Source organism: Amia ocellicauda, unplaced genomic scaffold (assembly GCF_036373705.1).
Source record: "Amia ocellicauda isolate fAmiCal2 unplaced genomic scaffold, fAmiCal2.hap1 HAP1_SCAFFOLD_36, whole genome shotgun sequence".
Lineage (NCBI taxonomy): Eukaryota > Metazoa > Chordata > Actinopteri > Amiiformes > Amiidae > Amia > Amia ocellicauda.
In genome coordinates this window covers 471,264-610,847 of record NW_027102931.1, presented here as the reverse complement: position 1 = coordinate 610,847, position 139,584 = coordinate 471,264, and the positions used below count along the sequence as shown (strand labels likewise).

The window sequence follows — 139,584 nt, the reverse complement described above, 5'->3', positions numbered from 1 at the left end:
AAATGAAAGGCTGACATCCACAGGAGCAGCACTCTGGTGCAGCCCTGACAGCCTGATGTAAAATCCAGGCAGGAGAATGTAAACAGAATAGTGATATATTATAGTCTTATTTTCAGAAAATGTTTGGGGCCAGCATAAAATACCTGAAATAAATTAGACCTTGGATTTAAGATGAGTGAAGTAGTCAAAGGGTACGAATTTGAAGGATACTATAGAAATATAAAATGACAAGCATTGAAGAAGTGAGCTAAATTAACATTGAACCATTTAAAGGAGAAAATAAAAATAAAATACTATTTTACAACCCAGAAATACAAAATAAAATGTTGAAAATTGAATTTGAGCTAATTTCTGAAATGGGAATCTGAGGAAACAGTAAAATATGGTGAAGATATGAATACATAGATGTAGAACCGTCTCGGAAATCAGTGGAGAAATCGTGGAGATAAAGCAAATAGAACTTTAATCAAGCCGCTCGGAAGCCCCACGTCAGGAATAATTCCTTCAGTGAGACTTAATGTTTACCAACATGAGTGCAGCTTTATAGGAAAATGACGTAACATCTTATGGCCGTTCATCCAATCAGAAGATACAGGTCCGGGTCCGTTTTATGATCTGTCCTCCCGTGAAGAGGTGATGGATCCAAAGCAGATGTCCGTCTTTGATGTGCACTAGGAAGATGCGATCCAACGGTCGTCATTTACCTAGTGTCAATCGCTCGTTAACAGAAACAATTCCTGCCTATCTGGAGAAACGATTAAGTCATAAACAAATTCTCAGCAGACATCTGTAGGCTATTTCGGCACTGGGTGATCTTTCATTTCTGACAGGAGTTTCTAACAAATCAACCTTGTTGACCCTTTACTTGTGCTGCTAAATCTAATCTGCTCAGTCTGTACACAAACTACTTCTAATGCTAGTATTAATATAAAACATTATATAATTATCACAAAACACTTTCTTCAACTTCCTATACAGAGTCTTCAATAGATAACCAGATACTCCAGGAAATTAAAGGGTCGTTTGGTAGCTGTGAGTTCCACAATGAAGAGTTTTTGAAATTCCCAGATATAAGATCCCTAAATACAATGTGTAGGTAAGAAATTAACTATTGATCAGTTCAACCTAGTTTCGGGAACAGTTCTTCTGAACATGTACCGGTGTAGATTGGACTTCAATAGGAGGAAGTTGACACAATAAGGACATATGAGCCGCGCAGGTGGACAGTCTTAGTGCCCACGCAAACTCTTCATTGGGGAAATCATTGACTGGACACATTTTTTGAAACTTTGTTTTCCTGAGGTACCTGGGAATCATTATTGAAATCAATTAAAAGGCTTATTTTCTAAAAGATATTTTGTTAAGTAAATATTTTAGTTAAAATAATGGAGTGAAATGTGTGTATAAATAGTAATAATACATGTCAATAAATATAACTTGAATTTTCTTGTAAGAAATTAGGAAAAGGAGAAAGAACAGCTTTTAGGATACAGAGCAATTTAGTGGGTCTGAGCGATGTTGAGGAAGGTTTGAGGAAGTTGACGAGGGGTTTAAGAGTTGATGAGGCTTGGGAAGCTGGAAAAAGGGAGTTTGATATGTGTGAAAGACATGTGCTGCCACTTTCAGCATGAGAGTTGTGAAGGTGGTTGAATGGAATATGAGGGAAAATAAGGAAGTTACTGAAGGTATAACTTAATGTAAAATAAATAAATCATTGAATGAGATATAGTTTAAAGTCTAAAGGCATGATATTGTATGGAAATAGTCCTTTCACTAACAGAAATACCCTATCAATTAGGAAGGGATTCACCCCCCAGGAAGGAGGGGGGGGTCAGTGAAAGTGTCTGTGAGCTCAGCTGGGAAATTGAGAATAGTTACATTACTAATGCTAATAATATTGATGTTGATAGTCTTTGGCAAGATGGGCAAGATGGGCACTGCCTGTGGTATCTGTTCCAACAGAGCTCTCGATTGCTTAATTGAACCTTAATCAGAGCATTTTCATTATTTTTAACTGTAGAGGGTTTAAGTTAAGCATAGAATTGTATGAATAACATATTAAAGAACCAACTATTTTTTACACAATTTGAAAAGTACAATCTAAGCCGGTTGTTCATTCAATGGAGTCATTGAGTGTCCGGTTGAACAGAAAGCAGCAGGTCGGGGCCTAACCGATGAGCCGCTGCCCTCTGCTCAAACCTGCAGCTCGCCAGGCAGGCGAGTAGATCCAACACAATTCATATTAAAGATGCGACTCGGGTCCGAGACCGGCAGCAGCCAATGAGAGTCGAGCACATCCACGAAAACAAGTTACATTATTTTGAGTTTTTGATTTTGACTTTCATAAATATTGATTCAAATACCTCAAATAACAATAGTTGTTTTGGGGCATCATGATGCAAAAGACCTAAATTCCGTGAAATCCTGCCTGTCGTTAAATGTGAGCAGCCCACCATTTTAAATATCGTCTGGGATTTAAAGAATCGCGTTAGCGTGGGTCTAGCTTTAATTTCAACACTTGTCAAGACACTTTTGGACTTTTGCACTTTTTTTACACAACATGAAATGAAAGCTTTTACTTTGCAGAACAATCTGAAGCAGAGTGACCATGATTTCACTTTGCTGTAAAATCATGGTTGCTCTGCGTCAGATTGTTGTGCAGAGTAAAAGTGTGGAAGTGGAAACAGTGTAGCTCATTGCCAGAGCCAGGGATCGGACCTGGGGCTTCATACCTTCAGTCTGACGCGCTCCCGACTGAGCTACTCGGGCAACTCCGGAAAGACCCGGAAGAGCGCTATTAACTGTGCGCTGTTTCTGCTGTCACTCATCTCCTGCAACAGGCCCGTAGCCAGCCTAGTGGAAGGGGGGTTCTTTTTTTCAAAAAGTGGACCTTTTTGCAGTTTTTCCCCTCATTTTGTATTCAATTATGAGGTTTAAATACTTCATTTTGGTTACTTTTTATGCACTAATTTGTGCTGGATTAGCTTGTCTGCTGGTATCTTAACGAGGACGCTTTTTGATGCACCGAAAATATTTACTACAATGTTGTCAAATTGCTTACCAAGATCATGTACCACCTTTTTCAGTCCAAACACACGCATGCACGCACGCAGACACACAGACACATGCGCACACACACACACACACGTGAATGGAGCGCCGACACATCACACATATTCAGGGTAAAAATCTTCTGAATCGGTCACTGTAGCTAGCTAGTCCCACTGGATGGATAATGGTCAGAATTTACTGTGTTCTTCCTTGACCCATGCTACACCCCTCCACTGAGTTTCGTGAAAATCGGTCTTGTAGTTTTTGTGTAATCTGACAGACACAGACACACACGAGTAAAAACATTAGCTACCTTCTGCGTGGAGTTGACGACTGTTTGCTAGCACGTAGTTAGCGTTATCTATCTCAACTGTTAGATTAGGTAGTAAATATAACAACCTTACCCTGTTTGGCAGTGTTTTTGAACATATGTTCAATATTCTGCGACAATGACGCTGCTGCCTGCTTTCTCTCCCGTCTCTCCTGCTCTTTTCACCCCATACTCACTATCCAGCTTGATGTCGTTTGCATAACGTCAGTTGCTGCGCACAGGGCCAATTTGGTGCCCTAGGCAAGATTTTAAGTGGTGCCCCCTGCATCGCAGGGTCATTGTGTTCATACACTCACAGACTGCATAGCTTTATGTCTTTGAGATCTTCTTTATTTTAGAAACAAAACCCCCACACAAACAGTATAAAAACAGTATTAAAGAAACAAGTGACATAAAATGAATTATAAATACAGTATTAAAAAAGTATTGCACGAAAAAACGATATTACAGACACCTTAGTGCAATATGCATAATGTAGCAATGTCCTACAGCAGGGGTAGTCAATTATGTTGTGTCAGGGTCCACATTTCTTGGTCAAGGTATAATCAAGGTCCAGACATGGACTAAATCTGTGAATTAGTCATTTACCCCGTTGCTTATATTTAGTACATTCATTTCACAAAGTACAAAAATCAACTGGTTAAATAAATGTATATATTTGTATTAAAACCACTTACATTTTAATTTGTTAAAGATTATTGTAGTCATATAGATAAACATAATAGAAACTTTCAAGCATTTTGTGTCTTATTAGATTAAAGTCTGTACCATTTCCCTTTGTCCCACTGTGCACTGCACAAAATTAGTGTTGAAAAATGAGGGCGAAGACGATTGAGTAATTCAGGGTGCGGGTTCTGGGGAAGATGTTAACAACTGGAGACAAGTCAAAAAACAGCTCAAAATCTCCATGAAATCAGGCAGATTTGGACTCAAACATATCTTTGCTTCACAACCACACATCAGCAGCGGAAAATCCCATATCAAGCAACATTATATATGCAAACTGGACGCGGTGCCGGTGGGTGTGATGGAAACGTGTCGCTGCTGAAACGCGTCTGCACTGAAATCCGCTGCGTCCGCCGCTGCCGGACGAGTTTCTAGGTGAACACAAGCTATGGCACCGTGACCCCCGGTCGTGTGCGCACTTTTATATTTTAGAGGCGAGGTTGACAATGTCCAATTTTAGCTGCTTATGTATAGAAATCAGCAAAACCCAATAGCTGTGTTTGTGTTGTTTTTGACAGTACAAAGTGCCGCTGTTGCCCAGTGCAGAGAGAGCAGGGAATCTGCGCGCAGTCAACTCACTGACTGACTCCCTAACAGCAGCTCTATACAGGACATCCCATATTAACACTCACATCCTATTGGCTAATAACCAGGAATTGCTGTGACTTGGTTCCACACAATAACAAGCACTGAGTGCAACAAACCTCCGTACAAATGTTCACTCTTTCGGGCGCCCCTAGCATTTGCCTGTTCCGATAGGGCCGGCCTTGGCTTCGCATGTAATACTCCTGTAAAGGATCATTTTAATGAAGACAAAAAAACGGACTTTGGCTACAGGCATGTGCAATGCCGTGTTTATGTGAGAGCTGTGACGCGCTGTAGCAGCAACTACATGTTTTCTACATCTCATCTCTAATGTGAGACAATAAATACATGCATGTGCAAATAGTGCTACATGTTCAATGAATCGCCAACATTGGAATCGGCAGGGACATGTATCTATGTATTTAATATTGGTTTAGTTATTTATTCCTGTAGTGTAAAATAAAAACCGCAAGAGTAGAAAAAGCATTTTTGCACGACCACGGTGTATTTCTGCGCTCGATCATTGTAGCAGTGAATGACGTCATACAAGCCCGCTGTGTCAATCACAGCCAGTGGGCGGTGTCCAGTGCGCTTATTGGCCGACATTATACTTCAGCGTTTAGTGTCACCGTCTCACAAACACTGAAACCCCAGAGGAGATGAGATGTAGTAAACATGTAGTTGCTGCTACAGCGCGTCACAGCTCTCACATAAACACGGCATTGCAGGAGATGAGTGACGGCAGAAACAGCGCACAGTTAATAGCGCCCTTCCGCGCCGATGTTCCGTTGCCGGAGTAGCTCAGCTGGAGAGCAGCAGGGTGACGATCCGGAGGATCCGGGTTCGAGGTCTGGCCCGGCAATGTGTGACTTGACATCCAGCCAATGTTTTTTTATTTGCAGGACGATGTCAAGCAGCGACCATGATTGCACTGCGCTGTATAAGTCATGCTCGCACTGTCCCGGGCCTTTGCTTTTGTATGCAGGATAATCCATGCCAGAATTAAAAATGAATACACAGAGAAAATCATCAATGAATCAATACATGTTGAAAGAAATAAATGAATACATCAATAAATAAATAGACATTTAGACAATAGACATAGGTCAATATGCAGCGGCTCGTTTGGAAAACCGAGCTCAACATCCTTCCCCAACAAATAGGCCACGACTTGCCGCAGCCCTGTAGACGGGGCGTCCATTTTCCACATGAATTTACTAGCTAAGAGTTGTATTGTTGTGCAGAAGCTATTTTTGACTTTGTTCTGAATCGCACTGTCTGTTACACGTGGCTCGAAGCCCAATGTTTGCGCTACAATGTTAACGTTCATATTTCACACTTTCTATGTTTGTCTTTTTTTTAGCCCAAGTGTCCAGGCTTTTCGCGCATGTAGACGATGTGCAAAAAGAAGCGCACTTTCCCGCTCCAGCGCCGCGCTGTTATGTCATGCTGTAAATATAGTAGTACTGTGATGAGCCAGTCGGCTCTGTCACTGATTGAATTGGCTCTTATTAACCCTAATTGGACTGAGCATTGCGACCAATCACGGGATGTCATACCGGGAGCAGATGGGGATATAAGCAGTGCTCAGAAGACACGAGAGAGACTCTTTCTACGGCTAGCATTGCTTGTGTTGGTTTGTGTGCAGATAATAGGGGGCTGCTTGTTTTTACATGTGCAGTGTGCAGTGTGCAGTGTGCAGTGTGCAGTGTGCAGTGTGCAGTGTGCGCCAAATGCTGGGGAGCTGTTCAGTTGACGGGAGCTCTCTGACTCTATTTTAAATCTATATGTGTTTGTTTGTGGGATTATGTGTATTTGATTACATGTTTTCATTGGGCAAGGACTTGTATAAAACCAAGTTTAAACATAGTAACAGTTTCTTTGCTCTAATTTATGAATTTATGGTTAGACTTAAACATACTGCTATTAATCAGTCTGTGTAACAGGGCCAAGTGAGTGATTGATTGATTGGATTGTGCTGATCCTATTAGCTATATTCCAATCAATTGATCTAAAACAACAATTAACCCGTTTTTTGTGTTTTTTTGGCTTTACATTGAAGAGTTTGTATTTTGATTTTATAGTTGAAATTGCTGTTGTAATTGTGGTAACTTATATTGGTGTGTTTATTGTATGGTTTATCTGATGTTTATATTGTGGTTTCTTTTCACTTACATTGGTGTTTATTGTATGGTTTATTTTAGTATTTCTTTAATGAAGGTCAATTGCGGTTTTATTATATTAATTGGTCGTATGTATTTGAGGGAGAAATTAACTTAACTGTTTAATGGATATTTACTTTTTATGGATTGTTTAGTGATACTGTGATTGTTATTCTATTTGCCTAAATTGCACATTGTGTACCCAGCGTATTAAATTGGTTATTAAAAAGACTTGGTTATATACTTCCTCTTGGCTTTTCACTCTCCCTTTAACATCACTAATTTTAGCTTCCAGGGTTATTCGACCAGACCGTCCGGTAAACCAAAGGTGGTGGCAGCTACACGCTCCTCTGTCAAATCCAGTTAGGACACGACCTTACTAGGACAGGTTTCGTTACAGTACATTTTGATGATCCTGTACTGTTATCCTTACCAGCAAAGGCAGATGTGACAAATGAATGCATAACAATAATATTAGTAAATTGGGTTTGATGTATAAGGTGTTGTAGATTATGCAATAGAGGGCGGTGACGTGCACTAGGAGACTATACTATTTTGTGCATATGGCTCTCCTAATATTTTCGGTCAGCTTATTACCCAAAATATCAAATACTCTTCAGGATTGCATTCCACAAATAAAGCCAATCCGTTTTTAGTGTTTCTCTGAACACATCCAAGCTTACCTAGGCGCTACATATTATTTTCAATTACCCGTAATTCTGATCTGTATTTTGGCTTGTTAATAGAAGATATTGAAGTTGGACTCCTAATTCAAAATAACCAATATGTATCTCAACGTAATTTACTGACAGACATCACTCTTTATCACTTTCACTTTTGAAGGAACTGCTTTGTATTCTGTGTATTGTTTTATTGTAGTGCTGCTTCCTTTCTTGGCCAGGTTTTACTTGCAAAAGTGATTTTATTCTCAATGTAAGCTCAAAGTCAAATAGTTTAAATAAGAAAACAATGTATTGAAATGAGAACATCATGAACCTGTGTAATTGTGCTGAAGGACAAGCACTGAAAGCAGAGAGAATTTTGTGTTTGGCATTGAATAGCCTTAAAGAAAACTATGCCGTTTTTGGAAACTTTCATATTTAAGTTGAATGTAGGCAAAAACATTCCAGTCACTCTGAAGAGAGAATACAGTTTACTGTTCGAATAAGTAGCCCCTGAATTGAAGATAAAAATCAAAAGTGCTGTTCGTAATTAGTTTACACTTTTACATCAGATGTCTTGTTTTTGCTTTCCAAATTGAGGAGTTGTGGCATATAATGTAAATGAAGTTACTTCACTAGTAGTGCGATTTCTACGTTGTGTATGTGTGTTTGTATATATGAACTCATACATTTTTTAAAGATTGTATTTGGAAAACAAATTCAGTTATAGCACGTGTCCCCCTTTTGAATGGGTTCTATATATAACATTTTAAAACGAATGGTTCTGTGTAGAACGCTATGTTTGGGGGTTCTTCATGTAACCCCTTTGAAGGGGTTCTACATAGAACCATAAAGGGATCCACCAGAGCGATTACTCGAGGAACCCTTTATGGTTCTGTGCAGAACAATTTCTTCTAAGAGTGTGGAGTGTCGCCACACAATTTCTCTCAGAGGGCTTTTGACCAATGGCAATCCAATCCTGAATGACATCACCACTATCCTGTTGTACTTTATGCGAGAGATGTATTAAGTAGTTTATAATGAGAAGAATAACAATAATCACCTGTTTTTCATAGTTGCCTATAGGTTTTGTATCCATTGTCTCCTTCATATTAGGAAAGGAAGTTGATCCATAGCCTACTCAGAGACAACTGAGAGTTGGTCTCTGAGCAGCAGCACAAAGGGGTCGAGTCTCTCAATGTCCGTGTGTTGGAGATATTCCACCATATTGGTCCCAGCCTTTAAAACAATGTTAAAGAAGATGTTAAAGATCTTGTAGAAATATATTGCAGAAGAGCAGAACTACAATCACACTTTTTCAATGCTATTGCTGTTTTCTACCTCCCTGGTGAGGTACCAATGCGGGAAGTTTGAGAGAGTATTTCTAAAATGTGTATGATCCAATACACACAGTTATTTAAAAAGCTGACGTCTTGTACATGCTCACCAGAACCAAGCCTAATTAAATAACACATTTAATATTAAATAAGTACATGTGCAGTAGCCACTTGGACAATTACAGATCCCCAGGTCAAAACACAACAGAAAGACATGGAAGATCGTATTTTCAAATCACACCTGTGGCCCCCCTAACTGTAATTTGGTATTAGTGGGTCAAAGGATTTATTTGGTTCAAGTGATAATAAGATCATATTTTGAAATGAAACACTACAGGATGTCATATTTAAAATGACTGTGAGTACCTTTCTTTAGTGACTGTTCTGAGGGGGGCAGGGATTAGTTGAGTGTGCTAATTGGAGCTGTGAAGTGTGCAGAGAAAATACAAATGTTTTCTTTTAATATGAAAACAAAGAACTTTTTTTTAACACCGACCTGGGATTGTGTTTCTTTCCAAGTTTCCTTATTGTTTCTGAGAAGAGACTGTTCACTTGCAAAGTGAACTGGACCCGTGTGACTCGCAGGTAAGGAGAGCCCGTGTTGAACTAAGATGGCTACAGTGAGTTTTCCTGGACAAAGCTCGGGCAAAGGATAGCGCAGAGTGCACCTGCACCTGAGATTGTGTTGAGAAGCTTTGTGATAAGTATAGTAGTAAAATAGTATTTTCTTTCTTTGAAGCACACATTTTGTTTTAACTGAAACGGGACTACAACTTTTGAAAGGGAAATAGTTGCTAGTGCACTGTATTTGTATTGAGTTTATTAGAAGAAAAAAAGCTTATATTTTGGACAGAACGAACTCGTTTGGCATGCAACTAGCAGAAAACGATGAGAAGCAAACAAAACAGTTAGCAAGTTAGCAAGTTACAGTCTGTCCTAGGTCCGGGGGTGCTTATGGTTGTTTATGGGTTCCCTTACCTTAGCCAGTGTCATGTACGGGTGTCCGTACCTTACTGGAGTGTTTGTTTTTATTATAATATATATACATAATATAATATATAATAATGTAATATTTCAGATAAATCGTCACAGTGAGTGACACCAGCATTATTGGTTTTTTGAGAAATAAAAAAACAGAATGTAGAGAAGAAAATGTTGGAAGGAAGTTGGGAGAAAGACTGGTCTTCGAAGGAGCACCGGGACTGGTGGAAGCAACAACAACCAGATAAGACAGAGAAAGGAATTGTGATATTGTGTCAGGTTGGTGAGAATCAAGAAAAGAAAATAACAGAAATGGAAGATCATCATAAACAGTAATGTGAATTGAGAGAAGAAGTTGTGAAAAATACGATAGAATTAATAGAACTACAAGGCAAATTAGAAGGGCAAGAAAAGTGGTCAGAAAAGGTGAAGGTGTAGGTGCGCGATGTGCTGCCGTGTTAGGAGCGCGTCGCGACACAGATCACTCCGAGGACGACAGGCCCGATTGGGATGATTTAGATCGCAAAGCATGGGAATATGAAAAAGGAGGTTTTGCTAGCGCTCCTCCCCCATATAATCCGGAATATAAATCAATCACTGATTTTGGTTATAATAATACATTGTATCCAGATCTGACCGCTCTGAAAACGGTCCCAGCTGCACCCATGCAAGTCAAAACTAGACAGAGTAAAGAGGAAGGTCAATCAATAGTCTATACGACTAAAACCCATGTCCCCTTCTCCCCAGGAGAAAAAGAAATGATATGGGCGTCCCTCCCAAAATTAAAACCAAACCAGGGTAACACAACTTTTTGGGATATTCTAGATGAAAAGATGGTTATTCACCTCCTTCACCCGCACGATGTACACATCATCGTGAAGGCTAAATGTCCGCCCAACATTTGGATACAGTTACTACGAGAATATCAGACCGGGGAGTGGGCTAATGTAGCCTCTACAGATGAGGAGGAAATAACAGAACTTTTTCACAATGGATCAAGAAAACTGAGATAGTGAAATAATGAAATAATCGAGTGGGATTATTTGACATTTTATTCTAAATAATCATAAGCTTAAATAATAAGTTATAAGGGCTGTTTGAGACACTGCAGGGTCAATAAAACATGCCACAGATCGGATATCTGAATTATCTTTAGATATCAATGTGTATGTGCTTTGTGTGTTTATGAATATGTATAGTTTGAAGGTGATATAAGGTAAATGTCTATGTTTTGGCAATCATTTTAGAATTATATTTAAAAATGTAACAACAGATTTATCATATTCATGAGGATCTTTGGCTCTATACAGAGTGCCTCAAGCATCAGAAATCAGAAAGAAAGACTATTATAAGAAAAGTAATCCAAAATATACATTGAATAAACAGATGGATAATAATAGTAATACATGAATAGTCATGGTGTCTCCACAAGAAGAACCAGAATTTGTTTGTTAAACATCATGTTATGGACAAGCTCTGTCAAAAGTCAAATTCAAGGAAACGAAAGGCTAGAAGAGAGCCTGGTGCAGCCCTGACAGCCTGTGAAAGCAGGAGAATGTAAACAGTCTGGTGACATGTTACAGTCTTTCAGAAAATGTTTGGTTATTGGTGCCTAGCATATAATACCTGAAATGAAAGTCAAAGTAGACCATGGTTTTAAGATGAGTGATGTAGGAAAAGGGTAAGATACCGCAGAAGTATAAGATTACAACTATAGAATAAGTAAGCTCAAGTAATATAAAATGCTTTACAGGAGAAAAGTAAGAATGGAAAGGAAGAGTAAAAGAGAAGGTGTCCTAGGATTATGGGAATCATTATTGAGATCAATGGCCTATTGGCTAATATTTTGTTAGGTACATATATGACTTCAATAAACGAATAATGGAGTGACATCTGTATAAATATAAATAAAACATATTGATAAAAAAACCTGAATACATTTCTTGTAAGAAATTAAGAATAGGAGAAAGAATAGCTGTTAGAATGCAGAGCAATGTTGACCAAAGTTGAAGAGGGTTTGAGTAAGTTGACGAGGGTCTGAGTAAGTTGATAAGGCTTGGGAAGCAGGAAAAGGCGAGTTTGATGTGTGTGAGACAAATGTGCTGCCACTTTTAGCACAGAGAGCTTCTGATGGTGATTGAATGAAACGTGGGAAAATACGGACGTTACTGAAGATATAACTTGATGTAGAATAAATGAATAAATAATTGAATGAGATATGAGTTAGTTTAAAGTCTAATGTCATGAAACTTTGACTGTATGGAAATAGTTCTTTCACAAACAGTAATACCCTATCACCTATACCCTGGACCGGACGGACCCCCACTTCTACCATGTCTGGATATCGGAACTGGAATGTCGCCTCATCCTCAGTGATAATGTCCTGCTGGTCTATACGGGAGAGTCTAGCCAGTGGGCAGCGCTGGGGCACATCTACAGGGTAGGGGAAAAGATTTAACACTGGCAACGGGACCCTACCCTGGCATACCCACGTGATGGTCCGTGCCACCTGCCGCTCTCGCTCCTCATCCCAAGCCTCGATCAGGACACAGTATTCCGCTATGTGGGGGAACTCTGGCACCTGTGCCCACAGCACCATCTCACTGCAGGGCGGAATCTGGACAGTGGACTGCCGGGTCAGCCTCGTTAACGTTAATGTTAACCCTCTTCTCGCTTTCTCTGTTTGCCGGTTTCCCTGTTTGCTGGTTTCCAGCTGCCCTGCCCACTGCATGGAGGAATACCCAAGCAACACAGCGCCCAGGTTAGTAGGTCCAGTATGTAAACAGACACTGTAATGTTCAATGTCTTTCCTCGATCGCTTATAATCCAAGGAGGGGAGAGGGGTGGGCACAGCAGGAAATCACTCGCAGCTTGGCGTCTTAAACTTCTCTACGTTTCCACACTCCATGGAAATCAGCGAAACCAAAGGTGCACTCACTGTAGCCTCCAGAGGAATCCATCTCTCTCTGCTTCTGTCCTAGTGATGGGAATTCCGGCTGGTTTCAGTGAGCCAGACCATTTGGCTCAATTCAGCAATAAGAGCCGGCTCTTTCGGCTCCCAAATGGCTCTTCATTTAGTACCACTTCTGGCTTTTATAATTCAGGCAAATTTAGCAATGTTTGGACCTATGATTGGTATGTGTGCACATACATCACTTATTCAATGTAATTATACTTAATCTTATAATTTCCAGAATACCATAATTTACATGTTTTGTATTAAAAAAAAAACATAAATCATGTGAAAACATCAAACACTATTACACGTGTATTGAACGTTTTATTTATATTGAACTATCCAAAACACAAACCATTCCAAGCAAACCACACTCAAAATGGAACCATATAACAAATAAAAAATGAATTACAATGCGCATAACGGCAGCATCCAACAGTTCTAGATGTATATATTACCAGTGACCTTGTCTTTAGTGCAGACTGGCATTAAGAAAGTCTAAGTGCCTCAGCTTACAGGGGCTGATCCGGTTTCTGTTATTATCTGCCCTGTTTTGGAGAAGATTCTTTCTGAAGGGACTGATGTTGCTACGATGCAGAGTCTCCCTGCCATCACCTTGACCAGTCGTGGGTAGACTGAAGCCTCGGTCTCCCACCAGCTCAGCGGGTCTGTGGCTCTTTGGATAAGGGGCTCTTCAAGATAGGATCTTACTTCCAGTATAGCATCTGCTGTGGGATTCCTTCTTGCAGTGTCTCCTGTTGCTCTTTCATCAAAGAACCTCCAAACAGCAGACGTTTGTGGCTCCACTTCTAGTGCCCCTGCTCCCTCTTCTCCCTCTTGGCCTCCTAGTGGTGTAGCCTGCTGGCTGCTGGGGCTGCATCTTGCTGCTGCTGTTACTCTTTGAGGTGCCTCATCAACAGCTCTGTTGTCATTGAAGGACAGCTGTTTGAACCTTGGGTCCATTATGGTGGTTTCTGAGAGAACAGTATTGTATTCCATTCTGTGGAACTTTCTTTCCATAGATGCACAGAGAGCAGTCACCAACTCTCTCTCTTTCCCTTTGGTTACTGTTCCTCCTGTCTGGTGGTGGGCTGTTATTCTCTGCAGACCCTTGCACAGGAGTAGCATTTTGGAGGCTGTCACGTAGCTGAAAAAAAAAGAGAAAACTCAGAATTATGCTTTGTTTTATTATGTGGTATATGGACTTTGTTCAGTTTATTCTTGTCTATTATTACTGCCATTCCCCTCTAATATGCACCTCAAATATGCAATTATGTAATACTAATGTAAAAACAGTTGTCCATTGTACCTGTCTGCACTGATCTCCACAGTGACTGCTCAAAGGGTTCCTGAACAGTGCATGTCTCTTGCACTTCCTCCCACTCTTCTTGGCTCAGAGCATCAACAGGTGCATTGATAATGGCCAAGGTAGAGATGATTGCATCCTTGGACTCCAGAACCCGTTTCAGCATATGAAATGTTGAATTCCACCTTCTTGTTTGGACCTCAGCTCAGGCATACCCATCTGGCGTTGAGAAGACTTCAGCTTCTCTGTGGCTCGTGTGCTCTTATGGAAGAATTCCCGCATCGCCTTCACTTTGTTCACAGTGGGCTTCATCACCTTCAGGGCATCTCTTACAACCAGGTTGATTGTGTGCACGAGACATGGGTGGTGGGTCCATTTCAAGATGTTAAAAAGCTTTGGTGATGTTAGCTGCGTTGTCAGTAACACAGCAATCCACTTTGTTTTCTACTTGCCACCCTTTTTTTGCACTCTTAGCAGTCCCTCTGCCAAGTTATCTGAAGTGTGTCTGCCACTAAACTCAAAACAGTCCAGAAGATAGGACACCATTTTTTATAATTTTCAATGAAGTGACATGTAGCAGACATGAAGGAAGTGGTGGCTCTGGATGTCCAGCAGTCAGTTGTCAGGCAAACTGCTGTAGCCTTTTTAACCCTTTCTTGCAGTGAAGCACATTGTCTGTCATACAGTCTTGGAATAGTTGTTTGGGAGAGTGTTTTCCTGCTTGGAAGAACATACATTGGATTGAGAGCATGGGTGTAGCTTCTAAATCCCTTGTCCTCCACGACTGAGAATGGTTGGAATTCCCTTGCAATAATTTTAGCCAATACCTCATCAATTGTGTTTGGTCTTGCTGGGGTCATGGCCTTTGGCATAAATTGGCTTATAGAACTATGGGTTGCAATAGGTCGCAGTACCTGATGCCTGAGGGGTGGCTGTGAGCACTGCAGCAGCAATGGTTCCAGTAATCGCACAGGTATTTTCATTTTCAGTAGCAGGCATGCTAGCTTGCCTGTTTTCTTCCAACTGCATTGATGGATTTATAATTCTAATGTGTCTGTGAAGGTTGTTAGTAGACCCTGCTTGATATGATACTTTACAATTTTTACATTCTGCCTTTGTTGTTTATATTATCAAAATGCATCCAAATGCTACTTCGTTTGTGCCTGTCACTCATCTTGTTTTCTGACCCGTAATTAAAGATGAACTTTTCGCCACACTGCTCGGCCGCACCACTCGCACTGACTGAATGTTGTGTTGAGGTGTGTGTGCTGCACCAAACGGGAGCACCGGGACAATGTCATCATACGCAGCACATCAACACAACATTCATACTTTTATTCTGTCTTGTATTCATTTATAAGAAATAAAAACATAAGAACAGACATCCTTTCTCAGACGGGACCCGGCACATTCGCGAACGACATCACTATTCTGTCCCTGTGCGCCGTGTTGATCTGGGTCCTGCTCCCAGGTCTGCCACCTCCCCTCCTGTCTGCTGAAGTCCACTTTCCAATGTGGGAGGTCTCTGCGGCTCGTATCAGACGCTCCCTCCTCTCCTCTCCCAGGGCAGGGTGATTAAGTGGGGACGCGTGTGAAGAGTGCAGGTGGACCCAGGTGAGTTGTGCGGTGGTGATTGGCTCAAAGAAACACAAATAATAAGGCACGCGTGCAAACAATCAAAATAATACTAAGTGAATAACAAATTAAACAATAAAGTGAAAGATAATCAACACACAAAATAATGGCAATATAGAACCAAACAAAATACACAAGCCATATTGCATAAAGTGAAGTGAAATATAAATATAATAAGTAATGGTGATTAAGGAGCTAATTAACACCGTCCGTGACATTTACATTGGTTGGGTGTGTGGATACCAGTAATTATTTTTGTTTTATTGAAATACAAAATAATTCTATTTTTCCGAAGTGCTGAACTTTAATACAGTCTAGAAAGATTAATATTTTTTGTCTTGGGCTATATTATTATTACCATAGTTTTTCTATTGTATAAGTATCTTGGAGTAGGGGCATCTCACCTGTCCTGTAAGATTTGGGAGGGTAGGAATAGTGTAGTTATTTTCTCTGTTTACTTGTTGTGTGCCCCATTACTGTTAGTTCAGGTAGCCACTGTGAATTTAAATCCTGAACCCTACTTTGCCAAATAAGGTCACAGCTTTACTTTGGTATGTAAAAAAAAAAAGAAATAAGAAAGAAAAGAAAACGCAGGATAGGCACATACCTCAAATTTGGCACATACCCCCTGTGGCCCCCCTAACTGGCACCGTGGACAAAACACTGTCAGCACCCCCCCCCCCACTAACATCATGGACAATACACCCCCCCGATGATGGCCCCGCTACGATTACAACTGGCCCCAGCCATGCCCCCCGAGATGAAAGGGGCTAGAACCACCGCTGAATGGCTTGTTAGTGAGTTTGACTTAGGATCATGTTTTTAGTTGTTTAATATCTGCAATATGAATAGCCTACAATCATTACACATAAGTTTGATTTAAAATAACTAATTAAAGGTTAGATATACTGTATAACTTTGAATACTATTCTATACGGAGACATTATGTATTCTTACCATGGCAACTTCGATATTCTTGTTTCTATTAACTTTTGCATGTAAAGATTACATATTGTGGTTATGGGATACTTCGTTGCATTTTTTGGCATGTTGTTGTTTTCTTTTATGTGTGACTTTTAACTTTATACCCTATAGGATCCAATAACTTTAAACAGTATAACAATAATAATATTATAAGAGAAGACCAGCTAATGTATTGTTTACATGCAAAACCTTGGAAAAACATACTATAGTAAGCAAATGTAAACTATGAGGAAATATAATATTTGCACCCACAGTATAATGGACTGGGGGATAATCAGTATTTAAAAACTTTAAACTTTCAATATTTCCTTAAGTGACATTACGTGTACATCTAGATTGGTGATTGTTTCGTTACTCTGTAGTATTTCCTTCTTTGCGTCATCCTGCCGAGCTCATGAATTCTTGCCAAGGATGTTTTTCCTTGACTCCTTTGTCTCCGCAGTGAGGCTGACTGGGACGAAGTATGGCTGTGGAGATGGGGGTGTGGGGCCTGCACGGTCATGGTCTCGCAATACCAGCCCCAGTCCAAGAGGATACTGTATATTTTCTGTGACATCTTCCGAGGAACAGTGCCTTCATTGAAACTGTGGCGACATAGAAACTAAAGCAATCTTCTGTCCTGTCTCGAATCAGTACAAGGAGAAGCTGACATGGGAGACGTCAAACAGCAGTTAGATTATTTATTATTATTTGTAAACCTAATAAACTGCCTGGCTTGAAATGTCTCTATGGTGACATAGTGAAAAAAGGTGTTACGAGTTGGACGCCATGGCGTAACAAACTGAAAAAAACAGTTTTCGGCTAGAGAACATTTGACAGTACCTGATATTATGGCAACTGCCCTGTTTTGGAAATTACAACATTTAATATCTTTGGTTTATATTTACAATAGGGCTATTTTGAAACATTAAGGCAGTTTGCATGCTTCTCCTGAAACCTCCGAAGTTTTCCTGTCCTGTCTTCCTGTCATGCGATATGTTTATATTGTATATTGTTCAGCTCGGCTACTCTTTCTGATTAGCCAGCTATGTATTATATTGTATTTTTCTCATTGGGTCTGTGACCCGCTCCTATTGGATCAGGGGTCCACTGCCATGATATTGCGCGGAGGCCGCACAAGTGCTTGATTGCCTACACCAGACATTGTGCAAGTAGATTACGGCCTCGCTCCTAGCTGCACTAGTAGAGCAGCCGGCCTTGTTCTTGTAAGTGGAGGGCATAAGAGTTAACCTCTGTAGCCCCGCTTTGTATATGCTGATAGCAGACAGCTCCCGGTAGAGCGTGACTATGGTCCTCGCTCCTGGACGGCTCAGGTGCGGCCCTACGGGATCCCTGAGGTAACTGTCTGGAGTTGTGTTGCCTAGGCACCCTTGCGGTGCACCTCGTGGCAGGCTCCCTTATCAGCTCGCTGCCTCCGCCCCTGCGACGGCTTTGTTATACAGCAACCCCTCCCCCTTGGGCAGTGCTTCCGACTTGAAAGATAACGATAGGTTGCGTATGCAATACAGTACACACAAACCATTATTTGAATAGGCACACAAAGCGCCAACTAAGCATGAATGATAGTATAAATGAAAAACACTTGTGGCTTTTGCTTTTTCATGTACAGGGCATAGCAGTTTGCAATAAAGTTTATTCATACATGTAGTAAACACACATACACACAGGCATCCAAATGTGTAAAGTATGCTTCCAACAAGGCCGACTTCATCTCCGCCTTCGCCTCCCACCACTCTCTGGATTTCCTCGCTCTCACTGAGACATGGATCTCCCCGGAGAACTCATCCACCCCTGCTGCCTTATCCTCTGTGTTTGTCCTGTCCCACTCCCCCTGTCTTACTGGGTGGGGGGGGAATAGGGCTCCTGCTCTCCCCTTCTCTGCTATTCTCTGTGCCACCCCCCTCTCTCTCCTCTATCGCCTCCAACAGCTTTGAATTCCCTCTCACCTCTTTCTTCTAGTTCTCTACTGTCCTCCTGGTCCACTCACCACCTTCCTGGATGAACTCGACTTTCTTCTCTCCTCCCTCCCCTCGCTGTCCTCACCTACCATCCTCTCCAAACCCTCCCACTCTGCCGGATTTCTTCCTCTCTTTTACTCCTTTAACTTCTCTCTCTCCGTCTCCACCCACTCACAGAGCAGGCTGCCAGTTAGACCTCATCTTGTCTAGAGGCTGTTCCCCTTCGCAACTCTTCGTGACACCCCTGGACATCTCAGACTCAGAATCACCACCGAGACGGCTCTCCTGGCAGTCACTGACTCCCCCCGGTGTGCTCGGGCGGCCTCCCTCTCCTCAGTCCTCATCCTCCTTGATCTCTCTGCAGCATTTGACACTGTTGATCACTCCATCCTCCTCTCCTACCTCGCTGACCTCGGTATCTCTGGAACTGCTCTCACCTGGATCTCCTCCTACCTCAACGACTGGACCTACCAAGTGACATGGCAAGGTTCCTCATCCACCCCCCAACCTCTCCTCATAGACGTACCCCAAGGCTCCATCCTGGGCCCGCTCCTGTTCTCTCTCTACACTCGCTCCCTGGGCCCCCTCATCGCATCCCATGGTTTCTCCTACCACTTCTATGCAGATGATGCCCAGATCTTCCTGTCTTTTCCCTCTTCTGACCCTCTCATCCCTTCTCGCATCTCTTCCTGTTTGTCTGCTATCTCCGCCTGGATGCAGTCACACCACCTCAAGCTCAACCTCTCTAAATCGGATCTCCTCTTTTTCCCCCACTCTTCCTCACCTTCTGCTGATCTCCCCATCTCAATCCCCTTGGAATCCACCACACTTTCTCCTGCTTCTTCCGCTAAAAATCTAGGAGTCATTCTTGATCCTGCGCTGTCCTACACCCAGCACATCACCACACTGACAGGCACCTGCAGATTCTTCCTGAGCAACATACGCCGAATCCGTCCCTTCCGCACCAACTTCTTGACTCAGCTGCTCGTCCAGTCACTGGTCCTCTCCCGCCTGGACTACTGCAACTCCCTCCTGGCCGGCCTGCCTGCAACTACTACCCGCCGCTCCAGCTCATCCAGAACTCTGCGGCTCGCCTGGTAATCTCTTTCCCTCGCACACACTACTCCACTGCTCCGCTCCCGCCACTGGCTCCCGATACCGACACAATATTATTATTATTTTTTTAATTTCTTGGCAGACGCCCTTATCCAGGGCGACTTATAAAATAAGTTCAATACAAAGTGCAAGAATACAGTTAAATACAAGGCATCAAACATTACAGATTCAAATTTACATTAAACAAAGCAATTTAAGATATAATACATTTTACAACTTCCAATTTATACAGTTAAGTGCAGTAAGTGCGGACATACATCCTGGAAAGTAAAGCTAAGTGCTGTCAAGATGTAAGGTACAGTCAAGGGTTACAGGAAAGGGAGCAAGGAGGAAAATCAATCAATAATCCAAGAAGCATGACAAAATGCTATGAAGTGCTATCTAACGGGGATTAAAGGGACTAATATTACAAGTACTGTCTGAAAAGATGTCTTGAGTTAGCGCCGGAAGGATATATTAGTTGTAATATTAGTCCCTTTACTCTCCTGTAAGGTAGCACTTCACAACATTTTACCATGCTTCTTGCCTTGTATTACTAATACTTGTATTATTGATTTCCCCCTTGCTCCCTTTCCCGTAGCCCTTGACTGGGACCTAACATCTTGACAGCACTTAGCTTTCACTTTCCAGGATGTATGACTTTACTTATTGTATTTACTTGTGTAAATTGGAAGTTGTAAAATGTATTATGTTTTGAATTGCCTTGTATAATGTAAATTTGAATTTGTAATGTTTGATGCCTTGTACTGAATTGTATTCTTGCACTTTGTATTGCGCTTCTATTTTGTAAGTCGCCCTGGATAAGAGCGTCTGCCAAGAAATAAAAATAATACTAATAATGTGTATTCCCGAACATACAGTGAGGGGAAAAAAGTATTTGATCCCCTGCTGATTTTGTATGTTTGCCCACTGACAAAAAAATGATCAGTCTATAATTTTAATGGTAGGTGTATTTTAACAGTGAGAGACAGAATAACAACAAAAAAATCCAGAAAAACGCATTTCAAAAAAGTTATAAATTGATTTGCATGTTAATGAGGGAAATAAGTATTTGATCCCCTATCAATCAGCAAGATTTCTGGCTCCCAGGTGTCTTTAATACAGGTAATGAGCTGAGGTTAGGAGCACTCTCTTAAACGTACAAAATCAGCAGGGAATCAAATACTTTTTTCCCTCACTGTAACCCATTATCAATACAAATAAGGGGAATGTTTTTTTTTCTTTCTCTCAATGTTCTAACACTCCTCAAACAACAAAATTGCAGTAGAAGAAAAGACATTTGTGCTAGGAAAAAGAACAGAAAAAATTAGGCTACATCTCACCTTCTTTGTGGGTCTGGCCATAAGACTTCATCCACATCACATGCGATGTTGTCTAGAGCCAGGCAGCATGGAAAGTATCGCTTGGAGTGCCATATCCAGGCCTGGCATGACCCCTGATCGATGTCTCCACAAGCCTCCTCCATTGCCTGTAGAAGGGGTATGCGTTGGTGGGGCTGGCGATCATACACCTTCCAACGTCATACAGAGAAGAATTCTTCAATAGGATTCAAGAACGCAGATTATGGGGGCGATTGAGTTTGATGAAAAGTGGGTGACCTGTGAACCAATTGCGGACCACAGCAGCCCGGTGGAAACTAACATTGTCCCAGATGATAACGTACCTGGGCTTTTCTGGCACCCAGTCATTAGGGATTAGTCTGTTTGTGGAGGGTGTCCAGAAATGTGATGATGTGTGCAGTGTTGTATGGGCCAAGGATTGCATGATGGTGAAGGACCGCACACATTGTTACGTTGCCACCACGTTGTCCTGGGATGTTGATGATTGCACGGTGTCCGATGATATTTCTGCCGTGGCCGCTTGTTTTTGCAAGATTGAAACCTGCCTCGTCCACATATATTAGCTCACGATGCACTGAATCTGCTTCTAGCTCCATGACAAAACAATGTAGCACAGTATGAAAAGACAGGGATCAGTCAATATGATGTAGCACCGTGCACTTCCAGATCCAGTACCAATGATAGGATAGTATAGCTTACGTGCAGATATTCATATCTCAGTTGTTTTACACGGTCTGAGTTTTGTTCGAAAGGAACTCTGTATAGCTGCTTCATCCCAATTCTATTAAGTTTCAGTAGACGAGAGAGTGCCGAGAGACTCACTCTGTTGATGTTGTGGAATGTGTGTTATCTGCCATTATGTGGTCCTGCAGTTCTCTGTGTGATGCAGTTATTTTATATTTACAATGTGCGTTTCCTGCTCTGGGGTGAACAGTCGACCAGATACTGGTTTTCTTGCAGTTCTCTAAAAACATTTGAATGGTTTTATAGTTTTTCCCAATTGCATACACACTATTATACCACAATACTCCTAAACTGTTAACACAATGCCCATAATAAAAAGTCACATCTGCTAAACACTCACAGGGGAAAATTCTGGCCTAAAAACTATATACACAGCCCTCAAAATCAAAGAATTGGGTCAGAATCACACACACATACATCATATCTGTTTCTCACACTGAGCATTAAGAATACACTGTGTTTAGAAAAATAAAACTCTCTCCTCAAAATGGAAGATTCATGTAGGAAAACAAAAAGAATCCATCAACACAGACAGTAAAGAACTTTATATTATACAATGTTTGATCCTGGCCAGTCGTGGCACAGTGGTGTGTTGTCTTACAGCTCTAGGGGTCCCAGGTTCAAGACCCAGCTTGGGTTGCCTGTCTGTATGGAGTTTGCATGTTTTCCCCGGGTACATGTGGGTTTCCTCCCACCGTCCAACGACATGTGGGTTAGCTTAATTGGCCATACTAAATTGCCCTGTATGTGTGTGTGTGTTGCCCAGTGCTGGCCTGGCATCCTGCCCTGGGTGTGTTCCTGCCTTGCACCCTATGCGTGCTAGGATCAGCTCCAGCTTCCCTGCGACCCTAAGTGGTTTTGAAAATGGATGGATGCATGGATGATCCTGCCTACCCAAAAATTATCAATGTATTTATATATAACAAGCAACAAAATGCAATGACTGATAGCAGCCCACATGGTTATGTTTCCACCCCTTTGGCCAGGGACCTGCTCGCTGGCCAATGATGTTCCTTCCCCAGCACCGCCTCTTGAATCCTACCTCGTCCACATAGATGAACTCAATGTGGTCATCGCTGGCATCAAGCTTGAGTATTCTCTGACCATGTAGGAACAGTGATTAGAACATGGTGCATTACTGCACTTCCTGGACCTCTGTCTCTTCCAAGTGCACAATAGTACTGTAAACAGTTTCATACTCACTTGCATGTAAAAGTAGCACATCTCTTTCACACGATCAGAGTTCCTCTCAAATGGTACACGATATATTTGCTTCATGCTCATCCTGTGCCTTCTCAGCAAACGATCAATAGTGGATATTGAAACATGGTCTATGTTCTGAAACATCCCATTATCCTCTATTATACACGTTTGGATTTCTCTGAGTCTAATCGCATTATTTGCCATGTGCCGTGTGGGTTTTCTCCAGGCTCTGCAGTTTCCTCCCACTGTCCAAAGACATGCAGTTTAGGTTATGTTAAATTGCTGTGTATATGTTGCCCAGCGATGGCCTGGCATCCTGTCCTGGTTGTATTCCTGCCTTGTGCCCTATCACTGCCGGGATCGGCTCTGGCTGCCCCGCGACCCTCACAGGAATTGTGTGTTTTGAAAATGGATGGATGGGTTTGCAGACGTGAAGTGTGTTGTAGTACATTAGCACTTTGAGTTTTGTCTGATGACTCATGTATTGCACAAAAGGTACAGGTGTTTTCTCAATGACAATTGTGCCAACACATTGAGAGTTGCGAGTAATGTTTTGCAACATGAGTGAACTGGACTCACCAATTGAGTTGAAGCAAGGTGAAGGTGTGCATAGTCCTGCAGAAGTGGTTCTGGGATGTTAGCTTGAACCTCGGATCACTCTGTGCATGCTTTCGGTCACAGTGTATAAACGACTGAGAAACTGTAGTGAGAGATCCTTCTCATTATGAAAGTACAGTACATATTACTGTACCAGTAAGACTACAGCACTTACCGGTTTCCATCTCAAAATATCCCAATTATACCTGCAACAGTATAACAGCTCATATTTGATTGAACCCATTGCTCACTTGTTAAATACATTGCCTAAAAGTGTTAATTATTTCAGAGATAGTACTTCAAGAATCACTGTTAGTGTTTAAGCATTCAGAAAAACCTGAAAATTGTCACGAGTGGCAGTGAACAGTGGGTCCAGGGGTGTCGCAAATGGGAAACCCCACCATGCTCTCCCTGGCTTCACCATCAGGATTTATTTTGCCTGGGGCCCCCACATACCCTAGAATCACCTCTGACTGGGTCGCATGAAGTCTCGCGACGCCATCCCAACTGAGTTACGCGAGGTGGGGACTCGCTCCCACTCACTTATTTCCCCCTGCAGGTAAGGTCCCAGGACAGACGTCACCAGTAAATAAGAAAGGTCTTATTCTAGTCCATTAAATAAAATTCACCATGTACAATACAACAGGGGCAACTAGCAGGGCACGAAATCTGACCGTTCTCTCAATGTTTTTTTTACAATTAAAATTGCCTTTAATCACCTGGGCAAAAATAAAAATACAGAAACCTATACAAAAGCTGAAAATATAATAAACTATACTAAATTCCCAAATAAAACTAAGCCCAGACAATACCCCCTATATTCACAATCAAAAAACGTATGTATGAAACGATGGAGAATGGCGAGAGAATGGTCTCAATTACACAGTCCCAACCCGGCTCGGCCTCCGGTTCCGTCCCAGGCTAGAGATCCTCACAAACGAGCAGCTCGTCCGCACAAGCAGCCCCAATCCAGGACAAAGAGCAGTCTCAGGAGGAGGACACGCTCGCTCACTGGCAAGTGCTGCGATCACAAGCTCACAGGGATATTGAGCGCGTCCCTCTCACCCGTCCGCTATGTGCTTCTCCCTCCGGCTGCTGGTCCGGAGCCCCAAAGTGCCGTCTATCGCCGAGAAGCTGGAAACCGCAGAGCCAAGAAGGCAAGTCCAGGAATACAGTCTTGTAGAAGCCAAGTCAATGTCTCTGGCCAGTAATAGTCCCTTAGATCCTCTTGTCGCTGTCGAGTCACTGCGTCCAGCGGCTAATGTTTCTCCAGGCAGCTCCCGATCTGCAGGGACCCGCTCCGACCCTGCGAGGAGTTAGTGCCTACCGGCTGGCACCCTCACAGCCGATATCCTCTCCTCTGTAACCCGTCCCGCAGTCACTGTCCCTGCTGGTGCTCCGCCGTGCCCCTTTGTTCTGGCAGGGCAGCCTTTATCTCCAGCTGAGTGTCCACAGGTGTAGTGGCCATGAGGGAAGGCGGCCGCTGCTCAGTGATACAGGTGCGCCGCATTGGGGATCAAAGCTTCTGCCTGTTCAATAATAGTGAATATCAATTAAAGTCAATCAATCAGTGAATACAATCAATGAAAACAAACAATTTGAGAACACGACTCAATCAGTGAATAATTAAAATTAAATCAAATAAACAATAATAACAGTATAAGTGCAATAAAGAATCACATGGAGCCTTGGTACAGTCTGTGATTAATGCAACACTGTGGAGTAGTGCTTAGGGCTCTGGACTCATATTGTGGGTTATGGGTTCAAATCCCAGGTGGGGCAGTGCTGTTGTACCCTTGAGCAAGGTACTTCACTTAGATTGCTCCAGTAAAATACCCAGTTGTATAGACCAACTCTGCCTCCTCCAGAACCGCTCCTTCTCATCCCTGGCACCTAAATGGTGTAACGACCTGCCCACCGAAGTCAAAACAGCAGAGTCCTTGACCTCATTCCGGCACTTACTCAAGACGCATCTCTTCCGACAGCACTTGTAATATTAGTCCTCTATCCCTGCTAGATAGCACTTCACAGTTGTATTATGCTTCTCGCGTTCTTGATTGTTTTCCTCCTTGCTCCCTTTCCCGTAGCCCTTGACTGTGACCCTACATCTTGACAGCACTTAGCTTTCACTGTCAAGGATGTAGGATGTCACTTACTGTACTTGTGTAAATTGTAAATTGAAAATTGTAAAATGTATTATTTTGAATTGCTGTTTTAGCTAAATTTAATTTGTAATGATTGATTGCCTTGTAGGAGGAGTAGAATTAGACACACGGAAAGGAACATAGAAACTCGCTGCCTAAATCCCACTGCTATTCATAAATTCACTACCCTGTTGCCAAATGCTAGCTTTATCAAAAGAAGGATCTGCAGATGAATTATTAAATAATTTCAACAATACACTAAGCACTGCTTTAGTAGCCCCATTAAGGACACGACAAATAAAAACCAACAAAACACTCACCGTGGTTTGACGAACACACTCGCTCACTTAAAACAGAATGCCGTAGATGTGAGCGTAAATGGAGAGAATCAAAACTAGAGGTCTTCACATGGCATGGAATGACAGTATAATAAGATACAAGCAGGCCCTGTCCTCTGCTAGGTCTGCCTACTACTCCAATTTAATAGAGATGCATAAGAATAACCCGCGTTTTCTTTCTAATACAATAGCGACACTTACTAACCAGAAGGTAAAGCCTTCAGAGGTCATCCCCCCCAATTTCACCTGTAGTGACTTCATGGATCATTTCAATAGCAAAGTTAACAGCATTATAAAACAGATAGAACAGGAAACATACACAGATACTATAGCTGACACATGCAGTCCTTCACAGCCCCTGCCTACCTTGGACTCATTTAACGTAGTAAATCACCAGGAATTGGTCTCCTTAATTACTAAAATGAAAACAACAACCTGCGCACTAGACCCTATACGCACTAAACTGCTAAAACAATCTCTGCCATGAATTATTCACAGAATACACAATATTATCAATGTCTCTTTATTCTCAGGATCTGTTCCTGAATCATTTAAAATAGCTGTAATTAAACCACTTCTTAAGAAACCCAGTGTCGACCCTAACCAACTTAAACACTATCGACCTATCTCAAACCTTCCCTTCCTTTCTAAGGTTCTAGAGAAAGTAGTTGAAAACCAACAGCAAGCTTTTTTAACCGATAATCATCTTTATGAAGAATTTCAATCAGGCTTCCGTTCCGGCCTTAGTACAGAAACGGCCCTGTTAAAAGTATTGAATGACGTGTTTCAGTCCTCCAATGTAGGGCACACCAGTGTTATTATTTTATTAGACTTAAGTGCGGCTTTTGACACAATCGACCACAAAATCTTGATACACCGCTTAGAAAACAGTATTGGCCTATCTCGCAATGTGCTTTCATGGTTTAAATCATATCTGTCAAACAGACTCCAATATGCACAGATTAACGAGAACCACTCAAATTTAACTGAGGTTAAGTACGGAGTCCCACAGGGCTCAGTCCTCGGACCTATACTTTTTTCATTGTACATGCTCCCTTTAGGTGATATCATTCGACGACATAATATTAACTTTCACAGTTACGCAGACGACACACAATTATATCTGTCAGTAAATCCTAACAACACCATAGACCTAGAAAAACGAATCTGCTGTCTGTCTGAGATTAAAACATGGATGAGAAAAAAAATTCTTATGCTTAATTCTGACAAAACAGAAGTCATAATTTTAGGAGACAAAAATCGAACTGTTCATCATTCACTAACAAAACTGAGTAATGATAACTTTAATTTCTCCCCTAAGGGGATGGCATGAAACCTGGGTGTCATCTGTGATCATAATCTATCTTTTGAATCACACATTCAGAATGTGTCGAGATCTTCCTTCCTCCAGCTTAGAAACATTGCTAGACTAAGACAATTCCTCTCGTTACAGGACACTGAGAAATTGATACACGCATTTGTTACATCTAGATTGGACTACTGTAATGCCATTCTGTCAGGCAGCACAAACAGAGCTATTTGTGCACTTCAGTCCAAAATGCTGCTGCAAGAATCCTAACAAAAACATAAAAACATGAACACATCACTCCAGTATTGGCTTCTCTTCACTGGCTGCCCGTGCACTACAGGATAGACTTTAAAGTGCTCTTATTAACATTTAAAGCACTAAAGGGACTGGCACCTCCCTACCCGTCTGATGAGGCACAACCCATCCCAGAAGCACCTCACAATGGAGGGTCAACGGGGCATCCACACCCAAGGTTTGATGAGCCATCGCAACCCAAAGCCTATTGATGGTCCAAACCCTCCACCCCCGATGGCCAGCGAGAGGCCTCCTCCACAGGGAAGACCACAGCCAGCAGCACCGATAAAGAACTTTCTGATCTCCTTGCTGCTGTAATAAGTATACTGCCTGGAGGGGAGGCAACCATTAGGCCTAGGCCCTAGGCCGTGGACCCCCAGAGATTCATTTTCTCCTACATGCCATCCTTAGGAGTTTTCTTGTTTTTCTCTCCTCCGTTCCTAAATGCTTTATTTACTTAAATGTTCACTCACTTTATTCTAGATCATGTAAAATGTTTACAGGTCTATATTTGATTTTATTGTATTTATGTTTTTTTATTTTGCTGTACGTTTGTTGTATGTTTACCAGTCTGTAAAGCACTCTGTGGCTACCCTGCGAAGGGCGCTATACAAATAAAAATGGATTGATTGATTGATTGTACTTCACTGTATTTTTGCAGTTATGTTGTAAGTCGCCCTGGATAAGGGTGTCTGCCAAGAAATAAAAATATTAATAATAATAATAATAATAATAATAATAATAATAATAATAATAATAATAATAAATGGGTACAAATGTAAGTCGCCCTGGATAAGAGCGTCTGCTAAATGACAAATAATGTAATGTAAACTCTGCCACCTACTGTTTGACATGTTAAATAGATAAATTCTGTGATCAAATTGCATTTCAACGATACAAACCAAGACCAGTTAGGGGAATTAAGAATTAAATATTTGAGACCCAAAGAAAGTAGAGATTAACTTTAAAGCTTTCCTTTTATACAAGTTAAAATGGTATTTCCACAACACAGTCCTAAATTCCTGTCATTTCTTTGGGGATTGTGTGCTGGAAATATATCACATTGACCATTTATAATGTGCTCTTTTTAGGGGTTTTAACAACTGATACAGAAAACATTGTCAATAATGTATAATATCCTTACAAAAATGAATTATCTATAGCTGTACTTTAAGATTTACTTGCTTATTTATTTGGTGATCCTATTTTTTAACCCAGAAACATTGTGGAAATATCTCAGGTTCATGTTTAACTTACAGTTTCTCTGCTGTTCCTATGGATGTTTTACACCATCCCCCTTAAAGTATTCTTTATTTATTAATATGCTGTAAATGCATTGTTTGCTAGGGCTGTTAAGAGGGACATGAAGTCTTTGAAAATTGATATGTTTCACTGACTATTCAAAATGTATCAACACTATTTTCCTGGAAATTACACACAATTAAAGGTGAAAAATGCACGTTACTGAGACTAATGTGTTAATATATTTCTATATTGGATAATAATAATCATAGTAATGCAGTAAACTAGGTATTTTGAATAGATGAGTAATGCATTACATGCATTTGCTGGCAGTTTGTAATAGCAGGACTTTCTTTATGTTTGTACACTTATGTCCTCATTACTGGCATATTCCACTGAGGAGCTGTTTCCAATTGTCAACGGTGACTGTTGGGGTAAAATTGCCTCCTATGTATTGTATATACCCACTGTATAACTGTTAGAAAATATAGGAAACTTTCCAGTAAGTTACTAGTTAGGAACTGTGAGTTATTCATAACTTTACTTATTATCTATGTCTTATGCACACTGCTGAAATAGCTTGCAGAACTGCTTGTAATCCAAGCAGCTGTGGGAGACACAAAACATGTTGTTCGTACAGTATGTGCTACATTTTCCCCTTCCCGAAACACAAATATATTATGGGTTACACACATCCTCGGACAATAACATTCCCACGAGGCATGACATGTGTACCTGCTTGTGGGAACACTGCAAAATCAGTACTATTATGGTGTGTAACTACATATCGGGACTGCCCCGTAACTATCACTGAAGATGTTTGTTAGACTGTATAAAGGCTGTGTGAAACTTTAAATAAACTGAAGATAAACGAACGGACTACTTCTGTGTCTGTGCATTTTTCTTCCCGAGCGCTCGTCTCCTGCTGAAAAGTCTCCCCTGTAGCTGAAACGCTGACTGGCCTGACTGCCCGATTCACTGGGATCCGAAGGGCTGCTTCAACTGAAGCGTTGTACCTTAACAGTGACCTTGACAGATTTCCCTTCAAATAACCGAGATGTTAGATAGAGTCAGAGGGACATTAGTTATAGAATCAATAGCAAACTGTGATCACAATATGGTCATCTTTGAGGGATTCTTTCTAGAAACAAGGCCCAAGTCTAAAGCAATGGTCTACAATTTTAGAAAAGCAAACCTTGAAGGTATGAGGCGACACTTGGAAGAGGTAGACTGGAGCACACTGGATCAGATTCAGTTGAAAATGGATGGGTATATTTAAGAATATACTACTTGAGGCTCAGGAGAAATTTATACCAAAACTTAGCAAATTGAGGACCAAAAAACATTGGCCAAAATGGTTTAATGGAAGTATGCAAAAAAATGTGAAGAGAGAGAAAATGTGGTATAGCGCATACAAAAGGGATAGAGACTAAACAAAATACAAAGAATATGGTGAACTGCAAATAGATCTTAAGAAAGGGATCAGGAAAGCAAAGAGGGAAATAGAAAGAAACATAGCTCTATAACGAATGCAAAGAGCTTTTTTCAATACTACAACAGCAAGAGGTCAATAAAGGATGAAGTGAAACAGATAGAGGGCAAAAATTGAAGTATTTTGGAAAATGAACAAGATATGGGGTGGGGGTGTGTGGGGTTTCGGCCCAGGGTTGTGTCCTTGAGGACCTTTGCGAAGATCCTCACACCCGTCTTGTTGAGGTGGATGTGGTCATACAGGTGATGTGGCTGGATGTCTCAGTGGTGTGCCAGGTGGACGTTGGGGAGGAGGGCACATCTTCGGGACACTTCTGCGTTGATGGCCTGGATGATGTGCAGGGGCACGTCTGTGCGGGGCAGCAGTGTGGAGATGGTGATTTTGGCAGTTGGGAATTCCTCTGTGGCTTTCGTTGCCACCTGTATCAGGGCTGAGGCCACATCGCCCCTGCGGGCACTCAGGTCGTTAGTGCCGGTGTGGATGAGGATGTGTTTGACCTGGCACAGCCTCCTCTTGGAGAGCAGCTCCAGGGCTCTCTGTGCTGTCGGGCACCAAAGCTTTTTCACTTTTCACCCAGGGAAGAGGCACCTCTCATCCTGGAACTTCCCATTGGAGTCGCTCAGAATGACCACCTCTGTGTTGACCTGCCACTCCGGGTTTGCGTCGGGAGTGGTGGGGGCAGCGGGTGTATTTTGGGGGAGTGGCGTTTCAGGGGGTTGTGTATTAGTGGCAGGTCTGGTGATAGTGGGTGTGTCAGGAGTGGTGGGGAGTGTGGGTGGATCAGTGGGTGCGTCAGGGGTTGGAGGTGTTGTGGGTTCAGTGCAGTGCAGTCTCTGTGCTCCAGTGATGTGTAGCTCCTCTCTTAGCTCCTCCAGCTGGCTCTGCAGGCTCCTTAGCTGGCTGTGCTGGGGTGTCCTGGTCAGCTCCTCCCTCGCTCTGCGCAGCTCCGTCCTCAGGGTTTGTCTCTGCTCCTCCAGGTCTCTCACTGCTGCTCTCAGCTCATGGATCTCAGCCTTGTGCTGCATCTTTAGTCTGTGCATCTCATCCCGGAGCTGATCGCACAAGGAGATCTGGGCCAGGGTGCTCAGGGTCTGCTCCCTGAACTCCGCAAACTCCAGCTCCAGCACTGATAGGCATTCCTTTAGTGTTTTAATGTTGCTGGAGAGTTTGGGGAGACAGGGGGGCAGTCTGTGGGAGATGGGGCACTGTCTGGCTCCGTGTGGCTGGGGGCAGACTGCAGGGTGGCCGGCTCTGGCTCTTGTTTCTCTACCTCAGTCTGCTGCTTTGAGGTGTGGAAGCCGAGAGCTAATTGGTCCAGGCTGCTCTCGCTGCCCTGCACCATGATGGTCCCGTTGTGGTATACATTAAAAGTGAGCATCACACTGTCTGTGTCTTTCTCTACCAGCACTGAGATCTGCCTGCCTCTGCTAATGCCCCTCTTGTTGTTATTGGGGTATGTCTGGCACAGGGTTTTGTGAAAGGCGGTGTAGAACAGTAGATTGTTCTTGACCCTGTTTTCTCCTTTACCGGTGTAGTCTAGGATGAGGGTCTCAGGAGATGCTCTCATCACAGCTTGTTTGTAGTCCTTCTTAGCCTGTGCAGAGCGAATGTCTTCAGGGTATCGGATTTCAAAAGGCAGCTCTGCAGTCAGACTACTGTTCGATAGATTTGTATCAGTCTCAGTGGCAGTTGGGCTCTCTCCTACTGTCACTCTATTCAAATCGGAGCTCTGCATTTTCATTGGCTGAGTCAACTACTGAGAATGCTTATTTATTTTATTAATATATATTGTTTTGTTTAATAATTTGTCTCTATAGGTGAAAGGTCTTACCTCCAATTCTTGTCTTCAGCTTTTCTTTTCTCACTTTTCTTCCAGAACTGTCTCTCTGCTTTCTTCTTTTTGTGTTTTTCTTAAAATTATTATTTTTTGAATACTTTTTCATCTGAATTTCTATTCCATGTCTTCTGTGTATGTTTATAGTGCTATATATTCATTTGTAAATGACAAATTAAATCTGCTTATGTATAAAAACAAATGTTTTTAGGAGCTCATATTCCTCTCTCTCTCTCTATTTCTCTCTCTCCCTCTCAATTCAATTCATTTGTATTGTCAAAGCAATTGGACATACATACATATACATATATATATATATATATATATATATATATACACACACATACATACATATATACATATACACGGAAAATGAATAATAGAATTATGAATCATGTAATCAAGTACAGAAAAAGAAAATGTAATAAAATGTGATCTTTAATCTTTATTCTTTAATATCTTTAATACATACAAATAAAGAAAATAGGTTTACTATTTCCAGATTCCTTTTTTGAAATACAACGACATGCATTACAAACGAGTATTTACATTATATTTACAGCCGGTGCTCGTGTGTCACTGTGTCCCTCAGGCTGTGGTAGGCGCTGACATATTGGGCAGCCAGGGTGACTGTGTGTCCCTCCCCCAGGAGGACTGAGTGTTTTTCTTTTTTCTCAGTTTTGTCACAGGTTGGGTGGGCATCCATTATGTTGTTACAGAATGTGTCCCTTATTTTGGGCTAAAGTTTTCCGTGGAGGGGAACGTGGATCAGTTTGTACCATTTTTGGGAGGATCTGCCTTGTTGGGGCGGAGCTGTGATCCAGGTGAACAGCAGATCGGGCATAGGTGGGCATGTGGGCAGAGGAGTAGGAAGGCCGGTCAAGCAAATAAGCTAGCTAAGGTACGCAGCAGCAGCAAGCAGCCCCCCCATCCAGCCAGCCAGCCAGTCTGGCTGGCAGTGACTGAGTGGTTGACAGACGGCAAGCAACGGAATGTACGTGCTCTGTGATGTCATAGCAGTCAGCTGAGAGAGGCTCGTGATGTCATCGCTGAGCTGGCTGGCTGGCTGGCTGGCGGGCTGGCTGGCTCTGTGTGTGTGTGTGTTTGTGTGTGTGACTGTTTTTCTGTTTGTCAGTCTGTCTGTCTGTCTCTCTCTCTCTCTCTCTCTCTCTCCCTCTCAATTCATTTGTATTGTCAAAGCAATTGGACATACATACATTCATACATTTATATATATATATATATATATATACATACATACATACATGCTAGAAAGTCATTACTATGCTATCTTAAAGGCTAACTAAGCAGAACATATATCATTATAGAACAGAGTTCATAGGTCTACACATGGTATTAGGGAACAGGCACATAGGTCATTCTGTTTGACATTGTCCTGACCTTCTAGCTTGACCTTATCTTTCTTAAGTATACAAGAAAGAAAAACAGTTGTGAGAAAAGAATTTCTAACTTTCCTTCCACACATACATACATACATACATACATACATACATACAAACCAGAGGCATGCAAAAAAATATAAAGAGGAAGAAAATGTTGTATAGCACATACAAAAGGGATGGTGATGAAACAAAATACATAGAATATGTTGAGCTGCAAAGAGATCTTAAGAAAGGGATCAGGAAAGCAAAGAGGGAAATAGAAAGAAACATAGCTCTTGGAGCTACAACCAATGCAATGAGCTTTTTTCAAAATTACAACAGCAAGCGGTCAATTAAGGAGGAGGTGAAACAGATAAAGGGCAAAAATTGAGGTATCTTGGAAAACGAACAAGATGTGGCAAATATTCTAAATGAGTATTTCACAGAGGTTTTTACAAAAGAAAAAACAGATGACATGCCACAGGTTGACAATCAATCCAGTCAAACCCTAAGAGAGATGAGGATAAATAAGGAGGAGGTACTAAAGGGACTAGCAGAATTAAAATCAAACAAATCACCTGGGCCAGATGGGATATTTCCAACAGTTCTTAAAGAAATGAGGGAAATTATGTATAGGCCGCTAACTCGATTATTCCAAATGACACTTAGAACAGGGGATGTTCCCACTGACTGGAAGACAGCAAATTTCATACCAATCCACAAGAAAGGGGACAAAACTGAGCCAGGAAATTACAGACCAATCAGTCTCACCTGCATCACCAGTAAAATGTTGGAAAAAATGATTAGACAGAAAATAGAGGAGCATCTCAATGAAAACCATATTCTTGGAGATAGTCAACATGGGTTTAGACGAGGCAGATCATGTCTTACTAAGTTAATAAATTTTTTTGAACATGCAACTGCAGCTGTAGATCACGTGAAAGCATATGATATGATATACTTAGATTTCCAAAAAGCTTTTGATAAGGTTCCACACCAAAGACTGATCCTCAAATTGGAAGCTGTAGGCATTCAGGGTCATGTAAGTAGATGGATTATGAACTGGTTGATGTATAGGAAACAGATTAGAGGAGTCACTTCTAACTGGAGTGAGGTTGTTAGTGGAGTTCCACAGGGATCAGTACTAGGGCCTTTGCTTTTTCTAATCTATATTAATGATCTGGACTCTGGGATACTTAGCAACCTTGTCAAATTTGCAGATGATACTAAAATAGGTGGCTTAGCAGATACAATCTTGGCAGCACATGCTATTCAGAGGAACTTAGATAAATTCAGTTGTGGGCTGACACCTGGCAAATGAAATTCAATGTGGACAAGTGCAAGGTAATACATGCAGTAAAACAAAAATGTCCACTATAATTACACTATGGGAGGTACAGATCTAGATGAAGTAATGCATGAGAAAGACCTAGGAATCTATGTGGATTCACTTTCTCCATCCAAACAATGTGGGGAAGCAATACAAAAGGCATACAGAATGCTAGGGTATATCGTCAAAAGTGTAGAATTTAAAACAAGGGAAGTAATGTTAAGACTGTACAATGCGCTAGACCTCATCTGGAATACTGTGTACAGTTCTGGGCACCACACTTCAAGAAGGATATTGCTGCTTTAGAGGCAGTTCAGAGGAGAGCAACCAGACTTATTCCAGGTCTGAAGGGAAAGTCCTACTCGGAGAGACTGAGGGAACTGAACCTTTTCACCCTGGAACAGAGGAGATTACGTGGGGACTTGATCCAAGTCTTCAAAATCATGAAAGGTTCCTCAAACCAGAGGAGCTTTTCCAGATCAGCAGGGACACACAAACCAGGGGACACAAATGGAAATTGGGCTTCAAGGCATTCAAGATGGAAAGTGGTAGAAGCTGAAAGTTTGGGAACATTTAAAAATAGACTGGATAGGATCCATGGATCACTTAGATATTAATGGACACCAAACGAGCATGATGGGTCGAATGGCCTCCTCTCGTTTGTAAACTTTCTTATGTTCTTATGTTCTTATGTTCTTATGAATGTTCCCTAAGCATGTTTCAAATGTTCCCTAATTTATGTTACAAATGTGCCTTAGCACCTCTCTCTCTCTCTCTCTCTGTCTCTCTCTGTAGATGCATCATAGGGAACATATGTAACAGTCTCTCTTTTTGTTTACCAAAAATGAGAGTGAACGTATTTCAAGTGGGTGTTGCCTTGGTTGGAAACGTTTTAAGATTATTTACGAAGTGTAAAGTGGATTTGTCTCAGTTCTCCGTAGTTTTCAATGTATGTGCCATTCAGTAGCGTTAATGTCACAGATGTGCCCTATGCAGTGGTAGGGTCAATAAAATGTCAGTAAAACTTTATTTTAGCAATTATGGAGGGGAAGAACTGCAAATAGAGGGTCCCCACTAATTATCTAACTTACCAACAACGTTTCAAATTAGGTCTTGCGAAGCTGCCAAATAATGCTGTATAATCGTATGTGTCTTCATACACCGGCTGCTATAGTCTGATAGCTTTGATTATATATATATATTTTCTCGTGAACCACAAATGCTATTTGCTTGATTTTTACAGAGTATGTTATAAATACCATTCTTATGAAGCCTGACAAATTGTATGATTATGAATATTTTCAAATCATTTGTTTGTTTTTCCTAACATGTTACAAATGTTCCCTATGTGAAAGATGCATTATATCTTAATAACGTCTAAACAATTAAAGATATACAGATTATTATTTTCGGTAAAGTTATAACACATTGCTATTAACTATGTGTGTCAGTAAAAGTTTAAAAAATCCTAACAATTTTTTATTGATCCTGCAAAATAAGTGTTTAGGGAACATTTGTAACATAGTTAGGGTTAGCCACTGGGTAAGGGTTACATCTTCAGCAGTAAGTTTATTCATGTTAATTATTCTCATCAATGTTAAAGAACAATAAGTTCTATTATGTGTGTCGATAAAATGCTGATATTCCATAACGTTTGCTTGTGTATTCTGCAAAACACATATTTAGGGAACATTTGTAACATTAGGGTTACGATTTGCCATAGACGCGGAATGAGTTTGATTGTGATGTTAAATGGGGTTTAAAGACGCAGTCGCCTCAGTGCTGATTACTATTGCTGTGTTTCTCCACTTCTACTCCATGCTTGGGAACGCCCACATCCAGTGACGTCAAAACCGGTGGAAAAGCGGGCCGGTTCAAAAAAGATCAGCTGGATCCCAGGCCGAGCAGCAGCTCCGGCTCCAGCACCGGCACCATGTCGCTGGAAAAGCGCTAAGTGAGCTCACAGTGAGCTCAGTGTAATGTCTGCTCTGGTGAGCTCACAGTATGACCTAGTCGTGAGTTCACGTCTTCACTGGGTAGTCCTTGACAACTTAATTGACTCAATTCTTGGGCTTAATTGGTCAAAATGACCATTGCAAATCGATTCTGAAAAGCAGAAGTCAGGCCAGCAACACACAGACACAGCCCGGTAAGCTGTACAACCTTAATTAAACATACAGATGGGCTCCAAACAGCACAGAGGAATTTAACAAAGCAATCAGTTCTACAGAAATAACCAACATCATCAACTCTTTCCTCAGCTCACAGTATCAGCCTGACATCTCAGGACTAAATCTGGCCATAAATGATATCAATCAAATATTTCAAATTGCAGCCACAATGGCAAATCTTAAAAAGACAAAGAAAAAGATAAACCAGAATCACACACACACAGACATGGTTTGATGATGAGTGTAAATCAATACGAACAAATTTAAGGCACCTATCCAATCAAAAACATCCAGTTCTGGGAAATGTGGAACAATTTAAATTCAACAAAACAACAAGAATTGGCAATACAAAATGGAACCATTTGGAAAAAATACTTTGAAAAGCTTTATAAAGATATCCAACAAAATGATCTGACACACAAACAAATTGAACCCAGGGAAAAACTGAAATTACTCGAACAATCAATTAAAAATAATCAAAACCCAACTGATGCTCCAATCACCCTACAGGAAATATCTAAAAAGCTCCAGGCACTTCCACCCAGAAAAGCCTGCATCCCGGACAGCATCAGCACTGAGATGCTCAAACACAGCAGCGCACAACTGCAGGAGGCTGAGCTTAAATTGTTCAACATGGTCCTCAGCACCCCTGACTTTAACCTGGCAGTGAAGGCACTCAAAGACAAAACAAGAAGAGCTTTCTACACAATCAGAAGAAGAACACACCAAACCACGCATGCAGGGCAGAATAAGGCCGCTACCCAACTCTCATTAATATAAAGAAAAGAGCACTGCAATTCTGGTGCACCTGAAGAAAAGTGAGTCAGACTCACTGCAGTACAAGGTCCTCCAAACCCAAGAGTTCAGCCCTGAAAAGAGTCCCCTGAGTCAGCTGGCCCTGAAGCTCACGGCACTGACCCCCGCTAATACTGCGAACAGAGACCAGCTTCAGGTCAGCACTGCTTACCTGCCCCCAATTAGAGTCAACCAAATCATAAAGATAATCAAAACCTCCTATCTGGAACATTGGAACAATGAAACCAAATTCCCAAAGTAAACTGGATTGCTATCGGGCCCTAAACAGAGAAAACACCCTGACAGAGTATCTCTTCACTGTCAGAGATACGAAGCAGAGACGCATCCTGACCAAGTACAGGCTCAGTGAGCACAGCCTGGCCATAGAGACAGGCCGACACAGGCAGAGCTGGCTGCCCAGAGAGGAGCGGCGCTGTGGTCACTGCGAGACAGGAGAGGTCCAGACAGAGATGCACTTCCTCCTCCACTGCAATAAATATGCCAAAATAAGGGACACATTCTTTAATAAATTCATAAATATTGTAAAATCATTTTCTGAATTGATACATGAAAAACAAATAGCTATCCTCCTGGGGGAGGGACACACTGCCCCCCTGGCCGCCCAATATGTAGCCGCCTGCCACAGCCTGAGGGGCTCACTGTGAAAACATACAGGAGCACCAGCTGTAAACTTGTTAAGTATAAATAAAGTAAATGTACATGTCTATTAAGATTTTATTTATACATTGTTTTTCTTACCTTTTATTATTTTTCAATTTATGTATATAATATTAACTGCTTTGGCAACACTACGAAACTGTTTGTCATGCTAATAAAGCACCCTTGAATTGAATTGAATTGAATTGAGAGAGAGAGAGAGAGATTGTGTGAACAGAGCACTGCTGTAATACAGCATGAAAAGAGCCGGTGCAGTGAAGCGATGATTACAATAATGATTATTAAAAGAGTTATATATGATATTAATGATTTAATTGAGGTTATAATGGACAAGTCAAAAGGTTAAAATGTTTGGCTCTATGTAGGTTTCGAGCCGCGCTGTTTGGGGGCCCAGTGCTGCTCCGACGCCGCCGCTCTGATGCTCTGGGCGTTTAACCCGCAGCGCAACCGGAGCAGCACCGTAAAACAACTAGAAGACAGATCTTATAAAGTGTTATTTAGTTGTACATATACTGCACAGCACAAGAAACATTGGGAAAACAAGACAGCTATATGAGTGACATGTAATGTTATATGTACCTTGGATATTTTAGACGTTTTATTAAAGCACTGTCCTGTGCTACTGAAATATCATCAACTATTACAATTTGAAAGCTCCCCAAATCCTTTCAGATGCCTCTCCTAATGAAATGTGTGGAATTCAGATCGGGAATATTTGCCCGTTTGTGATCCATTCGCTTGTTCTACGTGCACATGCTATACAAATGAAAAGAATAGAAACCTATTGTGAATCCAAGGTTGTCTATTAGTGAGTAAGATGTTCATTAGATTCACATTTGAGTTGTATTTCATGTCAGGATGTGAGCGCAGTTGTGAAGGATTCAGAAATCAGTTCTTGGAATCGTATCCTAAACTGAGTGAGGGGCTGGATTTGAACTCATGAAGATTTCAGGATCTTGGATGTTATTCCTTGCCCTGATGAGGGGTACTCATGAAATATTGAAGGGACCCAGAAATCCACATTGGCTCTGCCATGATCTATGTAAGGCCACTACAAAGAGATCTTAATATGGATAAGGTACGAGCTTATTGTTTTTTGTTTTCATGTGTTTCCTAGTGCCAGTACATGATTATTCACCAGTCTTCTGTGCTGGGTTTTGAGGGTTTCACATGAAGCTGTATTGTAACATTTTTTTTGCTGTGAATCATGTGACTGCTGCAGTGCATGTTTTAGGTTCCTGTACTGTCCTTATCAACTGGGCCCCTGATGACGTGCCTCTTTTGTGACGGAGAGAGAATCACAGTGATGGCTGTAGCAGCGGGTATACAGTACTACATGATCTATTTTTAAAGTCTTACTTGTAGCAAAATGTATAAATGTGTTTAGTTGGTTACAGGAAATATGCATTCTAATTTAGTCTTACCAAAATAAATGTAATGCTCTCATTAAATGATTTCAAAATGAAGAAAAGCTGATTGGCTGCGATTTGATTTAATATCGTTTAAACTGTGATTATATGGTGTAGAACCGTGTGGGAAATAAGTGGAGAAATCATGGAGATAAAGCAAATAGAACATTAATCGAGCCGCTCGGAAGCCCCACGTCAGGAATAATTCCTTCAGTGAGAACTTAATGTTTACCAACATGAGTGCAGCTTTATAGGAAAATGACGTAACATCTTATGGCCGTTCATCCAATCAGAAGATACAGGTCCGGGTCCGTTTTATGATCTGTCCTCCCGTGAAGAGGTGATGGATCCAAAGCAGATGTCCGTCTTTGATGTGCACTAGGAAGATGCGATCCCACGGTCGTCATTTACCTAGTGTCAATCGCTCGTTAACAGAAACAATTCCTGCCTATCTGGAGAAACGATTAAGTCATTTAAGTCATTAAGTCAAACGATTAAGGGGGGCTTGATTTATGACTGATGTCAATCCATGCCATCTTTTGGAAATGCCGGTTGGCACGGGTTCGTAGCTCTGTGTCGGGATTTCGGCTCTCGTCCATTTCAAAGAGTTTTTATTTCCTACAGGCCCCCTTCCCCAGACATCTCACAGCAGGGATTCCAAGCTATTTGGCCCATTCTCGGTGCCATCCTCCCAAGACTGTCACTTTGATGTAAACCAGTTCACATGCTGATGAGTTAAGGAAATCTGATAAATGTGGGGGGGAGAGGTCTTCTTTAGATCAGTGCTTCAGCTCAGAGCTAAACTGCTCTTATCAGAATACACCCAACATAACGCTACACTGGTTAATTCTGTTCTGGGAAAACCACAATCCTGCAGGTTTAATAAGTCTCTCTACACATCAGTCCCTGAGTACCTTCAACCAATGGTCATTTTGACCAATTAAGCCCAAGAATTGAGTCAATTAAGTTGTCAAGGACTACCCAGTGAAGACGTGAACTCACGACTAGGTCACACTGTGAGCTCACCAGAGCAGACATTACACTGAGCTCACTGTGAGCTCACTTAGCGCTTTTCCAGCAACATGGTGCCGGTGCTGGAGCCGGAGCTGCTGCTCGGCCTGGGATCCAGCTGATCTTTTTTGAACCGGCCCGCTTTTCCACCGGTTTTGACGTCACTGGATGTGGGCGTTCCCAAGCATGGAGTAGAAGTGGAGAAACACAGCAATAGTAATCAGCACCTAGGCGACTGCGTCTTTAAACCCCATTTAACATCACAATCAAACTCATTCCGCGTCTATGGCAAATCGTAACCCTAATGTTACAAATGTTCCCTAAATATGTGTTTTGCAGAATACACAAGCAAACGTTATGGAATATCAGCATTTTATCGACACACATAATAGAACTTATTGTTCTTTAACATTGATGAGAATAATTAACATGAATAAACTTACTGCTGAAGATGTAACCCTTACCCAGTGGCTAACCCTAACTATGTTACAAATGTTCCCTAAACACTTATTTTGCAGGATCAATAAAAAATTGTTAGGATTTTTTAAACTTTTACTGACACACATAGTTAATAGCAATGTGTTATAACTTTACCGAAAATAATAATCTGTATATCTTTAATTGTTTAGACGTTATTAAGATATAATGCATCTTTCACATAGGGAACATTTGTAACATGTTAGGAAAAACAAACAAATGATTTGAAAATATTCATAATTACAGCATACAATTTGTCAGGCTTCATAAGAATGGTATTTATAACATACTCTGTAAAAATCAAGCAAATAGCATTTGTGGTTCACGAGAAAATATATATATATAATCAAAGCTATCAGACTATAGCAGCCGGTGTATGAAGACACATACGATTATACAGCATTATTTGGCAGCTTCGCAAGACCTAATTTGAAACATTGTTGGTAAGTTAGATAATTAGTGGGGACCCTCTATTTGCAGTTCTTCCCCTCCATAATTGCTAAAATAAAGTTTTACTGACATTTTATTGACCCTACCACTGCATAGGGCACATCTGTAACATGAACGCTACTGAATGGCACATACATTGAAAACTACGGAGAACTGAGACTAATCCACTTTACACTTCATAAATAATCTTAAAACGTTTCCAACCAAGGCAACACCCACTTGAAATACGTTCATTCTCATTTTTGGTAAACAAAAAGAGAGATTGTTACATATGTTCCCTATGATGCATCTACAGAGAGAGAGAGAGAGACAGACACTAACTCTCTCTCTCTCTCTCTCTCTCTCTCTCTCTCTCAGCTGGGAGTGTGTGGGAGGGGTCTGCAGTGAGCGGGAGTGCTGCTGAGAGCTCTGTCCTTTGGCTGCGTTTTTTTGTTGCTTTACTTTTTTCAGTTTGTTTATTTTGTCTTCTGTTTTCAGTGCTTTTCTTATTGTGGGGGAACAGGGGAGGGGAGGGGGGAGTACCGGTAGTTCTTCCCGGGTCGGGGGGTCGGACCCCCTGAATGCGTCTTTTGAAAAACTGACCCGACGCCATGGAGTCAAGATCGCTCCGGTGCAGTTCTGCCCCCTAGAGCAGTGTGTGTTAGCGGTTGGGGAGGTAGCAGGGTGTGAAAATATCAAGTCTGCTGCCATTGTTATCTTCTTAAAAACCACTGATCTGCTCAATCAGCTAGTGGCTAATGGCACAGTGTTAGACGACACTTTCACCCCGGTGTTGCCGCTCGCTGCTCCTGCCCGGAAGGTAACGCTGTCTAACGTCCCTCCGTTCATCCGCACCGGCTCGGGCAGCTGATGTCCGGCATTAAGAGGGTCCCGCTGGGCTGCAAAGCCCCGCAACTGAAACACGTCGTGTCCTTCCGAAGGCAGCTGTATATGATCCTCAATAACATCAATGAGGATCTTAATGTCATTTTTAAATTTAAGATCGACAATACCGACTACGTCGTGTTCGCTACTTCGGAGTCCATGAAGTGTTTCAGGTGTGGGAGCGAGGGGCATGTCGTGAGGAACTGTCCCGAGCAGGACAGGGAGCGGGAGGAGGAGCGGGGCGACGCGGGGAGGAATAGAGACACCGGCCCGCAGCCACAGATGCAGCGGGCAGACAGAGATCGAGCCCCGGCGGAGGAGACAGTCGCCGGTCGGACCGATGGTACCACTGATGCCGTGACGGGGGAAGAGCTGCCCGGAGGCGATGACGCACAGCTGGGGGACGGGGTCGAGGCAGCGGGGGATAGTGACGACCGAGACGCCGGGGGGAGATGGTGTTGAGGCGGTGCACGGGGCGCTGGTTAGTGACGAGGAACAACCTCAGCAGCCAGCAGACGGGCGGACAGACACACAGGGTGTAGCCGAGGAGGAGGCAGGGCCAGGCTCGGCGGTACAAGCCGAGGCGCCGGGTGGAAAAAACGCACTAAGAAGGTGCTGGGAGGGAGCACGGACGGTGTTGGTAAATAGTGGCAGTAAAAGAAGTGGTGGCACAGTAGTGAAGCTGGGGTAGCGAGCGGCTTGGTGGGGAAAGGTCCGGCTACACGCTGGAGCATCGCGGCTCGGAGTGACAGTGAGGGCGGCTTCACGGATTCCTCTCTCGCCTCCTCGTCCTCGGTGAGTCAGAGCTGCAGTGAAGGATATCAGGAGGTTTTTTGAGAAAACGAAGGGAAAGAGGTCTGTTGTAGTGGAGCAGTTTTTCCCAGATTGTGCACGCCTGCTGGCCTCTATTAAGTTTTTACAGAAACCCTGACCTATCAATTTGTACAACACTCACTGAAAACCATGGTTGGGGTCAATTCCTGTTTTTCAATTCCAATTCCTCCTACAAATCAATTCAAAATTGCAATTACTTTTTGCATTCACATAATATTCTTTATTGGAATTGAATTGAAAAGGGAATTAAAAATTGAATTGGAATTGACCCCAACCCTGTTGAAAACAAAACAAAAAATACAGATCTGGTTCTTCAAATCTTCACTCTGGTTTCATTCTGTGTCGTAGTTCATTTATCTTGCTGTTAATTGCACCACCAATTACACTCTTTGGGGTACTGGGCAATTTTTTCAAGGTAGCCCCTAAAAAACATGTATCACATAGATTTAATGACTTGCACATAGATATATAAAAATCTTTTAATAAACATACCACATATCTTTGAGAAGGGTTCATTAGTTACATATTGCCACAGTAAATCAACATTTTTGTGTGTGGGTGTATTTAAATGTTTTGGTGTATGCTCTTAAACTTGTCTTACACTAGTTCATAGTAAAATCTGTACTTGGCGAAGCAGCTATGCAAAGGCAGTCTTTTCTCCATTAATACCTTGCTTAAGCATTACATTGATGTGGCACAACTGGACTGAAATGTGAAGTATTTGCTCAAAAGTCAAATTTAAATGAGACATGAAAGTTTATATTGTCAAGGATCCCATGGCACTATTCATTATTATTATGTATTAATATGTCTGAAGCATTAATCCAAGGTGATTTACAAGGTGTTGTTGAAAGAGTGACGTGGCTGAATTCTAAGTCAGGCTTCCCTCAATCAGGTCTAACAAATTTGTTATGACTCCACCTTTACTGCTGTGTAGTAATCTGCTGGTACAAAATGGCTGCACCCCAGAGGGTGGTGGGTGAAGTGAGTCTGTAGAGCACTTTGGGATCTTTCCAGCTGCTACATGTAAGGTATTATTATTTATTAATACATTAACTCTAGTCTCTGAAACTAAAACAAAGGCCAAAGGAACATTTCAAATGCTAACCCTTTGTGTTCTATACAGTTAAAAAGGAGAGTTAGAAATTTTGTACAACAGCATTTACATACCATATATGGCTTCCACCTTTAAGCGATCCAGAGGTGTCTTTTTCTCCGAAGTTGGATCTCTCTTGCTGCCACCACCACGAAGATTGCTCTTTAATAATGTTGGAAAGTCAAAGACAGCAACCGTCAGGGTTCTTGCATATGACGTATTCGTGCTGCACCTCTCTGCAAGGATCCAGGACAGTTTGTCAATGTAAACTCCAGTGCCTGGGAATATTTCCACCTAAAAGACAATGGTAAATAAAAAACAAGTTTATCCCCAAACTATTCTTATATTATGTTAAGTGGAATACATTATCAGTAAGGCTGTGATTTTGTTACAGAAATGTGTTATTAAAGACCACAGTATGTCTCAATTCTAAGTTTATTAATTTACAGACATAATAAAGTCAGTGAATCTGTGACACCCATAATTCAATTACATTCTTATTATCAACTATAACTATGAATATAACTGATAATGTAGCATCATTAGATTGTTTACAACCAATATTTGTTTTCAATATATATATTTTTACCTTGTCTTTGTAATATTGTAGACCAAGAGTGTTATACCTGTTTTGGTGATTCTTTGTCAGATTCAGAACAATTTGCTGTGGGGCTGTCAGAACCACTTGATGGTGACACACTTTTGTCTTCATTGCTGATAAATGTGGCTTTTGTTACAATTTTTTTCAGATTGTCCAAAAGGTCTGGAATCTCTGGAGAAAAAAAACCTTAGTATTAAATGATAATCATTTCTAGTAATATATTTAATGCAAAGTGAAAACAAAACCATCAATGCCTGCAATTATACTTGAGAGACTTGCTCTATGTTATTGGCAAACTGACCTTTTTGTGGGTCATTAACATTAGCTACGAAAAAAATAAAAAAGATAAAATACAAGAATTACCAGGTCTAATGTAATGCATATAGTCATTAATGTAGGATTATGAAGTTATGTTGAAAAACTTTATTTAATAATCAGTATTATTAAACTATTAGACAGTGCACATTAAGAGTCTGTATTGTGGTTCTAGATTACTTCAGTATGATCAACTATAATACATTACTCTGGAATCTAAATTACTGAAGAATAACATTTATCAAGGTAAGGAATTATTTGCTATAAATAAAAAAACTTACCATCAACCATACGGTTTCGAAGACATTGGTTTTCATTTTTAAGTCTTGTGTTTTCCTTTTCGAGCTGCTTAACTTTTTGCTGTAGCTCAACTTCACTGGACTCTTTAAATGTCTGTAGAATATGACGGGATCTAATTCTTGAAGCTCCATCGGTTTTCTTTCTTATTTTGTGCTGTATTCAGAGAGGAAAAGAGTTTAAAATGAAAATATATATATATATATATGAATATGATTAAAAAAAAAACAATCCTGCAATACATTTATTTAATATTTGCAGTAATTATCTCACCGGTAACTGTGGTTCATCAAGGTCACTATCATCTGAAATTTGAAGTTTTTTGTTTGGTTTAGGTACTCTCTTCATTTTAGGACAGGGCATTTTTGTTAGGTCATTAAGTTTTCTTCTTAGTTCGCCTTCTTTTCCTAAAATAAAAATAAAATAAATAAAACCCTGCATTATGTCCACAGATATTTGGGGATTATATTTATTTGTCATAAAAATACTGTGCTTTGACCATACAAATTAAGATGAACAGCCAACACTGAATCAAAACTGAAGTTAAATTATATCTGGTTTAATTTATTTTGTGATTTGGGGGATTTTATTGTAAAGCACAACACACAATAAATCGTTCTTACAAATGCCAGTCAAGTATGACGAGTTTTTAGCGCCCTCACCACCACCTACCATGTTATAAGAGTATGTTAGAAGTACAACACATTAATAACTTAAACATTCATTTCAAATATACTGTGATTGTATATATCAAATAGCATGTAAAGACTTTAATGTTTTTTTTTTAAATAAACATTGTTACCAGTCATAATGATCTGCGCTTCATGGACAGGCCATCCACCTTTTGGAGGTTTGTTCGTGTCTCTCCACTCTGCTCTGAAGTTTCGAGTCGTCTCTTCGTCATCATCAGCAATGCTGAATAAATCAAAATTGCGAAAGCAAGCAGTGGGAATCACGCTGTAAGAGTCTTTGTCGACCCCGCTTTCCCACTTCACCAACGCGTGCATCACCGCCATACTACCTTCACCTTCTCGTCCGTTTTTTCTGCGCGTTTTTCCCCCGACAAGTCACGGCACAAAAAACAGTCCCGCTCTGCATTCTGGTACTTGGCGTTCTTAATAACACCAACAGGGTGTAATCGCATAGACCACTCGAGTATAAAGTACTACATATCCCATCAGTTACAGTTTTTTTTCATCTTCTGAAACTGCAATTTAGCACTTTCAACTGTTTCTTAGTGATTCCTAGAATTACTAACCGGTATTGTAGTCAATGTGTTTATAACCTTTTTTGTTTAACGATTTGTGTGTTATCCTATGGGATCCCATGGTCTTTGATTTGGTCACGGAAGTGATTTGTCTTTGATTTGTTGATCTAGAGTTGAATTTTAATTAGTTTTTCCCTTTTGTATAATTAGTGTAGTGCTACATTTAGTCTTTGTTTTTAAATAAATTTGACAATTTATATCTTTGGAATTGGTGTCTGCGTCCAATTATTACAGAAATTGAGTTCTACAAGACTCCAGGATTCGTGATAAGGTGATACTATGAATTCACTTCTTTAATTGAAATGTATAAGTGTACCTTACGCTACATATATGTATGTATGTATGTATGTATGTCCAATTGCTTTGACAATACAAATGAATTGAATTGAGAGGGAGAGAGAGAGAGAGAGAGAGAGAGAGAGAGACAGACAGATAGACAGACTGACAAACAGAAAAACAGACAGACACAGACACACACACACACAGAGCCAGCCAGCCAGCCAGCTCAGCGATGACATCACGACCCTCTCTCAGCTGACTGCTATGACATCACAGAGCACGTACATTCCGTTGCTTGCCGTCTGTCAACCACTCAGTCACTGCCAGCCAGACTGGCTGGCTGGCTGGATGGGGGGGCTGCTTGCTGCTGCTGCGTACCTTAGCAAGCTTATTTGCTTGACCGGCCTTCCTACTCCTCTGCCCACATGCCCACCTATGCCCGATCTGCTGTTCACCTGGATCACAGCTCCGCCCCAACAAGGCAGAGCCCCCCAAGAATGGTACAAACTCACCCACGATCCCCTCCACGGAAAGCTTTAGCAAAAGGCAAAAGCGTTATACGTAATGAAGAGGAACCCGAGTCCAAGACGCATCCGACCAGCCATACATATTTGTGTGTATTAAAGATCACATTTTCTTACATTTAGTTTTTCTGTACTTTATTACATCTTATTGTGATTTATAAAAGTATTGTTTCTTTTCCATATGTATGTATGTATGTGTGTGTGTGTGTGTGTGTGTGTGCCTGTCTCTGTGTGAAAGTGTGTGTGTGTGTGTGTGTGTGTGTGTGTGTATATGTCTCTCTGTGAAAGTGTGTGTGTGGGTGTGACAGTGTGTGTGAGTGTCTGTCTGTCTGTCTGTCATGTAACTCGCACATCTGTGAGGGCACCATTTTTGCAGAAGAGATGTACACATTTTGGAGCAACATATGCTGCCATCCAGACATCATCTTTTCCAGTGACGTCCCTGCATTTTCAAACAGATCACATTTTATTACACTTTGTTTATCTGTACTTTATTACATCTTATTGTGATTTATACTTGTAATGTTTCTTTTCCATATATATGTATGTACAGTGGGGGAAAAAAGTAATTGATCCCCTGCTGATTTTGTACGTTTGCCCACTGACAAAGAAATGATCAGTCTATAATTTTAATGGTAGGTGTATTTTAGCAGTGAGAGACAGAATAACAACAAGAAAATCCAGAAAAATGCATTTCAAAAAAGTTATAAATTGATTTGCATGTTAATGAGGGAAATAAGTATTTGACCCATTTTCAATGCCCTGGCTTAGGGAAGGAAGTTCTCACCCATGATTTGACAGTACATGGCCCCGTCCATCGTCCCTTTGATGCGGTGCAGTTGTCCTGTCCCCTTAGCAGAAAAACAGCCCCAAAGCATAATGTTTCCACCTCCATGTTTGATGGTGGGAATGGTGTTCTTGGGGTCATTCCTCCTCCTCCAAACACGGCGAGTTGAGTTGATGGCAAAGAGCTTGATTTTGGTCTCATCTGAGACCACTTTCACCCAGTTCTCCTCTGAATCATTCAGATGTTCATTGGCAAACTTCAGACGGGTCTGTACATGTGCTTTCTTGAGCAGGGGGACCTTGCGGGCGCTGCAGGATTTCAGTCCTTCACGGCATAGTGTGTTACCAATTGTTTTCTTGGTGACTATGGTCCCAGCTACCTTGAGATCATTAACAAGATCCTCCCATGTAGTTCTGGGCTGATTCCTCACCGTTCTCATGATCATTGAAACTCCACGAGGTGAGATCTTGCATGGAGCCCCAGACTGAGGGAGACTGACAGTTATTTTGTGTTTCTTCCATTTGCGAATAATCGCACCAACTGTTGTCACCTTCTCACCAAGCTGCTTGGTGATGGTCTTGTAGCCCATTCCAGCCTTGTGTAGGTCTACAATCTTGTCCCTGACATCCTTGGACAGCTCTTTGGCCATGGTGGAGAGTTTGGAATCTGATTGATTGATTGCTTCTGTGGACAAGTGTCTTTTATACAGGTAACGAGCTGAGATTAGGAGCACTCCCTTTAAGAGAGTGCTCCTAATCTCAGCTCGTTACCTGTATGAAAGACACCTGGGAGCCAGAAATCTTGCTGATTGATAGGGGATCAAATACTTATTTCCCTCATTAACATGCAAATCAATTTATAACTTTTTTGAAATGCGTTTTTCTGGATTTTCTTGTTGTTATTCTGTCTCTCACTGCTAAAATACACCTACCATTAAAATTATAGACTGATCATTTCTTTGTCAGTGGGCAAACGTACAAAATCAGCAGGGGATCAAATACTTTTTTCCCTCACTGTATGTATGTATGTATGTATGTATGTATGTAAGTGTGTGTGTGTCTGTCTCTGTGTGAAAGTGTGTGTGTGTGTCTGTCTGTGAAAGTGATTGTGTGTGAAAGTGTGTGTGTCTGTCTGTCTGTCTGTGAAAGTGTGTGTGTGTGTGTGTGTGTGCGTGTGTCTGTCTGTGAAAGTGTGTGTTTGTGTGTGTATGGGTGTGACAGTGTGTATGAGTGTCTGTCATGTAACTCGCACATCTGTGAGGGCACCATTTTTGCAGAAAGAGATGTACACATTTTGGAGCAACATATGCTGCCATCCAGACATCGTCTTTTCCAGGGACGTACCTGCATTTTTCAGCAGGATAACGCCAAACCACATTCTGCCCAGATTTCAAGCGCATGGTTGCATAGGCAGAGAGTGCGGGTGCTAGCATGGCCTGCCTGCATTCCTGACCTGTCTCCGAATTGAGAATGTGTGGCGCACTATGAACTGCAAATTAAGACAACGAAGGCCCTGTGCAGTTGCGCAGCTGAGGAAATGCATAATGGATGAATGGGGGAAAATCCCGCTTGCTAAACTTAACCAAGTGGTGTCTTCAGTGCCCAAGTGCTTAATAAGTGTTATTAAAAGAAAAGGTGATGTTACATAGTGGTAAACAGTCGACTGTCCCAACTTTCTTGGTTTCTTTTCACTGCTAATGAGATGCTGTAGAGTGAGTTAGTTATATTGCTTTCAGGAGCTCTAATCGTATTGATGAGTTCATGCAGCATTTGTAATTGAATTTCAAAAAGAAATCCTTGCTGTCTGGCCTGTGTGTATGAGATGTACTCTGTCAATCTTTGGCTAACAACTGAAACATTGGTAGAACAGAAATGGCAACATAAAAAAGAAAAGTACATTTTAAAAGAGCACATTAAATAGGATGAATATACAGTTTTTTACAATCACTTTGTCACTCATTTCAGAACCTTGATGTCATTTTTCAAAACTCTAGACACAAAACTCAAAACGGTCATCACTTGTAACACAGGCTGTCCAATGTTCAAAACATTGCATTGTGCATTCATATCTTTAAAGAAACCTAGCACTTGCAGACTTGTTGGTTCAAATAACTCATTTATCATGAAATACCATAGTAACATAGTAACACAGAAGATACCGATAGTTTCACTGTGTAGTTGTTCGTACAATCATTAAATATTGTAGTACAAAATATGTGATACATGTTTCATTATGGTACTACACATAAATACATCACTGTAAAAGGACTAGTAGAGAGAATACTACAGACACAGTGGAATCATTGAACAAAATCTGAAATGTATTGATGCAATACAATCAAATCACACCATAGGTTTCTTTGAATCCATGCAAAAATAATTAGCTACAAAAACGAACAAAACTACAGTAAAATGTCAACTGCAGTGTTCCTCACCTGGCTTAGTGTAAAAAGCAAAACAAAGGATTGATTACTGTACTTCTAAATTTCCATCAGCCCTGTGTTCAGGTTCAGGTTCTCACAACCATTTTTCACAAGAGGCATCTTGAAACTGAACATACCTGAACATACTCAGTCATCAGCTGCTTCACTCTGTCTGCATTTCTTTCAAAAGGCACACTATACTCTGTGCTACACATTGGTATGCAGTATACAGTCATTTGACAATTGAGAGTAGCCTAATGTTTAGTGCATGCTGAAGACTTGCCGCTTCTCAGTACGGACATTTCTGATGATTGAGGCCACAGTTGATCCTGAGTTGATTCTGAGGTTTGATTGAATCATTGTAGCTGCCTCAGTCATGGTCATGCCATGATTTACAACATGTTCTACAACTATTTCTCGGATTTCACTGGACACTATTTGCTGTTGCTGCCGCTGTCTGGTCCGTGGCCTTGTCCTCTACCACGTTCCCCCAACACCTCTCAAATGAGGCCCATGGCTGCCTCTCTGGTGAGGCCTAAGCCCTCCTCTATGACGAGGCCCACGACCACCTCTCAGAAGGGGTGCATGTCCCCTTCCATTCCTTTGACCACCACGTCTTCCTCCTCCCACTGCTTGACCTCTATTGTGACCTGGATGACCTGCCGGCTCCATGTTATCACTGTGTTGCTCGGCTGGATAGCACTCATTTCACTCGATACTCGTACCACAATGTGAAATCAATCATCAATAACCAGTTGGCAGTATTGGAAAAGCAATTACAAGGGCCTGCATACATACAGTAATGTCAAATCTGATGTGGAAGAACAATCATCTTCAACCAGGTTGGAGCGTTAGTTGCAATGCCTTTAATACACGCAGCGTGGAGAGGAACAGTGACTCAAGAAGATCCCAAAGTCGCTCTGCCTTCATTTTAACAGTCAGAGCTTTTATACACAAAAATCAAAGAGCTGGTTATAATCAGAAAGTCATTACTATGTTATCTTAAAAGTTAGCTAAGCAGAATTTATATCATTATAGGACAGAGTTCATAGATCAACACATGGATTAGGGAGCAGGCACTTCAATCATACTGTTTGACATTGTCTCCAAGATTCTCATCGTAAATAACAAGCAGAAATCAAACTACCTTCTGGCCTGACCTTCTAGCTTGACCTTATCTTTCTTAAGTATACAAGAGAGAAAAACAGGTATTAGAGAAAGAATTTCTAACTTTCCTTCCACACTGAAAACATGGTGTGGAAAAGTGCTACATGATGATGAATGATGATGAAATATTACATCCATAGATAATGTAGTCCAACTGGTTCATGCTCCTCGGTTATTGGTGTCAATGGATCTCATTATCCTGAAACTTTCATGATCGAAACATGGAATACTGTTCGTCAGTTTCCATAAAACTATGAATTAAGAGTAATGCAACAGTCACTTATCATTTTGAGCAGCTGTATCAATTGATAGTTAGATCTTTGTAATGAAATGAATAGACAGTGATCTCAGATGTAATGTGTGAATTGCATTTTGAAATGGTAATACTTTGACGTTAAGTTGTATCATTTTAGTTCAATGAACAAATGATCTGAGGTTGATGTGTATTGTATCCAAGCAATTGAAAAATGTGCATTTTGATCATCGGGTGTGAGTTTTGTGTCTAGAGTTTTGAAAAATGACATCAAGGTTCTGAAATGAGTGCCAAAGTGATTGTAAAAAAGTGTAATATCAGGGGACAGTGGCTATTACTGATCTGGCCTTCCGTGGCCTCTGTATTAATGTAACAGGTCACATTGTATGTGTACACTGATACTTGATAGTATAATATAGTACAAGTAAAAAACATACATAGGTATCATAGAAGTATTTTGCAGAAATGATTATGGATACTTATCAAAATGGAGAGGAAATGCTAAATCCAGTCTCCCCAGGCTGAGCTTCTATTGCTACACCTGCTAAGTGGCTGCTGGCCCCACTATATGGATAGAGCCACACCAAGTACAAGAGTCTCCCCATTGCTATTTATATCTCCCTATCCAGTCTTCTATACGTGTCAGGTATACAAGTGTGTGTGTGTGTGTGTGTGTGTGTGTGTGTCTGTCTGTCTGTGAAAGTGTGTGTGTGTGTGTGTGTGTGAAAGTGTGTGTGAGTGTCTGTCTGTCTGTCTGTCATGTAACTTGCACATCTGTTAGGGCACCATTAATGCAGAGATGTACACATATTGTTTATTTTCCATATATATGTATGTATGTATGTATGCATGTCCAATTGCTTTGACAATACAAATGCACTGAATTGAGACAGAGAGAGAGAGAGAGAGAGAGAGAGAGGTGCTAAGGCACATTTGTAACATAAATTAGGGAACATTTGAAACATGCTTAGGGAACATTCATAAGAACATAAGAACATAAGAACATAAGAAAGTTTACAAACGAGAGGAGGACATTCGACCCATCATGCTCGTTTGGTGTCCATTAATATCTAAGTGATCCATGGATCCTATCCAGTCTATTTTTAAATGTTCCCAAACTTTCAGCTTCTACCACTTTCCATCTTGAATGCCTTGAAGCCCAATTTCCATTTGTTGTCCCCTGGTGCGTGTGTCCCTGCTGATCTGGAAAAGCTCCTCTGGTTTGAGGAACCTTTCATGATTTTGAAGACTTGGATCAAGTCCCCACGTAATCTCCTCTGTTCCAGGGTGAAAAGGTTCAGTTCCCTCAGTCTCTCCGAGTAGGACTTTCCCTTCAGACCTGGAATAAGTCTGGTTGCTCTCCTCTGAACTGCCTCTAAAGCAGCAATATCCTTCTTGAAGTGTGGTGCCCAGAACTGTACACAGTATTCCAGATGAGGTCTAGCGCATTGTACAGTCTTAACATTACTTCCCTTGTTTTAAATTCTACACTTTTGACGATATACCCTAGCATTCTGTATGCCTTTTGTATTGCTTCCTCACATTGTTTGGATGGAGAAAGTGAATCCACATAGATTCCTAGGTCTTTCCTATGCATTACTTCATCTAGATCTGTACCTCCCATAGTGTAATTATAGTGGACATTTTTGTTTTACTGCATGTATTACCTTGCACTTGTCCACATTGAATTTCATTTGCCAGGTGTCAGCCCACAACTGAATTTATCTAAGTTCCTCTGAATAGCATGTGCTGCCAAGATTGTATCTGCTAAGCCACCTATTTTAGTATCATCTGCAAATTTGACAAGGTTGCTAAGTATCCCAGAGTCCAGATCATTAATATAGATTAGAAAAAGCAAAGGCCCTAGTACTGATCCCTGTGGAACTCCACTAACAACCTCACTCCAGTTAGAAGTGACTCCTCTAATCTGTTTCCTATACATCAACCAGTTCATAATCCATCTACTTACATGACCCTGAATGCCTACAGCTTCCAATTTGAGGATCAGTCTTTGGTGTGGAACCTTATCAAAAGCTTTTTGGAAATCTAAGTATATCATATCATATGCTTTCACGTGATCTACAGCTGCAGTTGCATGTTCAAAAAAATTTATTAACTTAGTAAGACATGATCTGCCTCGTCTAAACCCATGTTGACTATCTCCAAGAATATGGTTTTCATTGAGATGCTCCTCTATTTTCTGTCTAATCATTTTTTCCAACATTTTACTGGTGATGCAGGTGAGACTGATTGGTCTGTAATTTCCTGGCTCAGTTTTGTCCCCTTTCTTGTGGATTGGTATGAAATTTGCTGTCTTCCAGTCAGTGGGAACATCCCCTGTTCTAAGTGTCATTTGGAATAATCGAGTTAGCGGCCTATACATAATTTCCCTCATTTCTTTAAGAACTGTTGGAAATATCCCATCTGGCCCAGGTGATTTGTTTGATTTTAATTCTGCTAGTCCCTTTAGTACCTCCTCCTTATTTATCCTCATCTCTCTTAGGGTTTGACTGGATTGATTGTCAACCTGTGGCATGTCATCTGTTTTTTCTTTTGTAAAAACCTCTGTGAAATACTCATTTAGAATATTTGCCACATCTTGTTCGTTTTCCAAGATACCTCAATTTTTGCCCTTTATCTGTTTCACCTCCTCCTTAATTGACCGCTTGCTGTTGTAATTTTGAAAAAAGCTCATTGCATTGGTTGTAGCTCCAAGAGCTATGTTTCTTTCTATTTCCCTCTTTGCTTTCCTGATCCCTTTCTTAAGATCTCTTTGCAGCTCAACATATTCTATGTATTTTGTTTCATCACCATCCCTTTTGTATGTGCTATACAACATTTTCTTCCTCTTTATATTTTTTTGCATGCCTCTGGTTTGTATGTATGTATGTATGTATGTATGTATGTATGTGTGGAAGGAAAGTTAGAAATTCTTTTCTCACAACTGTTTTTCTCTCTTGTATACTTAAGAAAGATAAGGTCAAGCTAGAAGGTCAGGAGGCCATAAGGTAGTTTGATTTGTCTTTGTTATTTACAATGAGAACCTTGGAGACAATGTCAAACAGAATGACCTACGTGCCTGTTCCCTAATACCATGTATAGACCTATGAACTCTGTTCGATAATGATATATGTTCTGCTTAGTTAGCCTTTAAGATAACATAGTAATGACTTTCTAGCATGTATGTATGTATGTATATATATATATATATATATATATATATATGTATGAATGTATGTATGTCCAATTGCTTTTGACAATACAAATGAATTGAGAGGGAGAGAGAGAGAGAGATAGACAGACAGACAGACTGACAAACAGAAAAACACACACACACAGAGCCAGCCAGCCCGCCAGCCAGCCAGCCAGCTCAGCGATGACATCACGAGCCTCTCTCAGCTGACTGCTATGACATCACAGAGCACGTACATTCCGTTGCTTGCCGTCTGTCAACCACTCAGTCACTGCCAGCCAGACTGGCTGGCTGGCTGGATGTGGGTGCTGCTTGCTGCTGCTGCGTACCTTAGCAAGCTTATTTGCTTGACCGGCCTTCCTACTCCTCTGCCCACATGCCCACCTATGCCTCTACTCCAAGATACTTATACAATAGAAAAACTATGGTAATAATAATATAGCCCAAGACAAAAAATATTAATCTTTCTAGACTGTATTAAAGTTCAGCACTTCGGAAAAATAGAATTATTTTGTATTTCAATAAAACACACACCCAACCAATGTAAATGTCACGGACGGTGTTAATTAGCTCCTTAATCACCATTACTTATTATATTTATATTTCACTTCACTTTATGCAATATGGCTTGTGTATTTTGTTTGGTTCTATATTGCCATTATTTTGTGTGTTGATTATCTTTCACTTTATTGTTTAATTTGTTATTCACTTAGTATTATTTTGATTGTTTGCACGCGTGCCTTATTATTTTTGTTTCTTCTTTCTTTCACAACTCACCTGGGTCCACCTGCACTCTTCACACGCGTCCCCACTTAATCACCCTGCCCTGGGAGAGGAGAGGATTATCTGCTGTAGTCCACTTTCCAATGTGGGAGGTCTCTGCGGCTCATATCTCATTCAATTATTTATTCATTTATCCTACATCAAGTTTATTTATTTTCCCACGTTTCATTCAATCACCATCAGAAGCTCTCTGTGCTAAAAGTGGCAGCACATTTGTCTCACACACATCAAACTCACCTTTTCCTGCTTCCCAAGCCTTATCAACTTACTCAGACCCTCGTCAACTTACTCAAACCCTCTTCAACTTTGGTTAACATTGCTCTGCATTCTAACAGCTATTCTTTCTCCTATTCTTAATTTCTTACAAGAAATGTATTCAGGTTTTTTTATCAATATGTTTTATTTATATTTATACAGATGTCACTCCATTATTCGTTTATTGAAGTCATATATGTACCTAACAAAATATTAGCCAATAGGCCATTGATCTCAATAATGATTCCCATAATCCTAGGACACCTTCTCTTTTACTCTCCCTTTCCATTCTTACTTTTCTCCTGTAAAGCATTTTATATTACTTGAGCTTACTTATTCTATAGTTGTAATCTTATACTTCTGCGGTATCTTACCCTTTTCCTACATCACTCATCTTAAAACCATGGTCTACTTTGACTTTCATTTCAGGTATTATATGCTAGGCACCAATAACCAAACATTTTCTGAAAGACTGTAACATGTCACCAGACTGTTTACATTCTCCTGCTTTCACAGGCTGTCAGGGCTGCACCAGGCTCTCTTCTAGCCTTTCGTTTCCTTGAATTTGACTTTTGACAGAGCTTGTCCATAACATGATGTTTAACAAACAAATTCTGGTTCTTCTTGTGGAGACACCATGACTATTTATGTATTACTATTATTATCCATCTGTTTATTCAATGTATATTTTGGATTACTTTTCTTATAATAGTCTTTCTTTCTGATTTCTGATGCTTGAGGCACTCTGTATAGAGCCAAAGATCCTCATGAATATGATAAATCTGTTGTTACATTTTTAAATATAATTCTAAAATGATTGCCAAAACATAGACATTTACCTTATATCACCTTCAAACTATACATATTCATAAACACACAAAGCACATACACATTGATATCTAAAGATAATTCAGATATCCGATCTGTGGCATGTTTTATTGACCCTGCAGTGTCTCAAACAGCCCTTATAACTTATTATTTAAGCTTATGATTATTTAGAATAAAATGTCAAATAATCCCACTCGATTATTTCATTATTTCACTATCTCAGTTTTCTTGATCCATTGTGAAAAAGTTCTGTTATTTCCTCCTCATCTGTAGAGGCTACATTAGCCCACTCCCCGGTCTGATATTCTCGTAGTAACTGTATCCAAATGTTGGGCGGACATTTAGCCTTCACCATGATGTGTACATCGTGCGGGTGAAGGAGGTGAATAACCATCTTTTCATCTAGAATATCCCAAAAAGTTGTGTTACCCTGGTTTGGTTTTAATTTTGGGAGGGACGCCCATATCATTTCTTTTTCTCCTGGGGAGAAGGGGACATGGGTTTTAGTCGTATAGACTATTGATTGACCTTCCTCTTTACTCTGTCTAGTTTTGACTTGCATGGGTGCAGCTGGGACCGTTTTCAGAGCGGTCATATCTGGATACAATGTATTATTATAACCAAAATCAGTGATTGATTTATATTCCGGATTATATGGGGGAGGAGCGCTAGCAAAACCTCCTTTTTCATATTCCCATGCTTTGCGATCTAAATCATCCCAATCGGGCCTGTCGTCCTCGGAGTGATCTGTGTCGCGACGCGCTCCTAACACGGCAGCACATCGCGCACCTACACCTTCACCTTTTCTGACCACTTTTCTTGCCCTTCTAATTTGCCTTGTAGTTCTATTAATTCTATCGTATTTTTCACAACTTCTTCTCTCAATTCACATTACTGTTTATGATGATCTTCCATTTCTGTTATTTTCTTTTCTTGATTCTCACCAACCTGACACAATATCACAATTCCTTTCTCTGTCTTATCTGGTTGTTGTTGCTTCCACCAGTCCCGGTGCTCCTTCGAAGACCAGTCTTTCTCCCAACTTCCTTCCAACATTTTCTTCTCTACATTCTGTTTTTTTATTTCTCAAAAAACCAATAATGCTGGTGTCACTCACTGTGACGATTTATCTGAAATATTACATTATTATATATTATATTATGTATATATATTATAATAAAAACAAACACTCCAGTAAGGTACGGACACCCGTACATGACACTGGCTAAGGTAAGGGAACCCATAAACAACCATAAGCACCCCCGGACCTAGGACAGACTGTAACTTGCTAACTTGCTAACTGTTTTGTTTGCTTCACATCGTTTGCTGCTAGTTGCATGCCAAACGAGTTCGTTCTGTCCAAAATATAAGCTTTTTTCTTCTAATAAACTCAATAAAAATACAGTGCACTAGCAACTATTTCCTTTCAAAAGTTGTAGTCCCGTTTCAGTTAAAACAAAATGTGTTCTTCAAACAAAGAAAATACTTGTGTTTCTTTTCCCTCTTTACCTGCTCTTATCACAAAGCTTCTCAACACAATCTCAGGTGCAGGTGCACTCTGCGCTATCCTTTGCCCGAGCTTTGTCCAGGAAAACTCACTGTAGCCATCTTAGTTCAACACGGGCTCTCCTTACCTGTGAGTCACACGGGTCCAGTTCACTTTGCAAGTGAACAGTCTCTTCTCAGAAACAATAAGGAAACTTGGAAAGAAACACAATCCCAGGTCGGTGTTAAAAAAAAGTTCTTTGTTTTCATATTAAAAGAAAACATTTGTATTTTCTCTGCACACTTCACAGCTCCAATTAGCACACTCAACTAATCCCTGCCCCTTTCAGAACCGTCACTAAAGAAAGGTACTCACAGTCATTTTAAAAATGACATCCTGTAGTGTTTGTTTTCAAAATATGATCTTATTATCACTTGAACCAAATAAATCCTTTGACCCACTAATACCAAATTACAGTTATGGGGGCCACAGATGTGATTTGAAAATACGATCTTCCATGTCTTTCTGTTGTGTTTTGACCTGGGGATCTGTAATTGTCCAAGTGGCTACTGCACATGTACTTATTTAATATTAAATGTGTTATTTAATTAGGCTTGGTTCTGGTGAGCATGTACAAGACGTCAGCTTTTTAAATAACTGTGTGTATTGGATCATACACATTTTAGAAATACTCTCTCAAACTTCCCGCATTGGTACCTCACCAGGGAGGTAGAAAACAGCAATAGCATTGAAAAAGTGTGATTGTAGTTCTGCTCTTCTGCAATATATTTCTACAATATCTTTAACATCTTCTTTAACATTGTTTTAAAGGCTGGGACCAATATGGTGGAATATCTCCAACACACGGACATTGAGAGACTCGACCCCTTTGTGCTGCTGCTCAGAGACCAACTCTCAGTTGTCTCTGAGTAGGCTATGGATCAACTTCCTTTCCTAATATGAAGGAGACCATGGATACAAAACCTATGAAAAACAGGTGATTATTGTTATTCTTCTCATTATAAACTACTTAATACATCTCTCCCATAAAGTACAACAGGATAGTGGTGACGTCATTCAGGATTGGATTGCCATTGGTCAAAAGCCCTCTGAGAGAAATTGTGTGGCGACACTCCACACTCTTAGAAGAAATTGTTCTGCACAGAACCATAAAGGGTTCCTCGAGTAATCGCTCTGGTGGATCCCTTTATGGTTCTATGTAGAACCCCTTCAAAGGGGTTACATGAAGAACCCCCAAACATAGCGTTCTACACAGAACCATTCGTTTTAAAATGTTATATATAGAACCCATTCAAAAGGGGGACACGTGCTATACCTGAATTTGTTTTCCAAATACAATCTTTAAAAAATGTATGAGTTCATATATACAAACACACATACACAACGAAAAAATCGCACTACTAGTGAAGTAACTTCATTTACATTATATGCCACAACTCCTCAATTTGGAAAGCAAAAACAAGACATCTGATGTAAAAGTGTAAACTAATTACGAACAGCACTTTTGATTTTTATCTTCAATTCAGGGGCTACTTATTCGAACAGTAAACTGTATTCTCTCTTCAGAGTGACTGGAATGTTTTTGCCTACATTCAACTTAAATATGAAAGTTTCCAAAAACGGCATAGTTTTCTTTAAGGCTATTCAATGCCAAACACAAAATTCTCTCTGCTTTCAGTGCTTGTCCTTCAGCACAATTACACAGGTTCATGATGTTCTCATTTCAATACATTGTTTTCTTATTTAAACTATTTGACTTTGAGCTTACATTGAGAATAAAATCACTTTTGCAAGTAAAACCTGGCCAAGAAAGGAAGCAGCACTACAATAAAACAATACACAGAATACAAAGCAGTTCCTTCAAAAGTGAAAGTGATAAAGAGTGATGTCTGTCAGTAAATTACGTTGAGATACATATTGGTTATTTTGAATTAGGAGTCCAACTTCAATAACTTCTATTAACAAGCCAAAATACAGATCAGAATTACGGGTAATTGAAAATAATATGTAGCGCCTAGGTAAGCTTGGATGTGTTCAGAGAAACACTAAAAACGGACCTTCCTCACACCCGTCTTGTTGAGGTGGACGTGGTCATACAGGTGATGTGGCTGGATGTCTCAGTGGTGTGCCAGGTGGACGTTGGGGAGGAGGGCACATCTTCGGGATACTTCTGCGTTGATGGCCTGGATGATGTGCAGGGGCACGTCTGTGCGGGGCAGCAGTGTGGAGATGGTGATTTTGGCAGTTTGGAATTCCTCTGTGGCTTTCTTTGCCACCTGTCTCAGGGCTGAGGCCACATCGCCCCTGCGGGCACTCAGGTCGTTAGTGCCGGTGTGGATGAGGATGTGTTTGACCTGGCACAGCCTCCTCTTGGAGAGCAGCTCCAGGGCTCTCTGTGCTGTCGGGCACCAAAGCTTTTTCACTTTTCGCCCAGGGAAGAGGCGCCTCTCATACAGGAACTTCCCATTGGAGTCGCTCAGAATGACCACCTCTGTGTTGACCTGCTCTCCGGGTTTTGCGTCGGGAGTGGTGGGGGCAGCGGGTGTGTTTTAGGGGAGTGGCGTTTCAGGGGTTTGTGTATTAGTGGCAGGTCTGGTGATAGTGGGGGTGTCAGGAGTGGTGGGGAGTGTGGGTGGATCAGTGGGTGCGTCAGTGGGTGCGTCAGGGGTTGTAGGTGTTGTGGGGTCAGTGCAGTGCAGTCTCTGTGCTCCTCTCTTAGCTTCTCCAGCTGGCTCTGCAGGCTCCTCAGCTGGCTGTGCTGGGGTGTCCTGGTCAGCTCCTCCCTCGCTCTGTGCAGCTCCGTCCTCAGGGTTTGGCTCTGCTCCTCCTGGTCTCTCACTGCTGCTCTCAGCTTATGGATCTCAGCCTTGTGGTGCATCTTTAGTCCCTGAACTCCGCAAACTTCAGCTCCAGCACTGATAGGCATTCCTTTAGTGTTTTAATGTTGCTGGAGAGTTTTGGGGAGACAGGGGGGCAGTCTGTGGGAGATGGGGCACTGTCTGGCTCCGTGTGGCTGGGGGCAGACTGCAGGGTGGCCGGCTCTGGCTCGTGTTTCTCTACCTCAGTCTGCTGCTTTGAGGTGTGGAAGCCGAGAGATAATTGGTCCAGGCTGCTCTCGCTGTCCTGCACCATGATGGTCCCGTTGTGGTATACATTAAAAGTGAGCATCACACTGTCTGTGTCTTTCTCTACCAGCACTGAGATCTGCCTGCCTCTGCTAATGCCCCTCTTGTTGTTATTGGGGTATGTCTGGCACAGGGTTTTGTGAAAGGCGGTGGGGTACTGAGTGTAGAACAGTAGATTGTTCTTGACCCTGTTTTCTCCTTTACCGGTGTAGTCTAGGATGAGGGTCTCAGGAGATGCTCTCATCACAGCTTGTTTGTAGTCCTTATAGCCTGTGCAGAGCGAATGTCTTCAGGGTATCGGATTTCAAAAGGCAGCTCTGCAGTCAGACTGCTGTTCGATAGATTTGTATCAGTCTCAGTGGCAGTTGGGCTCTCTCCTACTGTCACTCTATTCAAATTGGAGCTCTGCATTTTCATTGGCTGAGTCAACTACTGAGAATGCTTATTTATTTTATTAATACATATTTTTTTGTTTAATTATTTGTCTCTATAGGTGAAAGGTCTTACCTCCAATTCTTGTCTTCAGCTTTTCTTTTCTGACTTTTCTTCCTGAACTGTCTCTCTGCTTTCTTCTTTTTGTGTTTCTCTTAAAATTATTATTTTTTGAATACTTTTTCTTCTGAATTTCTATTCCATGTCTTCTGTGTATGTTTATAGTGCTATATATTCATTTGTAAATGACAAATTAAATCCGCTTATGTATAAAAACAAATGTTTTTTAGGAGCTCATATTCCTCTCTCTCTCTCTCTCTCTCTCTCTCTCTCTCTTTCTCTCTCTCCCTCTCAATTAAATTCATTTGTATTGTCAAAGCAATTGGACATACATACATACACATACATACATACATACATACATACATACATCTACACGGAAAATAAATAATAGAATTATGAATCACAATAAGATGTAATGAAGTACAGAAAATGAAAATGTAAAAAAATGTGATCTTTAATACATACAAATAAAGAAAATAGGTTTACTATTTCCAGATTCCTTTTTTGAAATACAATGACATGCATAACAAACAAGTATTTACATTATATTTACAGCCGGTGCTCGTGTGTCACTGTGTCCCTCAGGCTGTGGTAGGCGCTGACATATTGGGCAGCCAGGGTGGCTGTGTGTCCCTCCCCCAGGAGGACTGGCGTTTTTCTTTTTTCTCAGTTTTGTCACAGGTTGGGTGGGCATCCATTATGTTGTTACAGAATTTGTCCCTTATTTTGGGCTAAAGCTTTCCGTGGAGGGGAACGTGGATCAGTTTGTACCATTTTTGGGAGAATCTGCCTTGTTGGGGCGGAGCTGTGACCAGGTGAACAGCAGATCGGGCATAGGTGGGCATGTGGGCAGAGGAGTTGGAAGGCCGGTCAAGCAAATAAGCTTGCTAAGGTACGCAGCAGCAGCAAGCATCCCCCACATCCAGCCAGCCAGCCAGTCTGCAACGGCAAGCAACGGAATGTACGTGCTCTGTGATGTCATAGCAGTCAGCTGAGAGAGGCTCGTGATGTCATCGCTGAGCTGGCTGGCTGGCTGGCTCTGTGTGTGTGTGTGTATGTCTGTGTGTGTGTGTGTGTGTCTGTTTGTCTGTTTTTCAGTCTGTCTGTCTCTCTCTCTCTCTCTCTCTCTCTCTCCATCTCAATTCAATTCATTTGTATTGTCAAAGCAATTGGACATACATACATGCATACATGCTAGAAAGTCATTACTATGTTATCTTAAAGGCTAACTAAGCAGAACATATATCATTATAGAACAGAGTCCATAGGTCTACACATGGTTTTAGGGAACAGGCACGTAGGTCATACCGTTTGACATTGTTTCCAAGGTTCTCATCGTAAATAACAAACAGAAATCAAACTAGCTTCTGGCCTGACCTTCTAGCTTGACTCTATCTTTCCGCCTTATATACTTGGTGAATAATTGAGGAAGTAGCACCAAGTGACCACATTAGGCTGCCTGAGGGTTTCTGGGGAGTGTAGTTGTCTAGGGTCGGTTTTCTTCCCTAGAGTGCAGACCTTGCAGCAGACCTGGCCTGACATGTCTGCCATGTATGACCCTGCCCCTTGGTTTGTCCCACATCCTCCCCCCCAGCTGCGACCCCATAGGTCGAGCGACAGCCGCAAAAAAGCATGCACCCGGGACAGCCCATCAACATTCCCCATGGCCTTCCCTGGCCTGTGCTGCAGGGTGAAATGAAAATGTTGGAGACTCAAAAACCACCTCATCACACGGGCATTCCTGTCTTTCGAACGATGCATCCAAGTGAGGGGGGCATGGTCAGTGATCAGGGTGAAGTGCCTGCCCAACAAATAGTATCGAAGACTGTCCAAAGCCCACTTCACTGCCAAACATTCTTCTTCAACTACCAAATAATTTATTTCATTGGATTCCAACTTTCTGCTAAGGAACAACACCGGGTGTTCGTGATCACCCATTCTTTGGGACAAAACCACTCCGATCCCCACCTCAGAGGCGTCCGTCCGGACTATAAATTCTTTCTGAAAGTCAGGTACCATTAAAACGGGGTTGCGGCAGAGCGCCTCCTGTAGGCTCCGGAAAGCCCGGTTTGCTGTATCACCCCATCTAACCATATTGGGTTCTGTAGCCTTAGTCATATCAGTCAGAGGGGCCGCTAAGGTAGCATAGTTGGGAATAAACCTCCGGTAATACCCAGTTAACCCTAAAAATGCCCTAACCTGCTTTTTATTGACAGGCCTAGGCCAAGAGTTTATGGCTTCAACCTTGGATATTTGGGGTTTCACCATACCCCTCCCTACTGTATAGCCCAAGTATTTGGCCTCTTCCAACCCCAAATTGCATTTGGTTGGATTAGCCATCAGGCCTGCTGCATGTATTGAATCCAATACCGCTTGGAGCTGAGACAAATGTGATTCCCAATCTGGACTGTGAATGACCACATCATCTAAATATGCTGCCGCATACGTCCTGTGTGGTCTAAGTATGTGGTCCATCAACCTTTGAAAGGTGGCAGGAGCACCATGCAGGCCAAAGGGCATCACTGTGTAGTGAAACAGACCATCTGGGGTTGCAAAGGCTGTTTTTTCTTTGGCACCCGGGGTCAAGGGAATCTGCCAGTAGCCCTTGGCTAAGTCAATAGTTGAAATATAGCGAGAATTCCCAATATTCTCTAACAATTCATCTACTCGGGGCATTGGGTATGCATCAAACTTTGAAATTTCATTAACCTTTCTAAAATCATTACAGAATCTCCAGGAGCCATCAGGTTTGAAACCATGACTATAGGGCTGGACCACTCACTGTGGGATTCTTCAATAACCCCTGCCTCCAGCATTTCCTTAACCTCATTTCTAATAGTGTTCCTGCGAGCTTCTGGTACCCTGTAAGGCCTCATATTTACCTTCTTTCCTGGGAGAGACACAATGTTGTGAGAGACTAAATGGGTACGCCCCGGTATGCCTGAGAAAACTTCCCTATTATGTATTATCAAGTCGTTCACCTCCTTCAACTGGTCAGGTGACAAGGCAGCTGCAATATTCACCTTCGGTGTCCCTAGTGGCTGAGGGGGGTAAGTCAACATCAACACTTCCCTGTCCTTCCAGGCTTTTATTAAGTTGACATGATATATTTGTTCTGGGGGTCGGCGGCCGGGTTGCTGAACCTTATAGTTCACTTCCCGTATTCGCTCTATAATCTCATAAGGTCCAATCCACGTAGCCAGAAATTTACATTCTACAGTGGGAACCAACACCAACACCCTATCACCAGGCTGGAACACCCTCAGTGTAGCCTGACGATTATAGGCGAATTGTTGGTGTTCCTGTGCCTGCCTTAGGTGCTCTCTCACAATGGGAGTGGCTATTCTCTCTTGCATAGCATTGATGTGCTCGACTACACTCCGGAAAGGAGTGGACTCGTGTTCCCACGTTTCACGGGCTATGTCTAATATCCCCCTGGGGTGCCTCCCATATAACAGTTCAAAAGGCGAAAAGCCCAGGGAAGCCTGTGGGACTTCCCTAATGGCAGACATCAAGTAGGGCAGCATGAATTCCCAATTTTTCCCATCCTTATCGATTACCTTTCTTAGCATGGACTTCAGGGTCCTATTAAATCTCTCAACCAACCCATCTGTTTGTGGGTGGTAGACTGATGTTCTCAACTGCTTAACCTGCAACAATTTACACAGATCGGTCATAACCTTAGACATAAAGGGTGTGCCCTGATCTGTTAATATCTCCCTCGGTATCCCCACCCTACTACACATCAACATTAGCTCTTTTGCAATACCTTTTGAAGCCATGGTCCGCAGTGGAATGGCTTCTGGGTACCTGGTGGCATAATCCAAAATAACCAGTATATACTGATGCCCTCTGGCTGATTTCGGGAGAGGTCCCACCACATCCATAGCTATCCTAGCAAAGGGGGTCTCTATGATGGGCAAAGGGACCAGTGGGCTTCTGAAGGCTGGTTTAGGAGCATGTAGTTGACATTCAGGACATGAGCTACAATGTTCTGTCACGTCTGCATGTACGCCTGGCCAGTAAAACCTCCTCAGGAGTCTATCCTTGGTTTTGTCCATCCCCAGATGTCCCCCCAGGATATGCCCATGTGCCAGATTGAGAACTGTTCGTCTGAATGGGGTGGGAACTAGCAATTGCTCCACAATGTCCACCCCTATCTTATTTACACGGTACAATAGGTCATTTTTTACCATAAAATAAGGATAAGCTGTTGGCGGGTCTGCAGTAGTCATAGGGGTCCCATTTACTACCTTCACATTTTCTTTAGCATAGTGTAGAGTGAGATCTCGCACCTGTGCGCTGCCAAAATCAGTGGGGAGTCCCTCTAACACTGACACTTCTACATTGTCAGCTTCAGGGGTCTCTATGAATGGATTCTCACCCACCCTGCTAGTGCTGGGTTCCTCACCTTCCATAGGGTCATCTACGTCACTACATTCCACCCCTATGTTTTCAGTTTAATTTTCCCCAACCAAAACCTTCACTGTCGACTCAACTGGAACCAGGTCTACTTTTAGCTCTAGTTGTGGGATCGAGGCAACTTCTGGCTTACAGTTTTCAGTGTGCATTTCCAATTTACTATGTTTTCTATCTAGTTTTCCAAAATTAGGAAAATATCGTCCCAGTATCACATCATATGGCATGTTGGGTACCACACCGACTTCGTAATCTAGTTTCCCGGCCTCTGTCTGTATGTTTACAAGGGCTGTGGGATAGGGGCGTGTGTCACCATGTGTGCATGTGATACTGAGCTCCTGATGTCTATCCAGCTTGTTGGTCGCTACTAATTTTTCTGTGACCAGTGTAACCATACTGCCAGAGTCGAGTAGAGCAGCCACTTCTTTCTCATCGACTATCACTGTACACATGTGTTTTGGATTAGGTACTCCGCCTATGAAAACATCCGTCCCAACAGGGCAGGCATAAAATACCGGTTTCTCTTTCCCCATATCACACACATTACATTGCATTGGTTCCTCTCTACCTGGGCAGTGGGCCGCAATATGTCCTACTTTGTCACAATTGTAGCAGACAATTGGTTGTGATGGTGACCCCCTATAACCCTTAGTCTCGGCTTTAGGCCCCACCTTTGCCCCCCCCAGTCTTGCTCTTTTCTTCCAACCCAGCGCGTCATGTTTCCCAGAGTACTTTGGAACCATCTTACCCGGTCCGCTGGTTCGTCATGGCCTGGGGAACGAGTTTTTAACCTCCGGTACATGCTCTGCTGCTCCGGCTGTATAGAACCGCTCTACAATGGCCACCAAGGTGTCAGCGGACAGCACCTCATTCTGGCCAACCCAGCGTCGAACGTCCTTGGGCAAACAGCGTTGGTAGTTGTCAAGGACTATGGCCTCCACCACCTCGGCTGATGAATGGACCTCTGGCTGTAGCCATTTCCTGGCCAGATGGATCAGATCAAACATCTGCGTTCGGATTGGTTGTCCTGGTTGGTAGGCCCACTGCTGAAACCGATGTGCCCTCACTGCGGTGGTCACGCCCAATCGGGTCATTATCTCCGCTTTCAATTTATCATAGACCTGGGCGTCCTTCAGCTCCAGATCAAAGTACGCTTTCTGTGCATCCCCTGCCAGATAAGGTGCCACAAGCCCTGCCCAGGAATCTTTTGGCCATCTCTCTCTCTGCTGTCCTCTCAAAGGTCATAAGGAAGGCCTCAACATCGTCCTGTTTTGTCATTTTCTGCAGAAAGTGATTGGTGCGGGGAGTGGAATGGGTTGCAGCCCCCTGTGGCCCAATCCTGGTTGCAAGTGCTTCAACACTCTCTTTCAGCTCTTTAGTCACCTTTTCCTGCTCTTCTCTAAACATTTTATTTGTATCATGCTGGACCTGCAGTGCTTCCTGATGCATCCGCATAGCATCCTGGTGAGCCACCTGCTGCACCCTGGTCGCTTCCTGTTGGGCTATTACAGCCTGTAGTTTTTTTTTTTTTGGATAAAAAAATTCACTCAGCCAGTCTGGGTTTCATGAGGTGCTGCCCGCATTCTACACCAAATGTGACAAAACGCCTTGGCTGTACACATGTGCGGGTCTTCTCTGTGATCTTCTTAGGAGTAAAAACCAGTCATGACCCAGGGAGGAGGTTGCAAATACAGGGCTGTGCCTGTATGTTTACTTCAAACAAAACAAATCTGAAAACAAAACCTAACTCACACTGGAGTTGTAACTAATCTTACATAATCATTCTATTTTAAACAAAGTCTGGAATAAATAAGTCTTGGCTTTCTCCTTATGAGCTACCTCTGTTTTCCAGATAACTCACCCTATTGTCTCTCACTTCTCTCTCTCTCAGGCCCGCCTTATATACCTGGTGAATAATTGAGGAAGTAACACCAAGTGACCACATTAGGTGCTAGAATGGCTGCCTGAGGGTTTCTGGGGAGTGTAGTTGCCTAGGGTCGGTATTCTACCCTAGAGTACACACCTTGCAGCAGACCTGGCCTGACATATCTGCCATGTATGACCCTGCCCCTTGGTTTGTCACAATACATACATACATACATATACACGGAAAATAAATAATAGAATTATGAATCACAATAAGATGTAATGAAGTACAGAAAAAGAAAATGTAATAAAATGTGATCTTTAATACATACAAATAAAGAAAATAGGTATACCATTTCCAGATTCCTTTTTTGAAATACAATGACATGCATTACAAACGAGTATTTACATTATATTTACAGCCGGTGCTCGTGTGTCACTGTGTCCCTCAGGCTGTGGTTGGCGCTGACATATTGGGCAGAATGTGTCCCTTATTTTGGGCTAAAGCTTTCTGTGGAGGGGAACGTGGGTGAGTTTGTACCATTCTTGGGGGGCTCTGCCTTGTTGGGGCGGAGCTGTGATCCAGGTGAACAGCAGATCGGGCATAGGTGGGCATGTGGGCAGAGGAGTAGGAAGGCCGGTCAAGCAAATAAGCTTGCTAAGGTACGCAGCAGCAGCAAGCAGCCCCCCCATCCAGCCAGCCAGCCAGTCTGGCTGGCAGTGACTGAGTGGTTGACAGACGGCAAGCAACGGAATGTACGTGCTCTGTGATGTCATAGCAGTCAGCTGAGAGAGGCTCGTGATGTCATGGCTGAGCTGGCTGGCTGTCTGGCTGGCTGGCTCTGTGTGTGTGTGTGTGTGTGTGTGTGTGTGTGTGTGTGCGTGTGTCTGTCTGTCTGTCAATTCATTTCAATTCAATTCAAAGGTGCTTTATTGGCATGATCTATCACAATATTGCCAAAGCAGATACAAATGTTCTATCAATCAAGACAAAACATTGCAATACAAGATTCAGTGGAACAAATATAGTACACATTGAAATAAAATTAAGTAGGATATAAACCATATTTGTTGTTTGTATCAAAATTTGTGTCATGACATCAGAAAAATCACTGTTTTTATTTTGTTTTGCAAATGGAGTGCCACAGGCTGGTGTCTACACACTGTCTCGCAGGCTGTGGCAGGTGGATACATATTGCGCTGCTAAGAAGGCAGTGCGCTCCTCCTCTCCCAGCAGGACGGGGAGTTTGCAGCAATCGGGGATCATGCTGAACTCAGGGATATGCATTTTTAATATTTTAAAGTATGTCTCCCTGATTTTTGTGTATTTAGGGCAGGACAGCAGGAAATGCGCCTGTGTTTCGACCTCCCCTAGGTCACACTGGCTGCACAGCCGCTCTTCTCTGGCAACCCAGAATTTTCTGTAGCGGCCTTTTTCAATGGCGAGGCTGTGGTCACTGAGCCTGTATTTAGTTAGATTTTGTCTCTCTTTTATATTTTGGATTTTTAAGTATTCAGCCAATGTAATGTTTCTATTCAGGGCCTGGTAGCATTCCAATTTGTTTTGTAATTCTAATTCGTGTCTCTAATCTTTTGTGTATTTGCTTTTCAGGTACATGTCAATTTTCCCAATTGTTGTTGTTTTGGTCATTGTGTGTTCGGGCTCTGTGAGCCTCAGAGCCGTGGGGGCGTTTCTGTGTACGTGTAAGATGTTTTTATTAAATTCTAGGTGGAATATTTCCATGGGGCTTTTGTCCCAATTGTTGTTATTGAGGTTCATGAGGGGACCCCACACTTCGCTCCCATATAGCAGGATTGGTTGGATGATGGAGTTTAATATTTTAATCCAAATACTTATTGGTATTGTTGTTTTCCCAAATTGTGTCTTTATGGCATAAAATGCCCGGCGTGCCTTGTCTTTTAATGCGTTTATAGCCAGGCTGAAGCTCCCTGACGCACTGATGGTCAGGCCAAGGTAGTTGTATCTGGTGCAGTGCTCTAATCCAGTGCTGCCCAGAGTGAAGCGGTACCTGTTTCCCTGAGATGGGGCTTTTTTCTGGAAAACCATAACTCTGGTCTTGTCCAGATTGACTGCCAGGGCCCATTTCTGACAGTACTGCTCTAGCAGCGCCAGGTTCTGCTGAAGCCCCTGCTCTGTGGGCGACAGCAGCACCAGGTCGTCTGCATAGAGCAGGAACTTGATCTCTGTGTCATGGAGAGTTAGGCTGCGGGCGTCAGACTGCTCCAACACTGTGGCCAACTCGATGATGTAGATGTTGAACAGTGTTGGACTCAGACTGCTGCCCTGTCTCACTCCCCGCCCCTGAGTGAAGAACTCTGTTCTTGAGTTGCCAATTTGAACTCCGCATTTGTTTTCAGAATACATTGATTTAATGATGTCATAAACTTTACCCCCTACACCACTCTGTAGAAGTTTATAAAATAATCCCTTGTGCCAGATTGAGTCAAATGCCTTTCTAAAGTCTACAAAACAGGCAAATATTTTTCCTTTATTGTTTTGGGTATATTTATTTATGAGGGTGTGTAGAGTGTAAATATGATCGGTTGTGCGGTGTTTTGGTAGGAAGCCAATCTGACTCTTATTCAGGACACTGTGCTTGGTAAGGAAGGCCAGTATCTGGGCGTTCATGATACTGCAGAACACCTTCCCCAGGTTACTGCTCACACAGCTGCCCCAGTAGTTATTGGGGTCTAATTTGTCTCCACTTTTAAAAATCGGGGTGATCAATCCTTGATTCCCGACCTCAGGGAAACACCCGGCTCTCAGCACCAGGTTAAAGAGTTTGAGCAGAGCCTCCTGCAGCTGCGGGCTGCTGTGCTTCAGCATCTCAGGGCTGATGCTGTCGGGGCCGCTGGCTTTCCTGGGTTTGAAGATTTTGAGTTGATGTTTTAGTTCCTGTATTGTAAATGGGTTATCTAAGGGATTTTGGTTATTCTTAATGATTTCTTCCAATTTATTTAGGTTTTTTAATATTTTAACCTGTTCTGGCTTTGGATTGTTTTCAACATTTTGGTAAAGTTTTTCAAAGTGTGTTTTCCAGATTTCTCCATTTTGAATTGGTATTTCATTTTTTGTTTTTGGGGTATTTATTCTGCCCATATAGTGGTCTTTTTTCTTACTGAGGAGTTGCTTGTAGTGCCGCAGGGCCTGGCAGTAGCTGAGGCGAGCCTCCTGGTTGTCGGGCTCTCTGTGTTTAGTGTTGGAGAGATGTCTCAGGTGTTTCCTAGAAGTTTCACACTCCTGGTCACACCACTGTTCTTTTTTTCTTTTAGACGATTTCATATTTTGGTTTTTAATTGTTTTAATGTTTGATTTTAAAGCCAGTCTCTCAAATATTTCATTCAGTGTTTTGGTGGCTGAGTTTATTCCGTTTTGGTTTATTTGATAGTGTGAGGATTGATATCTGTCTAACATGTTTTCAATCTCATCACTATTCAGGGCTCTTGTGTAGTTCTCTGTGCTGGGCTCTGACCATCTCTAACTGGGTGGCAGGGAGACCAGTTTTGTGGGAAGTTTGGCTCTGACTTGTGGCTGCGCTGATCTTTTTAGGTAAAGTGTTATTTGGCTGTGGTCTGATAGTGGAGATTGTTGTCTGACTATAAACGCATTGTTGGCTTGTGGGTCCAGGTCAGTTATGGCGTAGTCCACCACACTGCTGCCCAGAGCCGAGCAGTATGTGAATCTCCCCAGAGAGTACCCCCTGGTCCTGCCATTGATGATATATAGACCCAGGCTTTTACATAGGCGCACTACCTGCTTCCTGCTCTTGTTTACCACGCTGTCGTGGCTGTGTCAGTGTGGAGGTGTGTGTGTGGCACAGCGGGGAGTCTCCGAACAGGTGTGTGTTCCCCTCTGTATTGATGTAGTCCATCTCTCTGCCAGTCCTGGCATTGAGATCGCCACACAGCAGTACAGAGCCCAGGGTCTGGAAGTGGCAGATTTCGTTTTGAAGCTCATGAAAGCCTTCCTCATTATAGTAGGGGGAGTCTGCGGGTGGCATATAAATTGCACATAGGTATATATCTGTGTTATTTTGTAGGGTGTCTTTTCTGATTTTCATCCACAGGTGTGTGTCTCCTCTCTGTACTGGGCATAGGGCTGCTCGGAGCTCCTCCCTGTACCACACGATAATCCCCCACGAGGCCCTGCCACACCTGACTTTGGGTTTTTTATAGGAGGGCACAATCAGCTCCCTGTATCCATTGTATCCATCCAGTGTATAGACATATCTGCACAGCACCAAGTCTCTACAAGAATGAAAACATCTGAACTATTTACAGTGTTGATCAGTTCAGGGCCTGTGCTCTTCATTCCAAAAGTTGAGGAGCGTAAACCCTGCATATTCCAACTGCTTATTTTAAAGGACATGTTAATATATTTTATTATACTTGTCTCTTCTACATAAGAAAGTTTAATTTGTGGTCTACAACTGATATTATATTACTATTAATAATTATATATGGATATACATAATAATCACTCAAAGATTTTATCTTTGCATCAAAATATCAGAATAATTAAATCACATTTTTTCTTACTCTCCATCTCCACAACCATATATATGTGTGTTGAGGCTCAGTTAACTCAGCAGTGTGGTACAGATGACACTGAGGAGTTGCCTTATCTGGGCCAGCTGGGCAGCATCGGGCCTCCAGGCTCTGGAAGCCGCTGCTGCGTGGCTGTGTGGCTGTGCTGGTCCCCGGCTGTCCGCTCTGCTGTGCTGGACGGGCCCTCTGGGGATGGGGGGGTGGGGAATGGGGCCGCGGGGTCTCAGGGGCTGGGGCTGGGGTGGAGCCGGTGGCTGGGGATGTGGCCGGGGGCTGGGGGGTTTGCTCCTGGTCTCGAGGTGGGGGTGTGTGGGGTTTCGGCCCAGGGTTGTGTCCTTGAGGACCTTTGAGATGATCCTCACACCCGTCTTGTTGAGGTGGACGTGGTCATACAGGTGATGTGGCTGGATGTCTCAGTGGTGTGCCAGGTGGACGTTGGGGAGGAGGGCACATCTTCGGGACACTTCTGCGTTGATGGCCTGGATGATGTGCAGGGGCACGTCTGTGCGGGGCAGCAGTGTGGAGATGGAAATTTTGGCAGTTGGGAATTCCTCTGTGGCTTTCGTTGCTACCTGTCTCAGGGCTGAGGCCACATCGCCCCTGCGGGCACTCAGGTCGTTAGTGCCGGTGTGGATGAGGATGTGTTTGACTTGGCAAAGCCTCCTCTTGGAGAGCAGCTCCAGGGCTCTCTGTGCTGTGGAGCACCAAAGCTTTTTCACTTTTCGGCCAGGGAAGAGTCGCCTCTCAACCAGGAACTTCCCATTGGATTCGCTCAGAATGACCACCTCTGCGTTGACCTGCTACTCCGGGTTTGCGTCGGGAGTGGTGGGGGCAGCGGGTGTGTTTTGGGGGAGTGGCGTTTCAGGGGGTTGTGTATTAGTGGCAGGTCTGGTGATAGTGGGTGTGTCAGGAGTGGTGGGGAGTGTGGGTGGATCAGTGGGTGCGTCAGGGGTTGGAGGTGTTGTGGGGTCAGTGCAGTGCAGTCTCTGTGCTCCAGTGATGTGTAGCTCCTCTCTTAGCTCCTCCAGCTGGCTCTGCAGGCTCCTTAGCTGGCTGTGCTGGGGTGTCCTGGTCAGCTCCTCCCTCGCTCTGCGCAGCTCCGTCCTCAGGGTTTGGCTCTGCTCCTCCAGGTCTCTCACTGCTGCTCTCAGCTCATGGATCTCAGCCTTGTGCTGCATCTTTAGTCTGTGCATCTCATCCCGGAGCTGATCGCACAAGGAGGTCTGGGCCAGGGTGCTCAAGGTCTGCTCCCTGAACTCCGCAAACTCCAGCTCCAGCACTGATAGGCATTCCTTTAGTGTTTTAATGTTGCTGGAGAGTTTTGGGGAGACAGGGGGGCAGTCTGTGGGAGATGGGGCACTGTCTGGCTCCGTGTGGCTGGGGGCAGACTGCAGGGTGGCCGGCTCTGGCTCTTGTTTCTCTACCTCAGTCTGCTGCTTTGAGGTGTGGAAGCCGAGAGCTAATTGGTCCAGGCTGCTCTCGCTGCCCTGCACCATGATGGTCCCGTTGTGGTATACATTAAAAGTGAGCATCACACTGTCTGTGTCTTTCTCTACCAGCACTGAGATCTGCCTGCCTCTGCTAATGCCCCTCTTGTTGTTATTGGGGTATGTCTGGCACAGGGTTTTGTGAAAGGCGGTGTAGAACAGTAGATTGTTCTTGACCCTGTTTTCTCCTTTACCGGTGTAGTCTAGGATGAGGGTCTCAGGAGATGCTCTCATCACAGCTTGTTTGTAGTCCTTCTTAGCCTGTGCAGAGCGAATGTCTTCATGGTATCGGATTTCAAAAGGCAGCTCTGCAGTCAGACTGCTGTTCGATAGATTTCTATCAGTCTCAGTGGCAGTTGGGCTCTCTCCTACTGTCACTCTATTCAAATCGGAGCTCTGCATTTTCATTGGCTGAGTCAACTACTGAGAATGCTTATTTATTTTATTAATACATATTTTTTTGTTTAATTATTTGACTCTTACCTCCAATTCTTGTCTTCAGCTTTTCTTTTCTGACTTTTCTTCCTGAACTGTCTCTCTGCTTTCTTCTTTTTGTGTTTCTCTTAAAATTATTATTTTTTGAATACTTTTTCTTCTGAATTTCTATTCCATGTCTTCTGTGTATGTTTATAGTGCTATATATTCATTTGTAAATGACAAATTAAATCCGCTTATGTATAAAAACAAATGTTTTTTAGGAGCTCATATTCCTCCCTCTCTCTCTCTCTCTCTCTCTCTCTCTCTCAATTAATTTCATTTGTATTGTCAAAGCAATTGGACATACATACACATACATACATATACGCTCACCTAAAGGATTATTAGGAACACCTGTTCAATTTCTCATTAATGCAATTATCTAATCAACCAATCACATGGCAGTTGCTTCAATGCATTTAGGGGTGTGGTCCTGGTCAAGACAATCTCCTGAACTCCAAACTGAATGTCTGAATGGGAATGAAAGGTGATTTAAGCAATTTTGAGCGTGGCATGGTTGTTGGTGCCAGACGGGCCGGTCTGAGTATTTCACAATCTGCTCAGTTACTGGGATTTTCACGCACAACCATTTCTAGGGTTTACAAAGAATGGTGTGAAAAGGGAAAAACATCCAGTATGCGGCAGTCCTGTGGGCGAAAATGCCTTGTTGATGCTAGAGCTCAGAGGAGAATGGGCCGACTCGATTCAAGCTGATAGAAGAGCAACTTTGACTGAAATAACCACTCGCTACAACCGAGGTATGCAGCAAAGCATTTGTGATGCCACAACACGTACAACCTTGAGGCGGATGGGCTACAACAGCAGAAGACCCCACTGGGTACCACTCATCTCCACTACAAATAGGAAAAAGAGGTGAGACATTCAGATGGTAGAGTCAGAATTTGGCGTAAACAGAATGAGAACATGGATCCATCATGTCTTGTTACCACTGTGCAGGCTGGTGGTGGTGGTGTAATGGTGTGGGGGATGTCTTCTTGGCACACTTTAGGCCCCTTAGTGCCAATTGGGCATCGTTTAAATGCTACGGCCTACCTGAGCATTGTTTCTGACCACGTCCATCCCTTTTTGACCACCATGTACCCATCCTCTGATGGCTACTTCCAGCAGGATAATGCACCATGTCACAAAGGTGGAATCATTTCAAATTGGTTTCTTGAACATGAAAATGAGTTCACTGTACTAAACTGGCCCCCACAGTCACCAGATCTCAACCCAATAGAGCATCTTTGGGATGTGGTGGAACGGGAGCTTCGTGCCCTGGATGTGCATCCCACAAATCTCCATCAACTGCAAGATGCTATCCTATCAATATGGGCCAACATTTCTAAAGAATGCTTTCAGCACCTTGTTGAATCAATGCCACGTAGAATTAAAGCAGTTCTGAAGGCGAAAGGGGGTAAAACACAGTATTAGTATGGTGTTCCTAATAATCCTTTAGGTGAGTTCATCGTAGCTCTTAATACTCTCTTTCTGTCTGGAGGAGATATAATTGAAGTATTGTACACGTACCCGGCTACTTTCAACACCCATTGCTGCACTGATATTTTTCCCTCCATTTTTCTTTATCCATTTTTTTTTTGCTGGAAGTTCCGTCAATACCCGTCAGCCTTTAAGAGACATCATGCAGCCAGGGCTCTTGGCTTGCGGCCACACCGTCCTGAACGCGCCCGATCTCGTCTGATCTCGGAAGCTAAACGGGGCAGGGCCTGGTCAGTACTTTGATGGGAGACCTCCTAGAAATACCAGGTGCTGCAAGCTTTTTCGTCTCCTGGGTAACTTCATCATAGCTCTTAGTACTCTCTTTCAGTCTGGAGGAGATATTATTGAAGAATTCTACACGTACCCGGCTACTTTCAACACCCTTTGCTGCACTGATATTTTTCCCTCCATTTTTCTTTTTTCTTTTTCTTTTTTATTTTTTGCTGGAAGTACCGTCAATACCCGCCAACCTTTAAGAGACATCATGCAGCCAGGCCTCTCGGCTTGTGGCCACACTGTCCTGAATGCGCCCGATCTCGTCTGATCTCGGAAGCTAAACGGGGCAGGGCCTGGTCAGTACTTTGATGGGAGACCTCCTAGAAATACCAGGTGCTGCAAGCTTTTTCGTCTCCTGGGTAACTTCATCGTAGCTCTTAATACTCTCTCTCTGTCTGGAGGAGATTAAATTGAAGTATTGTACACGTATCCAGCTACTGTCAACACCCTTTGCTGCACTGATATTTTTCCATCCATTTTTCTTTTTTCTTTTTTTCTTTTTTTTTTTTGCTGGAAGTTCCGTCAATACCCGCTAACCTTTTAGAGACATCATGCAGCCAGGCCTTTCGGCTTGTGGCCACACCGTCCTGAATGCGCCCGATCTCGTCAGATCTCGGAAGCTAAACGGGGCAGGGCCTGGTCAGTACTTGGATGGGAGACCTCCTAGAAATACCAGGTGCTGCAAGCTTTTTACGTCTCCTGGGTAACTTCATCGTAGCTCTTAATACTCTCTTTCTGTCTCCAGGAGATATAATTGAAGAATTGTACACGTACCCGGCTACTTTCAACACCCTTTCCTGCACTGATATTTTTCCCTCCATTTTTCTATTTTTTTTTTTTTTTTTTTTTGCTGGAAATTCCGTCAATACCCGCCAGCCTTTAAGAGACATCATGCAGCCATGCATGTCGGCTTGCGGCCACACCATCCTGAACGCGCCCGATCTCGTCAGATCTCGGAAGCTAAACGGGGCAGGACCTGGTCAGTACATGAATGTGAGACCTCCTGGAAATACCTGGTGCTGCAAGCTTTTACGTCTTCTGGGTAACTTTATCGTAGCTCTTAATACTCTCTATCTGTCTGGAGGAGATATAATTGAAGTATTGTACACGTACCCAGCTACTGTCAACACCATTTGCTGCACTGATATTTTTCCATTCATTTTTCTTTTTTTTTTTTTTTTTTGCTGGAACTTCCGTCAATACCCGCCAACCTTTAAGAGACATCATGCAGCCAGGCCTCTCGGCTTGCGGCCACACCGTCCTGAATGCGCCCGATCTCGTCAGATCTCAGAAGCTAAACGGGGCAGGACCTGGTCAGTACTTGGATGGGAGACCTCCTAGAAATACCAGGTGCTGTAAGCTTTTTACGTCTCCTGGGTAAATTCATCGTAGCTCTTAATACTCTCTCTCTGTCTGGAGGAGATATAATTGAAGTATTGTACACGTATCCAGCTACTGTCAACACCCTTTGCTGCACTGATATTTTTCCATCCATTTTTCTTTATTCTTTTTTTCTTTTTTTTTTTGCTGGAAGTTCCGTCAATACCCGCCAACCTTTAAGAGACATCATGCAGCCAGGCCTTTCGGCTTGTGGCCACACCGTCCTGAATGCGCCCGATCTCGTCAGATCTCGGAAGCTAAACGGGGCAGGGCCTGGTCAGTACTTGGATGGGAGACCTCCTTGAAATACCAGGTGCTGCAAGCTTTTTACGTCTCCTGGGTAACTTCATCGTAGCTCTTAATACTCTCTTTCTGTCTCCAGGAGATATAATTGAAGAATTGTACACGTACCCGGCTACTTTCAACACCCTTTGCTGCACTGGTATATTTCCCTCTATTTTTTTTTTTTTTTCTGCTGGCAGTTCCGTCAATACCCGCCAGCCTTTAAGAGACATCATGCAACCAGGCATCTCGGCTTGCGGCCACACCATCCTGAACGCGCCCGATCTCGTCAGATCTCGGAAGCTAAACGGGGCAGGGCCTGGTCTGTACTTGGATGGGAGACCTCCTAGAAATACCAGTTGCTGCAAGCTTTTTACGTCTCCAGGGTAACTTCATCGTAGCTCTTAATACTCTCTTTCTGTCTCCAGGAGATATAATTGAAGAATTGTACACGTACCCGGCTACTTTCAACACCCTTTGCTGCACTGGTATATTTCCCTCTATTTTTCTTTTTTTTTTTTGCTGGCAGTTCCGTCAATACCCGCCAGCCTTTAAGAGACATCATGCAGCCAGGCATCTTGGCTTGCGGCCACACCATCCTGAACGCGGCCGATCTCGTCAGATCTCGGAAGCTAAACGGGGCAGGACCTGGTCAGTACATGAAAGTGAGACCTCCTGGAATTACCTAGTGCTGCAAGCTTTTACGTCTCCTGGGTAACTTTATCGTAGCTCTTAATACTCTCTTTCTGTCTGGAGAAGATATAATTGAAGAATTGTACACGTACCCGTCTACTTTCAACACCCTTTGCTGCACTGGTATTTTTCCCTCTATTTTTCTTTTTTTGTTTTGCTGGCAGTTCCGTCAATACCCGCCAGCCTTTAAGAGACATCATGCAGCCAGGCATCTCGGCTTGCGGCCACACCATCCTGAACGCGCCCGATCTCGTCAGATCTCGGAAGCTAAACGGGGCAGGACCTGGTCAGTACATGAATGTGAGACCTCCTGGAAATACCTTGTGCTGCAAGCTTTTACGTCTCCTGGGTAACTTTATCGTAGCTCTTAATACTCTCTATCTGTCTGGAGGAGATTTAATTGAAGTATTGTACACGTACCCAGCTACTGTCAACACCCTTTGCTGCACTGATATTTTTCCATCCATTTTTTTTTTTTTTTTTTGCTGGAAGTTCCGTCAATACCCGCCAACCTTTAAGAGACATCATGCAGCCAGGCCTTTCGGCTTGTGGCCACACCGTCCTGAATGCGCCCGATCTCGTCAGATCTCGGAAGCTAAACGGGGCAGGGCCTGGTCAGTACTTGGATGGGAGACCTCCTAGAAATACCAGGTGCTGCAAGCTTTTTACGTCTCCTGGGTAACTTCATCGTAGCTCTTAATACTCTCTTTCTGTCTCCAGGAGATATAATTGAAGAATTGTACACGTACCCGGCTACTTTCAACAGCCTTTCCTGCACTGATATTTTTCCCTCCATTTTTCTATTTTTTTTTTTTTTTTTTTGCTGGAAATTCCGTGAATACCCGCCAGCCTTTAAGAGACATCATGCAGCCAGGCATCTCGGCTTGCGGCCACACCGTCCTGAAGACGCAAGATCTCGTCAGATCTCGGAAGAAAAACTGGGCAGGGCCTGGTCAGTAATTGGATGGGTGACCTCCTGGAAATACCAGGTGCTGAATGCTTTTTACATCTCCTGGGTAACTTCATCGTAGCTCTTAATACTCTCATTCAGTCTGGAGGAGATATAATTGAAGAATTGTACATGTACCCGGCTACATTCAACACCCTGTCCTGCACTGATATTTTTCCCTCCATTTTTCTATTTATTTATTTTTTATTTTTTGCTGGAAGTTCCATCAATACCCGCCAGCCTTTAAGAGACATCATGCAGCCCGGCCTCTTGGCTTGCGGCCACACCGTCCTGAACACGTCCGATCTCATCAGATCTCGGAAGCTAAACGGGGCAGGGCCTCGTCAGTACTTGGATGGGAGACCTCCTGGAAATACCTGGTGCTGCAAGCCTTTTACGTCTCCTGGGAAACTTCATCGTAGCTCTTAATACTCTCTATCTGTCTGGAGGAGATATAATTGAAGTATTGTACACGTACCCGGCTACTTTCAACAGCCTTTGCTGCACTGATATTTTTCCCTCCATTTTCCATTTTTTTTTTTTTTTTTTTTTTGCTGGAAGTTCCGTCAATACCCGCCAACCTTTAAGAGACATCATGCAGCCAGGCCTTTCGGCTTGTGGCCACACCGTCCTGAATGCGCCCGATCTCGTCAGATCTCGGAAGCTAAATGGGGCAGGACCTGGTCAGTACTTAAATGTGAGACCTCCTGGAAATACCAGGTGCTGCCAGCTTTTTACGTCTCCTGGGAAACTTCATCGTAGCTCTTAATACTCTCTTTCTGTCTCCAGGAGATATAATTGAAGAATTGTACACGTACCCGGCTACTTTCAACACCCTTTCCTGCACTGATATTTTTCCCTCCATTTTTCTTTTTTTTTTTTTTTTTTTTTTGCTGGAAATTCCGTCAATACCCGCCAGCCTTTAAGAGACATCATGCAGCCAGACATCTCGGCTTGCGGCCACACCGTCCTGAACGCGCCCGATCTTGCCCGATCTTGGAAGCTAAACGGGGCAGGACCTGGTCGGTACATGAATGTGAGACCTCCTAGAAATACCTGGTGCTGCAAGCTTTTACGTCTCCTGGGTAACTTTATCGTAGCTCTTAATACTCTCTATCTGTCTGGAGGAGACATAATTGAAGTATTGTACACGTACCCAGCTACTGTCAACACCCTTTGCTGCATGATATTTTTCCATCCATTTTTCTTTTTTTTTTTTTTTTTTTGCTGGAAGTTCCGTCAATACCCGCCAACCTTTAAGAGACATCATGCAGCCAGGCCTCTTGGCTTGCGGCCACACCGTCCTGAATGCGCCCGATCTCGTCAGATCTCGGAAGTTAAACGGGGCAGGGCCTGGTCAGTAGTTGGATGGGAGACCTCCTAGTAATACCAGGTGCTGCAAGCCTTTTACGTCTCCTGGGTAACTTCATCGTAGCTCTTAATACTCTCTTTCTGTCTGGAGGAGATATAATTGAAGAATTGTACACGTACTAGGCTACTTTCAACACCCTTTGCTGCACTGATATTTTTCCCTCCATTTTTCTTTTTATTTTATTTTTTTGCTGGAAGTTCCGTCAATACCCGCCAACCTTTAAGAGACATCATGCAGCCAGGCCTTTCGGCTTGTGGCCACACCGTCCTGAATGCGCCCGATCTCGTCAGATCTCGGGAGCTAAACGGGGCACGGCCTGGTCAGTACTTGGATGGGAGACTTCCTAGAAATACCAGGTGCTGCAAGCTTTTTACGTCTCCTGGGTAACTTCATCGTAGCTCTTAATACTCTCTTTCTGTCTCCAGGAGATATAATTGAAGAATTGTACACGTACCTGGCTACTTTCAACACCCTTTCCTGCACTGATATTTTTCCCTCCATTTTTCTATTTTTTTTTTTTTTTTTTGCTGGAAGTTCCGTCAATACCCGCCAGTCTTTAAGAGACATCATGCAGCCAGGCATCTCGGCTTGCGGCCACACCGTCCTGAACGCGCCCGATCTCATCAGATCTCGGAAGCTAAACGCGGCAGGACCTGGTCAGTACATGAAAGTGAGACCTCCTGTAAATACCTAGTGCTGCAAGCTTTTACGTCTCCTGGGTAACTTTATCGTAGCACTTAATACTCTCTCTCTGTCTGGAGGAGATATAATTGAAGTATTGTACACGTATCCAGCTACTGTCAACACCCTTTGCTGCACTGATATTTTTCCATCCATTTTTCTTTTTTCTGTTTTATTTTTTTTTTTTGCTGGAAGTTCCGTCAATACCCGCCAACCTTTAAGAGACATCATGCAGCCAGGCCTTTCGGCTTGTGGCCACACCATCCTGAATGCGCCCGATCTCGTCAGATCTCGGGAGCTAAACGGGGCACGGCCTGGTCAGTACTTGGATGGGAGACCTCCTAGAAATACCAGGTGCTGCAAGCTTTTTACGTCTCCTGGGTAACTTCATCGTAGCTCTTAATACTCTCTTTCTGTCTCCAGGAGATATAATTGAAGAATTGTACACGTACCCGGCTACTTTCAACACCCTTTGCTGCACTGGTATATTTCCCTCTATTTTTCTTTTTTTTTTTTGCTGGCAGTTCCGTCAATACCCGCCAGCCTTTAAGAGACGTCATGCAGCCAGGCATCTCGGCTTGCGGCCACACCATCCTGAACGCGCCCGATCTCGTCAGATCTCGGAAGCTAACGGGGCAGGGCCTGGTCAGTACTTGGATGGGAGACCTCCTGGAAATACCTGGTGCTGCAAGCTTTTTACGTCTCCTGAGAAACTTCATCGTAGCTCTTAATACTCTCTATCTGTCTGGAGGAGATATAATTGATGTATTGTACACGTACCTGGCTATTTTCAACAGCCTTTGCTGCACTGATATTTTTCCCTCCATTTTCCATTTTTTTTTTTTTTTTTTTTTGCTGGAAGTTCCGTCAATACCCGCCAGCCTTTAAGAGACATCATGCAGCCAGGCCTCTTGGCTTGCGGCCACACCGTCCTGAACGCGCCCGATCTCGTCAGATCTCGGAAGCTAACGGGGCAGGGCCTGGTCAGTACTTGGATGGGTGACCTTCTGGAAATACCAGGTGCTGCAAGCTTTTTACGTCTCCTGGGTAACTTCATCATAGCTCTTAATACTCTCTTTCAGTCTGTAGGAGATATTATTGAAGAATTGTACACGTACCCGGCTACTTTCAAAACCCTTTGCTGCACTGATATTTTTCCCTCCATTTTTCTATTTTTTTTTTTTTTTTTGCTGGAAATTCCGTCAATACCCGCCAGTCTTTAAGAGACATCATGCAGCCAGGCATCTCGGCTTGCGGCCACACCGTCCTGAATGCGCCCGATCTCGTCAGATCTCGGTAGCTAAACGGGGCACGGCCTGGTCAGTACTTGGATGGGAGACTTCCTAGAAATACCAGGTGCTGCAAGCTTTTTACGTCTCCTGGGTAACTTCATCGTAGCTCTTAATACTCTCTTTCTGTCTCCAGGAGATATAATTGAAGAATTGTACACGTACCTGGCTACTTTCAACACCCTTTCCTGCACTGATATTTTTCCCTCCATTTTTCTATTTTTTTTTTTTTTTTTTGCTGGAAATTCCGTCAATACCCGCCAGTCTTTAAGAGACATCATGCAGCCAGGCATCTCGGCTTGCGGCCACACCATCCTGAACGCGCCCGATCTCATCAGATCTCGGAAGCTAAACGCGGCAGGACCTGGTCAGTACATGAAAGTGAGACCTCCTGGAAATACCTAGTGCTGCAAGCTTTTACGTCTCCTGGGTAACTTTATCGTAGCTCTTAATACTCTCTCTCTGTCTGGAGGAGATATAATTGAAGTATTGTACACGTATCCAGCTACTGTCAACACCCTTTGCTGCACTGATATTTTTCCATCCATTTTTCTTTTTTCTTTTTCATTTTTTTTTTTTGCTGGAAGTTCCGTCAATACCCGCCAACCTTTAAGAGACATCATGCAGCCAGGCCTTTCGGCTTGTGGCCACACCATCCTGAATGCGCCCGATCTCGTCAGATCTCGGAAGCTAAACGGGGCAGGGCCTTGTCAGTACTTGGATGGGAGACCTCCTAGAAATACCAGGTGCTGCAAGCTTTTTACGTCTCCTGGGTAACTTCATCGTAGCTCTTAATACTCTCTTTCTGTCTCCAGGAGATATAATTGAAGAATTGTACACGTACCCGGCTACTTTCAACACCCTTTGCTGCACTGGTATATTTCCCTCTATTTTTCTATTTTTTTTTTGCTGGCAGTTCCGTCAATACCCGCCAGCCTTTAAGAGACGTCATGCAGCCAGGCATCTCGGCTTGCGGCCACACCATCCTGAACGCGCCCGATCTCGTCAGATCTCGGAAGCTAACGGGGCAGGGCCTGGTCAGTACTTGGATGGGAGACCTCCTGGAAATACCTGGTGCTGCAAGATTTTTACGTCTCCTGGGAAACTTCATCGTAGCTCTTAATACTCTCTATCTGTCTGGAGGAGATATAATTGATGTATTGTACACGTACCTGGCTATTTTCAACAGCCTTTGCTGCACTGATATTTTTCCCTCCATTTTCCTTTTTTTTTTTTTTTTTTTTTTGCTGGAAGTTCCGTCAATACCCGCCAGCCTTAAAGAGACATCATGCAGCCGGGCCTCTCGGCTTTCGGCCACACCGTCCTGAACGCGCATGATATCGTCAGATCTCGGAAGCTAAACGGGGCAGGACCTGGTCAGTACTTGAATGTGAGACCTCCTAGAAATACCAGGTGCTGCAAGCTTTTACGTCTCCTGGGTAACTTCATCGTAGCTCTTAATACTCTCTCTCTGTCTGGAGTAGATATAATTGAAGTATTGTACACGTATCCAGCTACTGTCAACACCCTTTGCTGCACTGATATTTTTCCATCCATTTTTCTTTTTTCTTTTTTCTTTTTTTTTTTTGCTGGAAGTTCCGTCAATACCCGCTAACCTTTAAGAGACATCATGCAGCCTGGCCTTTCGGCTTGTGGCCACACCGTCCTGAATGCGCCCGATCTCGTCAGATCTCGGAAGCTAAACGGGGCAGGGCCTTGTCAGTACTTGGATGGGAGACCTCCTAGAAATACCAGGTGCTGCAAGCTTTTTACGTCTCCTGGGTAACTTCATCGTAGCTCTTAATACTCTCTTTCTGTCTCCAGGAGATATAATTGAAGAATTGTACACGTACCCGGCTACTTTCAACACCCTTTCCTGCACTGATATTTTTCCCTCCATTTTTCTATTTTTTTTTTTTTTTTTTTTTGCTGGAAATTCCGTCAATACCCGCCAGCCTTTAAGAGACATCATGCAGCCATGCATGTCGGCTTGCAGCCACACCATCCTGAACGCGCCCGATCTCGTCAGATCTCGGAAGCTAAACGGGGCAGGACCTGGTCAGTACATGAATGTGAGACCTCCTGGAAATACCTGGTGCTGCAAGCTTTTACGTCTTCTGGGTAACTTTATCGTAGCTCTTAATACTCTCTATCTGTCTGGAGGAGATATAATTGAAGTATTGTACACGTACCCAGCTACTGTCAACACCATTTGCTGCACTGATATTTTTCCATCCATTTTTCTTTTTTTTTTTTTTTTTTGCTGGAACTTCCGTCAATACCCGCCAACCTTTAAGAGACATCATGCAGCCAGGCCTCTTGGCTTGCGGCCACACCGTCCTGAATGCGCCCGATCTCGTCAGATCTCGGAAGCTAAACGGGGCAGGACCTGGTCAGTACTTGGATGGGAGACCTCCTAGAAATACCAGGTGCTGTAAGCTTTTTACGTCTCCTGGGTAACTTCATCGTAGCTCTTAATACTCTCTCTCTGTCTGGAGGAGATATAATTGAAGTATTGTACACGTATCCAGCTACTGTCAACACCCTTTGCTGCACTGATATTTTTCCATCCATTTTTCTTTATTCTTTTTTTCTTTTTTTTTTTTGCTGGAAGTTCCGTCAATACCCGCCAACCTTTAAGAGACATCATGCAGCCAGGCCTTTCGGCTTGTGGCCACACCGTCCTGAATGCGCCCGATCTCGTCAGATCTCGGAAGCTAAACGGGGCAGGGCCTGGTCAGTACTTGGATGGGAGACCTCCTTGAAATACCAGGTGCTGCAAGCTTTTTACGTCTCCTGGGTAACTTCATCGTAGCTCTTAATACTCTCTTTCTGTCTCCAGGAGATATAATTGAAGAATTGTACACGTACCCGGCTACTTTCAACACCCTTTGCTGCACTGGTATATTTCCCTCTATTTTTTTTTTTTTTTCTGCTGGCAGTTCCGTCAATACCCGCCAGCCTTTAAGAGACATCATGCAGCCAGGCATCTCGGCTTGCGGCCACACCATCCTGAACGCGCCCGATCTCGTCAGATCTCGGAAGCTAAACGGGGCAGGGCCTGGTCAGTACTTGGATGGGAGACCTCCTAGAAATACCAGTTGCTGCAAGCTTTTTACGTCTCCAGGGTAACTTCATCGTAGCTCTTAATACTCTCTTTCTGTCTCCAGGAGATATAATTGAAGAATTGTACACGTACCCGGCTACTTTCAACACCCTTTGCTGCACTGGTATATTTCCCTCTATTTTTCTTTTTTTTTTTTTGCTGGCAGTTCCGTCAATACCCGCCAGCCTTTAAGAGACATCATGCAGCCAGGCATCTTGGCTTGCGGCCACACCATCCTGAACGCGGCCGATCTCGTCAGATCTCGGAAGCTAAACGGGGCAGGACCTGGTCAGTACATGAAAGTGAGACCTCCTGGAAATACCAGGTGCTGCCAGCTTTTTACGTCTCCTGGGGAACTTCATTGTAGCTCTTAATACTCTCTTTCTGTCTGGAGAAGATATAATTGAAGAATTGTACATGTACCCGGCTACTTTCAACACCCTTTGCTGCTCTGGTATTTTTCCCTCTATTTTTCTTTTTTTTTTTCGCTGGCATTTCCGTCAATACCCGCCAGCCTTTAAGAGACATCATGCAGCCAGGCATCTCGACTTGCGGCCACACCATCCTGAACGCGCCCGATCTCGTCAGATCTCGGAAGCTAAACGGGGCAGGGCCTGGTCAGTACTTGGATGGGAGACCTCCTAGAATTACCAGGTGCTGCAAGCTTTTTACGTCTCCTGGGTAACTTCATCGTAGCTCTTAATACTCTCTTTCTGTCTCCAGGAGATATAATTGAAGAATTGTACACGTACCCGGCTACTTTCAACACGCTTTGCTGCACTGATATTTTTCCCTCCATTTTTCTTTTTTCTTTTGTTTTTTGCTGGAAGTTCCATCAATACCCTCCAGCCTTTAAGAGACATCATGCAGCCAGGCCTCTTGGCTTGAGGCCACACCGTCCTGAAGACGCAAGATCTCGTCAGATCTCGGAAGAAAAACTGGGCAGGGCCTGGTCAGTAATTGGATAGGTGACCTCCTGGAAATACCAGGTGCTGAATGCTTTTTACATCTCCTGGGTAACTTCATCGTAGCTCTTAATACTCTCATTCAGTCTGGAGGAGATATAATTGAAGAATTGTACATGTACCCGGCTACTTTCAACACCCTGTCCTGCACTGATATTTTTCCCTCCATTTTTCTATTTATTTATTTTTTATTTTTTGCTGGAAGTTCCGTCAATACCCGCCAGCCTTTAAGAGACATCATGCAGCCCGGCCTCTTGGCTTGCGGCCACACCGTCCTGATCGCGCCCGATCTTGCCCGATCTTGCCCGATCTTGTCAGATCTCGGAAGCTAAACGGGGCAGGACCTGGTCAGTACTTAAATGTGAGACCTCCTGGAAATACCAGGTGCTGCCAGCTTTTTACGTCTCCTGGGGAACTTCATCGTAGCTCTTAATACTCTCTTTCAGTCTGGAGAAGATATAATTGAAGAATTGTACACGTACCCGGCTACTTTCAACACCCTTTGCTGCACTGATATTTTTCCCTCCATTTTTTTTTTTTTTTTTTTGCTGGAAGTTCCGTCAATACCCGCCAACCTTTAGGAGACATCATGCAGCCAGGCCTTTCGGCTTGTGGCCACACCGTCCTGAATGCGCCAGATCTCGTCAGATCTCGGAAGCTAAACGGGGCAGGGCCTGGTCAGTACTTGGATGGGAGACCTCCTAGAAATACCAGGTGCTGCAAGCTTTTTACGTCTCCTGGGTAACTTCATCGTAGCTCTTAATACTCTCTTTCTGTCTCCAGGAGATATAATTGAAGAATTGTACACGTACCCGGCTACTTTCAACACCCTTTCCTGAATTGATATTTTTCCCTCCATTTTTCTATTTTTTTTTTTTTTTTGCTGGAAGTTCCGTCAATACCCGCTAGCCTTTAAGAGACATCATGCAGCCAGGCATCTCGGCTTGCGGCCACACCATCCTGAACTCGCCCGATCTCGTCAGATCTTGGAAGCTAAACGGGGCAGGACCTGGTCGGTACATGAATGTGAGACCTCCTGGAAATACCTGGTGCTGCAAGCTTTTACGTCTCCTGGGTAACTTTATCGTAGCTCTTAATACTCTCTATCTGTCTGGAGGAGATATAATTGAAGTATTGTACACGTACCCAGCTACTGTCAACACCCTTTGCTGCACTGATATTTTTCCATCCATTTTTCTTTTTTTTTTTTTTTTTTTGCTGGAAGTTCCGTCAATACCCGCCAAGCTTTAAGAGACATCATGCAGCCAGGCCTCTTGGCTTGCAGCCACACCATCCTGAACGTGCCTGATCTCGTCAGATCTCGGAAGCTAAACGGGGCAGGGCCTGATCAGAACTTGGATGGGAGACCTCCAGGAAATACCTGGTGCTGCAAGCTTTTTACGTCTCCTGGGTAACTTCATCGTAGCTCTTAATACTCTCTATCTGTCTGGAGGTGTTATAATTGAGGAATTGTACACGTACCCGGCTACTTTCAACAGCCTTTGCTGCACTGATATTTTTCCATCCATTTTTCTTTTTTTTTTTTTTTTTTTTTTTTTTGCTGGCAGTTCCGTCAATATCCGCCAGCCTTTAAGGGACATCATGCAACCAGGCCTCTCGGCTTGCGGACACACAGTCCTGAATGAACCCGATGTCAGAAGATCTCGGAAGCTAAACGGGGCAGGACCTGGTCAGTACTTAAATGTGAGACCTCCTGGAAATACCAGGTGCTGCCAGCTTTTTACGTCTCCTGGGGAACTTCATCGTAGCTCTTAATACTCTCTTTCAGTCTGGAGAAGATATAATTGAAGAATTGTACACGTACCCGGCTACTTTCAACACCCTTTGCTGCACTGATATGTTTCCCTCCATTTTTCTTTTTTTTTTTGCTGGAAATTCCGTCAATACCCGCCAGCCTTTAAGAGACATCATGCAGCCAGACATCTCGGCTTGCGGCCACACCGTCCTGAACGCGCCCGATCTTGTCAGATCTCGGAAGCTAAATGGGGCAGGACCTGGTCAGTACATGAATGTGAGACCTCCTGGAAATACCTCGTGCTGCAAGCTTTTACGTCTCCTGGGTAACTTTATCGTAGCTCTTAATACTCTCTATCTGTCTGGAGGAGATATAATTGAAGTATTGTACACGTACCCAGCTACTGTCAACACCCTTTGCTGCACTGATATTTTTCCATCCATTTTTCTATTTTTTTTTTTTTTTTTGCTGGAAATTCCGTCAATACCCGCTAGCCTTTAAGAGACATCATGCAGCCAGGCATCTCGGCTTGCGGCCACACCATCCTGAACTCGCCCGTTCTCGTCAGATCTTGGAAGCTAAACGGGGCAGGACCTGGTCGGTACATGAATGTGAGACCTCCTGGAAATACCTGGTGCTGCAAGCTTTTACGTCTCCTGGGTAACTTTATCGTAGCTCTTAATACTCTCTATCTGTCTGGAGGAGATATAATTGAAGTATTGTACACGTACCCAGCTACTGTCAACACCCTTTGCTGCACTGATATTTTTCCATCCATTTTTCTTTTTTTTTTTTTTTTTTTGCTGGAAGTTCCGTCAATACCCGCCAACCTTTACGAGACATCATGCAGCCAGGCCTCTTGGCTTGCAGCCACACCATCCTGAACGTGCCTGATCTCGTCAGATCTCGGAAGCTAAACGGGGCAAGGCCTGATCAGAACTTGGATGGGAGACCTCCAGGAAATACCTGGTGCTGCAAGCTTTTTACGTCTCCTGGGTAACTTCATCGTAGCTCTTAATACTCTCTATCTGTCTGGAGGTGTTATAATTGAGGAATTGTACACGTACCCGGCTTCTTTCAACAGCCTTTGCTGCACTGGTATTTTTCCCTCTATTTTTCTTTTTTTTATTTGCTGGCAGTTCCGTCAATACCCGCCAGCCTTTAAGAGATATCATGCAGCCACGCGTCTCGGCTTGCGGCCACACCATCCTGAACGCGCCCGATCTCGTCAGATCTCGGAAGCTAAACGGGGCAGGACCTGGTCAGTACTTGAATGTGAGACCTCCTGGAAATACCTGGTGCTGCAAGCTTTTACGTCTCCTGGGTAACTTTATCGTAGCTCTTAATTCTCTCTTTCTGTCTGGAGGAGATATAATTGAAGTATTGTACACGTACCCAGCTACTGTCAACACCCTTTGCTGCACTGATATTTTTCCATCCATTTTTCTTTTTTTTTTTTTTTTTTTTTTTTTTTTTTTGCTGGCAGTTCCGTCAATATCCGCCAGCCTTTAAGAGACATCATGCAACCAGGCCTCTCGGCTTGCGGACACACAGTCCTGAATGAGCCCGATGTCAGAAGATCTCGGAAGCTAAACGGGGCAGGGCCTGGTCAGTACTTGGATGGGAGACCTCCTAGAAATACCAGGTGCTGCAAGATTTTTACGTTTCCTGGGTAACTTCATCGTAGCTCTTAATACTCTCTTTCTGTCTCCAGGAGATATAATTGAAGAATTGTACACGTACCAGGCTACTTTCAACACCCTTTGCTGCACTGGTATATTTCCCTCTATTTTTCTTTTTTTTTTTGCTGGCAGTTCCGTCAATACCCGCCAGCCTTTAAGAGACATCATGCAGCCAGGAATCTCGTCTTGCGGCCACACCATCCTGTGGCCACACCGTCCTGAATGCGCCCGATCTCGTCAGATCTCGGAAACTAAATGGGGCAGGGCCTGGTCAGTACTTGGATGGGAGACCTCCTAGAAATACCAGGTGCTGCAAGCTTTTTACGTCTCCTGGGTAACTTCATCGTAGCTCTTAATACTCTCTTTCTGTCTCCAGGAGATATAATTGAAGAATTGTACACGTACCCGGCTACTTTCAACACCCTTTCCTGCACTGATATTTTTCCCTCCATTTTTCTATTTTTTTTTTTTTTTTTTTGCTGGAAATTCCGTCAATACCCGCCAGCCTTTAAGAGACATCATGCAGCCAGGCATCTCGGCTTGCGGCCACACCATCCTGAACTCGCCCGATCTCGTCAGATCTTGGAAGCTAAACGGGGCAGGACCTGGTCGGTACATGAATGTGAGACCTCCTGGAAATACCTGGTGCTGCAAGCTTTTACGTCTCCTGGGTAACTTTATCGTAGCTCTTAATACTCTCTATCTGTCTGGAGGAGATATAATTGAAGTATTGTACACGTACCCAGCTACTGTCAACACCCTTTGCTGCACTGATATTTTTCCATCCATTTTTCTTTTTTTTTTTTTTTTTTTGCTGGAAGTTCCGTCAATACCCGCCAAGCTTTAAGAGACATCATGCAGCCAGGCCTCTTGGCTTGCAGCCACACCATCCTGAACGTGCCTGATCTCGTCAGATCTCGGAAGCTAAACGGGGCAGGGCCTGATCAGAACTTGGATGGGAGACCTCCAGGAAATACCTGGTGCTGCAAGCTTTTTACGTCTCCTGGGTAACTTCATCGTAGCTCTTAATACTCTCTATCTGTCTGGAGGTGTTATAATTGAGGAATTGTACACGTACCCGGCTACTTTCAACAGCCTTTGCTGCACTGATATTTTTCCATCCATTTTTCTTTTTTTTTTTTTTTTTTTTTTTTTTGCTGGCAGTTCCGTCAATATCCGCCAGCCTTTAAGAGACATCATGCAACCAGGCCTCTCGGCTTGCGGACACACAGTCCTGAATGAGCCCGATGTCAGAAGATCTCGGAAGCTAAACGGGGCAGGACCTGGTCAGTACTTAAATGTGAGACCTCCTGGAAATACCAGGTGCTGCCAGCTTTTTACGTCTCCTGGGGAACTTCATCGTAGCTCTTAATACTCTCTTTCAGTCTGGAGAAGATATAATTGAAGAATTGTACACGTACCCGGCTACTTTCAACACCCTTTGCTGCACTGATATTTTTCCATCCATTTTTTTTTTTTTTTTTTTGCTGGAAATTCCGTCAATACCCGCTAGCCTTTAAGAGACATCATGCAGCCAGACATCTCGGCTTGCGGCCACACCGTCCTGAACGCGCCCGATCTTGTCAGATCTCGGAAGCTAAATGGGGCAGGACCTGGTCAGTACATGAATGTGAGACCTCCTGGAAATACCTCGTGCTGCAAGCTTTTACGTCTCCTGGGTAACTTTATCGTAGCTCTTAATACTCTCTATCTGTCTGGAGGAGATATAATTGAAGTATTGTACACGTACCCAGCTACTGTCAACACCCTTTGCTGCACTGATATTTTTCCATCCATTTTTCTTTTTTTTTTTTTTTTTTTGCTGGAAGTTCCGTCAATACCCGCCAACCTTTACGAGACATCATGCAGCCAGGCCTCTTGGCTTGCAGCCACACCATCCTGAACGTGCCTGATCTCGTCAGATCTCGGAAGCTAAACGGGGCAGGGCCTGATCAGAACTTGGATGGGAGACCTCCAGGAAATACCTGGTGCTGCAAGCTTTTTACGTCTCCTGGGTAACTTCATCGTAGCTCTTAATACTCTCTATCTGTCTGGAGGTGTTATAATTGAGGAATTGTACACGTACCCGGCTACTTTCAACAGCCTTTGCTGCACTGGTATTTTTCCCTCTATTTTTCTTTTTTTTATTTGCTGGCAGTTCCGTCAATACCCGCCAGCCTTTAAGAGATATCATGCAGCCACGCGTCTCGGCTTGCGGCCACACCATCCTGAACGCGCCCGATCTCGTCAGATCTCGGAAGCTAAACGGGGCAGGACCTGGTCAGTACTTGAATGTGAGACCTCCTGGAAATACCTGGTGCTGCAAGCTTTTACGTCTCCTGGGTAACTTTATCGTAGCTCTTAATTCTCTCTTTCTGTCTGGAGGAGATATAATTGAAGTATTGTACACGTACCCAGCTACTGTCAACACCCTTTGCTGCACTGATATTTTTCCATCCATTTTTCTTTTTTTTTTTTTTTTTTGCTGGCAGTTCCGTCAATACCCGCCAGCCTTTAAGAGACATCATGCAGCCAGGAATCTCGTCTTGCGGCCACACCATCCTGTGGCCACACCGTCCTGAATGCGCCCGATCTCGTCAGATCTCGGAAACTAAACGGGGCAGGGCCTGGTCAGTACTTGGATGGGAGACCTCCTAGAAATACCAGGTGCTGCAAGCTTTTTACGTCTCCTGGGTAACTTCATCGTAGCTCTTAATACTCTCTTTCTGTCTCCAGGAGATATAATTGAAGAATTGTACACGTACCCGGCTACTTTCAACACCCTTTCCTGCACTGATATTTTTCCCTCCATTTTTCTATTTTTTTTTTTTTTTTTTTGCTGGAAATTCCGTCAATACCCGCCAGCCTTTAAGAGACATCATGCAGCCAGGCATCTCGGCTTGCGGCCACACCATCCTGAACTCGCCCGATCTCGTCAGATCTTGGAAGCTAAACGGGGCAGGACCTGGTCGGTACATGAATGTGAGACCTCCTGGAAATACCTGGTGCTGCAAGCTTTTACGTCTCCTGGGTAACTTTATCGTAGCTCTTAATACTCTCTATCTGTCTGGAGAAGATATAATTGAAGAATTGTACACGTACCCGGCTACTTTCAACACCCTTTGCTGCACTGATATTTTTCCCTCCATTTTTCTTTTTTTTTTTGCTGGAAATTCCGTCAATACCCGCCAGCCTTTAAGAGACATCATGCAGCCAGACATCTCGGCTTGCGGCCACACCGTCCTGAACGCGCCCGATCTTGTCAGATCTCGGAAGCTAAATGGGGCAGGACCTGGTCAGTACATGAATGTGAGACCTCCTGGAAATACCTCGTGCTGCAAGCTTTTACGTCTCCTGGGTAACTTTATCGTAGCTCTTAATACTCTCTATCTCTCTGGAGGAGATATAATTGAAGTATTGTACACGTACCCAGCTACTGTCAACACCCTTTGCTGCACTGATATTTTTCCATCCATTTTTTTTTTTTTTTTTTTGCTGGAAGTTCCGTCAATACCCGCCAACCTTTAGGAGACATCATGCAGCCAGCCCTTTCGGGTTGTGGCCACACAGTCCTGAATGCGCCCGATCTCGTCAGATCTCGGAAGCTAAACGGGGCAGGGCCTGATCAGTACTTGGATGGGAGACCTCCTAGAAATACCAGGTGCTGCAAGCTTTTTACGTCTCCTGGGTAACTTCATCGTAGCTCTTAATACTCTCTTTCTGTCTCCAGGAGATATAATTGAAGAATTGTACACGTACCCGGCTACTTTCAACACCCTTTCCTGCACTGATATTTTTCCCTCCATTTTTCTATTTTTTTTTTTTTTTTTGCTGGAAATTCCGTCAATACCCGCTAGCCTTTAAGAGACATCATGCAGCCAGGCATCTCGGCTTGCGGCCACACCATCCTGAACTCGCCCGATCTCGTCAGATCTTGGAAGCTAAACGGGGCAGGACCTGGTCGGTACATGAATGTGAGACCTCCTGGAAATACCTGGTGCTGCAAGCTTTTACGTCTCCTGGGTAACTTTATCGTAGCTCTTAATACTCTCTATCTGTCTGGAGGAGATATAATTGAAGTATTGTACACGTACCCAGCTACTGTCAACACCCTTTGCTGCACTGATATTTTTCCATCCATTTTTCTTTTTTTTTTTTTTTTTTGCTGGAAGTTCCGTCAATACCCGCCAACCTTTACGAGACATCATGCAGCCAGGCCTCTTGGCTTGCAGCCACACCATCCTGAACGTGCCTGATCTCGTCAGATCTCGGAAGCTAAACGGAGCAGGGCCTGATCAGAACTTGGATGGGAGACCTCCAGGAAATACCTGGTGCTGCAAGCTTTTTACGTCTCCTGGGTAACTTCATCGTAGCTCTTAATACTCTCTATCTGTCTGGAGGTGTTATAATTGAGGAATTGTACACGTACCCGGCTACTTTCAACAGCCTTTGCTGCACTGGTATTTTTCCCTCTATTTTTCTTTTTTTTATTTGCTGGCAGTTCCGTCAATACCCGCCAGCCTTTAAGAGATATCATGCAGCCACGCGTCTCGGCTTGCGGCCACACCATCCTGAACGCGCCCGATCTCGTCAGATCTCGGAAGCTAAACGGGGCAGGACCTGGTCAGTACTTGAATGTGAGACCTCCTGGAAATACCTGGTGCTGCAAGCTTTTACGTCTCCTGGGTAACTTTATCGTAGCTCTTAATTCTCTCTTTCTGTCTGGAGGAGATATAATTGAAGTATTGTACACGTATCCAGCTACTGTCAACACCCTTTGCTGCACTGATATTTTTCCATCCATTTTTCATTTTTTTTTTTTTTTTTTTTTTTTTTGCTGGCAGTTCCGTCAATATCCGCCAGCCTTTAAGAGACATCATGCAACCAGGCCTCTCGGCTTGCGGACACACAGTCCTGAATGAGCCCGATGTCAGAAGATCTCGGAAGCTAAACGGGGCAGGGCCTGGTCAGTACTTGGATGGGAGACCTCCTAGAAATACCAGGTGCTGCAAGATTTTTACGTTTCCTGGGTAACTTCATCGTAGCTCTTAATACTCTCTTTCTGTCTCCAGGAGATATAATTGAAGAATTGTACACGTACCAGGCTACTTTCAACACCCTTTGCTGCACTGGTATATTTCCCTCTATTTTTCTTTTTTTTTTTGCTGGCAGTTCCGTCAATACCCGCCAGCCTTTAAGAGACATCATGCAGCCAGGAATCTCGGCTTGCGGCCACACCATCCTGTGGCCACACCGTCCTGAATGCGCCCGATCTCGTCAGATCTCGGAAGCTAAACGGGGCAGGGCCTGGTCAGTACTTGGATGGGAGACCTCCTAGAAATACCAGGTGCTGCAAGCTTTTTACGTCTCCTGGGTAACTTCATCGTAGCTCTTAATACTCTCTTTCTGTCTCCAGGAGATATAATTGAAGAATTGTACACGTACCCGGCTACTTTCAACACCCTTTCCTGCACTGATATTTTTCCCTCCATTTTTCTATTTTTTTTTTTTTTTTTTTGCTGGAAATTCCGTCAATACCCGCCAGCCTTTAAGAGACATCATGCAGCCAGGCATCTCGGCTTGCGGCCACACCATCCTGAACTCGCCCGATCTCGTCAGATCTTGGAAGCTAAACGGGGCAGGACCTGGTCGGTACATGAATGTGAGACCTCCTGGAAATACCTGGTGCTGCAAGCTTTTACGTCTCCTGGGTAACTTTATCGTAGCTCTTAATACTCTCTATCTGTCTGGAGGAGATATAATTGAAGTATTGTACACGTACCCAGCTACTGTCAACACCCTTTGCTGCACTGATATTTTTCCATCCATTTTTCTTTTTTCTTTTTTTATTTTTTATTTTTGCTGGAAGTTCCGTCAATACCCGCCAACCTTTAAGAGACATCATGCAGCCAGTCCTCTCGGCTTGAGGCCACACCGTCCTGAAGACGCAAGATCTCGTCAGATCTCGGAAGAAAAACTGGGCAGGGCCTGGTCAGTAATTGGATGGGTGACCTCCTGGAAGTACCAGGTGCTGAAAGCTTTTTACATCTCCTGGGTAACTTCAGCGTAGCTCTTAATACTCTCATTCAGTCTGGAGGAGATATAATTGAAGAATTGTACATGTACCCGGCTACTTTCAACACCCTGTCCTGCACTGATATTTTTCCCTCCATTTTTCTATTTATTTATTTTTTATTTTTTACTGGAAGTTCCGTCAATACCCGCCAGCCTTTAAGAGACATCATGCAGCCCGGCCTCTTGGCTTGCGGCCACACCGTCCTGAACGCGCCCGATCTTGCCCGATCTTGCCCGATCTTGTCAGATCTCGGAAGCTAAACGGGGCAGGACCTGGTCAGTACTTAAATGTGAGACCTCCTGGAAATACCAGGTGCTGCCAGCTTTTTACGTCTCCTGGGGAACTTCATCGTAGCTCTTAATACTCTCTTTCAGTCTGGAGAAGATATAATTGAAGAATTGTACACATACCCGGCTACTTTCAACACCCTTTGCTGCACTGGTATTTTTCCCTCTATTTTTCTTTTTTTTTTTCGCTGGCAGTTCCTTCAATACCCGCCAGCCTTTAAGAGACATCATGCAGCCAGGCATCTCGGCTTGCGGCCACACCATCCTGAACGCGCCCGATCTCATCAGATCTCGGAAGCTAAACGGGGCAGGGCCTGGTCAGTACTTTGATGGGAGACCTCCTGGAAATACCAGGTCCTGCAAGCTTTTTACGTCTCCTGGGTAACTTCATCGTAGCTCTTAATACTCTCTTTCTGTCTCCAGGAGATATAATTGAAGAATTGTACACGTACCCGGCTACTTTCAACATCCTTTCCTGCACTGATATTTTTCCCTCCATTTTTCTTTTTTTTTTTTTTTTTTTTTGCTGGAAATTCCGTCAATACCCGCCAGCCTTTAAGAGACATCATGCAGCCAGACATCTCGGCTTGCGGCCACACCGTCCTGAACGCGCCCGATCTTGTCAGATCTCGGAAGCTAAACGGGGCAGGACCTGGTCAGTACATGAATGTGAGACCTCCTGGAAATACCTCGTGCTGCAAGCTTTTACGTCTCCTGGGTAACTTTATTGTAGCTCTTAATACTCTCTATCTGTCTGGAGGAGATATAATTGAAGTATTGTACACGTACCCAGCTACTGTCAACACCCTTTGCTGCACTGATATTTTTCCATCCATTTTTTTTTTTTTTTTTTTGCTGGAAGTTCCGTCAATACCCGCCAACCTTTAAGAGACATCATGCAGCCAGGCCTCTCGGCTTGCGGCCACACCGTCCTGAAGACGCAAGATCTCGTCAGATCTCGGAAGAAAAACTGGGCAGGGCCTGGTCAGTAATTGGATGGGTGACCTCCTGGAAATACCAGGTGCTGAAAGCTTTTTACATCTCCTGGGTAACTTCAGCGTAGCTCTTAATACTCTCATTCAGTCTGGAGGAGATATAATTGAAGAATTGTACATGTACCCGGCTACTTTCAACACCCTGTCCTGCACTGATATTTTTCCCTCCATTTTTCTATTTATTTATTTTTTATTTTTTACTGGAAGTTCCGTCAATACCCGCCAGCCTTTAAGAGACATCATGCAGCCCGGCCTCTTGGCTTGCGGCCACACCGTCCTGAACGCGCCCGATCTTGCCCGATCTTGCCCGATCTTGCCCGATCTTGTCAGATCTCGGAAGCTAAACGGGGCAGGGCCTGGTCAGTAATTGGATGGGTGACCTCCTGGAAATACCAGGTGCTGCAAGCCTTTTACGTCTCCTGGGTAACTTCATCGTAGCTCTTAATACTCTCTTTCTGTCTGGAGGAGATATAATTGAAGAATTGTACACGTACTAGGCTACTTTCAACACCCTTTGCTGCACTGATATTTTTCCCTCCATTTTTCTTTTTATTTTATTTTTTTGCTGGAAGTTCCGTCAATATCCGCCAGCCTTTAAGAGACATCATGCAGCCAGGCCTCTTGGCTTGTAGTCACACCGTCCTGAACGCGCCCGATCATATCAGATTTCGGAAGCTTAACGGGGCAGGGCCTGGTCAGTACTTGGATGTGTGACCTCCTGGAAATACCAGGTGCTGCAAGCTTTTTACGTCTCCTGGGTAACTTCATCGTAGCTCTTAATACTCTCTTTCTGTCTCCAGGAGATATAATTGAAGAATTGTACACGTACCCGGCTACTTTCAACACCCTTTGCTGCACTGGTATATTTCCCTCTATTTTTCTTTTTTTTTTTTGCTGGCAGTTCCGTCAATACCCGCCAACCTTTAAGAGACATCATGCAGCCAGGCCTTTTGGCTTGTGGCCACACCGTCCTGAATGCGCCCGATCTCGTCAGATCTTGGAAGCTAAACGGGGCACGGCCTGGTCAGTACTTGGATGGGAGACTTCCTAGAAATACCAGGTGCTGCAAGCTCTTTACGTCTCCTGGGTAACTTCATCGTAGCTCTTAATACTCTCTTTCTGTCTCCAGGAGATATAATTGAAGAATTGTACACGTATCCAGCTACTGTCAACACCCTTTGCTGCACTGATATTTTTCCCTCCATTTTCCATTTTTTTTTTTTTTTTTTCTTGCTGGAAGTTCCGTCAATACCCGCCAGCCTTTAAGAGACATCATGCAGCCAGGCATCTCGGCTTGCGGCCACACCATCCTGAACGCGCCCGATCTCGTCAGATCTCGCAAGCTAAACGAGACAGGGCCTGGTCAGTACTTGGATGGGAGACCTCCTAGAAATACCAGGTGCTGCAAGCTTTTTACGTCTCCTGGGTAACTTCATCGTAGCTCTTAATACTCTCATTCTGTCTCCAGGAGATATAATTGAAGAATTGTACACGTACCCGACTACTTTCAACACCCTTTGCTGCACTGGTATATTTCCCTCTATTTTTCTTTTTTTATATTTTTTTTTTGCTGGAAGTTCCGTCAATACCCGCCAGCCTTAAAGAGACATCATGCAGCCAGGCATCTCGGCTTGCGGCCACACCATCCTGAACGCGCCCGATCTCGTGAGATCTCGGAAGCTAAACGGGGCAGGACCTGGTCAGTACATGAATGTGAGACCTCCTGGAAATACCTAGTGCTGCAAGCTTTTACGTCTCCTGGGTAACTTTATCGTAGCTCTTAATACTCTCTCTCTATCTGGAGGAGATATAATTGAAGTATTGTACACGTATCCAGTTACTGTCAACACCCTTTGCTGCACTGATATTTTTCCATCCATTTTTCTTTTTTTATATTTTTTTTTTGCTGGAAGTTCCGTCAATACCCGCCAACCTTTAAGAGACATCATGCAGCCAGGCATCTCGGCTTGCGGCCACACCATCCTGAACTCGCCCGATCTTGTCAGATCTTGGAAGCTAAACGGGGCAGGACCTGGTCAGTACATGAATGTGAGACCTCCTGGAAATACCTGGTGCTGCAAGCTTTTACGTCTCCTGGGTAACTTTATCGTAGCTCTTAATACTCTCTATCTGTCTGGAGGAGATATAATTGAAGTATTGTACACGTACCCAGCTACTGTAAACACCCTTTGCTGCACTGATATTTTTCCATCCATTTTTCTTTTTTTTTTTTTTTTTTGCTGGAAGTTCCGTCAATACCCGCCAACCTTTAAGAGACATCATGCAGCCAGGCCTCTTGGCTTGCGGCCATACCGTCCTGAATGCGCCCAATCTCGTCAGATTTCGGAAGCTAAACGGGGCAGGGCCTGGTCAGTACTTGGATGGGAGACCTCCTAGAAATACCAGGTGCTGCAAGCCTTTTACGTCTCCTGGGTAACTTCATTGTAGCTCTTAATACTCTCTTTCTGTCTCCAGGAGATATAATTGAAGAATTGTACACGTACCCGGCTACTTTCAACACCCTTTCCTGCACTGATATTTTTCCCTCCATTTTTCTATTTTTTTTTTTTTTTTCTTTTGCTGGAAATTCCGTCAATACCCGCCAGCCTTTAAGAGACATCATGCAGCCAGACATCTCGGCTTGTGGCCACACCGTCCTGAACGCGCCCGATCTCGTCAGATCTCGGAAGCTAAACGGGGCAGGACCTGGTCAGTACTTGAATGTGAGACCTCCTGGAAATACCTGGTGCTGCAAGCTTTTACGTCTCCTGGGTAACTTTATCGTAGCTCTTAATACTCTCTATCTGTCTGGAGGAGATATAATTGAAGAATTGTACACGTACCCGGCTACTTTCAACACCCTTTCCTGCACTGATATTTTTCCCTCCATTTTTCTATTTTTTTTTTTTTTTTCTTTTGCTGGAAGTTCCGTCAATACCCGCCAACCTTTAAGAGACATCATGCAGCCAGGCCTTTCGGCTTGTGGCCACACCGTCCTGAATGCGCCCGATCTCGTCAGATCTCGGAAGCTGAACGGGGCAGGGTCTGGTCAGTACTTGGATGGGAGACCTCCTAGAAATACCAGTGCTGCAAGCTTTTTACGTCTCCTGGGTAACTTCATCGTAGCTCTTAATACTCTCTTTCTGTCTCCAGGAGATATAATTGAAGAATTGTACACGTACCCGGCTACTTTCAACACCCTTTGCTGCACTGGTATATTTCCCTGTATTTTTCTTTTTTTTTTTGCTGGCAGTTCCGTCAATACCCGCCAGCCTTTAAGAGACATCATGTAGCCAGGCATCTCGGCTTGCGGCCACACCATCCTGAACGCGCCCGATCTCGTCAGATCTCGGAAGCTAAACGGGGCAGGACCTGGTCAGTACATGAATGTGAGACCTCCTGGAAATACCTAGTGCTGCAAGCTTTTACGTCTCCTGGGTAACTGTATCGTAGCTCTTAATACTCTCTCTCTGTCTGGAGGAGATATAATTGAAGTATTGTACACGTATCCAGCTACTGTCAACACCCTTTGCTGCACTGATATTTTTCCATCCATTTTTCTTTTTTCTTTTTTTCTTTTTATTTTTTGCTGGAAGTTCCGTCAATACCCGCCAACCTTTAAGAGACATCATGCAGCCAGGCCTTTCGGCTTGTGGCCACACCGTCCTGAACGCGCCCGATCTCGTCAGATCTCGGAAGCTAAACGGGCCAGGGCCTGGTCAGTACTTGGATGGGAGACCTCCTAGAAATACCAGGTGCTGCAAGCTTTTTACGTCTCCTGGGTAACTTCATCGTAGCTCTTAATACTCTCTTTCTGTCTCCAGGAGATATAATTGAAGAATTGTACACGTACCCGGCTACTTTCAACACCCTTTCCTACACTGATATTTTTCCCTCCATTTTTCTATTTTTTTTTTTTTTTTTTTGCTGGAAGTTCCGTCAATACCCGCCAACCTTTAAGAGACATCATGCAGCCAGGCCTTTCGGCTTGTGGCCACACCGTCCTGAATGCGCCCGATCGCGTAAGATCTCGGAAGCTGAACGGGGCAGGGTCTGGTCAGTACTTGGATGGGAGACCTCCTAGAAATACCAGGTGCTGCAAGCTTTTTACGTCTCCTGGGTAACTTCATCGTAGCTCTTAATACTCTCTTTCTGTCTCCAGGAGATATAATTGAAGAATTGTACACGTACCCGGCTACTTTCAACACCCTTTGCTGCACTGGTATATTTCCCTCTATTTTTCTTTTTTTTTTTTGCTGGAAGTTCCGTCAATACCCGCCAGCCTTTAAGAGACATCATGCAGCCAGGCATCTCGGCTTGCGGCCACACCATCCTGAACGCGCCCGATCTCGTCAGATCTCGGAAGCTAAACGGGGCAGGACCTGGTCAGTACATGAATGTGAGACCTCCTGGAAATACCTAGTGCTGCAAGCTTTTACGTCTCCTGGGTAACTTTATCGTAGCTCTTAATACTCTCTCTCTGTCTGGAGGAGATATAATTAAAGAATTGTACACGTATCCAGCTACTGTCAACACCCTTTGCTGCACTGATATTTTTCCATCCATTTTTCTTTTTTCTTTTTTTCTTTTTCTTTTTTGCTTGAAGTTCCGTCAATACCCGCCAACCTTTAAGAGACATCATGCAGCCAGGCCTTTCGGCTTGTGGCCACACCGTCCTGAATGCGCCCGATCTCGTCAGATCTCGGAAGCTAAACGGGGCAGGGCCTGGTCAGTACTTGGATGGTAGACCTCCTAGAAATACCAGGTGCTGTAAGCTTTTACGTGTCCTGGGTAACTTTATCGTAGCTCTTAATTCTCTCTTTCTGTCTGCAGGAGATTTAATTGAAGAATTGTACACGTACCCAGCTACTGTCAACACCCTTTGCTGCACTGATATTTTTCCATCCATTTTTCTTTTTTTTTTTTTTGCTGGAAGTTCCGTCAATACCCGCCAACCTTTAAGAGACATCATGCAGCCAGGTCTTTCGGCTTGTGGCCACACCGTCCTGAATGCGCCCGATCTCGTCAGATCTCGGAAGCTAAATGGGGCAGGGCCTGGTCAGTACTTGGATGGGAGACCTCCTAGAAATACCAGGTGCTGCAAGCTTTTTACGTCTCCTGGGTAACTTCATCGTAGCTCTTAATACTCTCTTTCTGTCTCCAGGAGATATAATTGAAGAATTGTACACGTACTAGGCTACTTTCAACACCCTTTGCTGCACTGATATTTTTCCCTCCATTTTTCTTTTTATTTTATTTTTTTGCTGGAAGTTCCGTCAATATCCGCCAGCCTTTAAGAGACATCATGCAGCCAGGCCTCTTGGCTTGAAGTCACACCGTCCTGAATGCGCCCGATCATATCAGATTTCGGAAGCTAAACGGGGCAGGGCCTGGTCAGTACATGGATGTGTGACCTCCTGGAAATACCAGGTGCTGCAAGCTTTTTACGTCTCCTGGGTAACTGCATCGTAGCTCTTAATTCTCTTTTTCTGTCTGGAGGAGATATAATTGAAGAATTGTACACGTACCCGGCTACTTTCAACACCCTTTGCTGCACTGATATTTTTCCCTCTATTTTTCTTTTTTTTTTTTGCTGGAAATTCCGTCAATACCCGCCATCCTTTAAGAGACATCATGCAGCCAGGCATCTCGGCTTGCGGCCACACCATACTGAACGCGCCCGATCTCGTCAGATCTCGGAAGCTAAACGGGGCAGGACCTGGTTAGTACATGAATGTGAGACCGCCTGGAAATACCTAGTGCTGCAAGCTTTTACGTCTCCTGGGTAACTTTATCGTAGCTCTTAATACTCTCTATCTGTCTGGAGGAGATATAATTGAAGAATTGTACATGTACCCGGCTACTTTCAACACCCTTTGCTGCACTGATATTTTTCCCTCCCTTTTTCTATTTTTTTTTTTTTTTTTTGCTGGAAGTTCCGTCAATACCCGCCAGCCTTTAAGAGACATCATGCAGCCAGGCCTCTTGGCTTGCGGCCACACCGTCCTGAACGCGCCTGATCTCATCAGATCTCGGAAGCTAAATGGGGCAGGGCCTAGACAGTACTTGGATGGGTGACCTCCTGGAAATACCAGGTGCTGCAAGCTTTTTACGTCCCCTGGGTAACTTCATCGTAGCTCTTAATACTCTCTTTCAGTCTGGAGGAGATATAATTAAAGAATTGTACACGTACCCGGCTACTTTCAACACACTTTGCTGCACTGATATGTTTCCCACCATTTTTCTTTTTTCTTTTTTTTTTTTGCTGGAAGTTCCGTCAATACCCGCCAACCTTTAAGAGACATCATGCAGCCAGGCGTCTCGGCTTGTGGCCACACCGTCCTGAATGCGCCCGATCTCGTCAGATCTCGGAAGCTAAACGGGGCAGGGCCTGGTCAGTACTTGGATGGGTGACCTCCTGGAAATACCAGGTGCTGCAAGCTTTTTACTTCTCCTGGGTAACTTTATCGTAGCTCTTAATACTCTCTTTCTGTCTGGAGGAGATATAATTGAAGAATTGTACACGTACCCGGCTTCTTTCAACACCCTTTCCTGCACTGATATTTTTCCCTCCATTTTTCTATTTTTTTTTTTTTTTTTATGCTGGAAATTCCGTCAATACCCGCCAGCCTTTAAGAGACATCATGCAGCCAGGCGTCTCGGCTTGTGGCCACACCGTCCTGAACGCGCCCGATCTCGTCAGATCTCAGAAACTAAACGGGGCAGGACCTGGTCAGTACTTGGATGGGAGACCTCCTGGAAGTACCAGGTGCTGCAAGCTTTTTACGTCACCTGGGGAACTTCGTCGTAGCTTTTAATACTCTCTTTCTGTCTGGAGGAGATTTAATTGAAGAATTGTACACGTACCCGGCTACTTTCAACACCCTTTACTGCACAGATATTTTTCCCTCCATTTTTTTTTTTTCTTTTTTTTTTTTGCTGGAAGTTCCGTCAATACCCTCCAGCCTTTAAGAGACATCATGCAGCCAGGCTGCTTGGCTTGCGGCCACACCGTCCTGAACGCGGTCGATCTCATCAGATCTCGGAAGCTAAACGGTGCAGGGCCTCGTCAGTACTTGGATGGGTGACCTCCTGGAAATACCAGGTGCTGCAAGCTTTTTCGTCTCCTGGGTAACTTCATCGTAGCTTTTAATACTCTATTTCTGTCTGGAGGAGATATAATTGAAGAATTGTACACGTACCCGGCTACTTTCAACACCCTTTGCTGCACTGATATTTTTCCCGCCATTTTTCTTTTTATTTTTTATTTTTTCTGGAAGTTCCATCAATATCCGCCAGCCTTTAAGAGACATCATGCAACCAGGCATCTCGGCTTGCGGACACACAGACCTGAACGCGCCCGATCTCATCAGATCTCGGAAACGAAACGGGGCAGGACCTGGTCAGTACTTGAATGTGAGACCTCCTAGAAAAACCTGGTGCTACAAGCTTTTACGTCTCCTGGGTAACTTCATCGTAGCTCTTTATACTCTCTTTCTGTCTGGAGGAGATATAATTGAAGTATTGTACACGTACCCGGCTACTTTTAACACCCTTTGCTGCACTGATATTTTTCCCTCCATTTTTCTTTTTTCATTTTTTTTTGCTGGAAGTTCTGTCAATATCCTCCAACCATTTAGAGACATCATGCAGCCAGGTCTCTTGGCTTGCGGCCACACCGTCCTGAACGCGCCCGATCTCGTCAGACCTTGGAAACTAAACGGGCCAGGGCCTGGTTAGTACTTGGATGGGTGACCTCCTGGAAATACCAGGTGATGCAAGCTTTTTACGTATCCTGTGTAACTTCATCGTAGCTCTTAATACTCTCTTTCAGTCTGGAGGAGATATAATTGAAGAATTGTACACGTACCCAGCTACTTTCAACACCCTTTGCTGCACTGATATTTTTCCCTCCGTTTTTCTTTTTTTTTTTTTTTTTGCTGGAAGTTCCATCAATACCCTCCAGCCTTTAAGAGACATCATACAGCCAGGCCTCTTGGCTTGCAACCACACCGTCCTGAACGTGCCCCATCTCGTCAGATCTCGGAAGCTAAACGGGGCAGGGCCTGGTCATTACTTGAATGTGGGACCTCCTGGAAATACCTGGTTCTGCAAGCTTTTTACGTCTCCTGGGTAACTATATCGTAGCTCTTAATACTCTCTTTCTGTCTGGAGGAGATATAATTGAAGTATTGTACACGTACCTGGCTACTTTCAACATCCTTTGCTGCACTGATATTTTTCCCTCCGTTTTTCTTTTTTTTTTTTTTTGCTGGAAGTTCCGTCAATACCCGCCAACCATTAAGAGACATCATGCAACCAGGCCTCTCGGCTTGTGTCCACACCGTCCTGAACGCGCTCGATCTCGTCAGATCGCGTAAGCTGAACGGGGCAGGTCCTGGTCAGTACTTGGATGGGTGACCTCCTGGAAATACCAGGTGCTACAAGCTTTATACGTCTCTTGGGTAACTTCATCGTAGCTCGTAATACTCTCTTTCTGTCTGGAGGAGATATAATTGAAGTATTGTACACTTTGTCTTAGGGACAGTCTGGCTAGCAGTGACTGAGTGGTTGACAGACGACAAGCATCGGAATGTACGTGCTCTGTGATGTCATAGCAGTCAGCTGAGAGAGGCTCGTGATGTCATCGCTGAGCTGTCTGTCTGTCTGTCTGTCTGTCTCTCTCTCTCTCTTTCTCTCTCTCTCTCTCTCTCTCTCTTCCTCTCAATTCAATTCATTTGTATTGTCAAAGCAATTGGACATACATACATACATATATATATATATATATATATATATATATACATACATATATACATCTATACATGCTAGAAAGTCATTACAATGTTATCTTAAAGGCTAACTAAGCAGAACATATATCATTATAGAACAGAGTTCATAGGTCAACACATGGTTTTAGGGAACAGGCACGTAGGTCATACCGTTTGACAATGTCTCCAAGGTTCTCATCGTAAATAACAAACAGAAATCAAACTATCTTCTGGGCTGACCTTCTAGCTTGACCGTATCTTTCTTAAGTATACAAGAGAGAAAAACAGGTGTAAGAAAATAATTTCTAATTTTCCTTCTACACATATATACATACATACATACATATGTAGCGTTATGTTGGGTGTATTTTGATAAGAGCATTTGGGCTCTGAGCTGAAGCACTGATCTAAAGAAGACCTCTCCCCCCCCAAAGTTATCAGATTTCCTTAGCTCATCAGCTTGGAACTGGTTTGCATCAAAGTGACAGTTTTGGGGAGGATGGCACCGAGAAGAGGCCAAATAGTTTGGAATTCTGCTATGAGATGTCTGGAGAAAGGGGCCTGTAGGTGATAAAAACTCTTTGAAGTGGATGAGAGCCGAAATCCCGACATAGAGCTACGAACCCAGGCCAACCGGCATTTCCAAAAGATGGCATGGATTGACATCAGTCATAAATAAAGCCTCCCTCCAATAGGACACTTGGGGCTGAAACCGAAATCGAATCTCAAGAACTCAGGGACCAATCACCTACTGATCTGACAGACTATAAGGAACAGCGGACAGTCTTTCTCTCTCTCTCTCTCTCTCTCACCTGAACCAGAAACTCGCTGCCACAGCTCAACCTGTAGCTCTGTTGCCAGAACCGGAATCAGAAACCAACCAAGTCTTTGCCGGCAACAGAAGAGTTAAACTGGGAGAAGGAGATTGAGCGAAGAATTATTTTAAAGGACTTTATTAAATAAATAACTTCACAGACCCACCTGATCAGTGGAGTTTTACAGCTGGACAATTGACTAAGTCGACTGAATACGAAAGTGTCAGTCACTTAAATAGCTATTTGAGTCTTAAGAAACTTGACCCTTGGAATAAACAGGGCCCTGCTTTCCTCAAAGACTTTGTCTTCAAGTAACTACGGTGGAACCCTGCTTACAAAGAAGATTTTGTGCACTACCTTGGAGCCTTCAAACCAGTGGAAAATCTGTTTGGAAAAGACTCTACATTCGCGAAACCCCAACTTCCAGGTGCATCGACTGAGTGGAAGTTCTTGGACAAAGCCGAACCGGACTGCCTTTGTTCCAAACCACACGGACCTCGTGCCGTGTGCTGTTATCTGAGCCCGAAGCCAGAGAGGCCTCTCTGCGACGAAGTTCACATAAGTTTAACAGTTTGGAGTTCATGATTCATGACATTTGAGAAATCAATTAGAAATGTTAATCTGTGATTCATAACTCTAGAATGTGTAATATCATTTAGTTTTCTTAAATATAAATGTGTGTTGCATTCAACTGTTTTGTTGATAATTTTAGAAATAAAATCTGACAACGCCGAGAAATATCTTCTCATTCCTGTTTAACTGTTTAGTCTGAAATTGACACAAGTTAATAGACACCAGATTATAGGTGGCCCTGCCTATCCTTAATCATTGAATAATAATCAGTTAAGGGAAATTGTGGTAACAAGTAATGATAGGATCTTTCTCTCCACCTAAACGTTAATGAGACTGATATATATATAACGAGAAGTTACCTGACATAAATACTAACCTGCGTAGTTATTGAATGTCTGACTAACAATACTAATGAGAGACTCACCTTCGTCTTACTAACCGGTATTGTAGTCAATGTGTTTATAACCTTTTTTGTTTAATGATTTGTGTGTTATCATATGCGATCCCATGGTCTTTGATTTGGTCACGGAAGTGATTTGTCTTTGATTTGTTGATCTAGAGTTGAATTTTAATTAGTTTTTCCCTTTTGTATAATTAGTGTAGTGCTACATTTAGTCTTTGTTTTTGAATAAATTTGACAATTTATATCTTTGGAATTGGTGTCTGCATCCAATTATTACAGAAAATGAGTTCTACAAGATTCCAGGATTCGTGATAAGGTGATACTATAAATTCACTTCTTTAATTGAATTTTATAAGTGTACCTTACGCTACACCTTTGACCACCACGTCTTCCTCCTCCCACTGCTTGACCTCTATTGTGACCTGGATCACCTGCCGGCTCCATGTTATCGCTGTGTTGTTGAGGTGGATAGCACGCATTTCACTCGATACTCGTACCACAATGTGAAATCAATCATCAATAACCAGTTGGCAGTATTGGAAAAGCAATTACAAGGGCCTGCATACATACAGTAATGTCAAATCTGATGTGGAAGAACAATTCCTTTATCCCTCTGTTCTCCACCAGGGTTGTGCTGATCGCCTCGATTGGCAAGTTTGCAGTGTGAGGAGTGGATCCATGTCGTCGTTCCTAGGCACTTCACAGCTGTGTGGGTGGTCAGGAGCACCTGGTAGGGCCCTGTCCACCTGGGCTGTTGGGAGGACTTTCTCTTGTGTGCTTTGATATACACAGTCATCTTGCTGGAAGGGGTGGTAAACCTGCTGGGATGGTTCAGTCTGGGCGGCTTTCATCTGTGAATGGACAGCTTCGAAAGCACGTGTTAGTCCCATACAAAAAGACAACATAGCATCATCCATCAAGTGGATGTCCATTTCCCTTACAGACAATGGAGGAGTGATGGAGAGTCTCATAAGTCATCCCATAATAATCTCACACGGAGAAAGACCTGTTTTTCTCAATTTGCTGACGATTTCATTGTCATTAGGACTATAGGAAGGGGATCTGGACGTTTGAGTCCTGTTTGTTTGCATATATTAGACAGCTTATTCTTTAATATCCCATTTTGTTTCTCCACTGCTCCAGCTGACTGAGCCTGATGGGGCAGTGAAAATGTTGTTTACCTCGCAGGGCTTTGCATAGTTCCTGCACTATTGTCCCAGTGAAGTGAGTGTTCCTATCACTGGAAATTTCCCTGGAATGCGAAATCTACATATAACATCCCTTAACTGTATTTTTGCTACTTTTACTACTTCAGCCTTCCTACGGGATAGGCTTCAACCCATTTAGAACACCTATATATTATTACAAGTCTATATTCATATCCACAACATTTAAGCTTTTGAACACAATCTATTTGCATATTGCAGGATTATGAGCTTGACAAATGTGGCAAGTTCTACAATATTGCTAAGCTGTTACTATAAAACCTGGGGCAAACCAATTTAAAAGACTGATGCACACATCCCCCCTTTGCCCGTGTGGCCAACACCATGCGCCACATGGGCAAACCAGGGAAAGAGTGCCTGTGAGGCAACCAATGCATTAGCAAATGTTTGAGCTCTCTTATGGAAGGTGCAGTGGCCAGTTGCAATTTCCTGGAGCTTTTACAGTGCATCTCAAATTAAATTTCATCCAGCCCCAGGTCATAAAAGTCAAACCCTAGTTACGACATACATAACACATACATTTTGTTGCTTCAAAGAGAATACAAAAGTCAGCAAAACATTCTTTTTTACAAATTCAGTTTGTAAACTGTATTGTACATATATTTGTTGCGTTTTGATTTATAAACATTATACATTGTACAAATCTTAAGTGAAGGGCAATGGACTGATTCTGACTTCATGGCTGTCATTCTATTCATTTGAATAATGTGACATCTCCACTAATAGTACATTATAAATTAAACTATCAATAGAAGAATATGTGCTACTGCGGACGTCATCTGAGCAGTTTCACAATATATTGTAGATTCCTATAATCTGGAAAACCTTTAATTATAGTATTTTAACTTATTTCTCCACTGAGTCAAGCATCACTTCAGCGTAGTGGACCTCAGCATTGGTCTGTTCAAGTTGCTGTGAGGCTGTCTTTAAAGCCGCGCCCTCGGCCTACTGTGTCTCAACAAGAACACCAGCATCTTCTCCATATGGGTCAGACATCGGTTCCTTCAGGACACGATTCATAATATGCATATCTGCCATGTGGAATAAATCAGTCTGAAGACACAATGTGTGGTTCACACAACATCAGAGATCGTCCTTATAAAAGGCATCTCTATCACATTAGTTGACATTCGCACAATCTATAAGGTTTCTAGTAAAGGGACAATTCAAAATAATAATAATCTTGATTCCAATTTATCTCATTTATCAAATTATTTCAGTACAGCACTCAGCTGTCGTCAGCAGCATCATATCTCCTGTGTTTATTGAATCAGCTTTACTTCCTAGTGTAGATACTCTTTTTGTGTGGAGTTGTCAAAGTTTCAAAACAATGTGCTTATCTTTGTCCTTTTATCTAACTTAAATACCTGAGAACATTACAATAACTATTACAGCAGCTCCTTCAACACCATAGTTAATAGTAGTTGGGTAAATGATGGCAGTTATTAATCTTTGTTTCTCAATTCATTTTTTACCAATAAACCATAATTTGAAATTATTTCCATACTCCTATTATTCCTATTTTCATTATTATTAGTTTTATGCGGTTGTCATCTAGTATGTGATGTATTCGTCTGTATCAACATCAATATTATTATCATTATTAATACAAGCAGTGTAAATTACCATTCATTACACTCTTGCTCTGTTTGTAATAAGTTATGAACCCTTACACGTACTTACAGTCTCTGCCTTGTCTCTGACTTCTCTCTCTCTCTCTCTCTCTCTCTCTCTCTCTCTCTCTCTCTCTCTCATCTCAGGCTGCTTGTCTGCTCAGGCGAACAGGGGGAGCAGAGGAGCACATACGGCCCTTGCCCCCTGCCCCCCTCTTCCTAATTGATAGGGTATTTCTGTTTGTGAAAGGACTATTTCCAAACAGTTTTATAACTTGCCATGACTATGTTTCATTAAATTAGTTATGTTACACCTTTAGTTATACCTGTAGTAACTTCATTATTTTCCCTCATATTCCAGTCAATCACCATCAGAGTCTCTCGTGGCAGTACATTTGTCTCACACAGAACAAACTCTCCTTTCTCAACCGCTTTCAATTTTGGATAACATCGCACTGCATCCCAACAGCTGTTCTTTCTCCTATTCCTAATTTCTTACAAGAAAATGCAAGTTATATTTGATCGATTTGTATTATTACTATTTATATACATTTCACTACATTATTGTAGTTAATTAATGTATTTAATCTTTGGAAAATAAGCCTTTTCATTGATCTCAATAATGATGTCCAGGTACTTCAGGAAAGCACATTTTCAAAAAATGTGTCCAGTCAATGATTTCCCCAACTAAGAACCTGCGTGGGCACTAAGACTGTCCTCCTGCGCGGCTCATGTCTTTATTGTGTCACTTCCTCCTATTGAAGTCCAATCTACACCAGTACAGGTTCAGAAGAACTGTTCCCGAATCCAGATTGAACTGATCAATAGTTAATTTCTTACCTACACATTGTATTTAGGGATCTATTACTAGGGATTTAAAAACTCTTCATTGTGGAACTCATAGCTTCCAAATGAGCACATCGTTAATTTCCTGGAGTATCTGGTTATCTATTTATCAATATGTAAGAAACCTTCACCGAATGTTTGTGGTTGCCTCGGATTCCTATTTCTAAATTTGGCTCTAATTCCATTTCTAACATGTTACTTTTAACTTCTGTATTCGTAAGACCTATTTAAATAACTTAATTTTGTATTATTATTTCTGTTTGCAATAGCATTCTGTGTACAGTTAAATGCTGACTTTCTTGTAGGTCTGTTATTACAACATATTTAACTGGCGTTTTTTAGCTATCATTCTGTAACTATTTGTGACTTATGACTCTCTTAGTCATATTCTGGACTATACAGTACATGAAAAAGTCAAAATATGGACATTTACCTTGCGCAAACTGAAAACGTACAAACATACAAAGAGACACATATTAATTTATATCCATAGTAAATTCAGATACCATGGTTTTGGTTGGCATGTCATATTGACCTGCAGTGTCTCAAACTACCCTTATTTATTACTTATCTAGTAATTTTCCTTCAGTATCTTGAGGACTGTCATTTATACTGAAAAACATATATATATATATATTTTTAATTTGTCTTCGGGGCATTCAGATTGAATTATGCCTGTTGTCGTTTCTTTCTTTTCTCTAACAAATGTTTTAAGATAGCTAGCTTTGGTTTCTCATTTCTTAATGCTTTGTATTCCTATTTTGCAAAACCGTTTTTAGGTGCTCAAGTCTATCTGAATCAAAAGTCCCATCTTCTGGAAACCTTAATTTTCTGTCACCTATTGTCCAGTCAAACGCACCGCTTCACTCCATAGTTATCATACATGTACCTTACATGTGTACCTTTAAGTGGCGGGTCGCCCGTCTTACTAGAGCTGTTCCCACACAGTAACACGTTTTCCCATTTTCTATGTATCGTTTTGTACACAACAACCAAGGCGTGCAAGCCCGCAAAATAACAATAAACGACAGGGGAGAAAACATAGCAAAAAACAAGAAAACACAAATAATACTAAATCCTATATAGGAATAACAACAAACATGCTTTTCAATGTTTGCATTTATAGAACTTGTATATAACTTAATGACTTTTCTTCATTTACCATAAACACTATAAACTTCTATAAACTATAAACACGTTATTTTATATTATCACCGGCGTATCAGATATTGAACAATTAATTAGCGCTCCTTTTTTTTTTTTTTTTTTCTAATAGTAGGTCAAACCCACTTAAGCCTGCGGGAACCCAGACAGGAAAACACAGTCCTGTTCCTTCACAAACAAGAAGACACAGTCAAGTCTATGGTAACCCTAAGAAACCATGCTCCTCGGTTATTGGTGTCAATGGATCTCATTATCCTGAAACTTTCATGATCGAAACATGGAATACTGTTTGTCAGTTTCCATAAAACTATGCATTAAGAGTAATGCAACAGTCACTTATCATTTTGAGCAGCTGTATCAATTGATAGTTAGATCTCTGTAATGAAATGAATAGACAGTGATCTCAGATGTAATGTGTGAATTGCATTTTGAAATGGTAATACTTTGATGTAAGTTGTGTCATTTTAGTTCAATGAACAAATGATCTGAGGTTGATGTGTATTGTATCCAAGCAATTGTAAAAAAGTGTTAGAGTTTTGAAAAATGTGCATTTTGATCATCGGGTGTGAGTTTAGTGTCTAGAGTTTTGAAAAATGACATCAAGGTTCTGAAATGAGTGCCAAAGTGATTGTGAAAAAGTGTAATATCAGGGGACAGTGGCTATTAGTGATCTGGCCTTCCGTGGCCTCTGTATTAATGTAACAGGTCACATTGTATGTGTACACTGATACTTGATAGTATAATATAGTACAAGTAAAAAACATACATAGGTATCATAGAAGTATTTTGCAGAAATGATTATGGATAGTTATCAAAATGGAGAGGAAATGCTAAATCCAGTCTCCCCAGGCTGAGCTTCTATTATTGCTGCACCTGCTAAGTGGCTGCTGGCCCCACTATATGGATAGAGCCACACCAAGTACAAGAGTCTCCCCATTGCTATTTATATCTCCCTATCCAGTCTTCTGTAGGTGTCAGGGTGGGGTGCCTATTCCCCTGCATGCTTTGAAACCTATAGCACCTGGGACGCACACTTGGGATCCGGTTCCTCTGCCCCTCACATACACATGAGGAATCCTAGGTGCTCAATACGTCATACTGTCTCTTTCATCTCATGTGTAAACTATGGACAAATACATGACTAAACGTGTTTAGTTGCTTTTCCCAGAATGCTTTGCGCCACGATATGCAAATAACGGGGACTATGATTGGCTCCCTGACATTACCCACACTGCGACTGATGCTACCCATTTCACTACCCAACAAAGACCCATAATATGCGTGTGTCTGTCTGTCTGTCTGTCTGTCTGTGTGTGAAAGTGTGTGTGTGTCTGTCTGTCTGTCTGTCATGTAACTTGCACATCTGTGAGGGCACCACTAATGCCGAAAGAGATGTACACATATTGTTTATTTTCCATATATATGTATGTATGTATGTATGCATGTCCAATTGCTTTGACAATACAAATGAATTGAATTGAGAGGGAGAGAGAGAGAGAGAGAGACAGACAGACAGACAGACAGAGAGACACACATACACACACACACACACACACACACACACAGAGAGCCAGCCAGCCAGCCAGCCAGCTCAGCGATGACATGACGAGCCTCTCTCAGCTTACTGCTATGACAGCACAGAGCACGTACATTCCGTTTAACAAATCGTTAAACAAAAAAGGTTATAAACACATTGACTACAATACCGGTTAGTAAGACGAAGGTGAGTCTCTCGTTAGTATTATTAGTCAGACATTAAATAACTACGCAGGTTAGTTTTTATGTCGGGTAACTTCTCGTTATATATATATCAGTCTCATTTACGTTTAGGTGCCGAGAAAGATCCTATTTGTTACCACAATTTCCCTTAACTGATTATTATTCAATGATTAAGGATAGGCAGGGCCACCAATAATCTAATGTCTATTAACTTGTGTCAATTTCAGACTAAACAGTTAAACAGGAATGAGAAGATATTTCTCGGGGTTGACAGATTTTATTTCTAAAATTATCAACAAAACAGTTTAATGCAACACACATTTATATTTAAGAAAACTAAATGATATTACACATTCTAGAGTTATGAATCACAGATTAACATTTCTAATTGATTTCTCAAATGTCATGAATCACAAACTCCAAACTGTTAAACTTATGTGAACTTCGTCGCAGAGAGGCCTCTCTGCCTTCGGGCTCAGATAACAGCACTCGGCACGAGGTCCGTGTGGTTTGGAACAAAGGCAGTCCGGTTCGGCTTTGTCCAAGAACTTCCACTCAGTCGATGCACCTGTAAGTTGGGGTTTCGGGAATGTAGAGTCTTTTCCAAACAGATTTTCCACTGGTTTGAATGCTCCAAGGTTGTGCACAAAATCTTCTTTGTAAGCAGGGTTCCACCGTAGTTACTTGAAGACAAAGTCTTTGAGGAAAGCAGGGCCCTGTTTATTCCAAGGGTCAAGTTTCTTAAGACTCAAATAGCTATTTAAGTGACTGACACTTTCGTATTCAGTCGACTTAGTCAATTGTCCAGCTGTAAAACTCCACTGATCAGGTGGGTCTGTAAAGTTATTTATTTAATAAAGTCCTTTAAAAGAATTCTTCGTACGGCTCAATCTCCTTCTCCCAGTTTAACTCTTCTGTTGCCGGCAAAGACTTGGTTGGTTTCTGATTCCGGTTCTGGCAACAGAGCTACAGGTTGAGCTGTGGCAGCGAGTTTCTGGTTCAGGTGAGAGAAAGAGAGAGAGAAAGACTGTCCGCTGTTCCTTAAAGTCTGTCAGATCAGTAGGTGATTGGTCCCTGAGTTCTTGAGATTGGATTTCGGTTTCAGCCCCCAGTGTCCTATTGGAGGGGGGCTTGATTTATGACTGATGTCAATCCATGCCATCTTTTGGAAATGCCGGTTGGCCCGGGTTCGTAGCTCTATGTCGGGATTTCGGCTCTCGTCCACTTCAAAGAGTTTTTATCACCTACAGGCCCCTTTCTCCAGACATCTCATAGCAGAATTCCAAACTATTTGGCCTCTTCTCGGTGCCATCCTCCCCAAAACTGTCACTTTGATGCAAACCAGTTCCAAGCTGATGAGCTAAGGAAATCTGATAACTTTGGGGGGGGGAGAGGTCTTCTTTAGATCCGTGCTTCAGCTCAGAGCCCAAATGCTCTTATCCAAATACACCCAACATAACGCTACATATGTATGTATGTATGTATATATGTGTAGAAGGAAAATTAGAAATTATTTTCTTACACCTGTTTTTCTCTCTTGTATACTTAAGAAAGATACGGTCAAACTAGAAGATCAGCCCAGAAGATAGTTTGATTTCTGTTTGTTATTTACGATGAGAACCTTGGAGACAATGTCAAACGGTATGACCTACGAGCCTGTTCCCTAAAACCATGTGTTGACCTATGAACTCTGTTCTATAATGATATATGTTCTGCTTAGTTAGCCTTTAAGATAACATAGTAATGACTTTCTAGCATGTATGGATGTTTGTATGTATGTATATATATATATATATATATATATATATATATATATATATATATATATATATATATATATATATATGTATGTATGTATGTATGTATGTATGTCCAATTGCTTTGACAATACAAATGAATTGAATTGAGAGGAAGAGAGAGAGAGAGAGAGAGAGAGAGAGACAGACAGACAGACAGACAGCTCAGCGATGACATCACGAGCCTCTCTCAGCTGACTGCTATGACATCACAGAGCACGTACATTCCGTTGCTTGCCGTCTGTCAACCACTCAGTCACTGCTAGCCAGACTGGCTGGCTGGCTGGATGGGGGGGCTGCTTGCTGCTGCTGCGTACCTTAGCAAGCTTATTTGCTTGACCGGCCTTCCTACTCCTCTGCCCACATGCCCACCTATGCCCGATCTGCTGTTCACCTGGATCACAGCTCCGCCCCAACAAGGCAGATCTTCCCAAAAATGGTACAAACTGATCCACGTTCCCCTCCACGGAAAGCTTTAGCCCAAAATAAGGGACACATTCTGTAACAACATAATGGATGCCCACCCAACCTGTGACAAAACTTAGAAAAAAGAAAAACGGTCAGTCCTCCTGGGGGAGGGACACACAGCCACCCTGGCTGCCCAATATGTCAGCGCCTACCACAGCCTGAGGGACACAGTGACACACGAGCACCGGCTGTAAATATAATGTAAATACTCATTTGTAATGCATGTCATTGTATTTCAAAAAAGGAATCTGGAAATAGTAAACCAATTTTCTTTATTTGTATGTATTTAAGATCACATTTTATTACATTTTCTTTTTCTGTACTTGATAACATCTTATTGTGATTCAAAATTCTATTATTTATTTTCCGTATGTATGTATGTATGTATGTATGTATGTATGTATGGAAGGAAAGTTAGAAATTCTTTTCTCACACCTGTTTTTCTCTCTTGTATACTTAAGAAAGATTAGGTCAAGCTAGAAGGTCAGGTCAGAAGGTAGTTTGAATTTTGTTTGTTATTCACGATGAGAACCTTGGAGACAATGTCAAACGGTATGATGGCAGCATCACTTACAATTTTGACAGCCGGAAGTCCCGCCCTCCCTACGTACCATAGACCGGAAGGCCCACCTCACCTTCCGGTTACCCCCACCTTTGAACCGGAACTTCTCTCTCCTTCCCATCACCCCCAGGGTTACCCTTTTACCCTCCCTTGTCAGCCATCTTGGATGATATCGGCCATATTGGATGTCAGCCATTTGTAAGGTCATAGGTCATCTGGTAAGATGGGAGCCATTTTGTTACCATTTGTAAGGTCATAGGTCATTTGGTAAGATGGTAGCCATTTTGCTAGGGTGACATCCATCATGGTGAGGGTCCGAGTGTACCTCACCCTGCTTGTGTGGAGGTGTAATGTTTTATAGCATAAACTGTGTTTTTAAGGTTATATTGTCTTATGATACTGTTTTAGTAAATTAAAAAATACAAGTTTTAAATACACACATATATATTGGACTTGGTCATGATAGGGATGGTGTTTCCAAAAGAACTCTGGAGAACTTTTTGAACAGCTGTAAAAGCAGGTACACCAGGACGTGGATCTTTATACAGCATTCTCTTGAGCATGTTGGGGAGGGCATCCACTGTTTTCACAATATCCTCAACCAGCAATGTCACATTAGGATTACTAGTGTCATACAAATCACCAAACTTGTGAGCTATTAGAGTGAGGATGGCATCTTCAAGCAGAGATTCCTCAAACATACGTATACATAAACCCACGGCAGCAGGAGTTTTCTTTCTCTGGAAAAAATATATATAATGTCTTATTGCAAAACAAATTTGTAAAACATCTTATAAGGCTTGTTATTTATAACCTTCTCAATTAATTGTATCACTTACTCATCTACACTTTCCAACAAGTCACTTAACCATCTCGAAGGTAGAGTGCATGTTTCTAAGCTATGCAAAAGAGATTTCACTTCTTTCTCAGTCTGTCTGGTGATGCATAGCCCACATAGGGCACGTGCAACACATAACACAACATTTAGAAAGTGGGTGACACTTATTTTGTTACATATAAGAGCGACACTACTCCAGACACTCCCTTGCTCGTGATCTAAAGTTAGACAGAGATGCTGTGCTTGGCTGGGGTCACCTATCAGACAGGCCTCACACTTATCAACTAATTCACGGCCAATACAATGTTGTAACACTAGCGCAATAATGCCCTTTATGGTGTGTGTCATCACTAGTGTTACATGATCATCATAGTTTTTACAATTATATCTCGGAACTTCCCTGTCTGAATCAAAACTCTTGTGGGTTCTAGCAAGGCAAGAACAGAAGCATGCAATGTTCAATCTTGTTCGGGGTCTTAAAGAGTTGACAGAGGAATCCATATCACTGGTGTCTGGTACTCCACTATTCTAATGAAGAGAAAAGAAAATAACACTTAAAACTGTAATGTGTGTCGGTCAGTAAAGAAGTACACAACTATACACAGTTGTAGGACCTCTATATTTACCTCTCTTTCCATTGATGGTCCAACTCCATCATCAGTGTCTGAGGTTTTATCCTCCCTGCCATGTTCATGGTCCTTGTCATCATCTTCAGATTCATCACCAGTGTTGACACCTTCGTCTTCATCAGACATTGGGAGAGCATCCCTGGGGCTCGGAGGAGGAGCGCTGACACTATTCTTTTGATAAACATACAAAGAAGAAAACATGCATTTAAATTCACTTTGCATTGAAATTTATATATACACACATACGGCCTAACAGCATGTAAACACCGGCATACTATTAAAATTAATAATAATATTCTAAACACTTTTTTAAAGTAAAATAAAGTGTTACCTCTTTTGGGTCCCTGTCTTCCGACCATCTTAATTTTGTGTTAGGTGCCCCCGCATCTTCATCAGCAGCGTGGTCGCTAGGGGGTGTCTTCTTAGCTGGTGTAGCCATAGTGCGCTATGGGGGTTTCCACCAGTTACCGCAGACCTGTTCTGTCCCGAACGGGTGACATGTTTTCTGTGTTTACCAGCATGCTCTTTATACTGTAAATGGTGGCCGGCGGCTCTACAGAGGAGGCGTGGTGTGGGTGGGGTTGGGGGCGTGTGTGGGGACACGTGGGTAAATGGGGGGCAGTGGCTCTACAGAGGAGGAGGAGTGTGGGCGGAGTTGGGTGCGTGTATGGGTGCCACGTGGGTACAGTCATTTGTACCCATTAGGCTCGTGTCCATAACAAATATGTGATAACAATTTATCTCTCCAAATGGTCACCTCACCCAGTGTGTACACGTTGTTTTGAACGTGAGACCATGACCATAGCACGCATAGATACAGATGTCTGTTGGAGATCAACTTTATCGGAGTGAAATAGACACCCCAACATACCGCCCCAACTGAATTCTGTAATAAGAACAACATTTTTGGCGGTTTCCTGGTATGTTATGTGGAATACAATTTTGTGTGATTCTTAGAAAAATTATGAAATACCATTTTGCCCCCCCATAAATAAGCCGCTCCAAGCAGTTAATTTTACACATCCAATATAATATATGAAGGGACACACTCTTCATAATGGCATCTGACTGGGGTCCATTTGATGAGGAAGAGCTAGTAAATGCGTTATCATGTATTGATGGTAAGAATGTTTTTTATAGTAATAGAGTTGGGTTTAAAAGTGTTAGTATATCATGCATAGTTCATGGTTTGTATAATTTAAGGTGAGAGAGAACCGAGATATTACAGCACAGAATAACAGAGCCGAGACTGTCGGGCCGAGCACCCCGCAGGGGACCACGGAGAGTGGAACTCGCAACCCCCAATGCCTACGTCCCGAACAGCGCCTTCCAAACCGCAGGAGACACGTGTTCTGAAGGTGGGCCAAAGCAATGTGTTTAATGGCCAGTTTTATTCAGATTTCATGGTATGCCATAGAACAAGTTGTTACATATTATAAATTAATTACATCTTCTAAAACATTATATTGTGTACATTTATGGGACCAATGTTTGTTTTTTGATTTGACAGTTGTTTAACCCACATAACTAAGCACTCCCCCACCCACCCCAAGTCACAGAGCAAACTTTGAATGGAGGTGTGTAACATTCACCGTTTTTACCAATGTTATTAATAATAATAATAATAATAATAATAATATTATATTTTGTATTTGTTCGAAATGTAGTGAAAAGTCACTGTATAAAGTGTAATTGACATGTTTGTTTTATTATAGCTAAAAATGCGGCACAGCCTGCATTGCCCTGCTTGAGAGGCTTGTCAAGTGGAAAACAGGTGAAGAGATCCGATCGTGCTGATAAAGGGAGGTCCGTTCTACAGCGGGGGAGACAGCCACCAGTCACACAAAGGGGAAACACAGCGCCCAGAAAAGCCCTGAGTAAGACAAACCGGGTGGCACACGACACCACCGATGTGGGGGTGCAATGTGTGAAAGTGAACCGACCGAGCTCCGCTACTGTAAAAAGAGGTAAACGGGGTAAAAGCACGGTTAAAGCCACCACTAGTGGGGATACTGAGATGAAATGTGATCAATCACCCTGTGTTGACATACAGACCCCTGGTGATTGTAGGGCCCTGGTGTTTAGCAAGATATGCAGTCAGCTTGTGGAGGCGTTAAACACCGCTCAGTGCATAATACATGTTTTGACAAATTTGTTAAAACAAATAGGGAATTGCCCCGTTTCTGATGAGAGTTTGATGAATCTGTAATTCACACTGTGAATCAATCAGTCTCTGCAAGATCGAGAAGGGTTGTTACAAAAAACAACCAATTCTGAAAACAACAATTGACAAACAATGAAAAAGGAGAAGCACAAAATCTGTCAGTCTGCTTGTGTAATTAGGGGGGTAATGCGAAATAAAATTAATGCTGCGAAAAGAATGCTGCGTAGGCTTAAATTTAGAACAAATGTGTCACAATTAGCACGGTCACAGACACTGTTGCACACTCTCCAGACGGGAGGCCATCCGGTAAACTTGGAAATTCAGGAATATATAGATCAGGATGTATCTAAGGAACTAGCATCGGTAGCTAATAACAATGATAATCAGATCGGGGGTGGTGATGCTGCAATGTTAGAGATGAATAATGAAAATGATGAACAAATGGCTGAGGGTGGCGTTGGCGGGGACCCTCCTCGGGGGTTTTTGGAGATTATTCGTCGCTATGACCGAGAAATTAATAGGTTTCGGGGTATGGAGTTTTATGAAGAATTCAGGTTTGTGAACCTGGATCTGGTACAATCTTATATGAATGCTGTCCGTATTGTGCATGGAGCTGTGCAAGGATTGCTAAATGAAATATCACACAATGTGGGTCCTAATGATTTTGTACAGCTGAGACCGAGCTCGGGGTCATTACATAATCCTTTCTAATCGAGGAGTCGAAATGTGGGGGAGCTGGACGCTGCAGATTTCTTAGAGAGCATAGCTAATTTACTACAAAGTCACAACAAAATTCTATCACATTTGAGTTTGCGAATAACGGTCACTGTGATTAGAAATATGCAAGGTGGTGGTGGTGCGCGGAGGCGCTTAAAAGGTATTTTATTTTGTAAAATAATAGACATAAACCAAGGTAACAATTTATGTTTTGCTGCCAGTGTGTACCGCCTGTGGAAGGGTAAAGAATGCACAGATTCCGAAATGTTAGATGGTGCCAAACGAATGCATAGCCAGCTAGGGTTTTCAATTCAGAAAAAAAAAATGTTTTTCAGATATTCAGGCATTTGAAAGACTATTGGGGGTCATTATCAAAGTATTGTACCATGAAAACGGATGGGAATATTTTACTACGGGGCCTACACCTATAAATTCTAAGTATCCGTTGCTCTTATCCTGTATCAAGTGTTGCTCATTGCTTCGCTGTCCTCGTCCTGTACCCTCAGTGTTTTCAGAGCCCGTTCTTGATCTTGTAGAAATATATTGCAGAAGAGCAGAACTACAATCACACTTTTTCAATGCTATTGCTTTTTTCTACCTCCCTGGTGAGGTACCAATGCGGGAAGTTTGAGAGAGTATTTCTAAAATGTGTATGATCCAATACACACAGTTATTTAAAAAGCTGACGTCTTGTACATGCTCACCAGAACCAAGCCTAATTAAATAACACATTTAATATTAAATAAGTACATGTGCAGTAGCCACTTGGACAATTACAGATCCCCAGGTCAAAACACAACAGAAAGACATGGAAGATCGTATTTTCAAATCACACCTGTGGCCCCCCTAACTGTAATTTGGTATTAGTGGGTCAAAGGATTTATTTAGTTCAAGTCATAATAAGATTATATTTTGAAAGGAAACATTACAGGATGTAATATTTAAAATGACTGTGAGTACCTTTCATTAACATTGTTTTAAAGGCTGGGACCAATATGGTGGAATATCTCCAACACACGGACATTGAGAGACTCGACCCCTTTGTGCTGCTGCTCAGAGACCAACTCTCAGTTGTCTCTGAGTAGGCTATGGATCAACTTCCTTTCCTAATATGAAGGAGACAATGGATACAAAACCTATAGGCAACTATGAAAAACAGGTGATTATTGTTATTCTTCTCATTATAAACTACTTAATACATCTCTCGCATAAAGTACAACAGGATAGTGGTGATGTCATTCAGGATTGGATTGCCATTGGTCAAAAGCCCTCTGAGAGAAATTGTGTGGCGACACTCCACACTCTTAGAAGATATTGTTCTGCACAGAACCATAAAGGGTTCCTCGAGTAATCGCTCTGATGGATCCCTTTATGGTTCTATGTAGAACCCCTTCAAAGGGGTTACATGAAGAACCCCCAAACATAGCGTTCTATACAGAACCATTCGTTTTAAAATGTTATATATAGAACCCATTCAAAAGGGGGACACGTGCTATACCTGAATTTGTTTTCCAAATACAATCTTTAAAAAAAGTATGAGTTCATATATACAAACACACATACACAACGTAGAAATCGCACTACTAGTGAAGTAACTTCATTTACATTATATGCCACAACTCCTCAATTTGGAACGCAAAAACAAGACATCTGATGTAAAAGTGTAAACTAATTACGAACAGCACTTTTGATTTTTATCTTCAATTCAGGGGCTACTTATTCGAACAGTAAACTGTATTCTCTCTTCAGAGTGACTGGAATGTTTTTGCCTACATTCAACTTAAATATGAAAGTTTCCAAAAACGGCATAGTTTTCTTTAAGGCTATTCAATGCCAAACACAAAATTCTCTCTGCTTTCAGTGCTTGTCCTTCAGCACAATTACACAGGTTCATGATGTTCTCATTTCAATACATTGTTTTCTTATTTAAACTATTTGACTTTGAGCTTACATTGAGAATAAAATCACGTTTGCAAGTAAAACCTGGCCAAGAAAGGAAGCAGCACTACAATAAAACAATACACAGAATACAAAGCAGTTCCTTCAAAAGTGAAAGTGATAAAGAGTGATGTCTGTCAGTAAATTACGTTGAGATCTATTGCATAATCTACAACACCTTATACATCAAACCCAATTTACTAATATTATTGTTATGCATTAATTTGTCACATCTGCCTTTGTTGGTTAGGATAACAGTACAGGATCATCAATATGTACTGAAACGAAACCTGTCCTAGTAAGGTCGTGTCCTAACTGGATTTGACAGAGGAGCGTGTAGCTGCCACCACCTTTGGTTTACCGGACGGTCCGGTCGAATAACCCTGGAAGCTAAAATTAGTGATGTAAAGGGAGAGTGAAAAGCCAAGAGGAAGTATATAACCAAGTCTTTTTAATAACCAATTTAATACGCTGGGTACACAATGTGCAATTTAGGCAAATAGAATAACAATCACAGTATCACTAAACAATCCATAAAAAGTCAATATCCATTAAACAGTTAAGTTAATTTCTCCCTCAAATACATACGACCAATTATTATAATAAAACCGCAATTGACCTTCATTAAAGAAATACTAAAAAAAAACATACAATAAACACCAATGTAAGTGAAAAGAAACCACAATATAAACATCAGATAAACCATACAATAAACACACCAATATAAGTTACCACAATTACAACAGCAATTTCAACTAAAAAAGGACACAATACAAACTCTTCAATGTAAAGCCAAAATTCACAACAAGCCAAAAAAAAAAAAAAGACAGAATAAAAGTATGAATGTTGTGTTGATGTGCTGCGTATGATGACATTGTCCCGGTGCTCCCGTTTGGTGCAGCACACACACCTCAACACAACATTCAGTCAGTGTGAGTGGTGCGGCCGAGCAGTGTGGCGAAAAAAAAATACGATCTTCCAACAGCAATTTCAACTAAAAAAAGAACACAATACAAACTCTTCAATGTAAAGCCAAAATTCACAACAAGCCAAAAAAAAAAAAAAAAAAACGGGTTAATTGCTGTTTTAGATCAATTGATTGGAATATAGCTAATAGGATCAGCAAAATCCAATCAATCAATCACTCACTTGGCCCTGTTACACAGACTGATTAATAGCAGTATGTTTAAGTCTAACCATAAATTCATAAATTAAAGCAAAGACATTGTTACTATTGGCAAGGACTTGTATAAAACCAAGTTTAAACAATGAAAACATGTAATCAAATACACATAATCCCACAAACAAACACATATAGATTTAAAATAGAGTCAGAGAGCTCCCGTCAACTGAACAGCTCCCCAGTGGCTCCAGAGGTTCAGCTCCAGGCTGGATCTAAACATTTAACTGTATATAGAGTGCATATAGAGTGCATAAGGCATCACAAATTATAAATAAATTATATATTCTATTATGAGAATAATGTTAAAGTAATACACAATATACACTAAATAATAAAAATAAAGTAATAATAAAGTAAATAAATAGTAATGGTGTCGTCTAAGACCCAGAAGGACAAGGATTTGTTTGTTAAAAATCATATTATGGACAAATTCTATAAAGTCAAATTAAAGGGAAATGAAAGGCTGACATCCACAGGAGCAGCACTCTGGTGCAGCCCTGACAGCCTGATGTAAAATCCAGGCAGGAGAATGTAAACAGAATAGTGATATATTATAGTCTTATTTTCAGAAAATGTTTGGGGCCAGCATAAAATACCTGAAATAAATTAGACCTTGGATTTAAGATGAGTGAAGTAGTCAAAGGGTACGAATTTGAAGGATACTATAGAAATATAAAATGACAAGCATTGAAGAAGTGAGCTAAATTAACATTGAACCATTTAAAGGAGAAAATAAAAATAAAATACTATTTTACAACCCAGAAATACAAAATAAAATGTTGAAAATTGAATTTGAGCTAATTTCTGAAATGGGAATCTGAGGAAACAGTAAAATATGGTGAAGATATGAATACATAGATGTAGAACCGTCTCGGAAATCAGTGGAGAAATCGTGGAGATAAAGCAAATAGAACTTTAATCAAGCCGCTCGGAAGCCCCACGTCAGGAATAATTCCTTCAGTGAGACTTAATGTTTACCAACATGAGTGCAGCTTTATAGGAAAATGACGTAACATCTTATGGCCGTTCATCCAATCAGAAGATACAGGTCCGGGTCCGTTTTATGATCTGTCCTCCCGTGAAGAGGTGATGGATCCAAAGCAGATGTCCGTCTTTGATGTGCACTAGGAAGATGCGATCCAACGGTCGTCATTTACCTAGTGTCAATCGCTCGTTAACAGAAACAATTCCTGCCTATCTGGAGAAACGATTAAGTCATAAACAAATTCTCAGCAGACATCTGTAGGCTATTTCGGCACTGGGTGATCTTTCATTTCTGACAGGAGTTTCTAACAAATCAACCTTGTTGACCCTTTACTTGTGCTGCTAAATCTAATCTGCTCAGTCTGTATACAAACTACTTCTAATGCTAGTATTAATATAAAACATTATATAATTATCACAAAACACTTTCTTCAACTTCCTATACAGAGTCTTCAATAGATAACCAGATACTCCAGGAAATTAAAGGGTCGTTTGGTAGCTGTGAGTTCCACAATGAAGAGTTTTTGAAATTCCCAGATATAAGATCCCTAAATACAATGTGTAGGTAAGAAATTAACTATTGATCAGTTCAACCTAGTTTCGGGAACAGTTCTTCTGAACATGTACCGGTGTAGATTGGACTTCAATAGGAGGAAGTTGACACAATAAGGACATATGAGCCGCGCAGGTGGACAGTCTTAGTGCCCACGCAAACTCTTCATTGGGGAAATCATTGACTGGACACATTTTTTGAAACTTTGTTTTCCTGAGGTACCTGGGAATCATTATTGAAATCAATTAAAAGGCTTATTTTCTAAAAGATATTTTGTTAAGTAAATATTTTAGTTAAAATAATGGAGTGAAATGTGTGTATAAATAGTAATAATACATGTCAATAAATATAACTTGAATTTTCTTGTAAGAAATTAGGAAAAGGAGAAAGAACAGCTTTTAGGATACAGAGCAATTTAGTGGGTCTGAGCGATGTTGAGGAAGGTTTGAGGAAGTTGACGAGGGGTTTAAGAGTTGATGAGGCTTGGGAAGCTGGAAAAAGGGAGTTTGATATGTGTGAAAGACATGTGCTGCCACTTTCAGCATGAGAGTTGTGAAGGTGGTTGAATGGAATATGAGGGAAAATAAGGAAGTTACTGAAGGTATAACTTAATGTAAAATAAATAAATCATTGAATGAGATATAGTTTAAAGTCTAAAGGCATGATATTGTATGGAAATAGTCCTTTCACTAACAGAAATACCCTATCAATTAGGAAGGGATTCACCCCCCAGGAAGGAGGGGGGGGTCAGTGAAAGTGTCTGTGAGCTCAGCTGGGAAATTGAGAATAGTTACATTACTAATGCTAATAATATTGATGTTGATAGTCTTTGGCAAGATGGGCAAGATGGGCACTGCCTGTGGTATCTGTTCCAACAGAGCTCTCGATTGCTTAATTGAACCTTAATCAGAGCATTTTCATTATTTTTAACTGTAGAGGGTTTAAGTTAAGCATAGAATTGTATGAATAACATATTAAAGAACCAACTATTTTTTACACAATTTGAAAAGTACAATCTAAGCCGGTTGTTCATTCAATGGAGTCATTGAGTGTCCGGTTGAACAGAAAGCAGCAGGTCGGGGCCTAACCGATGAGCCGCTGCCCTCTGCTCAAACCTGCAGCTCGCCAGGCAGGCGAGTAGATCCAACACAATTCATATTAAAGATGCGACTCGGGTCCGAGACCGGCAGCAGCCAATGAGAGTCGAGCACATCCACGAAAACAAGTTACATTATTTTGAGTTTTTGATTTTGACTTTCATAAGTATTGATTCAAATACCTCAAATAACAATAGTTGTTTTGGGGCATCATGATGCAAAAGACCTAAATTCCGTGAAATCCTGCCTGTCGTTAAATGTGAGCAGCCCACCATTTTAAATATCGTCTGGGATTTAAAGAATCGCGTTAGCGTGGGTCTAGCTTTAATTTCAACACTTGTCAAGACACTTTTGGACTTTTGCACTTTTTTTACACAACATGAAATGAAAGCTTTTACTTTGCAGAACAATCTGAAGCAGAGTGACCATGATTTCACTTTGCTGTAAAATCATGGTTGCTCTGCGTCAGATTGTTGTGCAGAGTAAAAGTGTGGAAGTGGAAACAGTGTAGCTCATTGCCAGAGCCAGGGATCGGACCTGGGGCTTCATACCTTCAGTCTGACGCGCTCCCGACTGAGCTACTCGGGCAACTCCGGAAAGACCCGGAAGAGCGCTATTAACTGTGCGCTGTTTCTGCTGTCACTCATCTCCTGCAACAGGCCCGTAGCCAGCCTAGTGGAAGGGGGGTTCTTTTTTTCAAAAAGTGGACCTTTTTGCAGTTTTTCCCCTCATTTTGTATTCAATTATGAGGTTTAAATACTTCATTTTGGTTACTTTTTATGCACTAATTTGTGCTGGATTAGCTTGTCTGCTGGTATCTTAACGAGGACGCTTTTTGATGCACCGAAAATATTTACTACAATGTTGTCAAATTGCTTACCAAGATCATGTACCACCTTTTTCAGTCCAAACACACGCATGCACGCACGCAGACACACAGACACATGCGCACACACACACACACACGTGAATGGAGCGCCGACACATCACACATATTCAGGGTAAAAATCTTCTGAATCGGTCACTGTAGCTAGCTAGTCCCACTGGATGGATAATGGTCAGAATTTACTGTGTTCTTCCTTGACCCATGCTACACCCCTCCACTGAGTTTCGTGAAAATCGGTCTTGTAGTTTTTGTGTAATCTGACAGACACAGACACACACGAGTAAAAACATTAGCTACCTTCTGCGTGGAGTTGACGACTGTTTGCTAGCACGTAGTTAGCGTTATCTATCTCAACTGTTAGATTAGGTAGTAAATATAACAACCTTACCCTGTTTGGCAGTGTTTTTGAACATATGTTCAATATTCTGCGACAATGACGCTGCTGCCTGCTTTCTCTCCCGTCTCTCCTGCTCTTTTCACCCCATACTCACTATCCAGCTTGATGTCGTTTGCATAACGTCAGTTGCTGCGCACAGGGCCAATTTGGTGCCCTAGGCAAGATTTTAAGTGGTGCCCCCTGCATCGCAGGGTCATTGTGTTCATACACTCACAGACTGCATAGCTTTATGTCTTTGAGATCTTCTTTATTTTAGAAACAAAACCCCCACACAAACAGTATAAAAACAGTATTAAAGAAACAAGTGACATAAAATGAATTATAAATACAGTATTAAAAAAGTATTGCACGAAAAAACGATATTACAGACACCTTAGTGCAATATGCATAATGTAGCAATGTCCTACAGCAGGGGTAGTCAATTATGTTGTGTCAGGGTCCACATTTCTTGGTCAAGGTATAATCAAGGTCCAGACATGGACTAAATCTGTGAATTAGTCATTTACCCCGTTGCTTATATTTAGTACATTCATTTCACAAAGTACAAAAATCAACTGGTTAAATAAATGTATATATTTGTATTAAAACCACTTACATTTTAATTTGTTAAAGATTATTGTAGTCATATAGATAAACATAATAGAAACTTTCAAGCATTTTGTGTCTTATTAGATTAAAGTCTGTACCATTTCCCTTTGTCCCACTGTGCACTGCACAAAATTAGTGTTGAAAAATGAGGGCGAAGACGATTGAGTAATTCAGGGTGCGGGTTCTGGGGAAGATGTTAACAACTGGAGACAAGTCAAAAAACAGCTCAAAATCTCCATGAAATCAGGCAGATTTGGACTCAAACATATCTTTGCTTCACAACCACACATCAGCAGCGGAAAATCCCATATCAAGCAACATTATATATGCAAACTGGACGCGGTGCCGGTGGGTGTGATGGAAACGTGTCGCTGCTGAAACGCGTCTGCACTGAAATCCGCTGCGTCCGCCGCTGCCGGACGAGTTTCTAGGTGAACACAAGCTATGGCACCGTGACCCCCGGTCGTGTGCGCACTTTTATATTTTAGAGGCGAGGTTGACAATGTCCAATTTTAGCTGCTTATGTATAGAAATCAGCAAAACCCAATAGCTGTGTTTGTGTTGTTTTTGACAGTACAAAGTGCCGCTGTTGCCCAGTGCAGAGAGAGCAGGGAATCTGCGCGCAGTCAACTCACTGACTGACTCCCTAACAGCAGCTCTATACAGGACATCCCATATTAACACTCACATCCTATTGGCTAATAACCAGGAATTGCTGTGACTTGGTTCCACACAATAACAAGCACTGAGTGCAACAAACCTCCGTACAAATGTTCACTCTTTCGGGCGCCCCTAGCATTTGCCTATTCCGATAGGGCCGGCCTTGGCTTCGCATGTAGTACTCCTGTAAAGGATCATTTTAATGAAGACAAAAAAACGGACTTTGGCTACAGGCATGTGCAATGCCGTGTTTATGTGAGAGCTGTGACGCGCTGTAGCAGCAACTACATGTTTTCTACATCTCATCTCTAATGTGAGACAATAAATACATGCATGTGCAAATAGTGCTACATGTTCAATGAATCGCCAACATTGGAATCGGCAGGGACATGTATCTATGTATTTAATATTGGTTTAGTTATTTATTCCTGTAGTGTAAAATAAAAACCGCAAGAGTAGAAAAAGCATTTTTGCACGACCACGGTGTATTTCTGCGCTCGATCATTGTAGCAGTGAGTGACGTCATACAAGCCCGCTGTGTCAATCACAGCCAGTGGGCGGTGTCCAGTGCGCTTATTGGCCGACATTATACTTCAGCGTTTAGTGTCACCGTCTCACAAACACTGAAACCCCAGAGGAGATGAGATGTAGTAAACATGTAGTTGCTGCTACAGCGCGTCACAGCTCTCACATAAACACGGCATTGCAGGAGATGAGTGACGGCAGAAACAGCGCACAGTTAATAGCGCCCTTCCGCGCCGATGCTCCGTTGCCGGAGTAGCTTAGCTGGAGAGCAGCAGGGTGACGATCCGGAGGATCCGGGTTCGAGGTCTGGCCCGGCAATGTGTGACTTGACATCCAGCCAATGTTTTTTTATTTGCAGGACGATGTCAAGCAGCGACCATGATTGCACTGCGCTGTATAAGTCATGCTCGCACTGTCCCGGGCCTTTGCTTTTGTATGCAGGATAATCCATGCCAGAATTAAAAATGAATACACAGAGAAAATCATCAATGAATCAATACATGTTGAAATAAATAAATGAATACATCAATAAATAAATAGACATTTAGACAATAGACATAGGTCAATATGCAGCGGCTCGTTTGGAAAACCGAGCTCAACATCCTTCCCCAACAAATAGGCCACGACTTGCCGCAGCCCTGTAGACGGGGCGTCCATTTTCCACATGAATTTACTAGCTAAGAGTTGTATTGTTGTGCAGAAGCTATTTTTGACTTTGTTCTGAATCGCACTGTCTGTTACACGTGGCTCGAAGCCCAATGTTTGCGCTACAATGTTAACGTTCATATTTCACACTTTCTATGTTTGTCTTTTTTTTAGCCCAAGTGTCCAGGCTTTTCGCGCATGTAGACGATGTGCAAAAAGAAGCGCACTTTCCCGCTCCAGCGCCGCGCTGTTATGTCATGCTGTAAATATAGTAGTACTGTGATGAGCCAGTCGGCTCTGTCACTGATTGAATTGGCTCTTATTAACCCTAATTGGACTGAGCATTGCGACCAATCACGGGATGTCATACCGGGAGCAGATGGGGATATAAGCAGTGCTCAGAAGACACAAGAGAGACTCTTTCTACGGCTAGCATTGCTTGTGTTGGTTTGTGTGCAGATAATAGGGGGCTGCTTGTTTTTACATGTGCAGTGTGCAGTGTGCAGTGTGCAGTGTGCAGTGTGCAGTGTGCAGTGTGCAGTGTGCAGTGTGCAGTGTGCGCCAAATGCTGGGGAGCTGTTCAGTTGACGGGAGCTCTCTGACTCTATTTTAAATCTATATGTGTTTGTTTGTGGGATTATGTGTATTTGATTACATGTTTTCATTGGGCAAGGACTTGTATAAAACCAAGTTTAAACATAGTAACAGTTTCTTTGCTCTAATTTATGAATTTATGGTTAGACTTAAACATACTGCTATTAATCAGTCTGTGTAACAGGGCCAAGTGAGTGATTGATTGATTGGATTGTGCTGATCCTATTAGCTATATTCCAATCAATTGATCTAAAACAACAATTAACCCGTTTTTTGTGTTTTTTTGGCTTTACATTGAAGAGTTTGTATTTTGATTTTATAGTTGAAATTGCTGTTGTAATTGTGGTAACTTATATTGGTGTGTTTATTGTATGGTTTATCTGATGTTTATATTGTGGTTTCTTTTCACTTACATTGGTGTTTATTGTATGGTTTATTTTAGTATTTCTTTAATGAAGGTCAATTGCGGTTTTATTATATTAATTGGTCGTATGTATTTGAGGGAGAAATTATCTTAACTGTTTAATGGATATTTACTTTTTATGGATTGTTTAGTGATACTGTGATTGTTATTCTATTTGCCTAAATTGCACATTGTGTACCCAGCGTATTAAATTGGTTATTAAAAAGACTTGGTTATATACTTCCTCTTGGCTTTTCACTCTCCCTTTACATCACTAATTTTAGCTTCCAGGGTTATTCGACCAGACCGTCTGGTAAACCAAAGGTGGTGGCAGCTACACGCTCCTCTGTCAAATCCAGTTAGGACACGACCTTACTAGGACAGGTTTCGTTACAGTACATTTTGATGATCCTGTACTGTTATCCTTACCAGCAAAGGCAGATGTGACAAATGAATGCATAACAATAATATTAGTAAATTGGGTTTGATGTATAAGGTGTTGTAGATTATGCAATAGAGGGCGGTGACGTGCACTAGGAGACTATACTATTTTGTGCATATGGCTCTCCTAATATTTTCGGTCAGCTTATTACCCAAAATATCAAATACTCTTCAGGATTGCATTCCACAAATAAAGCCAATCCGTTTTTAGTGTTTCTCTGAACACATCCAAGCTTACCTAGGCGCTACATATTCTTTTCAATTACCCGTAATTCTGATCTGTATTTTGGCTTGTTAATAGAAGTTATTGAAGTTGGACTCCTAATTCAAAATAACCAATATGTATCTCAACGTAATTTACTGACAGACATCACTCTTTATCACTTTCACTTTTGAAGGAACTGCTTTGTATTCTGTGTATTGTTTTATTGTAGTGCTGCTTCCTTTCTTGGCCAGGTTTTACTTGCAAAAGTGATTTTATTCTCAATGTAAGCTCAAAGTAAAATAGTTTAAATAAGAAAACAATGTATTGAAATGAGAACATCATGAACCTGTGTAATTGTGCTGAAGGACAAGCACTGAAAGCAGAGAGAATTTTGTGTTTGGCATTGAATAGCCTTAAAGAAAACTATGCCGTTTTTGGAAACTTTCATATTTAAGTTGAATGTAGGCAAAAACATTCCAGTCACTCTGAAGAGAGAATACAGTTTACTGTTCGAATAAGTAGCCCCTGAATTGAAGATAAAAATCAAAAGTGCTGTTCGTAATTAGTTTACACTTTTACATCAGATGTCTTGTTTTTGCTTTCCAAATTGAGGAGTTGTGGCATATAATGTAAATGAAGTTACTTCACTAGTAGTGTGATTTCTACGTTGTGTATGTGTGTTTGTATATATGAACTCATACATTTTTTAAAGATTGTATTTGGAAAACAAATTCAGGTATAGCACGTGTCCCCCTTTTGAATGGGTTCTATATATAACATTTTAAAACGAATGGTTCTGTATAGAACGCTATGTTGGGGGTTCTTCATGTAACCCCTTTGAAGGGGTTCTACATAGAACCATAAAGGGATCCACCAGAGCGATTACTCGAGGAACCCTTTATGGTTCTGTGCAGAACAATTTCTTCTAAGAGTGTGGAGTGTCGCCACACAATTTCTCTCAGAGGGCTTTTGACCAATGGCAATCCAATCCTGAATGACGTCACCACTATCCTGTTGTACTTTATGCGAGAGATGTATTAAGTAGTTTATAATGAGAAGAATAACAATAATCGCCTGTTTTTCATAGGTTTTGTATCCATGGTCTCCTTCATATTAGGAAAGGAAGTTGATCCATAGCCTACTCAGAGACAACTGAGAGTTGGTCTCTGAGCAGCAGCACAAAGGGGTCGAGTCTCTCAATGTCCGTGTGTTGGAGATATTCCACCATATTGGTCCCAGCCTTTAAAACAATGTTAAAGAAGATGTTAAAGATCTTGTAGAAATATATTGCAGAAGAGCAGAACTACAATCACACTTTTTCAATGCTATTGCTGTTTTCTACCTCCCTGGTGAGGTACCAATGCGGGAAGTTTGAGAGAGTATTTCTAAAATGTGTATGATCCAATACACACAGTTATTTAAAAAGCTGACGTCTTGTACATGCTCACCAGAACCAAGCCTAATTAAATAATACATTTAATATTAAATAAGTACATGTGCAGTAGCCACTTGGACAATTACAGATCCCCAGGTCAAAACACAACAGAAAGACATGGAAGATCGTATTTTCAAATCACACCTGTGGCCCCCCTAACTGTAATTTGGTATTAGTGGGTCAAAGGATTTATTTGGTTCAAGTGATAATAAGATCATATTTTGAAATGAAACACTACAGGATGTCATATTTAAAATGACTGTGAGTACCTTTCTTTAGTGACGGTTCTGAGGGGGGCAGGGATTAGTTGAGTGTGCTAATTGGAGCTCTGAAGTGTGCAGAGAAAATACAAATGTTTTCTTTTAATATGAAAACAAAGAACTTTTTTTTAACACCGACCTGGGATTGTGTTTCTTTCCAAGTTTCCTTATTGTTTCTGAGAAGAGACTGTTCACTTGCAAAGTGAACTGGACCCGTGTGACTCGCAGGTAAGGAGAGCCCGTGTTGAACTAAGATGGCTACAGTGAGTTTTCCTGGACAAAGCTCGGGCAAAGGATAGCGCAGAGTGCACCTGCACCTGAGATTGTGTTGAGAAGCTTTGTGATAAGAGCAGGTAAAGAGGGAAAAGAAACACAAGTATTTTCTTTGTTTGAAGAACACATTTTGTTTTAACTGAAACGGGACTACAACTTTTGAAAGGGAAATAGTTGCTAGTGCACTGTATTTTTATTGAGTTTATTAGAAGAAAAAAGCTTATATTTTGGACAGAACGAACTCGTTTGGCATGCAACTAGCAGCAAACGATGTGAAGCAAACAAAACAGTTAGCAAGTTAGCAAGTTACAGGCTGTCCTAGGTCCGGGGGTGCTTATGGTTGTTTATGGGTTCCCTTACCTTAGCCAGTGTCATGTACGGGTGTCCGTACCTTACTAGAGTGTTTGTTTTTATTATAATATATATATATATATAATATATAATAATGTAATATTTCAGATAAATCGTCACAATGAGTGACACCAGCATTATTGGTTTTTTGAGAAATAAAAAAACAGAATGTAGAGAAGAAAATGTTGGAAGGAAGTTGGGAGAAAGACTGGTCTTCGAAGGAGCACCGGGACTGGTGGAAGCAACAACAACCAGATAAGACAGAGAAAGGAATTGTGATATTGTGTCAGGTTGGTGAGAATCAAGAAAAGAAAATAACAGAAATGGAAGATCATCATAAACAGTAATGTGAATTGAGAGCAGAAGTTGTGAAAAATACGATAGAATTAATAGAACTACAAGGCAAATTAGAAGGGCAAGAAAAGTGGTCAGAAAAGGTGAAGGTGTAGGTGCGCGATGTGCTGCCGTGTTAGGAGCGCGTCGCGACACAGATCACTCCGAGGACGACAGGCCCGATTGGGATGATTTAGATCGCAAAGCATGGGAATATGAAAAAGGAGGTTTTGCTAGCGCTCCTCCCCCATATAATCCGGAATATAAATCAATCACTGATTTTGGTTATAATAATACATTGTATCCAGATCTGACCGCTCTGAAAACGGTCCCAGCTGCACCCATGCAAGTCAAAACTAGACAGAGTAAAGAGGAAGGTCAATCAATAGTCTATACGACTAAAACCCATGTCCCCTTCTCCCCAGGAGAAAAAGAAATGATATGGGCGTCCCTCCCAAAATTAAAACCAAACCAGGGTAACACAACTTTTTGGGATATTCTAGATGAAAAGATGGTTATTCACCTCCTTCACCCGCACGATGTACACATCATCGTGAAGGCTAAATGTCCGCCCAACATTTGGATACAGTTACTACGAGAATATCAGACCGGGGAGTGGGCTAATGTAGCCTCTACAGATGAGGAGGAAATAACAGAACTTTTTCACAATGGATCAAGAAAACTGAGATAGTGAAATAATGAAATAATCGAGTGGGATTATTTGACATTTTATTCTAAATAATCATAAGCTTAAATAATAAGTTATAAGGGCTGTTTGAGACACTGCAGGGTCAATAAAACATGCCACAGATCGGATATCTGAATTATCTTTAGATATCAATGTGTATGTGCTTTGTGTGTTTATGAATATGTATAGTTTGAAGGTGATATAAGGTAAATGTCTATGTTTTGGCAATCATTTTAGAATTATATTTAAAAATGTAACAACAGATTTATCATATTCATGAGGATCTTTGGCTCTATACAGAGTGCCTCAAGCATCAGAAATCAGAAAGAAAGACTATTATAAGAAAAGTAATCCAAAATATACATTGAATAAACAGATGGATAATAATAGTAATACATGAATAGTCATGGTGTCTCCACAAGAAGAACCAGAATTTGTTTGTTAAACATCATGTTATGGACAAGCTCTGTCAAAAGTCAAATTCAAGGAAACGAAAGGCTAGAAGAGAGCCTGGTGCAGCCCTGACAGCCTGTGAAAGCAGGAGAATGTAAACAGTCTGGTGACATGTTACAGTCTTTCAGAAAATGTTTGGTTATTGGTGCCTAGCATATAATACCTGAAATGAAAGTCAAAGTAGACCATGGTTTTAAGATGAGTGATGTAGGAAAAGGGTAAGATACCGCAGAAGTATAAGATTACAACTATAGAATAAGTAAGCTCAAGTAATATAAAATGCTTTACAGGAGAAAAGTAAGAATGGAAAGGAAGAGTAAAAGAGAAGGTGTCCTAGGATTATGGGAATCATTATTGAGATCAATGGCCTATTGGCTAATATTTTGTTAGGTACATATATGACTTCAATAAACGAATAATGGAGTGACATCTGTATAAATATAAATAAAACATATTGATAAAAAAACCTGAATACATTTCTTGTAAGAAATTAAGAATAGGAGAAAGAATAGCTGTTAGAATGCAGAGCAATGTTGACCAAAGTTGAAGAGGGTTTGAGTAAGTTGACGAGGGTCTGAGTAAGTTGATAAGGCTTGGGAAGCAGGAAAAGGCGAGTTTGATGTGTGTGAGACAAATGTGCTGCCACTTTTAGCACAGAGAGCTTCTGATGGTGATTGAATGAAACGTGGGAAAATACGGACGTTACTGAAGATATAACTTGATGTAGAATAAATGAATAAATAATTGAATGAGATATGAGTTAGTTTAAAGTCTAATGTCATGAAACTTTGACTGTATGGAAATAGTTATTTCACAAACAGTAATACCCTATCAATTAGGAAGGAAGTCCATAAATAAACCAGTGTAAGGGATTGAGATTAGGGAACTGCCTTATGAGTAAATGCAAGTGTTCTACTACAAACGGTGCAACAGTGTCTATAAACTAATGTCCTGGGATATAAGGAATGGTTACATTACTAGACGCAACACCACTTTTGCAACAGGGCCTAACCATCCTCACTGCTCCCTGGACAAGTCGGTGGCTCCCCCTGTCCAGTCCACGGGCCCTGTCACCCCCTGTGTCTGGACCGGACGGACCCCCACTTCTACCATGTCTGGATATCGGAACTGGAATGTCGCCTCATCCTCAGTGATAATGTCCTGCTGGTCTATACGGGAGAGTCTAGCCAGTGGGCAGCGCTGGGGCACATCTACAGGGTAGGGGAAAAGATTTAACACTGGCAACGGGACCCTACCCTGGCATACCCACGTGATGGTCCGTGCCACCTGCCGCTCTCGCTCCTCATCCCAAGCCTCGATCAGGACACAGTATTCCGCTATGTGGGGGAACTCTGGCAC

The 139,584-nt window shown here is 42.4% G+C and overlaps 19 non-coding genes and 66 pseudogenes across 19 annotated transcripts; 84 read left to right on the top strand and 1 right to left on the bottom strand.

Moving 5' to 3' along the window:
• Positions 1 to 48,052: 48,052 nt before the first annotated feature.
• On the bottom strand, positions 48,053 to 48,167 carry LOC136733258 (U5 spliceosomal RNA). The gene has a single exon (XR_010810152.1). It is a non-coding gene; the product is annotated as a U5 spliceosomal RNA (small nuclear RNA).
• Positions 48,168 to 77,400: 29,233 nt separating this feature from the next.
• On the top strand, positions 77,401 to 77,519 carry LOC136733396 (5S ribosomal RNA). The gene has a single exon (XR_010810238.1). It is a non-coding gene; the product is annotated as a 5S ribosomal RNA (ribosomal RNA).
• Positions 77,520 to 77,742: 223 nt separating this feature from the next.
• LOC136733319 (5S ribosomal RNA) lies at positions 77,743 to 77,861 on the top strand. Its single transcript, XR_010810209.1, has one exon. It is a non-coding gene; the product is annotated as a 5S ribosomal RNA (ribosomal RNA).
• Positions 77,862 to 78,085: 224 nt separating this feature from the next.
• On the top strand, positions 78,086 to 78,204 carry LOC136733534 (5S ribosomal RNA). The gene has a single exon (XR_010810251.1). It is a non-coding gene; the product is annotated as a 5S ribosomal RNA (ribosomal RNA).
• Positions 78,205 to 78,425: 221 nt separating this feature from the next.
• LOC136733464 (uncharacterized) lies at positions 78,426 to 78,544 on the top strand (annotated as a pseudogene).
• A 215-nt stretch (positions 78,545 to 78,759) lies between these two features.
• LOC136733434 (uncharacterized) lies at positions 78,760 to 78,878 on the top strand (annotated as a pseudogene).
• A 224-nt stretch (positions 78,879 to 79,102) lies between these two features.
• On the top strand, positions 79,103 to 79,221 carry LOC136733256 (5S ribosomal RNA). Its single transcript, XR_010810150.1, has one exon. It is a non-coding gene; the product is annotated as a 5S ribosomal RNA (ribosomal RNA).
• A 209-nt stretch (positions 79,222 to 79,430) lies between these two features.
• Positions 79,431 to 79,549, top strand: LOC136733397 (uncharacterized; annotated as a pseudogene).
• Positions 79,550 to 79,759: 210 nt separating this feature from the next.
• LOC136733779 (uncharacterized) lies at positions 79,760 to 79,878 on the top strand (annotated as a pseudogene).
• A 209-nt stretch (positions 79,879 to 80,087) lies between these two features.
• On the top strand, positions 80,088 to 80,206 carry LOC136733578 (uncharacterized; annotated as a pseudogene).
• A 209-nt stretch (positions 80,207 to 80,415) lies between these two features.
• On the top strand, positions 80,416 to 80,534 carry LOC136733523 (5S ribosomal RNA). Its single transcript, XR_010810250.1, has one exon. It is a non-coding gene; the product is annotated as a 5S ribosomal RNA (ribosomal RNA).
• A 219-nt stretch (positions 80,535 to 80,753) lies between these two features.
• LOC136733706 (uncharacterized) lies at positions 80,754 to 80,872 on the top strand (annotated as a pseudogene).
• Positions 80,873 to 81,093: 221 nt separating this feature from the next.
• LOC136733357 (uncharacterized) lies at positions 81,094 to 81,212 on the top strand (annotated as a pseudogene).
• A 221-nt stretch (positions 81,213 to 81,433) lies between these two features.
• On the top strand, positions 81,434 to 81,552 carry LOC136733574 (uncharacterized; annotated as a pseudogene).
• A 220-nt stretch (positions 81,553 to 81,772) lies between these two features.
• LOC136733770 (uncharacterized) lies at positions 81,773 to 81,891 on the top strand (annotated as a pseudogene).
• A 215-nt stretch (positions 81,892 to 82,106) lies between these two features.
• On the top strand, positions 82,107 to 82,225 carry LOC136733270 (5S ribosomal RNA). Its single transcript, XR_010810163.1, has one exon. It is a non-coding gene; the product is annotated as a 5S ribosomal RNA (ribosomal RNA).
• A 216-nt stretch (positions 82,226 to 82,441) lies between these two features.
• LOC136733526 (uncharacterized) lies at positions 82,442 to 82,560 on the top strand (annotated as a pseudogene).
• Positions 82,561 to 82,778: 218 nt separating this feature from the next.
• On the top strand, positions 82,779 to 82,897 carry LOC136733636 (uncharacterized; annotated as a pseudogene).
• A 223-nt stretch (positions 82,898 to 83,120) lies between these two features.
• On the top strand, positions 83,121 to 83,239 carry LOC136733444 (uncharacterized; annotated as a pseudogene).
• A 210-nt stretch (positions 83,240 to 83,449) lies between these two features.
• On the top strand, positions 83,450 to 83,567 carry LOC136733295 (5S ribosomal RNA). Its single transcript, XR_010810187.1, has one exon. It is a non-coding gene; the product is annotated as a 5S ribosomal RNA (ribosomal RNA).
• Positions 83,568 to 83,787: 220 nt separating this feature from the next.
• On the top strand, positions 83,788 to 83,905 carry LOC136733309 (5S ribosomal RNA). The gene has a single exon (XR_010810200.1). It is a non-coding gene; the product is annotated as a 5S ribosomal RNA (ribosomal RNA).
• Positions 83,906 to 84,122: 217 nt separating this feature from the next.
• Positions 84,123 to 84,241, top strand: LOC136733462 (uncharacterized; annotated as a pseudogene).
• A 218-nt stretch (positions 84,242 to 84,459) lies between these two features.
• On the top strand, positions 84,460 to 84,578 carry LOC136733681 (uncharacterized; annotated as a pseudogene).
• A 223-nt stretch (positions 84,579 to 84,801) lies between these two features.
• LOC136733356 (uncharacterized) lies at positions 84,802 to 84,920 on the top strand (annotated as a pseudogene).
• Positions 84,921 to 85,130: 210 nt separating this feature from the next.
• Positions 85,131 to 85,248, top strand: LOC136733386 (uncharacterized; annotated as a pseudogene).
• A 220-nt stretch (positions 85,249 to 85,468) lies between these two features.
• On the top strand, positions 85,469 to 85,587 carry LOC136733253 (uncharacterized; annotated as a pseudogene).
• A 223-nt stretch (positions 85,588 to 85,810) lies between these two features.
• LOC136733358 (uncharacterized) lies at positions 85,811 to 85,929 on the top strand (annotated as a pseudogene).
• Positions 85,930 to 86,150: 221 nt separating this feature from the next.
• On the top strand, positions 86,151 to 86,269 carry LOC136733474 (uncharacterized; annotated as a pseudogene).
• Positions 86,270 to 86,484: 215 nt separating this feature from the next.
• On the top strand, positions 86,485 to 86,603 carry LOC136733325 (5S ribosomal RNA). The gene has a single exon (XR_010810215.1). It is a non-coding gene; the product is annotated as a 5S ribosomal RNA (ribosomal RNA).
• Positions 86,604 to 86,828: 225 nt separating this feature from the next.
• Positions 86,829 to 86,947, top strand: LOC136733255 (5S ribosomal RNA). The gene has a single exon (XR_010810149.1). It is a non-coding gene; the product is annotated as a 5S ribosomal RNA (ribosomal RNA).
• Positions 86,948 to 87,156: 209 nt separating this feature from the next.
• On the top strand, positions 87,157 to 87,275 carry LOC136733333 (5S ribosomal RNA). The gene has a single exon (XR_010810222.1). It is a non-coding gene; the product is annotated as a 5S ribosomal RNA (ribosomal RNA).
• Positions 87,276 to 87,486: 211 nt separating this feature from the next.
• Positions 87,487 to 87,605, top strand: LOC136733691 (uncharacterized; annotated as a pseudogene).
• A 210-nt stretch (positions 87,606 to 87,815) lies between these two features.
• Positions 87,816 to 87,934, top strand: LOC136733392 (uncharacterized; annotated as a pseudogene).
• A 556-nt stretch (positions 87,935 to 88,490) lies between these two features.
• On the top strand, positions 88,491 to 88,629 carry LOC136733773 (uncharacterized; annotated as a pseudogene).
• Positions 88,630 to 88,840: 211 nt separating this feature from the next.
• On the top strand, positions 88,841 to 88,959 carry LOC136733334 (5S ribosomal RNA). The gene has a single exon (XR_010810223.1). It is a non-coding gene; the product is annotated as a 5S ribosomal RNA (ribosomal RNA).
• Positions 88,960 to 89,175: 216 nt separating this feature from the next.
• LOC136733659 (uncharacterized) lies at positions 89,176 to 89,294 on the top strand (annotated as a pseudogene).
• A 216-nt stretch (positions 89,295 to 89,510) lies between these two features.
• LOC136733496 (uncharacterized) lies at positions 89,511 to 89,629 on the top strand (annotated as a pseudogene).
• Positions 89,630 to 90,181: 552 nt separating this feature from the next.
• Positions 90,182 to 90,300, top strand: LOC136733718 (uncharacterized; annotated as a pseudogene).
• A 216-nt stretch (positions 90,301 to 90,516) lies between these two features.
• Positions 90,517 to 90,635, top strand: LOC136733734 (uncharacterized; annotated as a pseudogene).
• A 216-nt stretch (positions 90,636 to 90,851) lies between these two features.
• Positions 90,852 to 90,970, top strand: LOC136733595 (uncharacterized; annotated as a pseudogene).
• A 210-nt stretch (positions 90,971 to 91,180) lies between these two features.
• LOC136733376 (uncharacterized) lies at positions 91,181 to 91,299 on the top strand (annotated as a pseudogene).
• A 572-nt stretch (positions 91,300 to 91,871) lies between these two features.
• On the top strand, positions 91,872 to 91,990 carry LOC136733539 (uncharacterized; annotated as a pseudogene).
• Positions 91,991 to 92,209: 219 nt separating this feature from the next.
• On the top strand, positions 92,210 to 92,328 carry LOC136733658 (uncharacterized; annotated as a pseudogene).
• Positions 92,329 to 92,544: 216 nt separating this feature from the next.
• LOC136733494 (uncharacterized) lies at positions 92,545 to 92,663 on the top strand (annotated as a pseudogene).
• A 554-nt stretch (positions 92,664 to 93,217) lies between these two features.
• On the top strand, positions 93,218 to 93,336 carry LOC136733717 (uncharacterized; annotated as a pseudogene).
• Positions 93,337 to 93,552: 216 nt separating this feature from the next.
• Positions 93,553 to 93,671, top strand: LOC136733493 (uncharacterized; annotated as a pseudogene).
• Positions 93,672 to 93,881: 210 nt separating this feature from the next.
• Positions 93,882 to 94,000, top strand: LOC136733375 (uncharacterized; annotated as a pseudogene).
• A 231-nt stretch (positions 94,001 to 94,231) lies between these two features.
• LOC136733478 (uncharacterized) lies at positions 94,232 to 94,350 on the top strand (annotated as a pseudogene).
• A 219-nt stretch (positions 94,351 to 94,569) lies between these two features.
• LOC136733656 (uncharacterized) lies at positions 94,570 to 94,688 on the top strand (annotated as a pseudogene).
• A 208-nt stretch (positions 94,689 to 94,896) lies between these two features.
• LOC136733716 (uncharacterized) lies at positions 94,897 to 95,015 on the top strand (annotated as a pseudogene).
• Positions 95,016 to 95,225: 210 nt separating this feature from the next.
• On the top strand, positions 95,226 to 95,344 carry LOC136733473 (uncharacterized; annotated as a pseudogene).
• A 217-nt stretch (positions 95,345 to 95,561) lies between these two features.
• LOC136733655 (uncharacterized) lies at positions 95,562 to 95,680 on the top strand (annotated as a pseudogene).
• Positions 95,681 to 95,895: 215 nt separating this feature from the next.
• Positions 95,896 to 96,014, top strand: LOC136733585 (uncharacterized; annotated as a pseudogene).
• Positions 96,015 to 96,224: 210 nt separating this feature from the next.
• On the top strand, positions 96,225 to 96,343 carry LOC136733374 (uncharacterized; annotated as a pseudogene).
• A 568-nt stretch (positions 96,344 to 96,911) lies between these two features.
• On the top strand, positions 96,912 to 97,030 carry LOC136733384 (uncharacterized; annotated as a pseudogene).
• Positions 97,031 to 97,249: 219 nt separating this feature from the next.
• Positions 97,250 to 97,368, top strand: LOC136733654 (uncharacterized; annotated as a pseudogene).
• A 224-nt stretch (positions 97,369 to 97,592) lies between these two features.
• LOC136733769 (uncharacterized) lies at positions 97,593 to 97,711 on the top strand (annotated as a pseudogene).
• A 221-nt stretch (positions 97,712 to 97,932) lies between these two features.
• On the top strand, positions 97,933 to 98,071 carry LOC136733750 (uncharacterized; annotated as a pseudogene).
• A 210-nt stretch (positions 98,072 to 98,281) lies between these two features.
• LOC136733272 (5S ribosomal RNA) lies at positions 98,282 to 98,400 on the top strand. The gene has a single exon (XR_010810165.1). It is a non-coding gene; the product is annotated as a 5S ribosomal RNA (ribosomal RNA).
• Positions 98,401 to 98,619: 219 nt separating this feature from the next.
• LOC136733677 (uncharacterized) lies at positions 98,620 to 98,738 on the top strand (annotated as a pseudogene).
• A 210-nt stretch (positions 98,739 to 98,948) lies between these two features.
• Positions 98,949 to 99,067, top strand: LOC136733664 (uncharacterized; annotated as a pseudogene).
• A 221-nt stretch (positions 99,068 to 99,288) lies between these two features.
• Positions 99,289 to 99,437, top strand: LOC136733498 (uncharacterized; annotated as a pseudogene).
• Positions 99,438 to 99,653: 216 nt separating this feature from the next.
• LOC136733612 (uncharacterized) lies at positions 99,654 to 99,772 on the top strand (annotated as a pseudogene).
• A 210-nt stretch (positions 99,773 to 99,982) lies between these two features.
• On the top strand, positions 99,983 to 100,101 carry LOC136733535 (uncharacterized; annotated as a pseudogene).
• Positions 100,102 to 100,321: 220 nt separating this feature from the next.
• On the top strand, positions 100,322 to 100,440 carry LOC136733366 (uncharacterized; annotated as a pseudogene).
• Positions 100,441 to 100,658: 218 nt separating this feature from the next.
• On the top strand, positions 100,659 to 100,777 carry LOC136733621 (uncharacterized; annotated as a pseudogene).
• A 217-nt stretch (positions 100,778 to 100,994) lies between these two features.
• On the top strand, positions 100,995 to 101,113 carry LOC136733682 (uncharacterized; annotated as a pseudogene).
• A 215-nt stretch (positions 101,114 to 101,328) lies between these two features.
• On the top strand, positions 101,329 to 101,447 carry LOC136733327 (5S ribosomal RNA). The gene has a single exon (XR_010810217.1). It is a non-coding gene; the product is annotated as a 5S ribosomal RNA (ribosomal RNA).
• A 221-nt stretch (positions 101,448 to 101,668) lies between these two features.
• On the top strand, positions 101,669 to 101,787 carry LOC136733420 (uncharacterized; annotated as a pseudogene).
• A 220-nt stretch (positions 101,788 to 102,007) lies between these two features.
• Positions 102,008 to 102,125, top strand: LOC136733590 (uncharacterized; annotated as a pseudogene).
• Positions 102,126 to 102,334: 209 nt separating this feature from the next.
• Positions 102,335 to 102,453, top strand: LOC136733568 (uncharacterized; annotated as a pseudogene).
• Positions 102,454 to 102,677: 224 nt separating this feature from the next.
• LOC136733291 (5S ribosomal RNA) lies at positions 102,678 to 102,796 on the top strand. Its single transcript, XR_010810183.1, has one exon. It is a non-coding gene; the product is annotated as a 5S ribosomal RNA (ribosomal RNA).
• A 219-nt stretch (positions 102,797 to 103,015) lies between these two features.
• LOC136733524 (uncharacterized) lies at positions 103,016 to 103,134 on the top strand (annotated as a pseudogene).
• A 210-nt stretch (positions 103,135 to 103,344) lies between these two features.
• LOC136733566 (uncharacterized) lies at positions 103,345 to 103,463 on the top strand (annotated as a pseudogene).
• Positions 103,464 to 103,687: 224 nt separating this feature from the next.
• Positions 103,688 to 103,806, top strand: LOC136733390 (uncharacterized; annotated as a pseudogene).
• Positions 103,807 to 104,017: 211 nt separating this feature from the next.
• LOC136733299 (5S ribosomal RNA) lies at positions 104,018 to 104,136 on the top strand. Its single transcript, XR_010810190.1, has one exon. It is a non-coding gene; the product is annotated as a 5S ribosomal RNA (ribosomal RNA).
• Positions 104,137 to 104,352: 216 nt separating this feature from the next.
• Positions 104,353 to 104,471, top strand: LOC136733667 (uncharacterized; annotated as a pseudogene).
• A 210-nt stretch (positions 104,472 to 104,681) lies between these two features.
• Positions 104,682 to 104,800, top strand: LOC136733618 (uncharacterized; annotated as a pseudogene).
• A 217-nt stretch (positions 104,801 to 105,017) lies between these two features.
• On the top strand, positions 105,018 to 105,136 carry LOC136733324 (5S ribosomal RNA). Its single transcript, XR_010810214.1, has one exon. It is a non-coding gene; the product is annotated as a 5S ribosomal RNA (ribosomal RNA).
• Positions 105,137 to 105,353: 217 nt separating this feature from the next.
• Positions 105,354 to 105,472, top strand: LOC136733727 (5S ribosomal RNA). The gene has a single exon (XR_010810269.1). It is a non-coding gene; the product is annotated as a 5S ribosomal RNA (ribosomal RNA).
• Positions 105,473 to 105,691: 219 nt separating this feature from the next.
• On the top strand, positions 105,692 to 105,810 carry LOC136733480 (uncharacterized; annotated as a pseudogene).
• Positions 105,811 to 106,027: 217 nt separating this feature from the next.
• On the top strand, positions 106,028 to 106,146 carry LOC136733509 (uncharacterized; annotated as a pseudogene).
• Positions 106,147 to 106,694: 548 nt separating this feature from the next.
• Positions 106,695 to 106,813, top strand: LOC136733450 (uncharacterized; annotated as a pseudogene).
• Positions 106,814 to 107,028: 215 nt separating this feature from the next.
• Positions 107,029 to 107,147, top strand: LOC136733780 (uncharacterized; annotated as a pseudogene).
• Positions 107,148 to 107,360: 213 nt separating this feature from the next.
• On the top strand, positions 107,361 to 107,479 carry LOC136733676 (uncharacterized; annotated as a pseudogene).
• Positions 107,480 to 139,584: the final 32,105 nt, after the last annotated feature.